Source organism: Scomber japonicus, chromosome 19 (assembly GCF_027409825.1).
Source record: "Scomber japonicus isolate fScoJap1 chromosome 19, fScoJap1.pri, whole genome shotgun sequence".
In the NCBI taxonomy this organism is placed as follows: Eukaryota; Metazoa; Chordata; class Actinopteri; order Scombriformes; family Scombridae; genus Scomber; species Scomber japonicus.
The window spans coordinates 23,520,663-23,664,841 of NC_070596.1; the positions used below are offsets into that span (position 1 = coordinate 23,520,663).

At 39.5% G+C, this 144,179-nt stretch overlaps 9 protein-coding genes across 12 annotated transcripts; 7 read left to right on the forward strand and 2 right to left on the reverse strand.

The window, feature by feature from the left end:
• The first annotated feature begins 21,512 nt into the window (after positions 1-21,512).
• Positions 21,513-23,756, forward strand: LOC128380070 (torsin-1A-like). Its single transcript, XM_053339760.1, has 5 exons — positions 21,513-21,690; positions 22,110-22,375; positions 22,467-22,642; positions 23,273-23,400; positions 23,506-23,756. Exons 1-5 carry the CDS (start codon positions 21,513-21,515, stop codon positions 23,754-23,756), a joined length of 999 nt encoding a protein of 332 aa, XP_053195735.1.
• Positions 23,757-25,577: 1,821 nt separating this feature from the next.
• Positions 25,578-27,968, forward strand: LOC128380071 (torsin-1A-like). The gene is made up of 5 exons (XM_053339761.1): positions 25,578-25,731; positions 26,114-26,379; positions 26,466-26,638; positions 27,485-27,612; positions 27,718-27,968. Exons 1-5 carry the CDS (start codon positions 25,578-25,580, stop codon positions 27,966-27,968), a joined length of 972 nt encoding a protein of 323 aa, XP_053195736.1.
• Positions 27,969-29,604: 1,636 nt separating this feature from the next.
• On the forward strand, positions 29,605-31,852 carry LOC128380376 (torsin-1A-like). The gene is made up of 5 exons (XM_053340178.1): positions 29,605-29,782; positions 30,213-30,478; positions 30,565-30,740; positions 31,377-31,504; positions 31,602-31,852. Exons 1-5 carry the CDS (start codon positions 29,605-29,607, stop codon positions 31,850-31,852), a joined length of 999 nt encoding a protein of 332 aa, XP_053196153.1.
• A 3,730-nt stretch (positions 31,853-35,582) lies between these two features.
• LOC128379859 (torsin-1A-like) lies at positions 35,583-37,820 on the forward strand. Its single transcript, XM_053339500.1, has 6 exons — positions 35,583-35,673; positions 35,764-35,802; positions 36,480-36,745; positions 36,837-37,012; positions 37,345-37,472; positions 37,570-37,820. Exons 1-6 carry the CDS (start codon positions 35,583-35,585, stop codon positions 37,818-37,820), a joined length of 951 nt encoding a protein of 316 aa, XP_053195475.1.
• Positions 37,821-39,689: 1,869 nt separating this feature from the next.
• On the forward strand, positions 39,690-45,538 carry LOC128380041 (torsin-1A-like). 3 transcript variants are annotated; one of them, XR_008323467.1, is made up of 6 exons: positions 39,690-40,022; positions 42,311-42,576; positions 42,668-42,843; positions 43,504-43,631; positions 43,742-44,995; positions 45,032-45,538. XR_008323467.1 is itself a non-coding variant. In XM_053339710.1 (5 exons), exons 1-5 carry the CDS (start codon positions 39,824-39,826, stop codon positions 43,984-43,986), a joined length of 1,014 nt encoding a protein of 337 aa, XP_053195685.1. In that variant the 5' UTR covers positions 39,690-39,823; the 3' UTR covers positions 43,987-45,538. The 3 variants fall into 3 exon arrangements, 2 of the variants coding, with proteins under 2 accessions (XP_053195685.1, XP_053195686.1); XM_053339710.1 differs by having other exon boundaries at positions 43,742-45,538; XM_053339711.1 differs by lacking the exon at positions 39,690-40,022 and adding an exon at positions 40,290-40,568 and having other exon boundaries at positions 43,742-45,538.
• A 3,008-nt stretch (positions 45,539-48,546) lies between these two features.
• On the reverse strand, positions 48,547-52,623 carry nsa2 (NSA2 ribosome biogenesis homolog (S. cerevisiae)). Its single transcript, XM_053339650.1, has 6 exons — positions 52,485-52,623; positions 50,801-50,988; positions 50,557-50,707; positions 50,261-50,440; positions 49,958-50,150; positions 48,547-48,855 (listed from the first exon to the last, which is right to left on the reverse strand). Exons 1-6 carry the CDS (start codon positions 52,485-52,487, stop codon positions 48,788-48,790), a joined length of 783 nt encoding a protein of 260 aa, XP_053195625.1. The 5' UTR covers positions 52,488-52,623; the 3' UTR covers positions 48,547-48,787.
• Positions 52,624-53,044: 421 nt separating this feature from the next.
• gfm2 (GTP dependent ribosome recycling factor mitochondrial 2) lies at positions 53,045-60,240 on the forward strand. Its single transcript, XM_053339970.1, has 20 exons — positions 53,045-53,258; positions 53,349-53,433; positions 53,897-53,942; positions 54,037-54,134; positions 54,243-54,368; positions 54,475-54,563; positions 54,675-54,763; positions 54,858-54,918; positions 55,585-55,770; positions 55,877-55,957; positions 56,032-56,180; positions 57,381-57,521; positions 57,665-57,764; positions 57,851-58,037; positions 58,117-58,193; positions 58,285-58,423; positions 58,523-58,708; positions 59,016-59,131; positions 59,802-59,984; positions 60,070-60,240. The coding sequence occupies exons 1-20, from the start codon at positions 53,250-53,252 to the stop codon at positions 60,196-60,198; spliced, it is 2,277 nt and encodes a 758-aa protein (XP_053195945.1). The 5' UTR covers positions 53,045-53,249; the 3' UTR covers positions 60,199-60,240.
• A 224-nt stretch (positions 60,241-60,464) lies between these two features.
• hexb (hexosaminidase B (beta polypeptide)) lies at positions 60,465-66,720 on the reverse strand. Of its 2 annotated transcripts, none has more exons than XM_053340298.1 (14): positions 66,360-66,720; positions 66,060-66,211; positions 65,166-65,231; positions 64,305-64,351; positions 64,072-64,182; positions 63,886-63,987; positions 63,491-63,623; positions 63,178-63,358; positions 63,009-63,095; positions 62,831-62,903; positions 61,611-61,791; positions 61,109-61,199; positions 60,900-61,004; positions 60,465-60,787 (listed from the first exon to the last, which is right to left on the reverse strand). In XM_053340298.1, exons 1-14 carry the CDS (start codon positions 66,701-66,703, stop codon positions 60,724-60,726), a joined length of 1,737 nt encoding a protein of 578 aa, XP_053196273.1. In that variant the 5' UTR covers positions 66,704-66,720; the 3' UTR covers positions 60,465-60,723. The 2 variants fall into 2 exon arrangements, with proteins under 2 accessions (XP_053196273.1, XP_053196274.1); XM_053340299.1 differs by lacking the exon at positions 61,611-61,791 and adding an exon at positions 62,461-62,635 and having other exon boundaries at positions 60,466-60,787.
• Positions 66,721-72,824: 6,104 nt separating this feature from the next.
• enc1 (ectodermal-neural cortex 1) lies at positions 72,825-86,221 on the forward strand. The gene is made up of 3 exons (XM_053340436.1): positions 72,825-72,988; positions 80,411-82,226; positions 85,714-86,221. Exon 2 carries the CDS (start codon positions 80,417-80,419, stop codon positions 82,190-82,192), a length of 1,776 nt encoding a protein of 591 aa, XP_053196411.1. The 5' UTR covers positions 72,825-72,988; positions 80,411-80,416; the 3' UTR covers positions 82,193-82,226; positions 85,714-86,221.
• Positions 86,222-144,179: the final 57,958 nt, after the last annotated feature.

Genomic DNA, 144,179 nt, shown 5'->3' on the forward strand with positions numbered 1-144,179 from the left:
CAAGTTTTGGGACAATCCCCCACCCTTCCCATTTTTGACTTTTTCGACACTACCGGTCCTGTCATTTTTTTCAATTTTTGCCCGCTTTGGAAAATCCTTCACAATTTTCACACAATGCCTTCACGGTGCTTGATTTTACACATTTTTCATTCAGCCCGCCCCTCTGGCCCCTTGTAGCAAGTTTTGGGACAATCCCCCACCCTTCCCATTTTTGACTTTTTCGACACTACCGGACCTGTCATTTTTTTCAATTTTTGCCCGCTTTGGAAAATCCTTCACAATTTTCACACAATGCCTTCACGGTGCTTGATTTTACACATTTTTTATTCAGGCCGCCCCTCTGGCTCCTTGTAGCAAGTTTTGGGACAATCCCCCACCCTTCCCATTTTTTACTTTTTCGACACTACCGGTCCTGTCATTTTTTTCAATTTTTGCCCGCTTTGGAAAATCCTTCACAATTTTCACACAATGCCTTCACGGTGCTTGATTTTACACATTTTTCATTCAGGCCGCCCCTCTGGCTCCTTGTAGCAAGTTTTGGGACAATCCCCCACCCTTCCCATTTTTGACTTTTTCGACACTACCGGTCCTGTCATTTTTTTCAATTTTTGCCCGCTTTGGAAAATCCTTCACAATTTTCACACAATGCCTTCACGGTGCTTGATTTTACACATTTTTCATTCAGCCCGCCCCTCTGGCCCCTTGTAGCAAGTTTTGGGACAATCCCCCACCCTTCCCATTTTTGACTTTTTCGACACTACCGGTCCTGTCATTTTTTTCAATTTTTGCCCGCTTTGGAAAATCCTTCACAATTTTCACACAATGCCTTCACGGTGCTTGATTTTACACATTTTTCATTCAGGCCGCCCCTCTGGCCCCTTGTAGCAAGTTTAGAGACAATCCCTCACCCTTCCCATTTTTGACTTTTTCGACACTACCGGCCCTGTAATTTTTTTCAATTTTTGCCCGCTTTGGAAAATCCTTCACAATTTTCACACAATGCCTTCACGGTGCTTGATTTTACACATTTTTCATTCAGGCCGCCCCTCTGGCCCCTTGTAGCAAGTTTTGGGACAATCCCCCACCCTTCCCATTTTTGACTTTTTCGACACTACCGGTCCTGTCATTTTTTTCAATTTTTGCCCGCTTTGGAAAATCCTTCACAATTTTCACACAATGCCTTCACGGTGCTTGATTTTACACATTTTTCATTCAGGCCGCCCCTCTGGCTCCTTGTAGCAAGTTTTGGGACAATTCCCCACCCTTCCCATTTTTGACTTTTTCGACACTACCGGCCCTGTCATTTTTTTCAATTTTTGCCCGCTTTGGAAAATCCTTCACAATTTTCACACAATGCCTTCACGGTGCTTGATTTTACACATTTTTCATTCAGGCCGCCCCTCTGGCTCCTTGTAGCAAGTTTTGGGACAATCCCCCACCCTTCCCATTTTTGACTTTTTCGACACTACCGGTCCTGTCATTTTTTTCAATTTTTGCCCGCTTTGGAAAATCCTTCACAATTTTCACACAATGCCTTCACGGTGCTTGATTTTACACATTTTTTATTCAGGCCGCCCCTCTGGCTCCTTGTAGCAAGTTTTGGGACAATCCCCCACCCTTCCCATTTTTTACTTTTTCGACACTACCGGTCCTGTCATTTTTTTCAATTTTTGCCCGCTTTGGAAAATCCTTCACAATTTTCACACAATGCCTTCACGGTGCTTGATTTTACACATTTTTCATTCAGGCCGCCCCTCTGGCTCCTTGTAGCAAGTTTTGGGACAATCCCCCACCCTTCCCATTTTTGACTTTTTCGACACTACCGGTCCTGTCATTTTTTTCAATTTTTGCCCGCTTTGGAAAATCCTTCACAATTTTCACACAATGCCTTCACGGTGCTTGATTTTACACATTTTTCATTCAGGCCGCCCCTCTGGCTCCTTGTAGCAAGTTTTGGGACAATTCCCCACCCTTCCCATTTTTGACCTTTTCGACACTACCGGCCCTGTCATTTTTTTCAATTTTTGCCCGCTTTGGAAAATCCTTCACAATTTTCACACAATGCCTTCACGGTGCTTGATTTTACACATTTTTCATTCAGCCCGCCCCTCTGGCCCCTTGTAGCAAGTTTTGGGACAATCCCCCACCCTTCCCATTTTTGACTTTTTCGACACTACCGGTCCTGTCATTTTTTTCAATTTTTGCCCGCTTTGGAAAATCCTTCACAATTTTCACACAATGCCTTCACGGTGCTTGATTTTACACATTTTTCATTCAGGCCGCCCCTCTGGCCCCTTGTAGCAAGTTTAGAGACAATCCCTCACCCTTCCCATTTTTGACTTTTTCGACACTACCGGCCCTGTAATTTTTTTCAATTTTTGCCCGCTTTGGAAAATCCTTCACAATTTTCACACAATGCCTTCACGGTGCTTGATTTTACACATTTTTCATTCAGGCCGCCCCTCTGGCCCCTTGTAGCAAGTTTTGGGACAATCCCCCACCCTTCCCATTTTTGACTTTTTCGACACTACCGGTCCTGTCATTTTTTTCAATTTTTGCCCGCTTTGGAAAATCCTTCACAATTTTCACACAATGCCTTCACGGTGCTTGATTTTACACATTTTTCATTCAGGCCGCCCCTCTGGCTCCTTGTAGCAAGTTTTGGGACAATTCCCCACCCTTCCCATTTTTGACTTTTTCGACACTACCGGTCCTGTCATTTTTTTCAATTTTTGCCCGCTTTGGAAAATCCTTCACAATTTTCACACAATGCCTTCATGGTGCTTGATTTTACACATTTTTCATTCAGGCCGCCCCTCTGGCTCCTTGTAGCAAGTTTTGGGACAATTCCCTACCCTTCCCATTTTTGACTTTTTCGACACTACCGGTCCTGTCATTTTTTTCAATTTTTGCCCGCTTTGGAAAATCCTTCACAATTTTCACACAATGCCTTCACGGTGCTTGATTTTACACATTTTTCATTCAGGCCGCCCCTCTGGCTCCTTGTAGCAAGTTTTGGGACAATTCCCCACCCTTCCCATTTTTGACTTTTTCGACACTACCGGCCCTGTCATTTTTTTCAATTTTTGCCCGCTTTGGAAAATCCTTCACAATTTTCACACAATGCCTTCACGGTGCTTGATTTTACACATTTTTCATTCAGGCCGCCCCTCTGGCTCCTTGTAGCAAGTTTTGGGACAATCCCCCACCCTTCCCATTTTTGACTTTTTCGACACTACCGGTCCTGTCATTTTTTTCAATTTTTGCCCGCTTTGGAAAATCCTTCACAATTTTCACACAATGCCTTCACGGTGCTTGATTTTACACATTTTTTATTCAGCCCGCCCCTCTGGCTCCTTGTAGCAAGTTTTGGGACAATCCCCCACCCTTCCCATTTTTGACTTTTTCGACACTACCGGTCCTGTCATTTTTTTCAATTTTTGCCCGCTTTGGAAAATCCTTCACAATTTTCACACAATGCCTTCACGGTGCTTGATTTTACACATTTTTCATTCAGGCCGCCCCTCTGGCCCCTTGTAGCAAGTTTAGAGACAATCCCTCACCCTTCCCATTTTTGACTTTTTCGACACTACCGGCCCTGTAATTTTTTTCAATTTTTGCCCGCTTTGGAAAATCCTTCACAATTTTCACACAATGCCTTCACGGTGCTTGATTTTACACATTTTTCATTCAGGCCGCCCCTCTGGCCCCTTGTAGCAAGTTTTGGGACAATCCCCCACCCTTCCCATTTTTGACTTTTTCGACACTACCGGTCCTGTCATTTTTTTCAATTTTTGCCCGCTTTGGAAAATCCTTCACAATTTTCACACAATGCCTTCACGGTGCTTGATTTTACACATTTTTCATTCAGGCCGCCCCTCTGGCTCCTTGTAGCAAGTTTTGGGACAATTCCCCACCCTTCCCATTTTTGACTTTTTCGACACTACCGGTCCTGTCATTTTTTTCAATTTTTGCCCGCTTTGGAAAATCCTTCACAATTTTCACACAATGCCTTCATGGTGCTTGATTTTACACATTTTTCATTCAGGCCGCCCCTCTGGCTCCTTGTAGCAAGTTTTGGGACAATTCCCTACCCTTCCCATTTTTGACTTTTTCGACACTACCGGTCCTGTCATTTTTTTCAATTTTTGCCCGCTTTGGAAAATCCTTCACAATTTTCACACAATGCCTTCACGGTGCTTGATTTTACACATTTTTCATTCAGGCCGCCCCTCTGGCTCCTTGTAGCAAGTTTTGGGACAATTCCCCACCCTTCCCATTTTTGACTTTTTCGACACTACCGGCCCTGTCATTTTTTTCAATTTTTGCCCGCTTTGGAAAATCCTTCACAATTTTCACACAATGCCTTCACGGTGCTTGATTTTACACATTTTTCATTCAGGCCGCCCCTCTGGCTCCTTGTAGCAAGTTTTGGGACAATCCCCCACCCTTCCCATTTTTGACTTTTTCGACACTACCGGTCCTGTCATTTTTTTCAATTTTTGCCCGCTTTGGAAAATCCTTCACAATTTTCACACAATGCCTTCACGGTGCTTGATTTTACACATTTTTTATTCAGGCCGCCCCTCTGGCTCCTTGTAGCAAGTTTTGGGACAATCCCCCACCCTTCCCATTTTTGACTTTTTCGACACTACCGGTCCTGTCATTTTTTTCAATTTTTGCCCGCTTTGGAAAATCCTTCACAATTTTCACACAATGCCTTCACGGTGCTTGATTTTACACATTTTTCATTCAGGCCGCCCCTCTGGCTCCTTGTAGCAAGTTTTGGGACAATCCCCCACCCTTCCCATTTTTGACTTTTTCGACACTACCGGTCCTGTCATTTTTTTCAATTTTTGCCCGCTTTGGAAAATCCTTCACAATTTTCACACAATGCCTTCACGGTGCTTGATTTTACACATTTTTCATTCAGGCCGCCCCTCTGGCTCCTTGTAGCAAGTTTTGGGACAATTCCCCACCCTTCCCATTTTTGACCTTTTCGACACTACCGGCCCTGTCATTTTTTTCAATTTTTGCCCGCTTTGGAAAATCCTTCACAATTTTCACACAATGCCTTCACGGTGCTTGATTTTACACATTTTTCATTCAGCCCGCCCCTCTGGCCCCTTGTAGCAAGTTTTGGGACAATCCCCCACCCTTCCCATTTTTGACTTTTTCGACACTACCGGTCCTGTCATTTTTTTCAATTTTTGCCCGCTTTGGAAAATCCTTCACAATTTTCACACAATGCCTTCACGGTGCTTGATTTTACACATTTTTCATTCAGGCCGCCCCTCTGGCCCCTTGTAGCAAGTTTAGAGACAATCCCTCACCCTTCCCATTTTTGACTTTTTCGACACTACCGGCCCTGTAATTTTTTTCAATTTTTGCCCGCTTTGGAAAATCCTTCACAATTTTCACACAATGCCTTCACGGTGCTTGATTTTACACATTTTTCATTCAGGCCGCCCCTCTGGCCCCTTGTAGCAAGTTTTGGGACAATCCCCCACCCTTCCCATTTTTGACTTTTTCGACACTACCGGTCCTGTCATTTTTTTCAATTTTTGCCCGCTTTGGAAAATCCTTCACAATTTTCACACAATGCCTTCACGGTGCTTGATTTTACACATTTTTCATTCAGGCCGCCCCTCTGGCTCCTTGTAGCAAGTTTTGGGACAATCCCCCACCCTTCCCATTTTTGACTTTTTCGACACTACCGGTCCTGTCATTTTTTTCAATTTTTGCCCGCTTTGGAAAATCCTTCACAATTTTCACACAATGCCTTCACGGTGCTTGATTTTACACATTTTTCATTCAGCCCGCCCCTCTGGCCCCTTGTAGCAAGTTTTGGGACAATCCCCCACCCTTCCCATTTTTGACTTTTTCGACACTACCGGACCTGTCATTTTTTTCAATTTTTGCCCGCTTTGGAAAATCCTTCACAATTTTCACACAATGCCTTCACGGTGCTTGATTTTACACATTTTTTATTCAGGCCGCCCCTCTGGCTCCTTGTAGCAAGTTTTGGGACAATCCCCCACCCTTCCCATTTTTGACTTTTTCGACACTACCGGTCCTGTCATTTTTTTTAATTTTTGCCCGCTTTGGAAAATCCTTCACAATTTTCACACAATGCCTTCACGGTGCTTGATTTTACACATTTTTCATTCAGGCCGCCCCTCTGGCTCCTTGTAGCAAGTTTTGGGACAATTCCCCACCCTTCCCATTTTTGACTTTTTCGACACTACCGGCCCTGTCATTTTTTTCAATTTTTGCCCGCTTTGGAAAATCCTTCACAATTTTCACACAATGCCTTCACGGTGCTTGATTTTACACATTTTTCATTCAGCCCGCCCCTCTGGCTCCTTGTAGCAAGTTTTGGGACAATTCCCTACCCTTCCCATTTTTGACTCTTTCGACACTACCGGTCCTGTCATTTTTTTCAATTTTTGCCCGCTTTGGAAAATCCTTCACAATTTTCACACAATGCCTTCACGGTGCTTGATTTTACACATTTTTCATTCAGGCCGCCCCTCTGGCTCCTTGTAGCAAGTTTTGGGACAATTCCCCACCCTTCCCATTTTTGACTTTTTCGACACTACCGGCCCTGTCATTTTTTTCAATTTTTGCCCGCTTTGGAAAATCCTTCACAATTTTCACACAATGCCTTCACGGTGCTTGATTTTACACATTTTTCATTCAGCCCGCACCTCTGGCCCCTTGTAGCAAGTTTTGGGACAATCCCCCACCCTTCCCATTTTTGACTTTTTCGACACTACCGGCCCTGTCATTTTTTTCAATTTTTGCCCGCTTTGGAAAATCCTTCACAATTTTCACACAATGCCTTCACGGTGCTTGATTTTACACATTTTTTATTCAGGCCGCCCCTCTGGCTCCTTGTAGCAAGTTTTGGGACAATCCCCCACCCTTCCCATTTTTGACTTTTTCGACACTACCGGTCCTGTCATTTTTTTCAATTTTTGCCCGCTTTGGAAAATCCTTCACAATTTTCACACAATGCCTTCACGGTGCTTGATTTTACACATTTTTCATTCAGCCCGCCCCTCTGGCCCCTTGTAGCAAGTTTTGGGACAATCCCCCACCCTTCCCATTTTTGACTTTTTCGACACTACCGGTCCTGTCATTTTTTTCAATTTTTGCCCGCTTTGGAAAATCCTTCACAATTTTCACACAATGCCTTCACGGTGCTTGATTTTACACATTTTTCATTCAGGCCGCCCCTCTGGCCCCTTGTAGCAAGTTTAGAGACAATCCCTCACCCTTCCCATTTTTGACTTTTTCGACACTACCGGCCCTGTAATTTTTTTCAATTTTTGCCCGCTTTGGAAAATCCTTCACAATTTTCACACAATGCCTTCACGGTGCTTGATTTTACACATTTTTCATTCAGGCCGCCCCTCTGGCCCCTTGTAGCAAGTTTTGGGACAATCCCCCACCCTTCCCATTTTTGACTTTTTCGACACTACCGGTCCTGTCATTTTTTTCAATTTTTGCCCGCTTTGGAAAATCCTTCACAATTTTCACACAATGCCTTCACGGTGCTTGATTTTACACATTTTTCATGCAGGCCGCCCCTCTGGCTCCTTGTAGCAAGTTTTGGGACAATCCCCCACCCTTCCCATTTTTGACTTTTTCGACACTACCGGTCCTGTCATTTTTTTCAATTTTTGCCCGCTTTGGAAAATCCTTCACAATTTTCACACAATGCCTTCACGGTGCTTGATTTTACACATTTTTCATTCAGCCCGCCCCTCTGGCCCCTTGTAGCAAGTTTTGGGACAATCCCCCACCCTTCCCATTTTTGACTTTTTCGACACTACCGGACCTGTCATTTTTTTCAATTTTTGCCCGCTTTGGAAAATCCTTCACAATTTTCACACAATGCCTTCACGGTGCTTGATTTTACACATTTTTTATTCAGGCCGCCCCTCTGGCTCCTTGTAGCAAGTTTTGGGACAATCCCCCACCCTTCCCATTTTTGACTTTTTCGACACTACCGGTCCTGTCATTTTTTTTAATTTTTGCCCGCTTTGGAAAATCCTTCACAATTTTCACACAATGCCTTCACGGTGCTTGATTTTACACATTTTTCATTCAGGCCGCCCCTCTGGCTCCTTGTAGCAAGTTTTGGGACAATTCCCCACCCTTCCCATTTTTGACTTTTTCGACACTACCGGCCCTGTCATTTTTTTCAATTTTTGCCCGCTTTGGAAAATCCTTCACAATTTTCACACAATGCCTTCACGGTGCTTGATTTTACACATTTTTCATTCAGCCCGCCCCTCTGGCTCCTTGTAGCAAGTTTTGGGACAATTCCCTACCCTTCCCATTTTTGACTTTTTCGACACTACCGGTCCTGTCATTTTTTTCAATTTTTGCCCGCTTTGGAAAATCCTTCACGATTTTCACACAATGCCTTCACGGTGCTTGATTTTACACATTTTTCATTCAGGCCGCCCCTCTGGCTCCTTGTAGCAAGTTTTGGGACAATCCCCCACCCTTCCCATTTTTGACTTTTTCGACACTACCGGCCCTGTCATTTTTTTCAATTTTTGCCCGCTTTGGAAAATCCTTCACAATTTTCACACAATGCCTTCACGGTGCTTGATTTTACACATTTTTCATTCAGGCCGCCCCTCTGGCTCCTTGTAGCAAGTTTTGGGACAATCCCCCACCCTTCCCATTTTTGACTTTTTCGACACTACCGGTCCTGTCATTTTTTTCAATTTTTGCCCGCTTTGGAAAATCCTTCACAATTTTCACACAATGCCTTCACGGTGCTTGATTTTACACATTTTTCATTCAGCCCGCCCCTCTGGCCCCTTGTAGCAAGTTTTGGGACAATCCCCCACCCTTCCCATTTTTGACTTTTTCGACACTACCGGACCTGTCATTTTTTTCAATTTTTGCCCGCTTTGGAAAATCCTTCACAATTTTCACACAATGCCTTCACGGTGCTTGATTTTACACATTTTTTATTCAGGCCGCCCCTCTGGCTCCTTGTAGCAAGTTTTGGGACAATCCCCCACCCTTCCCATTTTTGACTTTTTCGACACTACCGGTCCTGTCATTTTTTTCAATTTTTGCCCGCTTTGGAAAATCCTTCACAATTTTCACACAATGCCTTCACGGTGCTTGATTTTACACATTTTTCATTCAGGCCGCCCCTCTGGCTCCTTGTAGCAAGTTTTGGGACAATCCCCCACCCTTCCCATTTTTGACTTTTTCGACACTACCGGTCCTGTCATTTTTTTCAATTTTTGCCCGCTTTGGAAAATCCTTCACAATTTTCACACAATGCCTTCACGGTGCTTGATTTTACACATTTTTCATTCAGGCCGCCCCTCTGGCTCCTTGTAGCAAGTGTTGGGACAATTCCCCACCCTTCCCATTTTTGACTTTTTCGACACTACCCGTCCTGTCATTTTTTTCAATTTTTGCCCGCTTTGGAAAATCCTTCACAATTTTCACACAATGCCTTCACGGTGCTTGATTTTACACATTTTTTATTCAGGCCGCCCCTCTGGCTCCTTGTAGCAAGTTTTGGGACAATCCCCCACCCTTCCCATTTTTTACTTTTTCGACACTACCGGTCCTGTCATTTTTTTCAATTTTTGCCCGCTTTGGAAAATCCTTCACAATTTTCACACAATGCCTTCACGGTGCTTGATTTTACACATTTTTCATTCAGGCCGCCCCTCTGGCTCCTTGTAGCAAGTTTTGGGACAATCCCCCACCCTTCCCATTTTTGACTTTTTCGACACTACCGGACCTGTCATTTTTTTCAATTTTTGCCCGCTTTGGAAAATCCTTCACAATTTTCACACAATGCCTTCACGGTGCTTGATTTTACACATTTTTCATTCAGCCCGCCCCTCTGGCTCCTTGTAGCAAGTTTTGGGACAATTCCCCACCCTTCCCATTTTTGACTTTTTCGACACTACCGGTCCTGTCATTTTTTTCAATTTTTGCCCGCTTTGGAAAATCCTTCACAATTTTCACACAATGCCTTCACGGTGCTTGATTTTACACATTTTTCATTCAGGCCGCCCCTCTGGCTCCTTGTAGCAAGTTTTGGGACAATCCCCCACCCTTCCCATTTTTGACTTTTTCGACACTACCGGCCCTGTCATTTTTTTCAATTTTTGCCCGCTTTGGAAAATCCTTCACAATTTTCACACAATGCCTTCACGGTGCTTGATTTTACACATTTTTCATTCAGGCCGCCCCTCTGGCTCCTTGTAACAAGTTTTGGGACAATTCCCTACCCTTCCCATTTTTGACTTTTTCGACACTACCGGTCCTGTAATTTTTTTCAATTTTTGCCCGCTTTGGAAAATCCTTCACAATTTTCACACAATGCCTTCACGGTGCTTGATTTTACACATTTTTCATTCAGGCCGCCCCTCTGGCTCCTTGTAGCAAGTTTTGGGACAATTCCCCACCCTTCCCATTTTTGACTTTTTCGACACTACCGGCCCTGTCATTTTTTTCAATTTTTGCCCGCTTTGGAAAATCCTTCACAATTTTCACACAATGCCTTCACGGTGCTTGATTTTACACATTTTTCATTCAGGCCGCCCCTCTGGCTCCTTGTAGCAAGTTTTGGGACAATTCCCCACCCTTCCCATTTTTGACTTTTTCGACACTACCGGCCCTGTCATTTTTTTCAATTTTTGCCCGCTTTGGAAAATCCTTCACAATTTTCACACAATGCCTTCACGGTGCTTGATTTTACACATTTTTCATTCAGCCCGCCCCTCTGGCCCCTTGTAGCAAGTTTTGGGACAATCCCCCACCCTTCCCATTTTTGACTTTTTCGACACTACCGGACCTGTCATTTTTTTCAATTTTTGCCCGCTTTGGAAAATCCTTCACAATTTTCACACAATGCCTTCACGGTGCTTGATTTTACACATTTTTTATTCAGGCCGCCCCTCTGGCTCCTTGTAGCAAGTTTTGGGACAATTCCCCACCCTTCCCATTTTTGACTTTTTCGACACTACCCGTCCTGTCATTTTTTTCAATTTTTGCCCGCTTTGGAAAATCCTTCACAATTTTCACACAATGCCTTCACGGTGCTTGATTTTACACATTTTTCATTCAGCCCGCCCCTCTGGCTCCTTGTAGCAAGTTTTGGGACAATTCCCCACCCTTCCCATTTTTGACTTTTTCGACACTACCGGTCCTGTCATTTTTTTCAATTTTTGCCCGCTTTGGAAAATCCTTCACAATTTTCACACAATGCCTTCACGGTGCTTGATTTTACACATTTTTCATTCAGGCCGCCCCTCTGGCTCCTTGTAGCAAGTTTTGGGACAATCCCCCACCCTTCCCATTTTTGACTTTTTCGACACTACCGGCCCTGTCATTTTTTTCAATTTTTGCCCGCTTTGGAAAATCCTTCACAATTTTCACACAATGCCTTCACGGTGCTTGATTTTACACATTTTTCATTCAGCCCGCCCCTCTGGCCCCTTGTAGCAAGTTTTGGGACAATCCCCCACCCTTCCCATTTTTGACTTTTTCGACACTACCGGACCTGTCATTTTTTTCAATTTTTGCCCGCTTTGGAAAATCCTTCACAATTTTCACACAATGCCTTCACGGTGCTTGATTTTACACATTTTTTATTCAGGCCGCCCCTCTGGCTCCTTGTAGCAAGTTTTGGGACAATCCCCCACCCTTCCCATTTTTTACTTTTTCGACACTACCGGTCCTGTCATTTTTTTCAATTTTTGCCCGCTTTGGAAAATCCTTCACAATTTTCACACAATGCCTTCACGGTGCTTGATTTTACACATTTTTCATTCAGGCCGCCCCTCTGGCTCCTTGTAGCAAGTTTTGGGACAATCCCCCACCCTTCCCATTTTTGACTTTTTCGACACTACCGGACCTGTCATTTTTTTCAATTTTTGCCCGCTTTGGAAAATCCTTCACAATTTTCACACAATGCCTTCACGGTGCTTGATTTTACACATTTTTCATTCAGCCCGCCCCTCTGGCTCCTTGTAGCAAGTTTTGGGACAACTCCCCACCCTTCCCATTTTTGACTTTTTCGACACTACCGGTCCTGTCATTTTTTTCAATTTTTGCCCGCTTTGGAAAATCCTTCACAATTTTCACACAATGCCTTCACGGTGCTTGATTTTACACATTTTTCATTCAGGCCGCCCCTCTGGCTCCTTGTAGCAAGTTTTGGGACAATCCCCCACCCTTCCCATTTTTGACTTTTTCGACACTACCGGCCCTGTCATTTTTTTCAATTTTTGCCCGCTTTGGAAAATCCTTCACAATTTTCACACAATGCCTTCACGGTGCTTGATTTTACACATTTTTCATTCAGGCCGCCCCTCTGGCTCCTTGTAACAAGTTTTGGGACAATTCCCTACCCTTCCCATTTTTGACTTTTTCGACACTACCGGTCCTGTCATTTTTTTCAATTTTTGCCCGCTTTGGAAAATCCTTCACAATTTTCACACAATGCCTTCACGGTGCTTGATTTTACACATTTTTCATTCAGGCCGCCCCTCTGGCTCCTTGTAGCAAGTTTTGGGACAATTCCCCACCCTTCCCATTTTTGACTTTTTCGACACTACCGGCCCTGTCATTTTTTTCAATTTTTGCCCGCTTTGGAAAATCCTTCACAATTTTCACACAATGCCTTCACGGTGCTTGATTTTACACATTTTTCATTCAGCCCGCCCCTCTGGCCCCTTGTAGCAAGTTTTGGGACAATCCCCCACCCTTCCCATTTTTGACTTTTTCGACACTACCGGACCTGTCATTTTTTTCAATTTTTGCCCGCTTTGGAAAATCCTTCACAATTTTCACACAATGCCTTCACGGTGCTTGATTTTACACATTTTTCATTCAGGCCGCCCCTCTGGCTCCTTGTAGCAAGTTTTGGGACAATCCCCCACCCTTCCCATTTTTGACTTTTTCGACACTACCGGTCCTGTCATTTTTTTCAATTTTTGCCCGCTTAGGAAAATCCTTCACAATTTTCACACAATGCCTTCACGGTGCTTGATTTTACACATTTTTCATTCAGCCCGCCCCTCTGGCCCCTTGTAGCAATTTTTGGGACAATCCCCCACCCTTCCCATTTTTGACTTTTTCGACACTACCGGCCCTGTCATTTTTTTCAATTTTTGCCCGCTTTGGAAAATCCTTCACAATTTTCACACAATGCCTTCACGGTGCTTGATTTTACACATTTTTCATTCAGCCCGCCCCTCTGGCCCCTTGTAGCAAGTTTTGGGACAATCCCCCACCCTTCCCATTTTTGACTTTTTCGACACTACCGGTCCTGTCATTTTTTTCAATTTTTGCCCGCTTTGGAAAATCCTTCACAATTTTCACACAATGCCTTCACGGTGCTTGATTTTACACATTTTTCATTCAGCCCGCCCCTCTGGCCCCTTGTAGCAAGTTTTGGGACAATCCCCCACCCTTCCCATTTTTGACTTTTTCGACACTACCGGTCCTGTCATTTTTTTCAATTTTTGCCCGCTTTGGAAAATCCTTCACAATTTTCACACAATGCCTTCACGGTGCTTGATTTTACACATTTTTCATTCAGCCCGCCCCTCTGGCCCCTTGTAGCAAGTTTTGGGACAATCCCCCACCCTTCCCATTTTTGACTTTTTCGACACTACCGGACCTGTCATTTTTTTCAATTTTTGCCCGCTTTGGAAAATCCTTCACAATTTTCACACAATGCCTTCACGGTGCTTGATTTTACACATTTTTTATTCAGGCCGCCCCTCTGGCTCCTTGTAGCAAGTTTTGGGACAATCCCCCACCCTTCCCATTTTTGACTTTTTCGACACTACCGGTCCTGTCATTTTTTTCAATTTTTGCCCGCTTTGGAAAATCCTTCACAATTTTCACACAATGCCTTCACGGTGCTTGATTTTACACATTTTTCATTCAGGCCGCCCCTCTGGCTCCTTGTAGCAAGTTTTGGGACAATCCCCCACCCTTCCCATTTTTGACTTTTTCGACACTACCGGTCCTGTCATTTTTTTCAATTTTTGCCCGCTTTGGAAAATCCTTCACAATTTTCACACAATGCCTTCACGGTGCTTGATTTTACACATTTTTCATTCAGGCCGCCCCTCTGGCTCCTTGTAGCAAGTTTTGGGACAATCCCCCACCCTTCCCATTTTTTACTTTTTCGACACTACCGGTCCTGTCATTTTTTTCAATTTTTGCCCGCTTTGGAAAATCCTTCACAATTTTCACACAATGCCTTCACGGTGCTTGATTTTACACATTTTTCATTCAGGCCGCCCCTCTGGCTCCTTGTAGCAAGTTTTGGGACAATCCCCCACCCTTCCCATTTTTGACTTTTTCGACACTACCGGACCTGTCATTTTTTTCAATTTTTGCCCGCTTTGGAAAATCCTTCACTATTTTCACACAATGCCTTCACGGTGCTTGATTTTACACATTTTTCATTCAGCCCGCCCCTCTGGCTCCTTGTAGCAAGTTTTGGGACAATTCCCCACCCTTCCCATTTTTGACTTTTTCGACACTACCGGTCCTGTCATTTTTTTCAATTTTTGCCCGCTTTGGAAAATCCTTCACAATTTTCACACAATGCCTTCACGGTGCTTGATTTTACACATTTTTCATTCAGGCCGCCCCTCTGGCTCCTTGTAACAAGTTTTGGGACAATTCCCTACCCTTCCCATTTTTGACTTTTTCGACACTACCGGTCCTGTCATTTTTTTCAATTTTTGCCCGCTTTGGAAAATCCTTCACAATTTTCACACAATGCCTTCACGGTGCTTGATTTTACACATTTTTCATTCAGGCCGCCCCTCTGGCTCCTTGTAGCAAGTTTTGGGACAATTCCCCACCCTTCCCATTTTTGACTTTTTCGACACTACCGGCCCTGTCATTTTTTTCAATTTTTGCCCGCTTTGGAAAATCCTTCACAATTTTCACACAATGCCTTCACGGTGCTTGATTTTACACATTTTTCATTCAGCCCGCCCCTCTGGCCCCTTGTAGCAAGTTTTGGGACAATCCCCCACCCTTCCCATTTTTGACTTTTTCGACACTACCGGACCTGTCATTTTTTTCAATTTTTGCCCGCTTTGGAAAATCCTTCACAATTTTCACACAATGCCTTCACGGTGCTTGATTTTACACATTTTTCATTCAGGCCGCCCCTCTGGCTCCTTGTAGCAAGTTTTGGGACAATCCCCCACCCTTCCCATTTTTTACTTTTTCGACACTACCGGTCCTGTCATTTTTTTCAATTTTTGCCCGCTTAGGAAAATCCTTCACAATTTTCACACAATGCCTTCACGGTGCTTGATTTTACACATTTTTCATTCAGCCCGCCCCTCTGGCCCCTTGTAGCAATTTTTGGGACAATCCCCCACCCTTCCCATTTTTGACTTTTTCGACACTACCGGCCCTGTCATTTTTTTCAATTTTTGCCCGCTTTGGAAAATCCTTCACAATTTTCACACAATGCCTTCACGGTGCTTGATTTTACACATTTTTCATTCAGGCCGCCCCTCTGGCTCCTTGTAGCAAGTTTTGGGACAATCCCCCACCCTTCCCATTTTTTACTTTTTCGACACTACCGGTCCTGTCATTTTTTTCAATTTTTGCCCGCTTTGGAAAATCCTTCACAATTTTCACACAATGCCTTCACGGTGCTTGATTTTACACATTTTTCATTCAGCCCGCCCCTCTGGCCCCTTGTAGCAAGTTTTGGGACAATCCCCCACCCTTCCCATTTTTGACTTTTTCGACACTACCGGACCTGTCATTTTTTTCAATTTTTGCCCGCTTTGGAAAATCCTTCACAATTTTCACACAATGCCTTCACGGTGCTTGATTTTACACATTTTTTATTCAGGCCGCCCCTCTGGCTCCTTGTAGCAAGTTTTGGGACAATCCCCCACCCTTCCCATTTTTGACTTTTTCGACACTACCGGTCCTGTCATTTTTTTCAATTTTTGCCCGCTTTGGAAAATCCTTCACAATTTTCACACAATGCCTTCACGGTGCTTGATTTTACACATTTTTCATTCAGGCCGCCCCTCTGGCTCCTTGTAGCAAGTTTTGGGACAATCCCCCACCCTTCCCATTTTTGACTTTTTCGACACTACCGGTCCTGTCATTTTTTTCAATTTTTGCCCGCTTTGGAAAATCCTTCACAATTTTCACACAATGCCTTCACGGTGCTTGATTTTACACATTTTTCATTCAGGCCGCCCCTCTGGCTCCTTGTAGCAAGTTTTGGGACAATTCCCCACCCTTCCCATTTTTGACTTTTTCGACACTACCGGCCCTGTCATTTTTTTCAATTTTTGCCCGCTTTGGAAAATCCTTCACAATTTTCACACAATGCCTTCACGGTGCTTGATTTTACACATTTTTCATTCAGGCCGCCCCTCTGGCTCCTTGTAGCAAGTTTTGGGACAATCCCCCACCCTTCCCATTTTTGACTTTTTCGACACTACCGGTCCTGTCATTTTTTTCAATTTTTGCCCGCTTTGGAAAATCCTTCACAATTTTCACACAATGCCTTCACGGTGCTTGATTTTACTCATTTTTCATTCAGCCCGCCCCTCTGGCCCCTTGTAGCAAGTTTTGGGACAATCCCCCACCCTTCCCATTTTTGACTTTTTCGACACTACCGGCCCTGTCATTTTTTTCAATTTTTGCCCGCTTTGGAAAATCCTTCACAATTTTCACACAATGCCTTCACGGTGCTTGATTTTACACATTTTTCATTCAGCCCGCCCCTCTGGCCCCTTGTAGCAAGTTTTGGGACAATCCCCCACCCTTCCCATTTTTGACTTTTTCGACACTACCGGACCTGTCATTTTTTTCAATTTTTGCCCGCTTTGGAAAATCCTTCACAATTTTCACACAATGCCTTCACGGTGCTTGATTTTACACATTTTTTATTCAGGCCGCCCCTCTGGCTCCTTGTAGCAAGTTTTGGGACAATCCCCCACCCTTCCCATTTTTGACTTTTTCGACACTACCGGACCTGTCATTTTTTTCAATTTTTGCCCGCTTTGGAAAATCCTTCACAATTTTCACACAATGCCTTCACGGTGCTTGATTTTACACATTTTTTATTCAGGCCGCCCCTCTGGCTCCTTGTAGCAAGTTTTGGGACAATCCCCCACCCTTCCCATTTTTTACTTTTTCGACACTACCGGTCCTGTCATTTTTTTCAATTTTTGCCCGCTTTGGAAAATCCTTCACAATTTTCACACAATGCCTTCACGGTGCTTGATTTTACACATTTTTCATTCAGGCCGCCCCTCTGGCTCCTTGTAGCAAGTTTTGGGACAATCCCCCACCCTTCCCATTTTTGACTTTTTCGACACTACCGGACCTGTCATTTTTTTCAATTTTTGCCCGCTTTGGAAAATCCTTCACAATTTTCACACAATGCCTTCACGGTGCTTGATTTTACACATTTTTTATTCAGGCCGCCCCTCTGGCTCCTTGTAGCAAGTTTTGGGACAATCCCCCACCCTTCCCATTTTTGACTTTTTCGACACTACCGGTCCTGTCATTTTTTTCAATTTTTGCCCGCTTTGGAAAATCCTTCACAATTTTCACACAATGCCTTCACGGTGCTTGATTTTACACATTTTTCATTCAGGCCGCCCCTCTGGCCCCTTGTAGCAAGTTTAGAGACAATCCCTCACCCTTCCCATTTTTGACTTTTTCGACACTACCGGCCCTGTCATTTTTTTCAATTTTTGCCCGCTTTGGAAAATCCTTCACAATTTTCACACAATGCCTTCACGGTGCTTGATTTTACACATTTTTCATTCAGGTCGCCCCTCTGGCTCCTTGTAGCAAGTTTTGGGACAATCCCCCAACCTTCCCATTTTTGACTTTTTCGACACTACCGGCCCTGTCATTTTTTTCAATTTTTGCCCGCTTTGGAAAATCCTTCACAATTTTCACACAATGCCTTCACGGTGCTTGATTTTACACATTTTTCATTCAGCCCGCCCCTCTGGCTCCTTGTAGCAAGTTTTGGGACAATCCCCCACCCTTCCCATTTTTGACTTTTTCGACACTACCGGCCCTGTCATTTTTTTCAATTTTTGCCCGCTTTGGAAAATCCTTCACAATTTTCACACAATGCCTTCACGGTGCTTGATTTTACACATTTTTCATTCAGGCCGCCCCTCTGGCTCCTTGTAGCAAGTTTTGGGACAATCCCCCACCCTTCCCATTTTTGACTTTTTCGACACTACCGGTCCTGTCATTTTTTTCAATTTTTGCCCGCTTTGGAAAATCCTTCACAATTTTCACACAATGCCTTCACGGTGCTTGATTTTACACATTTTTCATTCAGCCCGCCCCTCTGGCCCCTTGTAGCAAGTTTTGGGACAATTCCCCACCCTTCCCATTTTTGACTTTTTCGACACTACCGGTCCTGTCATTTTTTTCAATTTTTGCCCGCTTTGGAAAATCCTTCACAATTTTCACACAATGCCTTCACGGTGCTTGATTTTACACATTTTTCATTCAGGCCGCTACTCTGGCTCCTTGTAGCAAGTTTTGGGACAATTCCCCACCCTTCCCATTTTTGACTTTTTCGACACTACCGGCCCTGTCATTTTTTTCAATTTTTGCCCGCTTTGGAAAATCCTTCACAATTTTCACACAATGCCTTCACGGTGCTTGATTTTACACATTTTTCATTCAGCCCGCCCCTCTGGCTCCTTGTAGCAAGTTTTGGGACAATTCCCCACCCTTCCCATTTTTGACTTTTTCGACACTACCGGACCTGTCATTTTTTTCAATTTTTGCCCGCTTTGGAAAATCCTTCACAATTTTCACACAATGCCTTCACGGTGCTTGATTTTACACATTTTTCATTCAGGCCGCCCCTCTGGCTCCTTGTAGCAAGTTTTGGGACAATCCCCCACCCTTCCCATTTTTGACTTTTTCGACACTACCGGTCCTGTCATTTTTTTCAATTTTTGCCCGCTTTGGAAAATCCTTCACAATTTTCACACAATGCCTTCACGGTGCTTGATTTTAAACATTTTTCATTCAGCCCGCCCCTCTGGCTCCTTGTAGCAAGTTTTGGGACAATCCCCCACCCTTCCCATTTTTGACTTTTTCGACACTACCGGACCTGTCATTTTTTTCAATTTTTGCCCGCTTTGGAAAATCCTTCACAATTTTCACACAATGCCTTCACGGTGCTTGATTTTACACATTTTTCATTCAGCCCGCCCCTCTGGCCCCTTGTAGCAAGTTTTGGGACAATCCCCCACCCTTCCCATTTTTGACTTTTTCGACACTACCGGCCCTGTCATTTTTTTCAATTTTTGCCCGCTTTGGAAAATCCTTCACAATTTTCACACAATGCCTTCACGGTGCTTGATTTTACACATTTTTCATTCAGCCCGCCCCTCTGGCTCCTTGTAGCAAGTTTTGGGACAATTCCCCACCCTTCCCATTTTTGACTTTTTCGACACTACCGGCCCTGTCATTTTTTTCAATTTTTGCCCGCTTTGGAAAATCCTTCACAATTTTCACACAATGCCTTCACGGTGCTTGATTTTACACATTTTTCATTCAGCCCGCCCCTCTGGCTCCTTGTAGCAAGTTTTGGGACAATCCCCCACCCTTCCCATTTTTTACTTTTTCGACACTACCGGTCCTGTCATTTTTTTCAATTTTTGCCCGCTTTGGAAAATCCTTCACAATTTTCACACAATGCCTTCACGGTGCTTGATTTTACACATTTTTCATTCAGGCCGCCCCTCTGGCTCCTTGTAGCAAGTTTTGGGACAATCCCCCACCCTTCCCATTTTTGACTTTTTCGACACTACCGGTCCTGTCATTTTTTTCAATTTTTGCCCGCTTTGGAAAATCCTTCACAATTTTCACACAATGCCTTCACGGTGCTTGATTTTACACATTTTTCATTCAGCCCGCCCCTCTGGCTCCTTGTAGCAAGTTTTGGGACAATCCCCCAACCTTCCCATTTTTGACTTTTTCGACACTACCGGCCCTGTCATTTTTTTCAATTTTTGCCCGCTTTGGAAAATCCTTCACAATTTTCACACAATGCCTTCACGGTGCTTGATTTTACACATTTTTCATTCAGGCCGCCCCTCTGGCCCCTTGTAGCAAGTTTAGAGTCAATCCCTCACCCTTCCCATTTTTGACTTTTTCGACACTACCGGTCCTGTCATTTTTTTCAATTTTTGCCCGCTTTGGAAAATCCTTCACAATTTTCACACAATGCCTTCACGGTGCTTGATTTTACACGTTTCATTCAGCCCGCCCCTCTGGCTCCTTGTAGCAAGTTTTGGGACAATCCCCCACCCTTCCCATTTTTGACTTTTTCGACACTACCGGTCCTGTCATTTTTTTCAATATTTGCCCGCTTTGGAAAATCCATCACAATTTTCACACAATGCCTTCACAGTGCTTGATTTTACACATTTTTCATTCAGGCCGCCCCTCTGGCTCCTTGTAGCAAGTTTTGGGACAATCGCCCACCCTTCCCATTTTTGACTTTTTCAACACTACCGGTCCTGTCATTTTTTTCAATTTTTGCCCGCTTTGGAAAATCCTTCACAATTTTCACACAATGCCTTCACGGTGCTTGATTTTACACGTTTCATTCAGCCCGCCCCTCTGGCTCCTTGTAGCAAGTTTTGGGACAATCCCCCACCCTTCCCATTTTTGACTTTTTCGACACTACCGGTCCTGTCATTTTTTTCAATATTTGCCCGCTTTGGAAAATCCATCACAATTTTCACACAATGCCTTCACAGTGCTTGATTTTACACATTTTTCATTCAGGCCGCCCCTCTGGCTCCTTGTAGCAAGTTTTGGGACAATCGCCCACCCTTCCCATTTTTGACTTTTTCAACACTACCGGTCCTGTCATTTTTTTCAATTTTTGCCCGCTTTGGAAAATCCTTCACAATTTTCACACAATGCCTTCACGGTGCTTGATTTTACACATTTTTCATTCAGGCCGCCCCTCTGGCTCCTTGTAGCAAGTTTAGGGACAATCCCCCACCCTTCCCTATTTTTGAATTTTTTCGACACTACCGGCCCTGTCATTTTTTTCAATTTTTGCCCACTTTGGAAAATCCTTCACAATTTTCACACAATGCCTTCACGGTGCTTGATTTTACACATTTTTCATTCAGGCCGCCCCTCTGGCCCCTTGTAGCAAGTTTTGGGACAATCCCCCACCCTTCCCATTTTGATTGTGTGTTAAGTGGTTAAACACAGTAAACTGTAACATCAATTCAAACAATCTTGATTGGCAACTTTTGCATTCACAGAGACGTGAGGACATCACCTCACAAAAACTTGCTCATCTGGTTCATCGTTATGCAAATCCCTGATACAAGGAAGAAGGAAGTCTGCTGAATCAGTGAGGTGTTTCTATGTTAAGATTACACATGAAGTCAGCTGTTGTCGGGAATTGAATTGTTTTAATGATGAAAGCGGTACAAACATATTTGTTGTTATATGTTTTTTTGATGACCAGTGTGCTGGTAAACACATGTGATCCAAAGTTAATTTTTGACAGAATGGTTGATAATCTGAGGAAACTGTGGCAGATATTTACAGGACAAGAAAGTTGTGATTCTGATTGGATATCTTTCAACTCAGCAGGTGAGGATGTAAAGCATGTAAATGTGAAGATAGTTGGACTGTGTTTACAGTTTGTTTGAACCAAATGAATTACTTTAACATATTGTCTAGAGGATAATTAGAGTGGCATGGCTTAAGTGATTATTTACAATCAAACCAAATTTTAGCTGAGGAGGGTAAGACCTTTCTTATGAATGTGTACTGTCTGGGTATTTGGGTTCTTCCATATATACTGTAATTAATTACCAGTTATTTGATTGATTTGATTTTGTACTCTAAGAAAAAATGTATAACAAAACTTCTGAATTTAATTTTGATTTAAATATCTTTGATTTAAGATTTCTGTCTCTGAACTCTGGCTACGTATTGTTAATTTCTTATTGTTGCCTGTTGAATGAAGTTCAAACCATCCTGTAACTTTTGTGCTGTGCACTCTTTAGGACTCCAGGCTGACCTGGAAAGCAAACTGTTTGGACAGCACATTGCATTCAACATCATCCTGAAAGCTGTAAATGGATTCATGAGCAAAGAAAACCCTCAGAAGCCCCTGGTGCTCTCTCTGCATGGACCGACTGGCACAGGAAAGAGCTTTGCCAGTAGTCTGATAGCTGGCAACATTTACAAGGAGGGGATTGACAGCAAATTTGTCCATATATTCATATCTACACATCACTTTCCGCATTCAAATCAAACTGATACCTACAAGGTACGATATAATAACAGGAACCACAGCAAACACATTGGAAAAATACAATGCAAACACTGTATGAATTAAATATGCTGCTGTTTTCCCTCAGTCCCAGTTACAGCAGTGGATCAAAGGCAATGTCACCAACTGCCCACGCTCCATGTTCATCTTTGATGAGATGGACAAGATGCCTCCTGGCTTGATTGACAGTGTTAAGTCCTTCCTGGACTACTACAAGAAGCTGGACGGAGTTTCTTATCGTAAAACCATCTTCATCTTCCTCAGGTGAAAGGACGAATGCACTCACCAAACAATTAATACATTTTTCTAGTTTTACAAGCAGGGGCAATTCCAGGGTCAGTGGAGATATAGGGATGTTCATAAGTGTACGTGGTACAAGAACATTTTAGGCCAAAGGTTGATGATCAACTTGTAGTAGTGTCTTCAGGCTGTATCTTGGGTGGAGAGAGGAGCAGAACTGTCAATTGATCACCACCTGGTAGTGAGTTGGACAAGGTGGTGGGGTGGTGCCGGACAGACCTGGGAAACCCAAACGAGTAGTGCGGGTGAACTGGGAACATCTGGCAGCAGTAGATCTTCAACTTCCACCTCTGGAGGAACTCCTCCTGAGGGATGCTCGGCCTAATGCCACCACAACCACAACAATAAGCAGCAGAAAATTGATGGATGGATGGATTCTTTGCTGGGCAGTATAACTTGGACTAACTCACATTAAATACCAATTCAGCCTTTCTCGCACAGTTAACATCTACATTTAAAATCAATGCAAGCCTCGTTATAATAATAGAAAATACCAGTAAAAACTTTATATTCTTCTAATTTCTGAACAATGTTAACAGGGGTAACAATCAAAGGCTAATGCTAATATACTGCCTTTTTCAACTTTATCTCCAGCAACACTGAAGGGCACAGCATCACAGAGACAGCTTTAGATTTCTGGAGAGCAGGACGAGATCGAGAAGATATTGAGCTCAAAGACCTGGAAACATCCCTCTCTGCATCTGCATTTAACAACAAGGGGAGTGAGTGGACTACTACTTTTTATCTTGGTCTTCATATAAACATATATTTGATGAAACACCTGGATTTTTTTACTACAGAAAATATCTCTTAATCTCTTTCTGTAGGTGGTTTGTGGCATTCAAGCTTGATTGAGCAGAACATGGTGGACTTCTTCATCCCGTTTCTTCCTCTGGAGTTCAAACACGTTGTTCAGTGTGTCATGGCTCAGATGGAAGTCGAAGGACTGGAGCCAAACCACCAGGTGGCATACAAGGTGGCCAGAGATTTGGAATATTTCCCCAAATTTGAGAAAGTGTTCTCTGTCAGCGGCTGCAAGAAAATAACTAGTAGGCTGCATTTCTACAAAGAGGAATAATTATGCACTAAGTATTCCTTTAATGGCAACGTGAAAGATCTTCTGTCGATATGCACTAGATCATAAATCCTAGATCATTATTGTTTATTGATATTAATTTAATTTTTCAATGTTTAGTTTTGCTGTTTTCTGTCAGAGGCTGTATTTTACCTCATCACTTTGTGTTTCAAAGCAATAGATAAAGTCAAAGTATCTGCGGAGCAACTATTAGCGTTGCACTGCATGGCTCAATTAATTCTGAGACTAAGATGAAACAGTTAATTAGATTATTTTTATTTTGTTATTTTTGTTACTTAGTTATAATAGAAACTGCCTCTTAGTACATGTGTGACATTAAGACAATAACAGAAAACAATCTGTTTTTGAGTGTCAACTTAATCCCTAATTTTTTCTTTCCAGAATCCTGATGTTTACATTCATAAAATAGATGTTTAGTTGTTTGTTCTTTATTTTACAAAAGTCACATTTTTTAAATATATCAACAAATTGGTTGACATGATGATGATTATGCACGATTTTATAATCTTTCAAATTGTTAATAACAAATATATAGAAAATGGGAGTTCCACACAAATTTCCCAAGTGGTGTAATTTTCCTTTTGCTGTCGAAATAATTTCTTACATTTTGTACATTTAATTGGATCTGATTGAATAAAACATTATAAGTAATTGATGTTCTTTTGTGTCAAATCTACTTTCACCACTAGAACTGACTAGAACTGTTTATTTGGTGTCTTACAGTTCAGACACATCTGAACAAACCACTCTTACATGCAAAAAAAGTCATTCAGGTTTGATCCAAAAACATGTGCTGTTAAATGAGCTCACTAACTGTAGACACCACTGTGTTTTAAAAAGTGAACGTAGCTGTAGTGTTTAAAGGATGGGTCTCCTGTAAGACACATCTCCCTCATGTCATTTGTACAGTATAACAAGCTTCCAAATGAACACTGACGCTTATTTTATCTTGCCATATTCATTCCTCTTGTTCAAACTGACCACTAGAAAATAGTACGGTCTAGACCTGCTCTATGTGTAAAGTGCCTTGAGAATTTTTTGTTGTGATTTGGCACTATATAAATAAAGATTGATTAATTGATTGATAGAAGATCTCATCATAATGTGCTTACAATGTAAGTAATGAGTCCTCTTTCTGTGCAAAGATTTATGTAACAGTTTACTTGAACGTAATATGAGTATTGAGTCATCCACATTAGTGAAATCAAGTTATTGTATTTTTAATGTCAGATTTGCTCTTTTTCTTATGACCTTTTCTCTGTCTGTTGAGAGACACTACAAGGGATTTTCTTTATTAAAAAGGCTGGGACTGTGAAAGATCCACTTTAATTGACGGACTTAGAGCACATCACCCACACTCTCAGCACATTCTTCTCAAATCTAATTCAGTGTTCATAAAGACACCTTGACATAAAAAATTGTGAACCTATCATTTAAATATTCCTATGCTGGAATATTACATGGTCCCATGTTTGCTGTGTTTTAATCTGATTAAACAGAAATTAATAGTTAATTAATCAATTTCAGTTCAGTGTCAGAGATTTTAACACATGAACCATCTTCTATACATTTAAGGTTGTGCTTTAACCCTTATTCCTGTATACATGTACAATCAATCATATTATACACAGTGAACTGTAACATCAATTCAAACAATGCATTCACCAAGACGTGAGGAGTTCAAAAACTTGCTCATCTTGTTCCCTGGCACCAGGAAGATGTTAGTCTGCTGAATCAGTGAGGTGTTTCCGTGTTAAGATAGCACATAAACTCAGCTGCTGTCGGAATTAGGTGGCTTCAGCAATGAAAGCGGTACAAACATATTTGTTGTTATATGTTTTTTTGATGACCAATGTGCTGGTAAACACATTTTTTGGCGGAATCACTGATAAGCTGCAGTGGATCTTCAAACCACAAGAAAGTTGTGATTCTGATTGGATATCTTTCAATGCAACAGGTGAGGATATGAAGAATGTAAATGTGAAGATAGCTGGGCTGTGTTTACAGTTTGTTTGAACCAGATAAATAACTCTAACTAATTAAAGTGTCATGGCGTAATTGATTATTTACAATGAAACCAAATTTTAGCTGAGGAGGGTAAGACCTTTCTTATTAATGTGTACTGTTTGGGTATTTGGGTTCTTCCATATACTGTAATTAATGACCAGTTATTGGATTGATTTGATGTTGTTCTCTAAGAAAAAATATATAACAAAACTTCTGTATTTAATTTTGCATTTGATTTAAATATCTTTGATTTAAGATTTTTGTCTCTGAACTCTGGCTACATATTGTTAATTTCTTACTATCCTGTAACTTTTATGCTGTGCACTCTTTAGGACTCCAGGCTGACCTGGAAAGCAAACTGTTTGGACAGCACATTGCATTCAACATCATCCTGAAAGCTGTAAATGGATTCATGAGCAAAGAAAACCCTCAGAAGCCCCTGGTACTCTCTCTGCATGGACGGACTGGCACAGGAAAGAGCTTTGCAAGTCGTCTGATAGCTGACAACATTTACAAGGAGGGGATTGACAGCAAATTTGTCCATGTATTCAAAGCTACACATCACTTCCCGCATTCAAGTCAAACTGATACCTACAAGGTACGATATAATAACTGAATGCAAACACATTGGAAAAATACAATGCACACCCTGTATGAATTAAATATGCTGCTGTTTTTCATCAGTCTCAGTTACAGCAGTGGATTAAAGGCAATGTCACCAACTGCCCACGCTCCATGTTCATCTTTGATGAGATGGACAAGATGCATCCCGGCTTGATTGACAGTGTTAAGTCCTTCCTGGACTACAAGAAGCTGGACGAAGTTTCTTATCGTAAAACCATCTTCATCTTCCTCAGGTGAAAAGATGAATGCACTCACCAAACAATTAGTATATTCATTTTCTAGCTTTACAAGCAGGGGCAATTCCAGGGTCAGTGGAGATATAAGGATGTTCATAAGTAGACTTGGGTGGAGAGAGGAGCAGAGCTGTAAATTGATCACCACCTGGTAGTGAGTTGGACGAGGTGGTGGGGCAATCTGCCGGACAGACCTGGGAAACCCAAACGAGTAGTGCGGGTGAACTGGATTGGCAGCAGTAGATCTTCAACTTCCACCTCTGGAGGAACTCCTCCTGAGAGATGACTGGGTTTCATTGCTCTGCCTAATGCCACCACAACCACAACTATAAGCAGCAGAAAATTGATAAATGGTTGAATTCTTTGTTGGCCAGTATAACTTGGACTAATACCAATTCAGCCTCTCTTGCACAGTTAGTTGGTCTCTCTTGCACATTAAACATCAATTCAATCTCTCTCGTGCAGTAACTGTAATCTCCAGTTACTCCAAATGACAAAAAATATTGCAGAGAAGAGTGTTGCATAACAACAAAATAAACAATAAAGCATAATGTAAAATGACATGACAAATGTCATTTTTCCCAAATCACATGATATATATCGTCATATTACACAGCCATATTTTGCACAATTAAAATGTATATGAGAATAAGTTAACCAGGACACATTACATTGCTTAACAGCAAACTTTGCAACAGTGTTTCATTACAGTTAACATCTACATTTAAAATCAATACAAGCCTCGTTATAATAATAGAAAATACCAGTAAAAACAGTTACTGGTATTCTTTTAATTTGTAATATACTAATTTGCTAATATACTGCTTTTTTTAACTTTATCTCCAGCAACACTGGAGGGCAGAGCATCACAGAGACAGCTTTAGATTTCTGGATAGCAGGACGAGATCGAGAAGATATTGAGCTCAAAGACCTGGAAACATCCGTCTCTGCATCTGCATTTAACAACAAGGGGAGTGAGTGGACTACTACTTTTTATCATGATCATCATATAAAAATAGATTTGATGAAACAACTGGATTTTTTTACTACAGAAAATATCTCTTAATCTCGTTCCGTAGGTGGTTTGTGGCATTCAAGCTTGATTGAGCAGAACATGGTGGACTTCTTCATCCCGTTTCTTCCTCTGGAGTACAAACACGTTGTTCAGTGTGTCATGGCTCAGATGGAAGTCGAAGGACTGGAGCCAAACCAGGAAGTGGCACACAAGTTGGCCACAGATTTTGAATATTTCCTCAAAATTGAGAAAGTGTTCTGTGTCAGTGGCTGCAAGAAAATAAGTAATAGGCTGCCTTTCTACAAAGAGGAATAATTATGCACTAAGTGTTCCTTTAATGGCAACGTGAAAGATCTTCTGTCGATATGTACTAGATCATAAAATTATTGTTTAATATTAATTAACATCACCCACACTCTAAGCACATTCTTCTCAAATCTAATTCAGTGTTCATAAAGACACCTGACTCTTGTTTATAGACAGACATAAAAAAATTGTGAACCTATCATTTAAGTCTAAATATTGCTGGAATATTACATGGCCCCATGTTTGCTGTGTTTTAATCTGATTAAACAGAAATTAATAGTTAATTAATATTCCATGTCAGTTCAGTGTCAGAGATTTTAACACATGAACCATCTTCTATACATTTAATGTTGTGCTTTAATCCATATTCCTGTATACATGTACAATCAATCATATTATACACAGTGAACTGTAACATCAATTCAAACAATGCATTCACCAAGACGTGAGGAGTTCAAAAACTTGCTCATCTGCTTCATTTTACTGGACTCCCACAAAAAAGCATTAAACAGCTGCAGCTCATTCAGAACGCTGCAGCTCGAGTTTTAACCAGAACAAAGAGATCAGAGCACATTACTCCAGTTCTAAAGTCTTTACACTGGCTCCCAGTCAGCTATAGAATAGATTTTAAAGTTCTGCTACTGGTCTACAAATCACTGAATGGTTTAGGTCCAGAATACATGAATGACATGTTAGTAGAATATAAACCCAGTAGAGCTCTGAGATCTACTGACTCAGGTCAGATAGTTGAGCCCAGAGTTCAAACTAAACATGGTGAAGCAGCTTTTAGCTGTTATGCTGCACACAACTGGAACAAACTACCAGCAGAACTGAAATCAGCCCCAACTGTGAACACTTTTAAATCCAGGTTAAAAACATTTCTCTTCTCCTGTGCTTATGATTGAGCTCTTTTAAAGCACTTTACATTTTAATCTTTCTTTTGCACTCTATGTCCTTTTAATGATTTTAAAGCTAATTTATAATTTTATGCTGCAATCTTATATTTAATGCTCCATTCTAGCATTTTATGTATGTCTTTCTATTTTTCTGTACTTTGTTTTTATTGTGTGTGTGGGGGGGTTAATTGTATGTTTTAATGTTTCTGTTTTATGTAAAGCACATTGAGTTGCCATTGTGTATGAAATGCGCTATATAAATAAAACTGCCTTGCTTTGCCTTGCCTTACTGCTGTTTATTTGGTGTCTCACAGTGCAAACACATCTGAACAGGCCACTCTTACATACAAAGAAATCAGTCAAGTTTCATTCAAAAGTTCCACGTCACCAATGCAACACGTGCTGATAAATGAGCTCACTCACTGTAGTCACCACTGGGTTTTGAAATGTTTGAAATTGTGATTGTAGCTGTAGTGTTTAAAGGATGGGTCTCTTATATGAGACAGTTTCAGTTCAGTTCCACAGAATTTAACACACAAACCTTCATTAATGTTGTGCTTTAATACTTATACCTGTATACATGTGCAATCAATCAATATTAAACACAGTGAGGACGTCACCTCACAAAAACTTGCTTATCTGGTTCATATTTATACAAGGAAGAAGGAAGTCTGCTGAATCAGTGAGGCGTGTCTATGTTAAGATTACACATGAAGTCAGCTGTTGTCGGGAATTGAATTGTTTTAATGATGAAAGCGGTACAAACATATTTGTTGTTATATGTTTTTTTGATGACCAGTGTGCTGGTGAACACATTTGATCCAAAGTTCATTTTTGACAGAATAGCTGATAAACTGAGGAAGCTGTGGCAGATATTTAAAGGACAAGAAAGTTGTGATTCTGATTGGATATCTTTCAACTCAGCAGGTGAGGATGTGAAGCATGTAAATGTAAATGTGAAGATAGTTGGACTGTGTTTACAGTTTATTTGAACCAAATGAATTACTTTAACATATTGTCTAGAGGATAATTAAAGTGTCATGGCTTAAGTGATTATTTACAATCAAACCAAATTTTAGCTGAGGAGGGTAAGACCTTTCTTATGAATGTGTACTGTTTGGGTATTTGGGTTCTTCCATATATACTGTAATTAATTACCAGTTATTTGATTGATTTGATTTTGTACTCTAAGAAAAATGTATAACAAAACTTCTGAATTTAATTTTGCATTTGATTTAAATATCTTTGATTTAAGATTTCTGTCTCTGAACTCTGGCTACATATTGTTAATTTCTTATTGTTGCCTGTTGAATAAAGTTCAAACTATCCTGTAACTTTTGTGCTGTGCACTCTTTAGGACTCCAGGCTGACCTGGAAAGCAAACTGTTTGGACAGCACATTGCATTCAACATCATCCTGAAAGCTGTAAATGGGTTCATGAGCAAAGAAAACCCTCAGAAGCCCCTGGTACTATCTCTGCATGGACCGACTGGCACAGGAAAGAGCTTTGCCAGTACTCTGATAGCTGACAACATTTACAAGGAGGGAATTAACAGCAGATTTGTCCATGTTTTCATATCTACGCTTCACTTCCCACATGTGCATCAAATTGATACCTACAAGGTACGATATAATAACTGAATGCAAACACATTGCAAAAATACAATGCAAACACTGTATGAATTAAATATGCTGCTGTTTTCCCTCAGTCCCAGTTAAAGCAGTGGATCAAAGGCAATGTCACCAACTGCCCACGCTCCATGTTCATCTTTGATGAGATGGACAAGATGCCTCCCAGCTTGATTGACAGTGTTAAGTCCTTCCTGGACTACTACAAGAAGCTGGACGGAGTTTCTTATCGTAAAACCATCTTCATCTTCCTCAGGTGAAAGGATGAATGCACTCACCAAACAATTAGTATATTAATTTTCCAGCTTTACAAGCAGGGGCAATTCCAGGGTCAGTGGAGATATAAGGATGTTCATAAGTAGACTTGGGTGGAGAGAGGAGCAGAGCTGTCAATTGATCACCACCTGGTAGTGAGTTGGACAAGGTGGTGGGGCGATCTGCCGGACAGACCTGGGAAACCCAAACGAGTGGTGCGGGTGAACTGGGAACGTCTGGCAGCAGTAGATCTTCAACTTCCACCTCTGGAGGAACTCCTCCTGAGGGATGACTGGGTTTCATTGCTCGGCCTAATGCCACCACAACCACAACGATAAGCAGCAGAAAATTGATAAATGATTGAATTCTTTGTTGGGCAGTATAACTTGGACTAATACCAATTCAGTCTCTCTCGCACAGTTAGTTGGTCTCTCTTGCACATTAAACATCAATTCAATCTCTCTCGTGCAGTAACTGTAATCTGCCCAAAAGATGGGCAGACTCCAAATGACACATTACATTGCTTAACAGCAAACTTTGCAACAGTTACTGGTATTCTTTCAATTTCTGAACAATGTTAACAGTGGTAACAATCAAAGGCTAATGCTAATACATGCCTTCTTAACTTTATCTCCAGCAACACTGAAGGGCACAGCATCACAGAGACAGCTTTAGATTTCTGGAGAGCAGGACGAGATCGAGAAGATATTGAGCTCAAAGACCTGGAAACATCCGTCTCTGCATCTGCATTTAACAACAAGGGGAGTGAGTGGACTACTACTTTTTATCTTGGTCATCATATAAACATATATTTGATGAAACACCTGGATTTTTTTACTATAGAAAATATCTCTTTCTGTAGGTGGTTTGTGGCATTCAAGCTTGATTGAGCAGAACATGGTGGACTTCTTCATTCCGTTTCTTCCTCTGGAGTTCAAACACGTTGTTCAGTGTGTCATGGCTCAGATGGAAGTCGAAGGACTGGAGCCAAACCAGCATGTGGCATACAAGGTGGCCAGAGATTTGGAATATTTCCCCAAATTTGAGAAAGTGTTCTCTGTCAGCGGCTGCAAGAAAATAACTAGTAGGCTGCATTTCTACAAAGAGGAATAATTATGCACTAAGTATTCCTTTAATGGCAACGTGAAAGATCTTCAGTCGATATACACTAGATCATAAATGTATTATTTATAAATATTAATATAAATGTAATTTCTTACATTTGGTACATTTAATTAGATCTGATTGAATAAAACATTATAAGTAATTGATGTTCTTTTGTGTCAAATCTATTTTCACCACTAGAACTGTTTATTTCACTCAGCTGTTGTCGGAATTAGGTGGCTTCAGTAATGAAAGCTGTACAAGTATATTTGTTGTTATATGTTTTTCTGATGACCAATGTGCTGGTAAACACATTTTTTGGCGGAATAACTGATAAGCTGCAGTGGATCTTCAAACCACAAGAAAGTTGTGATTCTGATTGGATATCTTTCAATGCAACAGGTGAGGATATGAAGAATGTGAATGTGAAGATAGCTGGGCTGTGTTTACAGTTTGTTTGAACCAGATAAATAACTCTAACTAATTAAAGTGTCATGGCTTAAGTGATTATTTACAATCAAAACCACATTTTTACAGAGTGTAAGAACTTTCTAATGAATATGTACTATTCTTTTATGCACTTTATTACATTATCCAAAGTTTTATTACTTTTTTATTAAATTATGAGTTTTTTATTACATTATTGGGAAATTATTACATTATCGGGTTCTACAGGGATCATTTCTCACTGTGGGAACATTTTATCACACACCAGCAGTAGTAGGTGGATGAATGTGAGAATTGAACTGTCTGGATCTGCAACTCCCAGCCGTTCTGTTTCTTTACAGCTGAGAAATCATCTTTCTGAGGGTGATTGTAACCTTTATATACTCTACCATCACTCCTGTCAATGTACGGAAACCTTCTGAATGTTTCTGTGTCTTTCTTCTGGTACTAGTATACATCAGACATGAAAACGGGTCATGGGTGAAAAAGGTGAGAAGGATACGACCCCTCTAGGGAGGTTAGGGCTTGAAATCATCAATCTGATGCATTTTGAGAGGAAATTCAAACAGAACTACAACCCGACCCCGTATTAGCAGCAGAAGACGGACGGACGGAGGACAGTACAGTTTGATGAAAGTGCAAAGATTAAAAGAAACATGTTCAATGTAAATTTCTGCTTGAAAACCACATCTTTATCCCATTTATATGGAAATGGTTAAAAACACACACACACACACACACACACACACACACACACACACACCAATACAACAGACAACTAGTTTACTAGTGCACAAGTGTGGATGTAGTAGTTGTTGGAAACTCCTGTACTTGCACAGGATTCACACTGACTGATAAATTCAACACCAGACTCTCAGCACATGCAGTGAATGTGTGTGTGTGTGTGTGTGTGTGTGTGTGTGTGTGTGTGTGTTATCAAAACAGTCTACACTCAGATATGCAGAAACACTTCAAAGAATAGCAAACAACCTGTTTTCAGAATCTCCACAATATCAAACATCCCAACAACAAATGTTTTCAGAGTCATAAAAAAAACACAATGCACATTAACAACACACACACACACACACACACACACACACACACACACACACATTGGAGTAGTTCCCTTATGCAATGACCTTTCTCCTAGCAAACTCCTCCACAACATCTCTAAAGTCCAGGTCTCTGACAGGTTCAGACTCTATTTCCAGTAATGATAAAAGGACTTGAGGCTCATTTTTGATTCTCCCCAAATGAGAAAATGAGCGCTCCCCCTCACAGTTTGTCACCGGCAACGTGAGGAACATCCTCAAAGCCACATAAACATTAGGGAAGACTAACTGCACTGGCCTAACTTCAATCTGGTTTTCAGCATGTTTGAGGGTGACTTGTCTGTTTCAGCCAACATGAAGGATCGGAACTGCAGACACGTAAAACACGCTGTTCCGCCTACGGGACGGACCGGAAGTTGGGAGGCAGCCACAAGTTCTTCTGAATGTTTTAAACACCAACCCTTAAACATATATATTCATGCCATACATTGTTGGAAAGCTTAGATTGTCCTGATTCATTCAAGACCACTCACGACTTATATGGTTGCTCACAGCCGTAATAGTATTAGCGGTTACCTCGGCTAGCCACTTAGCTAAAGTAAGAAAAGCTATAATGCTACATACCTTCAAAGTCTTCCCTTTATCCACAACGATCATCTTATGACTCAGGACTTTCTGTACAGCTCGCCAAGTATCCATTCTTGTGAAATATGAAATCTGTTTCCATAAAACCGGAATACTTTCCTCAATATGTCCATGTATTTAGTCCAACACGTAACGTAATAACACACATAACAAACCATATACGGTCCGTTTACGTCATTTCCTGACTCCTGCGTGCATCTGTGGGACACGTGACTGTTTCATACGACACCACACACACCAGCCAATCAGTGCTTAGGATGAGGCAGCACATGTCTCCAAAGCCAATGAGGACATGTGACCGACGACAAAGTGGGTGACAATAGGTGCGTGTATTAATCGTCTATCTATGGTATTAATGAGGTCTACTCACATAAAAAAAAACACCAAGTGACGGAGGCCACTTGACACCCCTCCCCCCCCCTGTTTCTCTACGGCGCCGTAGAGAAACAGACACACAGATGAAGGTCAGTGTGACAGTGTTTGTTAAAGGTTGAGTTTGTGGGCTCCTGATTTGCTGGAAACACTCACCTGAATACAGACAGCACAGAGCAGCAGCTAGGAGGTGAAGTGGTGTTTCTGGTGCTCTGATGCAGCTGAGGCCAAACAAGGACGAGCAGTGAGATCACATTTTTTTGTTCTTCTGTTTTTCTGTCTATTTTTTTCTGAATTAGTTTAGTTTAGTTTAGTTTAGTTGGATCCCCATTAGCTGTTACCCAGGCAACAGCTACTCTTCCTGGGGTCCATGTTAAAATAAATACAACAGTTACAGTTACAATATAACATAAATGCATACCTAAATAAATAGAGTCGTTAAAACAGTGAAAGGACTACAAACTCGATACTATTCCACTTAAACCACCTTGCATCATTGGTATCCAAACACACAAATGAATTAACGTGATACTTCAAAATCCTGCGAGAAACTCTCACCTGAAAAAGAAAAAAAAATCAGAAAAACAGAAAAAGAAAATATATTACTCAGAAAAACAGAAAAAGAATATATATTACTCAGAAAAAGAAAAAGAAAATGTTTTTTGTTTAAGTGAATGCAATAGGCTTCCGTACCCCCACATGTTTAGATGTGTGAGGAAGATGAGCATATAGGGTCAAAATCAAACTTCATGAGCTACACCCTGTTGAAAAAAACACACAAGAAAAAACCTGTTATCGTGTAGAACACCGGAAAGAGCGGTGTGTTACTATGACAACCGAAAGCTGAGTTGTTACGTCAACCAAGACAACTTGCATACTAATGAGTGTTATGAATAAAGTGATTTATTATTTTTATATGTCCGAAAACGTAATATGAAACGTAAATACTGTAACTTTTTTTTTCTTCCAAAATGTGATTAAACTCAATAAAAAAGGACAAGGCACAGTTAACAATAAAGAAAATGAAACCATATCTCATAACACACGTAAAGGTGTGGTTAACTACATTATAGCATAACGGTGCAATGAACAAAGACGGAACTGAAACCACAATTGACGAAAAAGTTGGCGGTGCATTTGCTGCAAGTCTGCGATGCAACGGTGCAATTAAATTTGCTGACACACAGTTACCCCTAAAGTCAAAGTTTTAATTAGGTAAGATGAAAGCTATGCATGCATTTCTGTTGATATGCATTGTTTTAACCTGCGGTGCTCAGGTGAAGGCGTTTGATCCGACAGTCATCTTTGAGCGTCTGTGGGAGATCTTCGAGCCTTTCCTCAGAGACATACTCGATGCCTTGTTCAACGGAGGGTCAGAAAACATCCCAACACAAAGCCCAGAAAAATGTGATTTTGACTGGATATCCTTCAGAGCTGCAGGTAAGGATATGAGGGATGTGTTAATATTTAGTCTTAATTAAACATAAAAGACAAACATCTGTAATTATTTATTTTTAGGCTATGTCTTGCATAAAAAGGATAATTAAGCTGGATCTCAGCCAATTATCTAGGCTATTTGGCCACTGTAACAGACATATATGCATATTCATATTCTCCATATGCAGGTACCATAACGGTTAGACTGATATCCTCTTAAGATTCAAATCTCTTTTGTTCAAGCTGTGACACACTTCCGGAAACCTGTGTTGAAAAGTTCAGACTTTGATAGCAGCAAAAACCCAGATTTCTCTTCTTCAAATAAGCCAGGGCATCCCAGGCTCACCCCTGATTGTCATCCCATTGATTGAAACATCCAACTTTAATTTACCCCTCAAATTAATTGATAATTGTAGAGATTCACATACTTTTGCCACACACAAATATCTAGTGTCAAGGTTTTGTCTGATTTCTTTAATCTATGCATCTTTATCTAGTTTTAGGAACTTCTGATAGGAATCTGATCATGTTTTATGTCATATTTATGACCCAAATGTTCCTGTGATGTATGATTTCTATCTGGACCTCTGGCTGTATATTTTTTCATGTATTTCTTATCATTGCTTGTTCACTAAAAGTTTAAATTATCCTGTTTGCTTTTTTTGCTGTGCACTCTCTAGGTCTGCAGGGTGACCTGAAAAGCAAACTGTTCGGACAGCACGTTGCGTTACCAATCATCCTGAAAGCTGTGAATGGATTCATGAGCAATGACAACTCAGAGAAGCCCCTGGTGCTCTCTCTGCACGGACCGACCGGCACAGGAAAGAATTTTGTCAGTAATATGATAGCTGACAATATTTACAAGGAGGGAATTAACAGCAGATTTGTCCATGTTTTCATATCTACGCTTCACTTCCCACATGTGCATCAAATTGATACCTACAAGGTATTATATTAAAGTAGCTACAATTCAATCACAGTGGCATTGCTCTGTTTGGTCTTCTGTATGAATTGAATGTGCTGGTATTTCTCTTCAGTCTCAGTTACAGCAGTGGATCAAAGGTAATGTCACCAACTGTGGACGCTCCATGTTCATTTTTGATGAGGTGGACAAGATGCATCCCGGTGTGATTGACAGCATTAAGCCGTACTTGGACTACTACAACAAAGTGGATGGAGTTTCTTATCGGAAAGCCATCTTCATCTTCCTCAGGTGAAAAGATGGCAGGGGTGTATATAGGGCCAGTGGAGATCCAGGGTGAACAGAGCAAAAACATGATCTATTCTATTTCTATTCTGGGTCTGCTTTGCTTTGCTTCACCCATTCTGTATTAAACACATTGGTTTATTCTCAGCTGTGATCAGAGATCTGAGATTTACTTTTACATCTTGCAACAATGCTTCACTGCAGTTAGTATCTATGTTTAAAATCAATATAAACCTAGTTATTAATAAAAAATAGCAGTAACATTCATTTCATAAAAAATAAATTTCATACACTTTTAATTTCTGATGAATGTTAATAGTTTCTTATCTTCTGTCTAGCAATGCTGACGAGGAGGGCATCAAACAGACGGCTTTAGATTTCTGGAAAAAAGGACAAGACCGAAGTGAGATCAGACTCAAAGATATGGAAACACTGCTCTCTACAACAGCATTTAAGAGCAAGAAGAGTGAGTAGACTACCTCCTTTTATTTTCACACAAATAGATTTGATGTAACACGTACATTTTCTTTGACTGCAGTAAATATCTCTTAATCTGTCCGTAGGTGACATATGGATTTCAAGCTTAATTGAGCAGAACATGGTGGATTTCTTCGTCCCGTTTCTACCTCTGGAGTACACACATGTTGTTCAGTGTGTCATGGCTCAGATGAAGACCAAAGGACTGGAGCCAGACCCGGAGGTGGCACACAAGGTGGCCAGTGATTTGGACTATTTCCCCAAATTTGAGAGAGTGTTCTCTGTCAGTGGCTGTAAGACAATAACGAGTAGGCTGCACTTCTACATACATTACTAATTATGCACTGTGTGTTCCTTACTGACAATGTGAAAGGTTTAATGTGCACTATGTCATAGAGTCTGTACGGTTATTGTTTATAAATTCAAATACATTTAAATACATTTTTTTATTATTTTTCTTCTTCTTCTCCATTATGATCTCCAAAGGCCTTTTGTAATGAGGATTGGGTTACCACACTAGAGGGGACACCACACTGACATTATAATCAGGACTGTTTAAAGATTTGGTTTATAAACCAGTCATCAAAACTATTGTTTGGTCTGTTTGACCAATACATAGAGTGCTGTAATGTTGCATCACGTGACCTGACCTCCTTCTCCTGACCTAAACACAGCAGAGATGGTTTGGGATGAGTTGGACTGCAGAGTGAAGGGAACTCCCACATAATGCCAAGCACTTGTTGGCTGCTTCTCCTTCACTCAATTGCACTACATAATTCCATGTGTGCTATTTTTTTTAGGATTGATGTCTTCAGTACTGTATTACAATGTAAGAAATAAGAAAAATAAATAAACTCCCCTGAAAAACCCTTTGAGACTGGCGAGCCCCTTAGCCTCTTTAAAACCTCTCTTAAAGACATGTTTCTCTTGATTTTTATTTTATTGATTACTTATTTGATGCTTCATCATATGTAGCTATGTTTGCTACTACATTTCATTCCCATTGTTCTGTAACCTTCAAACTTTTTTACATTGTTTCATGAAGCACTTTGTAACATTGCTTTGAACGGTGCTATGTAAATAAAGTTTATTTTTTATTCTTGTTATTATTATTATCATTATTGAATTCACTTGTTCTGTATGTTTATATGCAGTCTAATTCAATTAAGGTCATACTTAGTGGTGGTGAATTATATTGAATAGTGTTCCTAATATTTTGCCACCCTTGTGTATGTTAATGGAGTGGACAAAATATTAGGGAACACAGTTCAATATAATGCACGCTAATACACCACAATCATCTACTATGACCCCAATAATAAACATAAAGTAGAATTATCAGTTTTCTGACAATGTCAACAAAAACTGAAACTGTATAAACTTCATAAATGTAGAATTTATAGCAGAGCTGTTGTATTGGATTGCATTAGATTGCAGACTCACTTTCACCCTTTCACAGCTACTGTTGTGTCAATTTTTAATTTCTCCCTATAGGGATCAATAAAGATACCTTACCTTACCTTACCTTACCTAATCTTACCTTACGTTACCTTATGTAACCTTACCTTACCTTACATTAAGGAAAGCCTCATAGGTCAGTTGACTGTTATCCTCAAAAATGTCCTTTATAAAGATTATGTTTTTGTCAATCCAATTTAGTAAATAGAGATTTGTTGCCCCCCTCGCCTCAGACAGGAGGTTGCGCAGCACACGGGCAAGAACTACCAGGCTGAAGAACAGCTTCTTTTTCTGCTATAAGACTATAAGACTGATACACCACACTGCCTTGTTGAATCACATAGACATAAACTGCAACCAACTGCTGCTGCTATCATCTTGCTGCTACTTAATTCACTTCACACTATTTATATATACCTTAGGGACAGGGGCACCATAAGGGAGTGAAAAGTTAGGATGATTCTAAGGGCCCGTGACCTAAATTTTAACAGACATTAATAGGATATTTAATTTACAATTAAACTAATGCATTAAACTCACAGAGAATGTTGCAGAATGTTGCATGTGTGTCTACACAGTGTTATATTTTCACAGCTCAATGTCAGTAAATATTGTAAAGTTAGTATTGTTGTTCCTTTTAGTAATATAATCATTGTTCCACATTATTGATTTGTGTGGAGAGAAATTTAAATGGGTGAACCTTTCCTTTAAAGCCCTTTTGGACTCTGACGTCATGATGACTACGACCTGTGAATGTGTGTGTTTGTGCGCATGACAACGTGAAGAGACTCCCAGGTGTTTCACAGCCTCAAGTGTTGTTTTGACTCCATACACATTTTATTTTCCGTGGTTTTTTTGGATACATTTGATGAAGAGGTGACGATGAAGCTTCGCCGCCACCACCTCCACCTCCTGCTGCTGCTGCTCTGCTGTAGCTCCACAGAAACCATTGAACCCATCAGTACTAGCATAGCAGTCGGTGTGGCCGCGGCTCTCACCGGCTATCTAGCCCGGTACCAGAACATTTTCCACTATTTCCAAGAGTGCTGTCGACCCGAGTGGATCTCCTTCAACAAAACAGGTAAACATATATACCTGTTACACCATATTTACGCGGGGTTTTTTTGTTTTGTGTGTGTGTGTGTATTTAATTCATGTAGTAACAGCAGCAGGTTTTCGTAGTTTAAGTAAGCTCCTGTTGTGCCTAAGCTGTCTATCAAAGCTGAATGTAATGTTGATAATTGATTTGTTTTGATTACTTTTAATTCATCAGACATCACACAGCTCTTCTTAGTTGTCGCCTGATAATGACGTAGCAGGAAATGCCCCGTTGTAACAAGAAGTTAGGTTCAGTTAGCTCCGACGTGCTAACTTAGCTCCGCGTCTCACCATTGTGGTTTTAACGCATAAACACTATTAATGCGAGGATTTTATGTGATCTAAAGGATGAAAGCAACACACGTATATTTATTTCTGCACGTTTTCCTGGCAGCAGGCGTGCTGGTAAACGCCTTTGAGCCGATCACAGCAACGGTTGTAGTCAGTGTCGGTGCAGCTCTCGGTCGGACTATCTACAATTTTTTACACGAAAGTTGTGATGCGAAATGGATAACTTACAATGCAACAGGTGAGCATATGCAACGGGTTAATGTGAGGATAGTTGACTAGAGATTTGCTATAAGGCAACTCGAGGAACTAACACGTGTTTATTTACATTAGCGTACCATCTGGACAGTGACAATGCCTTGGATTTGGTGTTTAATGCTTATTTACCCCCTTACACACTGTTACATTTGAGAGCTGCAAAAACACCCTATACATTTATTTTAGTCGGACCTTTCCTAATTATTAGTGGGTTTTTAAAATTTATTTTCCAAATGATATGTTTTTATGTTTTTTTCCCCCAATTCTTACTGTTAAATGTTTGTTTTTATATGAAGCACATTGAGTTGCCCTTAGGTATGAAATGCGCTATATAAATAAAGCTGCCTTGCCTAATGTGACCCACAGTATACCAGAAATTAACTAAAATGCATGTTTTTCTAAATTTTGTGCAGCTGATAGATATGTTCATATATGCAAATGTACAAATTTGAATCGTTGCATTCATCATATTCTTTAAAATATACTCCTGGACCACCAAAATAGTGTTTTTTTTTTTTTTTGTCCCCACAGGACTAATCAAACATTTATTAATGACTGATGGGTGAATTTATGAATGTGAATAGGTGCAGAGACTAATTATGAATCAGAATATGAACAGTATGTAAGGGTTAAGGGCCAAAACCGAAACCAAACTGTGAAGGTGAGACAACCTGAAGTCTTTCTTTCAACAGTAAAACCACCGCTGGTCACACTCTTCAGATCAGGAAACAGTCACATGCAAGTTTTTTTTTTTCACTTGGAAAGCTGCAATAATATGTTGAATAATAGATCAAAACTGACAAACTGCACCATTAGTACTGCAACATTAGTCTTTCAGGTATACTACTACTTCAATTCAGCTGTGCAATATATATATTTCTTATTTAAAACCTGTACAATAACATTATCAAACTCAGGTATATTATCCCTTAACACCAATATTACTTTTATACATAATGTTACTATTGCTGTTATTTCACTATATTGTGTACTACTTTTTTTTTATTGCTTTTGTACTTCCCCTGTAGTGGGACTAAGAGAGATGTGATAAGATATCCCAACATAGGGAAAATTGCATTATCACAGCAACAACGTGGACAGTAAAACTAGAAGAGCATCAATAAAAAGAATAAGAACAATAAATAATAAGTACAAAAGCAATAAAAAAAATATATATATATTTGGTAATAATTAGCGTTGAGTGATAATATACCTGAGTTGATACTGTTATTGATATGTATGTTGCACAGGTGAACTGAAATCAACACCAAGGCCCAACACAAGCACTGTAGCTCTCAGTTTTTATAGCATTTACTGTTAAAAACAAAACAGTTTGGGCTTCTGGAGGTCATTTTCTCCTGCAGATAGGAGATGTGGTACAAGGTGCTTGCTGTAACAGAGCCGAACTGATACAATGTGCACTGTAACACAATACTAATTAATGATCCTGCTGTAAAGGCAGATCGTGGAAACATTTAAATTGTTCATGATCTAATATCGGCGTATCACACACCCTTAGCAAGATGCCACTAAATTCTACACACTGGGACTTTAAAAAACTATTTTACTATGTTGATAGGAAACAAACATATATGGAAAATCTGAAATCTGGGTGCCTCACTGCCTTTGTTAAACAATGTCTTGGGGGGGCAGTGCTGAGAACATTGTTTCAGTCATGTGTGTTTGCAGATACTAATCCTGTTGACTCTCTCTCTCTCTCTCCAGCACTCCAGGCTGACCTGGAAAGCAAACTGTTTGGACAGCACGTTGCGTCACGCATCATCCTGAAAGCTGTGAATGGATTCATGAGCAACGACAACCCAAAGAAGCCCCTGGTGCTCTCTCTGCACGGATGGACTGGTACGGGGAAGAACTACGTCAGTGGTCTGATAGCTGACAGCATTTACAAGGAGGGAATGGACAGCAGATTTGTCCATGTTTTCACGTCCGAGCTTCACTTCCCGCACGCGAGTCAAATAGAGAATTACAAGGTTTGATAACAAACAAGAGACTCCAATAGACTCCTATTTGACTTTTTTCATTTGGCTTTTTTTATATGAATATTCTACTGTTTCTCTTCAGTCTCAGTTACAGCAGTGGATCAAAGGCAATGTCACCAACTGCGAGCGCTCCATGTTCATCTTTGATGAGATGGATAAGATGCATCCGGGCTTGATTGACTGCATTAAGCCGTACCTGGACTACTACGACAAGCTGGATGGAGTTTCTTATCGGAAAGCCATCTTCATCTTCCTCAGGTAAAACACTTTGGCTTAAGTTTTGGAGGAGTTAAAATGTTTATCCATTCATTCAAACCTTTATTTACAAAGGGAGGAGCATTATGAGAAAGCTGTGTGCTTACATGTTTATGAGCAGTGACGCTGTCTTAAGGGATGAAAACATAATTCGAGGTCTGGCTAGTCAGACTGTGTCACTTGAATCATAGAAATGGATCAATCAAGGGAACAAATGAATAACTTGTGTCTTCATAGGATTTTGTTAACAGTGATATTTCATGTAATTCTAGTGTTGATACTGGGTGTGGTACGACTGGTATCGATACTCACTACTTTTAAGGTATCGACTGAAGTAATTCAATACCAAGTAGTATCGAAACGCCTCCCCTCAAACGATACCTGCAATCGAACCTTTTTGCAGCCAGAGCTAGAAAATTTCACTATTTCTACGGACTTACTCACAGCCAATCAACACAAGCCTTCTTTGATTTAATATGACATGTGATTGGCCCACTGCTTCAGCTACTTAAAACTTCAGCTGTGTTTCAGTTCAGTGAGTGGAGATACGCAGTCAGAGCACTGAACGATTCAGCCAAGTCTTTTTCTAATGATTGTGTTGATGGATTTTTTTTGGTAAGGACACACTCTCTAATATGTTGCCTGTTTGTGACCTTCTCATAGCAACGCTGGAGGAGATAGCATCATACAGACGGCTTTAGATTTCTGGAAAGAAGGACGAGATCGAGAAGAGATTGAGCTCAAAGACCTGGAAACACCGCTCTCTCTGTCGGTGTTCAACAACAAGAAAAGTGAGTATGATTTTAACTAATGCCTCCTTTTTCTGCCAGAAAGTAGATTTGATGAAAAAACTTTGATTTTTGATTTTTAACTGGATATATTTCTCAATCTCTCCCCTCAGGTGGCTTGTGGCATACAAGCTTGATCGACAAGAACCTGGTGGACTTCTTCGTCCCGTTTCTGCCTCTGGAGTACCGTCACATCGTGCAGTGCGCCCTCTCCGCGATGGCAGACAGAGAACTTGAGCCAGACCAGAAGGTGGCAGACCAGGTGGCCAGAGATTTGGTCTATTTCCCCAAATCCGAGAGAATCTTTTCTGTCAAAGGCTGCAAGACGATAGACAGCAAGTTGGACTACTACACATAAAATGAACATCCGATGGACGCGTTGTTTGATCACTATGTGCACTTTTTTTTAAAGGACAAAAAAAACTCTCAGCCAAATGACTAAAGAGAGGAAGTCGAGGTGACTGAACTCTGTAGAAATCTCTGTGGAGGTTTTTCTCTGACTGAGCTTGTGAAGGATATCAGCAGATCTTCTCAATTGTTGCATCTTGCTTACACCGAGAGAGAGAGAGCGAGAGAGAGAGAGAGAGAGATCACAGTGCTGAGTGAATGAAAAAAATAATATGATTGTAACTGATTAACGGGCCTGATCTCTGCTTTTATATCACAATGCAACGAGAGTCCCCAAGCCCCGGGGGTTTTGTTTTCCCAAGAGCCTTTGCACCACATAACTAGAAGAACAAACAGGATGTTCCTTCTGCCAGTGAAACTTCGGCATATCACTGTTGTGCATTTATTTTTGTCAGTTTTTTTTAAACGTATAGATGGATTTCTTGAGTCACCAGCCTTAATTCTTTGTAATTTTTTAAAAGTTCTGCTGTTATTTCATATGTATGTAGAGCTCTGACGATTAATCAATTAGTTGTTCAACGGAAAATGAATCGACAACTGTTTTGATAATCGTTCTACTGATTGATTTTATTTTATTTTTTTAAAGGAAAAAATGCCCCAAAAATGGCTGGTTGTAGTTTCTCACATACATGAATATCTTTGGATTTCAGACTCTTGATTGACTAAAACATGACATTTGAAGAAGTATCATTTAACTGAGTCACTGCGATGAGGGCGTCATGTCTGGAAAATGTCCTCAGCTGTAGTCTTTCAAGCTCTAAAAGATGTTTACCCCAAACTTTTTAGATTCAGTTTGCCTCCGACATGCTTTGGAGACACAAGGATTATTTTATTAATCGAGTAAATAATTATCAGATTAATCAATACATGAGTCCACTCTGTCTATTAGTTATATAAGATTGGCCATAGAGGGTGAAAGCTATGTGTAGAAAATTTACACTGTTCAAATGCAGAAAATAGTTTACATGTATCATATTAAATTCAACATTAATCAGATATGTTGTCTATACTGTGCAACCACATACTTTAAATACCTGGACAATATGATACAGTACACATTGATTCTGTCATGTAAGATTTTGTCCATTGTGGTGTCACATGACTGGACTCTGTAGCTGCATTTGGATACTGTACATGAACTCCCAAGATGGTATTCTGGAAACAAAACATTTTAAAAGTTTTAAATTCTTAAAAATTGCACTACAAAGTTTTAATGATATTGTGTAAAACAGAGTGGTTGATTATTCCTTTCCCTTTTTTTTGTATTTTGTCTTTGTGGGGGGAAAAAAGTGTTGAAGGAAATGTACTGTTATCTCAAAAAAAAAATTTGGATTTTGAAACTATTTTGAAACTTTTTCTACACAGTTGCTCGCTGTTCTCTGCAGGTGAAGGGCTTTAAGAGAATTGTGGTTGGGGATGTAAAGCAAACATGAGTGAACTTCTTGGCTGTAAACACACCTGCCGGAAAAAAAAAGAAAATCACAAATAAAAGCTGAAATGTTGTTGGTGAGGCTGTTTCTGATGCATCACTTATGAAACACAGGAAGTTATATCTTAATGAAGTCATTTCTGTAACATCTGACAACTGTTGGTGTTTTTGCTCCTTTAGGAACAAACCACAACTTTACATTTTGGATATTTCATGCTTGGATGTTTCTGTCTCCTGCTAAGTTTGAACTCTGATCAGCTTGGTCTCACAGCTGTTAACTAAAGGTGATGGAAGGACATAAGCTTGAACCGGTTGCCTAAAATTTGGACTGAAATAGAAGTTACGTAATAACCAAACAGCTTGCAAAACGCTAATGCACAAAGTTGAACCGGTACACCCACGACTGAAATAAAGAAGAGAGAGAAGCAGTTGTAACATTGTGTGTAAGATGTTGCAGGCAGAGCTTATTTTTTCACTTAATGAGGGAAAAGTTTGAAGTTACTGAGTAAAGAAGCATATTTGTACTTAAACTACTTACACTACAGTAGGTCTCTATTCAAATATAATGTTTTTAAACCATCAAACTAAGCAAAACATCCATATTTGTCAAAAGTTACTCTTAATGCAAGTGGTATCTGTATAGTACAGTTATTATTTAATTATATATATCAAATTGTATTCATTCTAGTTCATACTATTGCAGAGTTTGAAGAGTGGCTGCAACAGTTAGTCACTACATTTAAAATATTCTAATTTCTTTTGTGCATCTCACCCACCACTATGTTGTTAGATACATTATAGAAGAGTAGACTCCACACACACATTTAATTGCATCCTTCTGTACAAATTTGAGCCGAGAATCCACAAATATTTATGGTTGATTTTTGATTGATTTTATGGATCAAACACACAAGTAAAAACTTTAATTTCCAGCAATGTCCCAAGATATTAAAATAGAAAGAAACAAAGACATTCAGTATAACAATTAATACAATCCTGTAATCCAAGAGATAAAGAATAAATAAAAAAAAAAACAAGGACAGCTGAAGTAGCAGTGTTATTGCAGATTTCATTATAGATGCATTATAGACTTTAAACACTCTATATGAGGTTGAAGGCTGTGTCACAACATGGCACCAGTGTAAAAAAAAGGAACTTGGCAACATTTTTCCCTTAAGACATTAAAGCACATTGGCTCTGGTATTATAGTCTGTGAACAGTAATATTAACGCTCTATCTGCTTCCTTAACTAGAATACTTTCTCTCCTGATGTCCTGCAACAACAAATGTATTGTACTCTGCTTCCGGCCCTTTACCCCCTCAAGACAATAGTAACAGCACACACAATTAACACAAGAAGGAAGAGAGAGAGAGGCTTGATAGTAAGAGTAGGTCAAACTTTTCTAACTTTCTATGAAAATAATAAATTACAGTAAATCCCCTTTAAAGTATATAACATAAAAAACAGATGTACTGTACTGCAGGCATCCAGCTGTTCTCAGAAAGCAGGCTCAGTCATATAAATATCTGAAAAAAGAATTTGTACTTAAATAAGCGAGTTATTGAAGGCATTGGAAGGATTGGAGAATGATTACTCAGCAGAGAGGAAGGATACCAGCAGATATACACAGTGTTTAATGAACAGTAACATCTCAATTACTCTGTTAATGTCATCTAGTCATTTACATTGTATACATAAGTACTACTATATATCACATCCTATTATCCTCCTATGTGGGAAGAGAAGTCAATGTGCAGTCATAGAATATGTCCAATTTTGTCATAAGCATCTCTGCAGTAGGTTTCTGTTATTCGGTGTGTAAAAAATGCCTTTTACATTTTTGTATTTGGTATACTTCTTGATATTTGCATATATCTAATATCTATATATTGCAGCAGATATATAACATCTGTCAATATTAATCATTTTCTCTATTGTTTTGGGGATGTAGGTTTCTGATCTGTCAAGCCGCCAATAATGTGATTTTTTGAATATGAATATGAATCATTCCTTCTGTATATTTCTGAAGATTGTCATGTTGTTATTATTCTTGTGTAAGTACATTAAACCAGAGTCAAAGTCCTTGTACTGTATGTAGCATACTTTGTCGATTAACTGAAAATTAAATGAATCATCAACTATTCTGATAATTGATTCATCATTTTTTAAAGTCCTCTTTGACAGTAAACTGAGTATCTTTGATTTATGAATGCTGATCTGATCTGATTTCATCATTTTGGGGTTTTGGAAGACAGTGATCGGCATTTGTCATAATTATCTGACATTTTATGGACTAATACTTGATAACTAATTGATTAATAACTAAGACAATAAACAGATGAATTGATGATGATAATAATGGTTAGTTGCTGGCTTACTTTCACATCCAATGTATTGGTTCACTGTCTTACTTTTATAGACAGCCTGCTACAGCAACAGATTATAATATGGGTTTACTAAATAACACTGACACACTGCTGACTCCAAGTAGCAACACTCTTTGTACATCTATAAAATGTGTAATAAACTCAATTGTGACAGATTGTTAGAGCTCCATTAAAGTTTCATTTTTATTCCATGTGATCAAAATTATGGCACACTTTACTTCTCACAAGTAATTCTAACAATCACTAATGAATTTGGCAATGTGACAAAAGTGTAATCTCAAGATATATTGTTGTTTACAGGGAGTGACGTTTGCCTGCACTGTAAAACAAGGTTTCCTTTTGCTTTTGTTTGTTTGTGGTGGGTGGGTTTGTCCTTCCCGCCATTTCAGCGTTCATATTATTTAATGTGCTGGTCTGTAGCTGTAAACACTGAAACATTTGGTCATAGTTCTCCTTTTCCTTCAATGTGCAATGCAAGTCATGCTTGATGTGGATTAGTCTTGGATTAGTCTGATCACATGAGATATGAGTGAATCTACAGAGCAGCTTATTCCTCATCAGTCAATTGAGGCTTTTTACAAATTCTTCAGGAAATGAAATTAAGATGGTGGAAAAAGGAAACTGCTGTGAGAAGCCTCCAAACCATCTCTTTATGATACGCACTACTTCACAAGCAAAAACGACAAAAATATCTGTGTGTCAACATCAGGTTTATTTATTACAAATTTGACACATTTATAACAACGCTTATTTCCTTTCCTTTGAGCGTCCTTCTGTTACCAAAGCTGCAGCCAAGTGCAGCAGTCAGCGATCCTCCTCACACCACCGTGATCCGAAGCCCATCGCTTGTCTCATCTTCGTGTTTTTTTGTTGGAGTAAACACTCCTCGTGTACAAAAAAAATAAAGTTACAGTCCGTATAATAGTCAAGAGTCTTATACCAGCAGTACAGCATTGATGCAGCCGTCGTTCTCTGGGTTATTTGTCACCTGGGCATATTTACCTGAGGAAGAAAAGAAATATTTTAGTTAGAAGATTATCACATACCAAACTAGGATCTGTACTGACATGCCTCAAACTACTTTGTGTTCCAACTACTGGGGCTAGATGCATAAACAGTGCAAATGTCATTTCCTGCACACAAACTGGTATTTATAAACACAGCATGTGTGGTGAGAACGTGCGTCCCTCACACACTCTTCAGATGAGGTGGTTATAAAGAGATCTGAGGGTGATGAGGTGGAGATAAATTATAAAAAAGGGTAAGAGACTGAATATTTTAGTCAAACATTGTTTTGATTGACAACCAGCTGCACTGATTGTGTGATTTATTTTGGTAAAATGTCAATCAAAGGCACATTTATAAACATGAGACTGATTATTTACTTTTGTGTCTACATTTTTTGCTTTTAAGGTTCTTCTCATTTTATCCTTCATCGTGTCACACTTTTACAAAGACGGTTTTAGATATGAACGCTACTAAGTAATCATTGATCACATTTCTGAGATATCACTGCTGGTGATGGTTTAAAGGTCAATGTGATAAATTGAAGATATAGAAGGTATAAAAAGCCACACAGCAATGCTTAATAACAGCTGCTCTGCTGTTGGAGAACTCACTGACTCACTGTCAGTGAATTATTATATATACACGTGATAAAGACTGATTGATTGACCTATTTAACCCTGTTTGTGTCAGTAACAGGTGCACAGACTGGCGGAGCAGGCGGAGAAATGATATGAAAACAGCAGGTTAGGGGCATCTTCATTGTTTATGGCTATCACTGACATTCATAAAAATAAAAAACCTGTGTGTAAAGTTTTACACTTCTGGCCCCTTGAGGTCTTGTACGTCTATGTGCAAGCTTTTAAGAAACCTAGCTGAGGCTAAACACTGCTAGATTTACACAGATATATTTAGCCATGTTAACCAGGTTATTGTTTGGTCATAAGTTTCATGAAGGCTGGGTTCCTTGTTTACACAGGAGAATGAATATGAATCATACTCAAAAGTAGGGAAATGACACATGACTGCAGTAGTGCATGTAAAAAAAACACAAACTGAATTTATGAGTTTATGGATCCACACAGACTTTATGACTCACCCCAGATAACTTTTCCTCCTTGTGTGACTAAACCCAGCTCGCTGACATTGACTTCTACGACTGTTCCTTTTGTGATGACTCCGAGAGACGTGTAGAGGGGTGAGGAAGGGTTCTTCTTCACTCCCAGGATGGGGAGGCAGAATGTGGCCTTCAGCTCTGGATGTGTAACGTGAGCCTTCTTAAAACGTAAGCCCTGAAGTAAGAATAAAGAGATAGAAAAATGTGTCATTTAGGAATTTATGCACAATTTCAAGTTAATCCTGACTGCACATGAAAAAGAAGTAAGCTTAAGTAAAATCTTACCATGGGTCTGATGAAACGCTCGTATTTTGGAGGTTTACGGGTGAAACCGTCACCGACAAAGCAGACTTTGGTGACCATTCTCTTCCAGGCCTTCTTTTGTCTCTTTCCGGTTCTGATGACTTTGAGCACTTCTGTTTCTCCCTGGGCTCGCACCTTTGGCAGGGGTACTTCCCACTTGCCCTGCAGAAAACAAAACCAACAACATTACTTCCACCGTCATCCCAACCATAAAATAAACAACCACAAAATAAAAGCAGGAAATCTTCAGTGTGGCATGCTACACAACCATGACTTACAGCTTTCTCCTTCCTCTTCTGTTTGATCATGTTGGAGAGGACTTTAGCACGAGACTGTCCCTCTCTGTCCAGCAGGTAGGCTGGCACTGCTCCCTCTGGGGTCTTATCATCGTTCTTCTGCTTGGTCTTCCTCTGTTCGTGCATTTTGATGCTGTAAAGATACAAGTCAGAATTTATGGGATGTTCATTGGGCATAGATAGAAAAACAAGCATTCTCAGTCTTCCTGCGTCCTTTAATACTTACGTCTTCTTCATCTGGATCTTCTCGGCATGTCTCTGTTTGTGGTACAATTTGGCCTTCAAACCAATCATCTTTCTGGCTTTGTGGGAGCGCTCGTGGGCCTCACGGCTCTCCTTCTTCCTTTTCTTTTCATGGTGGTCCAGACGGTAGCCGTGGCGCTTGCGGTGCAACTCAATGTGCTCGTTCTGAGGCTACAAACGAGAAAAAACAAAGAGGCAATTACCTTCAGCTGAAGACAAATAATGACAAATACATATTCTTTGAAATAAAAATGAAACACGTTTAGTTGAATACAGAATGTTTACAGATGTAAAAATATTGCGTGACTAGATCTTTGATCCAGTGGAGTCGTGAATAAGTTATATTCAAAATGAACACAACGCTTTGTCAAATAAACATATTGGCAGGTTAATCAATGATTAAAATACTTTTGTATTCACAGCTCTAAATCTATCCACACCTAGTTTATTGTGTGGGAACTGTGTTTACAGCAGAAATGCCATTACAAGTAGGGCCCAACTGATACTGTTGCTGATTTTTTGGGCCGATGCCAATACAGATATTAGGAAGTAAAAAAATTCCAATATCAACATATTGGCCGTTCATCAGAATATCAGAATATACTCATAAACACACATTTTTAAATCATGATCCCTTGAATGTAATGTAATGAAGGTATGATATTTTACAGTAATGTATAAACTGACATCAATACACTTACAGTTTCTCTGGTAATTTAATCAATAGAATAGCTATGTATTAAAACAAACAAACAAAAAAAAACAACAACATATGTTTATGTTAAACTTGAATTAAGAAAAAGGGTCAAATATATATATAAAACACTACCTATACAACTTAAAAAATAAATGTATGGATACATATCGGACAAATTATTCACCAATACCGATATATCTGTGATAGGTCAATATCGACTAATCAGTGCAGCTCTAAAATTGTATTACTTGGTGCTGTGATGGGCATGTTTCCTCCATAACATTTTGACACACAATTCATTATAAAAAAATCGAATAAACATATTTGTAGGTTAATTACTAATTGGAATATTTTGTAATCACTGATCTAAATATATTCATCCTTAGCTAATTCGTGTGGAAAATATATTAACAGCAGAAATGCATTTCAAGTATAAACTTTTCAGTCTTCACTCAGCTCAGGTTGACTGTCAAACATGTCTAACTGTACAAAAACAACTCAGTGAAGCCAAGCAAGGTGGTTTTAAATTCCTGATTTTAGTCCAAATACAGAGACCAATAACACATTATGTGTACAGCGGGTACATATCAGTCAAATCAACACTAGAATAAATATAATACATAGTCACACTTATTATATTTCGATGCTTTGACGATATTTGTAGGACAGTTAACTTTCAGGCCCTTGCAGAGGAGCAAGGCCATATGGACATTAATAAAAACATCAAGGTAAACTTTCACAAAACTCAACTTTATCGCTCGTTTTTCCACCTAATATTTCACCTGCCTTACTGACACACAAGGTTAAATATGTATATTATTGTCTAAACATGTTTTATTGACAGCAGCGGAGCACGTCGACACCTCACGCCGCCACATGTGAACCGAGGCTAACAGATAGCACAATATGCTAACACGTTAAGTGCCGGATAAAAGTAAATTAACAAGATTTAAAAAGGTTTTATTCTTACCATGTTTGTTTTTCAAAAGTTGAGTTGTTACACTGAATTAGTTGCTGGTGGTTACAGGTGGTAAAGACGCGGTATTTTTGGTGTTTTTTCTTGAGGCTCGGGTCGTTTCGATGTTGTTTTCCCGAGGCCGATACTTAGAGGAAATACGTCATCGTTTGTCCGTCGATTCAACCTGACCGGCTTTGACTCATCTGTTTATGGACCATTTTAAGCTTTACAAGATATTTACTTATTTAATTATTTATTCCTTTTCATTACAACTTTTAGTCTCTCTGTTTGTGATGTACACTCAAGGTGCTGTAAACTGTGTAAATAAAGCTGATTTAAAAAAAAAACAAAAAAACAACTATGACATTTACCTCGATAACCTCTCATAGAAAAGACAAATAACAACATTATCGATCAGAATTGATAAAATAATTGCTCCTGAACGCTAATAAACCAATTTTACCATCGATAACGCCAAATGAACCTGTCTTGTGTTTATGCCCGGAACCATAAGCCTCATTTACTAGTTCCTACGGATGTATTTTGGAGCTGTGCCGTATTTAGGCGTGACTTTAAACAGTTGTGAGAAAATGGTGCTGCTTTGGAGGACACTTTAATGTTAATTAAAGCTTTAAATTCGTGTTAAATTGAGTCTTTAATCTGCCGGTGTTCATGTTTTTCACTCCGGCTCATTTTGCTCCACTATGGCCACTATGGAGAGGAACAAACCTGCAAGACGAGCAGACTTCAGTATATGAGGGTTGAACGTTTAACAGGATGATTTGGGTAAGACATAATGTCTGCAATGATGTGCTTTCACTGATAACTTATATTAATATCATGCTGACTCATTAGCGCGTTTACTGTCATTCATAGGGAAGGTATTTGTTATCTGCTGGGCTCCAGTCCAGCAGGTGGAGAGTGAGCTGTCATGTAAAAAGGGCTTACAGCTTTCTTCCAGGTATGTTTTTATTATTTTATTTTTTTTATTTCCATAAAGTGTGGCTCTACTAAATAGCTGAACTGTACTAGTATCAAACCGGGCTTAACATTTCACTACCCTCTTTTAATCCCTGCACTGGTCACTTTCATGTATTCCATTAAACTGGACTTAAAATTGTAAGATAAGATGGATAACATCTTTATTATGGAAGCCCATATCCATCAATGTTATGAAAAAAAGGTTTGTTACTATTAATAAATAGTAATATACGAAAAACTCTTATCTTAAAATCTTATAATAATAACTTATGACTTATTTTATGGGCTGTTGCAACTCGTGCATTGGTTATTATTTTTGACATTGTATTGACTAAATATTTAATCCTTTAATCAGTAAGATGCCGGAAAATATAGTCAGTAATAAAAATGTATCACTGATTCAGTCAGATCATAATTATTATGCTCCACGTTCACTTTCACAGATGATGTCAAATCATTGCGGGCTGTGGTCAACCCTGATATATCCAAGTAAGTGATTATATGCTGCAGTAGCGTCTTTGAAATGCTCTTAACATTCAGCTGTGTTCTTGGATTCATATCAACTTACACACTGTATCTGCAGGATCCGAAACATCGGCATTATGGCCCACATCGATGCAGGGAAGACGACAACCACAGAGAGGATGCTTTATTACTCCGGCTATACGAGAGCACTAGGAGGTGTGTAAGATGGTGAAAACTAGAGGTGGACATTGTTTCTTCTTCATTGTACATTGATTGCCTGTTGGTTTCTGTCTCTCACTTTATTTCTGTCTCTATTGCTTTCAGATGTAGATGACGGAGATACAGTCACAGACTTTATGGCTCAGGAGAGGGAGCGTGGCATCACCATACAGTCAGCGGCAGTCACTTTTGATTGGAAAAGCCATAGAATAAACCTTATAGACACACCAGGTAGAAATGCTCCCACGTGAGAATAAAACACCCTAATGGAAAGGAGAAGAAGCAGCTATTAAAATACTGTGTGTGTGTGTGTGTGTGTGTGTGTGTGTGGTTACAGGTCACGTTGACTTCACTCTCGAGGTGGAACGGGCACTCCGTGTTCTTGACGGGGCAGTTGCGGTGTTTGATGCCTCCGCTGGCGTTGAGGTTAGATCACAGCTTTCAATCTGCTTCTTTCTTCATTTAAAAATGTGTTGTATTACATTATCGGGTGCCGTCTGAACACTGTCGCCTCTGTTGTCCCGGTAACACTAACAGGCTCAGACTCTGACTGTGTGGAGACAAGCCGAGAAGCACCACGTTCCCTGCGTTTGTTTCCTGAATAAGATGGATAAGCCTGCAGCAAGGTGAGTGACTCCAACTCATACAAGGTTTATGTTACATATACTGTTTTTCAATATTCAACTGAAATCTGTCTTTATTTTTGTTCCCCTCTCTCAGCCTCAGTCTTTCAATTGAGAGCATAAAACAGAAGTTGAAAGCCAATCCAGTTCTCCTCCAGGTAGGCCTTTAGAAAATGAACATGAGAAAAATAGTGATGAAGAGTAACTATTTGACACCATTGAAGATAATGCTTTGTAATGACTGAAATTAGAGATACAGCAATTAGTCAATTCATCAATTTGTTGATCATTACATAATTCATAATTGGCAACTATTTGGATTATCGAATAGTTGTTTCAGTCATTTTTTCAACAAAAGTGCAAAACAACTGGCTGGTTGTAGCTCCTCAAATGCAACGATTTGAAACTTGTTTGTGTCATATGTGACAATATACCAAATTTCTTTTGATTTTTGAACTGTTGATCTGACAAAACAAGACATTTGAAGAAAACACCTGAGCTCTGAGAAACTGTATTGGGCATTTTTTCCTTTTTAAAAAACATTTTATAGACAAAACAATTAATCAAGAAAATAATCAGCAGGTTAATCGACAATGAAAATAAACATTTGTTGCAGCTCTAACTGAAATAAGTACTGAGGTAGCATTTAAATAGAGAAGAATACAGGTAGATAAAGCTGTGATGATTAGTGTGTGATTGTTTTATAAGTTATAAAATGAGTCAAAATTATTTTTATTGTATCAAAACTCAATTGAAAAGCAAACGAAAGAAAGTAATATAAGTATGTCACCTTGTTAAAAAAAAAACAAAAAACTGTTTCATAGATTCCTGTGGGCAATGGAAAGAGCTTCACCGGTGTGGTCGACTTATTAACAAACCAGAAGTTAATATGGAAGCTAAAATCTTCAGAAGACAACGGGCGTGTGTTTGAAATCAAACCTCTTGAACACTCAGATGAACCAGAACTCCTGCAGGAGGTCAGCGAGGCCAGGACGGCTTTAATTGAGCAGGTAAATGTCTTAAATAACATTTGAACCATATCAACAATATTGACACAACTTGATGTGCAGTAGTTTTGGGATGTTACAAAGTTTATATTTCTTTTCCCAATCACAGGTTGCCGATCTGGACGATGAGTTTGCCGAACTGCTGCTGACAGATTTTAGTGAGAATTTTGATGCTGTTCCGTCCAACAAAGTAAGTCTCATATACAAACCTATAAAGCAGCACAGTTTTAAATGCAGATTAATCAGTGTTGAATGTGTCCTCAGCTACAGGAAGCTGTACGCCGGTTGACTCTGGCCCGTAAAGGTGTCCCAGTACTCTGTGGGAGCTCACTGAGAAACAAAGGTGTTCAGCCTCTTTTAGATGCCATCACTGCCTACCTGCCTGCGCCCAACGAGAGGCATCATGACCTGGTGTGAGTAAACTCTTTAACCTATTACTAACTCATACCAGAGCTGTTATGATATGGTATTGAAATGAGTTAAAGGACAATTCCAGCATGATTGAAATTTTAGTCGTGGTTCTGCATCCCAGTGATAAATGAAAAACCACAGCTAAGATTCCTTCTAGTTAAGCAGTATGTGGTACACCTAAGCTGCAATTTTCTGTTTTAATTTAATTATATGGACTGGGCAGCTGTGGCTCAGGAGGTAGAGCGGAAGATTGGCGGTTTGATTCCTGGCTCCTCCAGTCCAAATGTCAACGCATCATTGGGCAAGATACTTAGCCCCAAATTGCTTCCGATGGCTGCACCAATCGTGTATGAATGTGTGTGTGAATGTTAGTTTCATACTAATGAGCATGTTGGCACCCTGTGTGGTAGCTCCTGCCATCAGTGTATGAATGTGTGAGTGAAAGGGTGAATGTGAAATGTAGTGTAAAAGAGACTCGAAAGGTGCATTATAAGTACAGTCCATTTACCATTTACCACCTAGGGCCGGTTCTGCTTGAGGTTACTTCCTGTTAAAGGGGAGTTTTTCTTTGTCGCTGTTGCCAAATACTTGCTCATGGGGATTTCTGTTAATCAAACAGTACCGTCTAGACCTATGTGACCTATGTGCTCTATGTGAAAAGTGCCCTTAGATAACTTCTGTTGTGATTTGGGAACTATATAATTAAAACTGACTTGACTTCAGAGGAAGACATCTGTCTTTGTCTATTGTCTAGACTGGGACTGAAGTCAACCACAGAAAGTGTCAGTTAACTATTAATACACATTACTGTCTACATAAAAGTTCATAGGCTGAACTGAGTCATCTTTACTACAACCAATTTGGTTTTCATCTATTCAGACTCAGTTTGAGTTTTTTAGTTTCTGTGGAGTAGTTTGTTTGCCTCGTCATTTGGATTAAGGAGTATGAATGATCCTGAGATGTTCTTCAAAAGCTATTTGCAAATGTCTTCTTCTGTGTTGCAAATGAGTTGTTTGCAATTTAATACTACAAGGTGGAAGATGTATACATTAAAAAAAAGAATCAAATCATGCTGGATTTGTCCTTAAATTGTATCTCCCTCATGAAACTTTGCTGCACTATTAGGCTCCTATCTACATTTGATCATTGCTGTCTTACTGTTTGCTTCAACTCTGCTCCGTTCATCATTCTTCATCCTTCAGGCGGTGGTACAAGGACGACTTATGTGCTCTGGCCTTCAAGGTTCTCCATGACAAGCAGCGTGGTCCTCTGGTGTTTCTCAGGATCTACTCTGGTACTCTGAAACCACAGACGGCCATCCACAACATCAACAGGAACAGCGTGTGCGTGGTTTCTATTCCAGCTACGCATCTCTGATTAAACCCTGACCTCTAACACAGTATATTTCCATCATGCTTATACATTTGGTCTGAATCATTATTATAATATGTCAGAACTTTAATTTTTTTTCTGCCATGCTCTCTAGTGAGAGGATGAGCAGACTGCTGGTGCCGTTTGCTGATCAACATGTAGAAATCCCCTCGATGACGGCAGGAAACATCGCTCTGACTGTTGGACTCAAACAGGTACATCTTATTCCTTCCTTGCTATTTTGAAGACATTCCCCTCAAAAAGGTTATTTATGTTGATCTGTATGTTTTCTACTTTTAAGACTGTAACAGGGGACACCATCGTATCATCCAAAGCTTCAGCAGCAGCTGCAGCCCGTCGAGCCCAGAATGAAGGCGGGACGGGAAAGAAGCGTGGGGAACATGTCAGCGTGGTCCTTTCAGGGGTGGAAGTCCCTGATCCTGTCTTCTTCTGCACCATAGAACCGCCCACCATGGCTAAACAGGCTGGTCAGTGACAGTGATTATAGTTTTGTTACCTGTGCTTCAGAATCCTCACTCACATTGTATTTTTTTCCCCCTTTTAAAGATCTTGAGAATGCACTGAACTGCCTCCAGAGAGAAGACCCCAGCCTTAAAGTCAGGGTCGACCCCGATTCTGGGCAGGTAATACCATAATTGGATAATGCGGGTCTTTCTTTAGTCAGAGCATATGCCACAATGAGTCAACTAAATGTCTTTGCATTTCTCTCCTCAGACTATTTTGTGTGGGATGGGAGAGTTGCACATCGAGATCCTCCATGATCGAATTAGACGGGAGTATGGCATAGAGGCTCACCTCGGACCACTGCAGGTGGCTTATAGGGAGACTATTCTCCAAGAGGTCTCTACTACAGGTAAAACAATCTGTGCATTAGGTTATGGGAGGTGGAGAAAGGTAATTAGTGTCGGCTGCATACTGTAATTTAGATTTTCCTACTTTGCTTGTGATGCAGATACGCTGGATCGGACAGTTGGAGAAAGAAGACATGTTGTGACCGTAGAGCTGACTGTCAAGCCTGTGGAGGCCATGTCCACAGGTGGCTCCTGTGAAATAGCATTTGAGGAGAAGGTTGATGGGCAGTTATCAGCAGAAATCAAAGAGGCAGTGGAGAATGGAGTGCACAGCTCGTACCTCCAAGGTAACATTGAATTAAACTCATTTATTCTCTTCTTTAAAGTCCCTGAAAACTCAAAGTATTTATTTCTGATGTGAAGTAAGAATGACTTAATTAACAACAATCACAATTCAGATTTCTAAAGTGTTGCTGGAGTTTATCAAATGATCAAAATCTGCTCTGGCAGACAATTACATATAGTAGAAACTAGGTTTTCAGGGTCTTTAAACAAAGAACTATTGGAGCAAATCTATCACATCTTTCATGTATTGCCAGATAATATTATCAAAGTAGTAACAGGGCTCATTTCCATGCCTGCTTTCACCTTTAGGTCCGTTGCTAGGCTACCCTTTGCAGGGCGTATCTACACTGATCCAAAGTGTCAACGTGGAATCAGGAACTTCTCTGGCCATGGTGTCCGCCTGCGTGTCTCGTTGCATGCTGAAGGTAAACCATCACGGGTTCAATAACTTTACTGAAAACTACAGGTTGATTAAAGGATACAGTACAGCTGGCCATTTTATATACTCTTCTTCTTGTCAGCAAATCTCACGAGCAGAGCCAAACCAACAATTGATCCTACTTATCTTAGTCCTTTTGATGTCATCCAAAACTGTGAAAGACACACTGTTACACTTTAATCATTTTTAGAAACTGCTCCATGATTGGTAAAACTCACATTTTCAGTCTCCAGAGGGTACAAGCAACCACTGTACATGTGCAGTGTTACATTGCAAATGATCATTTCCTCTTTGTTGTTTTATTACTTAATACCCTACCTCTGGTGTTGGGGTTTCCTCACTTCCGGGTTTATTGCGCCATTATTTGTTTCTTGTTTTGTCTTTGTTTAGTTTCTTATTGTGTAAAATGCTTTTTATTACATAGCTATGTATAAAAAGTGCTATATAAATAAAGTCTGATTGATTCATTAATTGTAAAGAAGTCAAAATAAGTTAGCACCACATTATAAACTTAACCACAATCCCTCACATACTCAGTGACTACTTTTCGGAGACTGAAACATACTTTTCAGTAGGATCAATTAATTGTTGGTTTGGCTCATGAGATTTGCTGATAAGAAAAAAAAAATTTAGACTTCTGTCACTGCTCGACACAGGCCTTTAGGCTAGGAGGAGGCCAGGTCCTGGAGCCTGTGATGTCATTGGATGTGACGGTCGGGGAGGAACACCTCGGCTCTGTGCTTGGGGACTTGGCCCAAAGACGAGGAACGGTCAGAGACATCCAGAGTCGTCATGACAACAAGGTGCTGATTGCAACTGTTCCGCTAGCTGAGATGATGGTGAGTTTAAGATCATATTCAAACATTTTGTCTGTAGTCTTTGGTTTGATGCATCACCCTGAAAATGTTCTACTGTTTTAAAAAGGGTTATTCTACCGTCCTGCGAACACTGACATCCGGCAACGCCACCTTCTCCCTGGAGCTGGACACCTATGAGACCATGAACACACAGGACCAAAACATCCTCCTCAAAAGAATGTCTGGTCTGCTGTGATCCGTCGTTCTCGACACTGTGCAGCTCTTCAGTAATGGGACTAATGGCCTCTTGAGACCGAGGCACTGCTTTTAGCCAAACTGATTGTTCCAGACTAATGACAAGTAGTCTGATTAAACGGTTATTTATAGTGTGAATATCTGCTGCAGGGTACAGATGACAGTACAGATAGACCATGTTATTAGTTGGATGTACAATAAATTATTCTATACACATCTGCTTTTTTTTGGGTATCAAAACACCAGACTTTGCATCTAAAATTTCAAAACATTTTATTCACATTTATTTATACAAACATTCATTTAAAAAAAAGAGTGCATTCATAGATTCATGATTATGGCATTTTGTGTGATCATGAGTTGTGTAAAGTAGATTTAAAAAGGATGACATGTACATGATGTACAATGAGATCTCTACGAAGGCAGTTCAGCAATTGATTCCTTGGTTTAAAATACCAGCATGGAGTTGATAGTGTACAAGTGCACACAATTTGTTCCCTTTCTCTTCAGATGATGACCAGTGTTCTCAGAAACCCTTGTACTCACGGGGACAGTAGCTGGAAAACAAGGGCTCAGCTGGGATCCCACGCCTTGGATAAGAAAAGAAATATATATGATATGATATATATAATAAATATATATGTTTTGTATTACACTAGCAGCCATTGATGTAGAGGCGAACGTATGACTTCAGATACTTACTCAACCATACGACAGCGGTGCATGGACAGTCTGTTGTAAGCGTCATTGATGTCAGTCACATCCTTGGCGCTCCACAGCCGCTCTGCCACAGCACTGGCTCGAGGCCTAGGAATGACAACAGAGAAGAAAAGTCAGTCATGTGATGCGCCAAGGTTTAAAATCCGCTCATTTCCTGATAAGAGTTTATTCAAGAATCACATGATCCATACCAGAGTCTGGGTGTCAGGTTGGTGCCGTCCACATACTCTCCCCACAAACAGGCTTCTCCACCTATCACAAGCTTCTTCTGCTCCTCAGTGCCTGTTGTAAAATTGAATATATGAGATAAAAAGCACAAGTAACATCCAGTGAATCTAAAGTCCACTGGAGTAAAAGAAAATGTTTAACTTAATTGCAATTACACCGTGATTTTCTCCCCTCTTATAGTGAAATATTTAGATATTTTCCTTTTTTTCATTCAACAGGCTTACACATATTTGCACAGGAGTGACCCTATTTCATATCTATATCAAGAGTCAAAAAGGAAGATAAGGTAAAATCTGGGTCATGGCAACAACAGAAGAATAAAAACAACTATATAAGCTGAACAAAGTCCCAGTAAAAAAAAAAGAGGAAAGAAATCAATGTTGCATCACCAATGACCAGTAAAAATGAGTCGGTAAAAAAGCACTTTCCCCGCAGAGCAAATGAAGCAATGATGCGGACACAAACCCTTGAAATCCTGCGGGTCGGCCTTGTAATGTCCCCGCCAGTCCTGGCCGTAGGAGATACGGTTCAGGTACCAGGGAGTGGACAGCAGGGTCTGGTACCCCGATGCTGTAACATTTGCCATCTCATTCTGGTATTGCTGCTGGGTTCCTTTCCAGACGTGGATAATTGTGTCTGGTTTCAGCTACACAGCACACATACATACATTTATTAAAGACGATTAAAAAGGAAAAAAGGGGGCACAACGATGATAAAAAAGTCCAAGCAGAAGTTGTTCCTTCTGCTTGCTGTGTATTCCTTTTAATCATGTGCTCAACTTCATGTCACATGATCTGCACAGTAGCTTTATTATTATTTTTTTTTAAAACCCATCACCAAGTTTCAGTCCAAAATGGTCCAAGTGTATGGAGGACCAAAACTGACATATTTGCTAATGGATTTGAACCCAGGACATTCTTGCTGTGTGCAACATTTTTCCATGTGATATTATTTTATTATTAATTTAAAATTTTAAAATCAATTTTGATCATTGTTTCTTTCCTGCCACCAAATACACCAGGATTGATCCTCCACAGCGGTGAATTTCCTCAACCCAATAAAAAAAAAAAAGAAACATTTTTAAAAAAAAGCATCTGAAACCACCAACCACGCTGCCCCATGTTCACGTTCATTTCTGATGCTGACTCTCTCGCTTTGTACTTTGTCACAACTGTGCAATTTTCAAGCGTAAGCCTGTTGAACAAAATCCAGTGTAGTTTTTTGCCTCAATAAAAATGGTGAAAAAATTGAAAATTTTCCTTCCACCAAATGATTTGATTCAGAGTAAAAGACTAATTTTTATATGAAAACTGACCGTCGAAGTCGAGTGGCTCGACCTTGTAGTACTTCTGCCAGTCCTGTGCGTAGCTAATGTAATCTAGGTACCATGGGGCGGAGAGGATGGTGGTGTATCCTGCTGCCGTCACCTTGCGCATCTCCTCATTAGTCTGGCTGCCGATCCACACATGCACTACTGTGTCTGACTTTAGCTGCAATAGTTACAAGCCAAGCTACTGTACTTAGATATGACACCAGTTGTTGGTTATGGTAAAAGAAAGAGTTAGGACATTTGAACACTCATTTGCCTTGACATCTTGTTCTAGTTAAGCTTACAAAAATCCTTTATTCTTATCTGTAATATAGAAATAACTGAGTTTAGCTTTACATGCTATTTCTCCACTTACCTTAACACCATTGTCAAAGACCTCCTGCCAGATTATGTAGCCCTTCTGGGTAGTGGTGACAATATCCAAGAGCCTATCAGATCAAAAAAGGATGAAAGAGAAAAATCAGAAAACTTCTTTCTCTTTTTAAAAAGGAACTAAACTTCATGAGACAGGTGTATCTAAATGAGAAACACACCTCTGGATATAGAAAGATTCCAGCTTCCTGTAGTCATCTTCAAATCCTTGCTGTTTCATGAACTTCTGAATGTCTGGGTTGGATTTCCTGAACAAGGAACAGCAGTCAATATTACTGTCTATTCTTCAATGCTGAGGAGAAGTTATTGACATTGTGTGCAGAGTCTCACCAGCAGGTGAAGTCCACCTCGTCCCCTCCCAGATGAACATAAGCATCAGGGAACACAGCGCTGATCTCCTTGAAGAACTGCGTCATGAAGTCATACGTAGTGTTCAGAATGGGGTTGACCGGTCCGAAGGAGCCAGAGGGTTCGGAGCCAGAGTAACAGGGTGTGAGCAGACCTGGCTGGCCTGAGAGGCAAACAAATCGAGTAGATGTTCAGTTTCCATGCTTTATCCTTCCAAATATAATTTCAGAGGAATAAAACACAAAAAGGGTGCTGACTAAAACATTTCTCTCAATTAATGTTTTACAAAACTCACCTTTGCCCCAAGACTGTGTGTGTCCTGGAGTGTCGAACTCTGGGATGACACGAATGCCTCTCAGACGACCAAACTCGATAACCATCTTCACGTCAGCAGGTGTATACACATGTGTGTATGGATGGTAAGCTCCCTGAGAACAGTTAAATGAACACATTATTCTGATGGACTGTGGCAAATATGATGTCCTTTTATGATAAACTAATTGTCTTTTATGAGATTTAAAAGGGGGCATAACATGCTTTTTGTGATTTTCTTTCATTTATATACTGTTATATTATCGGATGCATATGTTAAATCTATAAATCAAGCCAAGATATAACAGAATAAAAAAATACAGACTTGGAAATATGCATGTTATGTCCTCTTAAACACCAATAACCAGTCTTACTGACCTGCTGACTCAGCTGTGGGAATGTTCGGCTCAAGTAAGGGAAGGATTGATCATCGACGATGTGCCAGTGGAAAACATTGAATTTGTTCATTGCCATCGTTTCCTGCACGAATAAACAACAGAGAAGAAATATTTAAAGTGAATGAAATTAAAAAATAATAAAATAAAATAAGGTCTACTAACATACCAGGTTAGCCAAGATGACTTTAATGGGCAAGAAGTGACGAGAGCTGTCCAGTAAGATGCCTCTGTGTGCAAATCTGGGGAAGTCGCTGATTGATGTTGTATTGATGCTTTTCTGAAAAGACACAAATCAGCAAGAGTTAAAACCTGGCTCACATACAGATGACCTATTTTTAATATGGATCTTTTCATCTCCAAAATTTCCTCATCATGATTACAAAATCCTCCTTCACTTACAGCTCCATATTCATCTTCATACACCAACTGGCTGAAAGTTTCCAGACCTGAAAAGAACATGGAGAATTATTTTACAATGTAAAATCATGCACAGAGAGATGATGTACCTAAGAAATGTTTATGATACCATACAATTAAAGATGTCATTTGATATGTGAGCAAAGTTCCACATAATAAACACAGTGTAGTTTTAAGTTGCGGGGCATGACCACAAGTTTGCACTGCAGCGGCAAACAAAGAAAGTTCAACAGCATATCTGATTCATTTCATTCATTTGTTTAAGAAAAACACATTTTGAAAGCATATATTATATATTTGACAGTCATTTAAAAAAATATTTTACATTCTGGGAAATACTCTAATTCATGTTCTCCTTTTTTTTCAAAAAGTTTAAAACAAACAGTATATCAAATGTTAGAGTGAGCTTCAGGGGTAATTATTTTCCCATTTCCAGTTTTTAATGCTAATCTAAGCTAATTGTCTCCAGGCTGGAATCAATCTGCTCATCTGACTCTTGGCAAGAAAGTATATAGTTGACAAAATATTGATTTATTCCTTTGGGCTAGTTATCAAGCATAAAATTTCCATTTCCAGCTTCTTAGATGTGAAACTACGCTCCCTGTTTTATATCACTGTAAACTGAACATCATTGGGTTCTACTAGTTAAAGACATCCTCTTTGGCTTCAGAGAAATTAGGAAGGTCTTATATCATTTTTTTTCTGATATTTCAAAGAGCAAATGATTACTGGATGTGTCAAACATTATCAACAGATTAATAGATAGCGGAGATGTCAGTGAGTTGCAGCCCTATTGCAGAGTTTCCTTTGAAATGGTGCAATAACAGGCAGAAAACATCCTACCATGCAGGGCTCCCCAGACCTTTGGTGCTTTCAGGACAGCAAACGGCTGATCCACCGTCAGCTCATCTGTGGATACAAACAGTTGTGCATTACATTTGTGTCAAGCACCTGTTGAGCTGTGATATCATAGCAATTAACATATAGTTTAATACTCTAACTGTGGTTTTGTTGTTCTTTTATTTTCTTTAAACATATGTTATGATCTTTGTGTGAAAGGTATATAAAATAGTATCTAAAATTGGCTCCACATTGATAAACTATAACATTAAAATGCCAATATATGGGATGGCTGATATTATTGGCAGATATTAGTTTATCACAACTATATCGGTATATATGTTGTCCGATGGATAACGGTGTTTTGTATAGGCAGCATTTTTATGTATATCTGAATCCAAGTTTAATATATACATACATACATACATGTTTTTGTTCTGTGTTTTTAATAAAGTCCCGATTAAGTTAATGTGTCAGTGCACTGGTGTCATTTACAATAAAGTTTATTGCCAAACTGTAAAGTATATTGCCTCCATTACATATCTTTGTCACAAGTCTTTGATATCCACCACATTTAAGGGATCACTGCAAAAAAGTGCCTTTATGTAGCCAATATTGGATTTCTTCTTACTCTTACTCCTCATATCAGTATCTGACCCCACATATCAGGTATACGATGGACCTTAATAATACAGCAACCTGCATAAGGACTACTTTTACTTTTGATAATAGTTCAATTCAATCGAGTATGTTAAGACTTTAAAGGAAACTGAAATAGCACTTGATCAACATTATAATTAATTTGCTAACACCATGACACTTCCACTTCTGCATAAGCACCAGAGAAAGAGATACAGTGATAACATATCACATGAATGAGGAAGAGAAATGACTCACATGATTCATCAGAAGTCACACTGGGGTAACCATCACACTCAGCGTCAGTTGATGTGATCCACACCTGCAGCTCTGTCAGCTCACCAGGACCTGCTCGCCTGTTTTTGTAGGGCCCCTGTCTTTTTGCTGTCCCAAACACATACTCATAGTACCTGTTGGGTTAGGTTAGAGCACAGGTTACACATTGTTCTTATCCTGCATGTAAGGTCCCTGAATGCAGCACGGCTTGTTGTTTTCACACACAGGCAGAAAGAGAAAGTATGACAAATAAATTCAAATCAATGAAATCCAGCTTCTTACCTCCTGTAGGCATCCTGCAAGAGGCCACAGCTCGGACCAGCTGATGACTCTTTGGCATCAACTATTTTAAAGCTGATGCTCGTCAACTTGAATGAAACCTCTGAGATTTGCACTTTCTGCGGCAGAGGCCACAGTGAGCCGTATTTTGAAGCTTCGACAGTAAGTTTCTGCTCTTCTTCTTCTTCGACGATGTAGTTGTCGCGGTGCTGCAGACCCCGGCAAGAAGAAAAAGCCAGCAGCAGGACTGCAAACTTCAGGGAAGTCATCATGTTGATAGTCAACAGCGGAGTCACAAGACCCGTCGAGCAGATAGCAGCATTATATTGAGTAGGCTGGGGCGTCATGTGAAATCTTCCGCCTCCTCTTCTTCTTTATTGGATTATTCAAACTAGGCGCTACAATGAGCTGTTGCTGCTGTTGCTGCCCCCTGCTGTTTAAATATACTTCACTAAGTTTTTGTACAAGGGTCAATGATGGGCTTTTTTTAGTGTGTGTGTCCATGTGGTTTAGTCAAATTTAAAGGGGTTAAAATGTGAAAATAAACGTATGAATAACTTTTTTTTGTGGACCCAGTAAAAAAAATCGGATTGAGAGAATTTTGAGAGAATATAGAGGATTATGGAAAAAATGTGGTGTAACCATAAAAAACTTTCTACCAAATAATTAAATTTGCTTAAAAACTCTAAAAACTTTTTTATGTAACTTTTTTATATTAAGTAAAGGTAATAATTGTTCGAAATATTTAATTTAATCTGGGGAATCATGTAAATCAGGAACCTTATTTACTGATGTAATTATTTGTATAAGTACACATAAATACACTGTAGGTGGATAAAATATTGAATATGTATCATACTTTTGTGGTTAGCCTACACCATTTGATATTTTCAGAAGCATTCAGTCCTACTGTTGGTAAACAATGGTGCAAATGTAATGTCATAAAAACCAACAAAAATACAAAATGTACATTTTGACAAACCTGATGCTTTTAAGAACATTTTTAAATATATTTTTGAATTGCTCATCTTGCCAACCCTTGTGTGTTACTGGGCCACAAGCACAGATGGACAAACATCTGTTACTCCAAATGCATGTAGAAGTCACTTTTCTGCAAAGGTTTAGACTAGAGGGAAAGGCACAGCTAGGTATGGTGGTCGTGAGGTGTAAAACACAATACCATATTAACCACCACAGCTATACCCTCTTGTGATTATTGAAACTTATTATTTTTTACTTTTTACACTGGATTGAGGTACATAGCCTCATATTATCTACAGGCTACACTGATTCACATTTCATTGATGTCATGGCCATAAGTACTTATTTCATAATACATGACAAATTGGTAAATGCCACAGAGACTGAACATGATATAGTAGTGCATAGTTAGTTAGCAGTGTAGATTGAAGAGTGGAAGGTTGCCCAGCCCAGCACAACACCCACGTTCCAACCATTATGTCTGCGGAAAAGTAACATGCAGTACATTTACTGAAGTTGGCTACTTGAGGTTCACAATTTTGAGGTACTTAATTATTTTCTCAACCCTCTTTGTACCCTGTGGGACATAGTGCTACAATGAGCTCACTCACCAACATTCCCTATTCTTGGGAACATGTTGGGCCATAAGTTAAGTTCATCTCAGCTAGTGTGTTGATCACAGTTCTTCACTGGATCACTTTTGGTCTCCATAGTCAATTACAGAAGCTACACGGTACTGTATGGTAAAGGATGCACTAAACATGTGGGTAAAGGATCTAACTAGTTATAGACTCCATTTGTCTGTGTGTTGGAATTATTGTATATAAGTTATCCCATATTTACCCTTTCTATAATTGTTAACCTTTATAGTCTACAAGCATGCTGTTTTAAAGTTGTTTTTCAGGACTTGTGACCCTGCTCAGGAAGTCTCCGAAGTGTGTGTGACCACCATGGATCAACTTGTGACCTGATCAGGAAATACCACCATTGATCAATTTGTTACCCTGAGTAGAAAATCTTTAAAGTATGTGTGACCGACTTGTGACCCCCAACCTTTAGTAGTAACACCATGTAAATTAGGGACTCCCTGAAACCAATAAAAAGAAAGGGTTCGGCAAGGTTTGCTCAGAGCGGGTTGGAGATTGTAACTGAGCAGATCTCTGGCGTTCTCCTTGCAAGTAGAAACTCTAATCCTGTTGTCTTGTCTCCTTTGTTTGATATTTTAAGTGTTTTAGGTTGCCTGAACCTGACACTGTGCCATGTGCCCAAAACCAAAGGACATACCAACACACACATTGTGATTTTGGGGAATTTATTCAACAATATGTACAGAAAACTATTTTCCTAAAATCCTGGAATAAAAGTGTATTACTTTCTCCAGCTCATTCACAAAAGAGTCAAATTTTAAAAAAGCAACATGATCTTCTTAAACAAGATTATCACCACTACTCAAAATGATGGAGCAGGTCACAAGTGTAAGTTTTAATCCTGTCTCTATTGTACTCTGTTCTCCATTTATCATATGTGACTTTCAACTTGTATGAAAATGATGAGGAGTGGTCTGAAGAGTGGAAGGTTGAGTGGCAGAGGAACATTATGGGCAGCAGGTGGAGCCTGACTCCACAATAATTAAAATTGTCACAGATGAAACAGACATGAGGTGATAATTCATCCCATGTATTCATGACAGCATAATGCCGACATTCGCCTCAGGCCAAAAGTGAGAGTTAACAATAATAAGCACTTCAAAAAAAGGCTTTCTTCATGTTGTTCTATTGGGTGATTGCCAAAGCACATTGCCGTTACATTTCAAAGAGAACAAATCTGTCACTGAGAGTGGTGGTATGTGCTTTACGGTAAAAGCTCATAACAGGATAATCCAGACTTACAGGGCTATCGGGAAATTACATCAATGTAATTGTTGGCTGTATGAGTGTGTGTGAGAGAGAGGAAGAGAGTTATTATATCACTTTAAAGATCTGTTTCTGTAAAACGTTATCTACACACAAACATATGACTTAGGAATTTCTGCAATCATGCGAGTATTGAGCCACTTCCATCTCACGAGATGTTGCAACAAGCATCAACAGGCCCGATTTTTAGTTTTTTGATATCTGTCAGTATCTGTATCCACCTTTATGACTGACTCACCACCAGTTATTAAACAAATGAGTCATCTTTTCTTCTTACTTCTGTGCAATTTAAGTCTATCTTTACTTTAGCAGAGAAAATGTTTGCTTACTAATACTCTTACTCCCAGTTCATTTCATTTTTGCTATTTTATGTCAGCAACAATTCACTCATTCTTTCCTCCTGAAAGAGGAAGTGTGTCCAAACCTTTGCCTGCTAAAAACTTAAAGAATATTTCAACATACAGTAGTAATATCTCCAATAACATAGTGTCATTGGCTGGATTTTAAGAACTGTTGTATGATTTCATTTGAGCTTTCAGCCAATTTTGAAGGACAGCCTTCTAAAGTCCTGAACTCTTAATCTAACCAAATACATTATTCCATGTTGCCTTTAGTGAACTGCTCAGTGTCAGTCCCGATAAATCCTTCAGCTTCAGCTGTCAAGCAGCAAGTCTGCACTAATATTCCCAAGATTAGTTTGTCCATTCGGTGTCTCTAGTGGCATATAGATTGAATATTTGCTGGAACAGTGCTGGAACTAAATATATTTTGAATTGCATTACTTCTGGTTGAGGGACACCAGCTATAAAATTAGGTTAAATGCAATGGCTTTTTATATATCAGACATCTGTGTCAGAATTTCAACACAGCCTGTCAAAATCTAAATAAATATATTTGGATTTCTGTTATTATCGAGATTTCTAAAAGGGAGTTTGACTGTTCTGGGGCCTAATTAACCCCAAACGCAAGTAAAGTATGTGACAACATAATGTACATTTTGTTTTATCTCTGAATGACTTATCGGCAAACAAAAATAATATATATTTGTTCATGTGTAGCCTATACAACATAAAAATTGTGTAAAGAAGCCTTATGTTCTCTTTTTTTGTACTTTTTCATCAAATTTGTTGCAAAGAGAAGGAGTGCCACTTAAATACTTTTCTACTTATTGGAAAAAAAGGAAAACAAAACGTTGATTTTGCAAATATTATTATTATTATAACACCCACAGCACTAAGGTCTTTGAGACTCCAAGCAAAATGAGAGTTAAGTCAATGTCACCAACAACAAAGGTTACAAATTAAAAACATAACTTCACGTTACCTTTTTCAGTCTGTGTAACTCCTTCAGTTCAAGCTTTTTTTTTTCAAAGTGCACTATTAGTCACATAAAATGTTGTCCACTAGGTGTCTCTCCTGTCATATATATGAAGCATTTCCTGCCATAATGTTTTTCATTATAACCTATACCTCTTTCCCTCTATAGTAACCATTATCCACACAGGGAGATCACACAGCATTGAAGTGGGATATGAGTGTCAATAGGATAATTTAATTTGACTTCAGAACACGTGCATTATTATTTGTTACTTTAAAAGAAGACTGGACAAAGAGTGAGGGGGAAAACACAGTAAAGGTGTTATTCTGTCTTTATAAGAAGCAGTTGATGAGAAAAGAAACTGGATGCAACGATGTAACAGCTTTGTAATCACCACAACATGAGAACACTAGACAAAAAAAACAAATAAAACAATACCATTATAGCCTCAAGGGTCCAATGAGTTTAGTCACAGCCAAAAACACAGTCACCAAGGACCACAGATGTGACTCACACAAGATGTCCAGAAATACAGCTGGACTTCCCACTCCTAATTACTCCAACCAAAACCCACAAAGCCTTTACAATCCTATAGGACTCACAGAGTGTATGAGGTAGTCTGTGGTGAGTTTACAGTGACTCAGACCACATGGTATTTTCTATACGGTGTTGTTTTTAAAGTTGTAACTCACCAACGGAAGCACGACACAAACACCTTCAGTTTTATTTGGGCGCCGCTGGAAGTTAAAACTTGTATGATAACAGCTACTATCACCTCCTACATGCTGATAGTGGGTGCTCAAAACTAGCAGCCAAGTCTTTAGGTTAGTTTTGTTGTTAGTGTGATGGAAGGTGTCCAAAATATCATACATTATAAAAGAATACACGCTGAAGAGTATTGGGGTTAATCATAAAGATCCATAAAATAGCCTACAATGTGACCGAGGTTTCGTGTATAAATCTGTATGAGTGCATGAGATCTCAGGTTTCAGATGTCAGTGTAGTGTGTATCATCAGCTTTTACAGTAACATTAGCCAGAGGCATCAACAGTATACATTTGTCGTACAGCTATACACATGATGGAAACTAGACATAACATCTGCACGCATGGGCTATGAGATGATGATCTTTTTTTCCCTCTCCAGAGGAAAGTATGGGTCTAAAAGAAGTCTTGGAAACAATAGTTAGATCTTTTATTGAAGTAAAAGCAGCAACACCACATTATAAAAATAGCTACTACATGTACAAGCACATGCATATTAGCCATAGATTGTAGATGGCTGTATTTGATGCATAAACAACCTAAACGTTATAGTTGGTCAAAGTGGAGTCAGTTCTAACTCATTCATATACTGCTGGGTAATTTATGCATTTTTTTTAAATAAATCATATGCTTTATTTGTGATTTAAATTTCACATACAAACATGCATATTATATATAATATTTAGTTAAATATGAATCCTTGTCTAAACTTCTCAGATGGTTACCTTTAAATATTACTGTAATATTTCAGAACACAATTTTGCTGATAATACTCCTGTACTTTTATTTTTGAAGGCAGTTTTTTAAAGGTTTATTGTTGTAGGGGGTATTTACATAAATTTAAGAAAGAAATCTGACTACTTCCATCACTGCTGAAAAAATAGTAGTCTATGCTATCAGTTGCTGTCAAGTGAATGCAGAGGAATAGAAGTTTAAAATGGAAAAATAGTAAAGTATCACAAACCTGTACTTAAATAAAGTGCTTGAACTTTCCACCACTGCATAATAAAGAATTGGCTTCTTCACACCATCAGTGCAGTGGTTCCCTGAATACACAGCAGGAAAATTCATTAAAAAACCCTACTTAAAACCAAACAATATAAACTAAATGTGCGTGTATCTGTGGGTTAGGGGGGGGGGGGGGGGGTTCTGCCTTGGGAGAACTCCTACACATTTTGATTTTGCATACTACCCCCACCTCCTCTATTTCTCTCTCTCTTTCATTTCATTTCCAGCACGAGGTGACGGTCCTCCCCCTTTCCCACTGTAAACACACCCATTGATTCCAGTGAAGAGAGGACTGGGAGCGCAAGTATAGGACCGTCACACAGGAGCTGAGCAGCAGCAACAGCAGACGCTAAAGAGGAACGCCTCCAAACCATCTTGTCTCATCCTTTTTTCATTGTTGCATTAAAGCCAGTCTATTTTGTGATAAATGCGTACACGTATAACACCCGGAATTTGCAGAGAAGACAGTGTAGTGCGTTATCAGAGGAAAAACAGGCTCGCTGTGACCGATTATCCACCAGCATTTCGGAAATAACCAAGGAGAGTTGTCACACTCCCCGAGCGCAAGGCTTGCATCGTGGCTCTTTCACAAGTGGCATGTTCGAGGGATACAGCGGACACGATTGAACTCCTGCTTTCACCCAAAGAGGTAAACATGACAAAAAATCACACCACTAGTCATTTACGGCTTATTAAGAGATTTTTTATATTGTAACAACTGCTGCATCCCTTTCTGATCACCTGATGATGGAAAACTCCGGGCTGTAGCAGAGAAAGCGCATCAGAGAGCAGCCCGGACAAAAGATTAATGTTGAAATCCATTGCTCATGCCAGTATTATGTTATTGCCATCATTTAACCAAAATTACATTATCTACAGGTTTTTTTTTTATTATCTTGAAATATGCCTCAGAGCAGCTCCCCTCAGTCCCTTTGTGCTCTTTTCAGCGTCTTTTTAATGCATTCTCATGCATGCTCAAGATGTTCTGCATAAGGTGAAATCAGGTGTGACAGGCTCTCCTTATTCATATCTATTGGTAAGAAATATCTTTTTAGTAGTAGGGCTTTATTTTAAACACAGTTAAGCTCGCTCACATGTGAGGACAGCTGGTTTGAGACTATAAATTTGATTCTGCTAGATTCAGATGAAGATTGATGCAGGCATGCAGATCAATAGCTGCTGCTTTGTCTTCTTGTTTTGCATCTTGTTTCATTTTTTCCCCCCACAAGTGGCAGATGTATAGAGTTGGCCCACATAAGCCCAGTGTTTACTTTTGAAGTCTCTCCCTCCCATCCCTCTTCCTGAGTACACGGATGATTGTGAACACCTGGCAATGATTTTAAACATACTGCATCCAGCCAGGCCTCAGATACAGTCCAGGGGCTGCGTGCCTTTTTTATTGTGTCCTTTCTGAGTGTGGCATGTATGTGCTTTCCGGTATGAGTCTGTGGATCTGTTTTATGTGAGTGGATGAGGATGGCAACTCTCGCAGACGTCCAGACAACCACACACACACACACACACAAACACACACACACACATTGGCATCTCATGGCACGTTGTTTTGTAATTTATCGACATTGTGACTGTAGTATAAAATAGCATGTGAGATTGATCAGAGACCAATGACAAGTCATAATATTGTGAGCACTGATTGCTGATAATTTGAAATAACAGTGGTTGGTTTTAATGCTGGAACTAAAGATTATTTACCTTTAGTGACGTCTTCAAATTTCTTGTTTTGTCTGACCAACAGTTGAAAATCGAAGGTATTTGCTTTATTATATGTGAGAAAGAAAAGTAGCAAATCCTCACATCAGGGAAGCTTGAACAGATAATTTGTTGCATTTTTCCACTATTTTTTCCTTTTAAATATTTTTTTTCTAAATTGATCCAGAGAAAAATTGTTCCTGCTCTAATTGCTTTATGCTGCAGTAAGAGACTTTTACAGTTTTGTTTGTCTCTTTTTCATTTTATATCTCCACCAAGACTTAATACCAGCACGGTTGATGAATATGCAAATAATCTTCATTGTGCTATATAAACAGTCCCATATTAAACTAACAACTCTTTTGACTATAACACTTAACTATCTTGACCACTAAGCACCAGTTGAAGGCAAAGGCAACAAAGAATACTTGTAATGTATTAATGTTCTCTGAGAGAAAAACAAGGAAACACAAGATTAAAAAGAAAAGAGCACCACAGTCATGAAAGAGGGCATTACAACCACTGCCACTGTATTTCTACCTATGTGATAATGTAAATGATATGCAAAAATTGTCAGTTGATGATGTTTCTTTTCCTCTTTGCGATAGCTGCATCTGAAAAAAACCCCTTTCCTTTGTCCAGATTACAGTTTTGTAATGAGGATGTAGCTGAAGAAAAGCAGCTTGTTTGTTCTCAGTTAGAACAGAAAGAAATAAATAAAAAACCCAGCTTGCAACCAGTGACTTGTGCCAAAGTTGTGAAATGTACCCTAATTTTCCTTGATTATCCAAAAATAACCGTTTTAAATGTCAGCATGCTTTCGAGTATAGAAAGTTTTGAACCATAAAAACATTGAAGCCTGCCTGGATGATATCTACGATACAGGCAGATTATCCTCCTTTGAGGACATTAAGGCCAGCTTCAACCTGCTTTTATATTATTTACATCTTAGGGAAGCACTCAAATTGGCAGCGCCCATTTTATGAGTTGATTGTTACAAAAGAGGATCTAGAGATATGGTATCCACCTCATACCAATATTTAATGAAGCCTCCTATAAAACTCTCCCATTAGACTGAATATGGAGAGGGCATGTCCCAGGATTGGCGCACGACTGGGCTAATTGGCTAATGTTAATCCAGCCTCTCACAATCCCGACCATCAGCAGATTCGTTATAATCCTGTGCAAAGGATTTACCTGACTCCCCTCCTGTTGCCCAATTCTGGCAGGGTGTTGCCTCCAAATTGACGGTGCTTATTTCAGACACAGAGTTCCTAAATATCAGAAGCATATCGTGCTTTCAGGCCTAACAGCTAATAACAACCAACACACTTTGACAATCAGGTGGGTTCTAATTTGTCTAAATGTCATTTAAATGGAGTTATCAACTGCTTGTATGGGGCAAAAGAGGTCAATGTGAATATGTGGCTCTCAGCCTCAGCAAAGCATTGAAAGGTCTGTTGTGTTTCTTGTACCTCATGATCTTTTACCCTTTTCTATGTGTTTGATCCACGTTCACTGTGGTCATCCTTGATGTTAAGTGTTCCACGAGTCCTGGGGGAAGGGTTTTTTTGTGGGGAAAGACCAGACTGGGGGGGGGGGTGGGGGGTGGGGGCACTGCTGTGTGGTGGTATGTTTAATTGTTACTTCAGCTGAGATGTTACAATATGTGTTTATTCTCTCGTTAAGAAAAAAGTGATTAAAAAAAACAACCCAAAATTTAACATTTAAGCCCGACAATTGCTAGGAAACTCAGGATGTTTAACATGAACCACTAGATTTAATTAATAATGCGATTGAAATGGTTATATGGTTTGCAGTAATTGGATTTCCCCAATAATCTGTGTTTACACGTGTTGGATTAATAGGAAGATTTAGAGGAATGTGCACATTTTACAGGCTTGGCTAAACTCCTCTTGTTATCAAGGAGAACTGAAATACATTACTGAAACCATTTTAAGTTCTTATGAGATTCTGTATGTTCGGCAAACAGTGATAAAGCATCCTCATTGGACAAAATGTTAAGGACAAGCTAATTTGTCACACAGGGCCAAATTTCCATTCCAATTACAAATGTATAAACACAGGGTTTCCAGGACCTGCAGGCCTGTTTGGTAATCCTGGCTTTATCCTTTAATATGCAAATGGCATAAGGATCAGGTTTACTGCTGCACTCACTGTATGTATGACTCCACCGGAACCATTGGAAAACTTGTCCATTATTTATTGTGTGAAATGCAAAACTTGGGCTGTACATGCAAATTACCTCCAGTAATTGTAAGGCGCTGTGTGTAATTTAAAGGACCAGTATGTAAGATTTAGTGGCATTTAGCGGAACGGTCCTGGCAGAAATGGAATATTCATAAGTATGTTTTAATTAGTGTATAATCACATGAAAATAAGACCTGTGTTTTTGCTACCTTAGAATGAGCTGTTTATATCTACGTAGGAATATAAAGTATTTTTTGAGCGTTTTGCAGTCACTGGAGGTTCTCCCACATGCCTTGAAGGGAGGCATATTTACTTGGGTTGGCAATGTGCAACCTCGCTGCTAGGTGGCACTAAATTTTATGCACTGGTCGGTGAGATTATAAAAGAGTAATGTGCAAACTGTAATATTCATTGTAGTTGTAGCATGTAATTTTTCTTCAAGAGCATGTTTAGTTATGACTCACTGACCACCTGACTCATGTATTTGGACCAAATGATATTGGCATTTCTGAGAACAAGACCGTGTCATCCCCTGTCATTATCAAGATGAGATAATATCTATTGGAGTCATTTCAGAGAGAAAATTATTATACTTTTGGATGAGAACAGTGACACTAAAACAACAGATTATTTAGCACAACAGCTGCAGCAGTGACATTTACCTCTTATCGTGATTTCAGGTGACTGCCATTAGAGATCCAGAGTTGACCGTATAATTTAAAATAATCATTATGGTTGATTTCATATCATGTTCCAGCAAAGTCACATAATACCTTTACTGGACTAATTGAGTTATTTATCTTCATCTTCATGTCAGCAACTGCGTCTCAGATCTAGACAGTTGAAAGTTACATTTATCAAAAGACGTGCTTAATCATTAGCATATGCAAAACCGCTCCAATTTAGTGCCTGATTTATTAGGGCCACTTATTCAAATCAAGCCACTTACATTCTCCAATTAGAAAACATGAGCTGTAGTACAAGTACTGAGTGTGTCGGGAGGCGACATGCAGGTGAGGACGCAGGCTCGGATATTCTCATTATAGCTGAGCCAGAGGCCAGAAGTTGACGGGTTGCCAGTTTTGTCATTGCTGGAAGGCAATAAATCCCATTGAACCAAGGTTGCAGCTAGTTTCCTATTTCATCAAGTTAAGATAAATAACATTCTTCCTCTCATTATTCTGAAATATTACTTGGAAAATGACATATTAAAAAAAGGGAGAACACTTTCAAATGGACTATGGATTGCTCATATCAAGGCTTGGGTATCTGTGAAGCTGTAAACTGTGAAACTTTCCTCAATGAAACATTTACATATATTTTATTCCCTTTTTAAAATGTTTCACCAGCTGTTAATTCTTTAGATGCATTCAAGCATGTCATATCTATGAATCATTTTGTTTTATTGTAATTATACCAGATGTTTGTTAAGTAATTCATATCTGCACAGTAAATAAAAAAAAGCTAAAGCCTGGAGGTGATTAGCTTATCCCAGATTGCATAAAGGGGGAAACAACTAGCCAGGCTGCGTCCAAAGGTAACACAATCTTCCCACCAGAACCTCTAAAGCTCACTAATCAACATGTTATATCTTGTTTGTTTAATCCGTTCCAAAAAATTACCTTATGTTGAAAACAAGAGTTCAGAAGGTGACTGCGCCTAGCCAAGAAAGACAGACACGTAACCCTCACGTAATACCGTATCTTATCGCTTCCAGCAACTCTAAAGCTCATTAATGAACACATTATAACTTGTTTGCTTAATAAATAAAAAAAAAAAACTCAAAATGTCTCAAAATGTTTTGGGATATTGTGTTGGATAATTTCTTAGCCGAGATTAATCACTTCTTGGAGTCTTGTCATTTTTATATGGATTAAACTAAGAAGAAATATCATGTCATTAAATGTAGTGAGCTTTAGAGATGTTGCTAGGTGAATTTTGTCGTCTTTAGAGAAAGCCTAGCTAGCTGTTTCCCCCCTGCTTCTAGTCTTTGTGCTAAGCTAAACACTAACCAGCTGCTTTGACTTCATATTTACTGTAGCTTACATAAACGAGTGTTTATGATCCTTTCATCTACCTCCACAAAAACAGTTTTGCCTCCAATTTTGAAGGTTTAGTCTGGAATGCATGGCAGGTAGTTTAAATACATTATGCTAACACAAAACATGCTGTAGGTTGTGTTTTCCTCAGGGACCGCAGCATCAAAACAGCAAACCTTGATAGCAACTGGTTTGGGGAGTTACTTTAACTGGAATTTATGACAAAGGACAATGCAGTTCTGTTTTCAGCAAAAATGTGAGTGGCCAAAATTTGACTGAAACTGAATTTTCAGATTTGAAAACATATGGACTAATGTGAAGTCACAGCACGATATAAAAACCTCAAAAACTCTGTAATGTGCCAGACCTTTAAACTGTCCTCCCTGTCATCGGAGTTGTAAAGGAATCATTTATGGCACCTGTGAACTTTTGATCTCATCATAAAATCTATCTTTCAGGAGTATCAAACACTCACCGCCTGTAGGTTTGTAAAACATTTTCTCACTGACAGGGGAAAAAAATGTCAGCTGTGGTCAGTTGACTTCATTTTGTTACAGTCGATTACAATCATGACAAGCTTTCCTGGCAGTAACATAAAGTTATAAAAGTAGTCATAGTCACTCCAAAATTAAAGTATAGATAAAGTCTGTATAGGTCTCTGTAGGAAGTACTGAAGGTTATATAGCTGTGTTTGCGTCATACTGACTGAACATATGGACAGCGGAGGAGTAGAATAGTGTTTCTTTATGGATGTTTTCATATTTCTTTTGCTTTGAAAACTTTTTGTCATTGTTGGAATCAGTTATACCCAACAGAACAGAATTCAAGCCGACCCCAGCTGCAGCTGTTCTCTGTCAATGAGGAAACATGTTACAGCCACTCAGAGTCTGCTTTGATACTGAAAAGAGAGATTTTACAGTTTACTCTTAATATTAAACAAACTGCTATCGCTCTGTAAATTGTTAGGATACCTAGAAACCTTGCAGCTCGTTAAGGGTTTAACGTGGCTGCACACATCTGGTCGAAGAGTCCGTCAGATGTGGATTTACAAGGTCAGACAGGGACTCTGCTTCGGTGGAAATAGAGTGCAGGAAGCACTTGACATGTCTTGAAATTAGGTGGAACGAAAGTCAGCTCTGAGTGAGGACAGGACAAGGACAGTGAAGATGGGGGCTGTGACTTTCTGGGGAGGGGGGAGGGGGAGTAAATTCTGTGCATTTCTTCAAGGCTTAAAGAAGTCCTGCTGTCTCTTTCTTTCCTCTTTTCTTAAACAGCACTGCAAAGGGACTTGTACATTATGGTATCTCTAAAAGAGGGGGGATTAGTTCTTCTTTCTCTCAGCTGATAGTGGAAAAGCCTTGTGCTCTCTGCAGCAGACAATTGTCATCTGCTTGACCTTCATAATACCCAGACTTATGCTGTTTTGCAACTTGCAATCACTCACTATCTCTTGGGAAGGATTGCAATATTCTCTCCAAAAATTTGCATCATTCATCATCATATAATGGCTGAACAATGTAATATTTCAGTGCTGACATGCTTGTGCAATACTCATGGCTGAGAATGCAATTTAGTAAGGCAAATTAGACCCAATTTACTACTTGATCTAAAAAGTATAACTACAGAAAAACACAGTTTACTCTGAAAAATAACAATTTAGTCTGATTTACGGTAATCACATACCACTTTTGGCTACAAGGTAACAATAGTCAATGTGTTATACATGAACTTATTGCAAAGTTAAAAATATTGATATAAAATGTCTTCATGTACAGTACCAGGCACTAGAAGATAATCAGAAAAATATAAAGAGCTATACAAGAGTTGAACCTTTAATTTGAGTCATAGCCTCTTCAGATGGCTGTGTCAGCTTTATGATGACGGTAAATCTCTTGAATACTGAAATACATCAAGAATTGGGTCTTTAAGAGCATAAAAAGGTGACTGAGAGCATAAACCATCCATATTTTTATGAGTGCATAATAAATTGTATTGTACTTGTATTGACAATTTCCTTCAGCAAAAAACTGTAGCACTCTGTATAATGGACCTTAAACATGCAGATGCAGCATTAAAGTTTTAAAGCATTTTCCTTATCTTGTCTTTCCCAGGATTCAATGAAAATGTCCGTGTGCGTCCATGAGAACCGGAAATCCAGAGCCAGCACTGGCTCGATGAACATCTACCTGTTCCACAAGTCCTCGTATGCCGACAGTGTTCTCATGCACCTCAACTCACTGCGGCAGCAAAGGCTTTTCACAGATGTCCTCCTCCATGCCGGCAGCCGTTCCTTCCCCTGCCATCGTGCCGTGTTGGCTGCCTGCAGCCGCTACTTCGAGGCCATGTTCAGCGGTGGGCTGAGGGAGAGCCAGGCCAGTGAGGTCGACTTTCGTGACTCCATCCACCCGGAGGTTTTAGAGCTCCTGCTGGATTATGCGTACTCCTCACGTGTGGTCATCAATGAGGAGAACGCAGAGTCACTACTGGAGGCTGGGGACATGCTGGAGTTCCAGGACATCCGGGATGCCTGTGCTGAATTCCTGGAGAGAAACCTTCACCCAACTAACTGCCTTGGCATGCTGTTGCTGTCTGATGCACACCAGTGCACCAAGCTGTCAGAGCTCTCTTGGGGCATGTGCCTCAGCAACTTCCCTGCTATTTGCAAGACGGAGGACTTCCTCCAACTGCCCAAAGATATGGTTGTGCAGCTTTTGTCACATGAGGAGTTGGAGACAGAAGATGAGAGACTGGTTTATGAAGCTGCCCTGAACTGGATCAACTATGACCTGGAAAGGAGGCACTGCCATCTCCCAGAGCTCCTGAGAACGGTCCGTCTTGCCCTGCTGCCAGCCATCTTTCTAATGGAGAATGTCTCGACAGAAGAGTTGATCAATGCCCAAGCCAAGAGCAAAGAGCTGGTGGATGAGGCTATCCGCTGTAAGCTGAAGATTCTGCAGAATGACGGCGTCGTTAATAGCCCATGTGCTCGACCAAGAAAAACCAGCCATGCTCTCTTTCTCCTGGGGGGGCAGACTTTCATGTGTGACAAGTTGTACCTGGTGGACCAGAAGGCCAAAGAAATCATCCCAAAGGCGGACATCCCCAGCCCAAGAAAGGAGTTCAGCGCCTGTGCCATTGGCTGTAAGGTGTACATCACAGGTGGGAGAGGCTCAGAGAATGGCGTGTCCAAAGATGTATGGGTCTATGATACTGTCCATGAGGAATGGTCCAAAGCAGCGCCCATGCTAATTGCCAGGTTTGGTCATGGCTCTGCAGAGCTGAAACACTGCCTGTATGTGGTAGGAGGTCACACCGCAGCAACTGGCTGCCTCCCTGCTTCTCCATCTGTATCACTCAAACAGGTAGAGCAGTTTGATCCGGTGGCCAACAAGTGGACCATGGTGGCTCCTCTGAGAGAGGGTGTGAGCAATGCAGCAGTGGTCAGTGTCAAGCTCAAGCTCTTCGCCTTCGGAGGAACCAGCGTCACCCACGACAAGCTGCCCAAGGTGCAATGCTACGATCCGCAGGAGAACCGATGGACTGTACCTGCGTCCTGCCCACAGCCATGGCGCTACACAGCTGCTGCCGTGCTTGGAAACCAGATCTTTGTCATGGGCGGGGATACAGAATTCTCAGCATGCTCAGCTTATAAATTCAGCAGCGAGAACTACCAGTGGACTAAAGTGGGCGATGTGACGGCCAAGCGGATGAGCTGCCAGGCAGTGGCATCGGGGAACAAACTGTATGTGGTGGGAGGTTACTTTGGCACACAGCGGTGCAAAACTCTGGACTGCTATGACCCCACACTGGACGCCTGGAACAGCATCACTACTGTGCCATACTCGCTCATTCCCACTGCTTTCGTCAGCACCTGGAAACATCTGCCTGCTTGAGCCCCAAACCCTCTACCCACCCTCCTTTCATGAGGTAAGTTGAACTCCTCATGTCTTTGTCTGTGTGATTTGACTGTTGCACCTATTTCTTTTCATTTAACTATTTATAAAAGCACAGTTACTTTTTCAATGAATTAGATTGAATCAGAGCCAAACTAATGTACCAGGAAGTAGAAAAACATAATATATTGGCTGATGTTCCTTTTTTAGATATTAACTCTCCACACAAACAAAATGAGTGTTGGCAACGATCCTCACATTTTTAAGTTGAACAGCAAACTACTATCAAAAGAATAACCGTTATAGTGAATAAAAGGACAGCATATTTGGAACAGTAAACATCACATTTAGTTAAATTGTTATAAAATCTGATAACTATAAATGAATGCACAAATTCTTAAAGGATGGGTTCAAAATTCAATTCAAGGCTGCTTACATACTGCAATTTATATTTGCATATCTGCTGATATAAAGACAATACTGATATACAATATGTGATCAATCAATATTGGGCTATTGACATATTATTCAGGCTTTATTTTCATTGTTGGGTCCCTTCAACTTTAATTGTAAGAGAGATACTGACAGGAAGGACTCTTCTCAGCTGAAAAGAGGCGAAAGATCTAGAGGAGGGAGGGTGGACCATTGGGGGGATTGATGGGGGCTTGTGTGTGTTAGTTAAGTGAGTTATGTGGCTGTGGGGATGGGCCGAAGGACAGAGAGGGTAATTGAAAGAGAATAGGATACTTTTATTGCTCCTGTGGGGGAAATCTCTCTAAGAGGGAAAAGGGGGTCTGCCAATTAGACAAGCCACACACCAGCAGGCAACAACACCCTGGCGAGGCTAATCCCCTCTCAGTCGCCTTCCTTTGATGAGGTTATGGTCTTTACGCTGGGTGAGAGGGAGAAACCCGGCAAACTCACGCAGTGTCGGAAACCATTCATCATCAGTTACATGTAGAGGTGACTGAGAGAAGTGGCAGGAGGGGAAGTGAGGAGGGAGAGTTGCAGGGTTAGAAAGTGTCAACCCCCCTCCCCTCTGCTCAGTTAGACACACATCATCCTTGATAGCAGTGGTCTCGCTCGGAAAATTTACTGTTGAACTCGACAGTCTCTTCTGCCTCTGTCTCTGTCTTCCTGGCCTCATTCTAACCCTGCTCCCTTGCGCTGATGATAAACAGGCCAGACATATGTGGAACATGGGTAGTCAGCTGGCAAACCTGATCTTTCTGCACACTGCAGGCTGCACGGTCACATCACATCACACAAACCCTACACCCTACACTGATGACCCCCCACACATACCCATGGAGGCAGTCTTCCTCATGTTTTTTTTAAGTATTGTTGAAATGGCTGCCAATCCTCAGCTTTTGAGAAAGCAAGGGAGAGAAGTGGAGTCACTCCCCAGCTGTCCAGCACTGAAGTCTCCCATTTAATAATGCCAGGAAGCAGCTTAGAGTAGCCTCACTGCTTCAATACTGTGATGTTCCTCGTTTCTACAGGATGAAATATTTTTGAAGACTTATTATTCCCTTTCTTTTCTGTGACTCATCTCTGAAAACGAGACACTAGACTGAAGGTTTGAACTGTCTGTAAGCCAGTACAACACTGCGCTCAGTGAAGGATATAATCCCGCCACTAATTTAATACAGAATTTGTTTTTTGTGGGCCTGCCTGTCATGGCAACTGACAGTCCACTCACTGAACGCGGTGAAAGGACAAAATGTGGAGGAATGGAAAAGAGGGCTGACTGTTTAGGAATGAAAGAGGAAGGAAGTATGTTAGACCTCACAGAAGGAGATTGTAGCTGTGAGAGAAAAAAAGTTTTCTCTCAGTTTTTCCCAGGGGAACAATTTTAACTTGTCTGAAAGTCCTCCTTTGTAGATTTCTCTTCCTTGCAGAGCTTTTAGTAAGGATGAATAGTACTGACAAAATCTTTGATGGTGGCATATAGCCCTATGTTCAGGATGATAGATATTTAGACATAAAAAGGTACAAAAAACTATAATGAGCAATGGGCATGTATTAGAAGACCAACCAAATAATTAATTAATTCACCTAGCTAGAGCAGTCTAATGAATGTAACTAAAACACAGCTGTTAGACCAAGAAAAAGTAATGTCTCCTACCAACACTGATATATTCCCATTTGCTGTTTAAATGGTTTCCAATTAAAACGATGAATGATATATGGGACATACACAGTGCTAAAGGAATGGTTAGACATTTTGGGTCTTATTTTCTTGCTGAGGGTTAGATGAGTAGATCAATATGACTATTATGACCAGCCACCAGCTGATTAGCTTAGCTTAGAATGCAGGAAGCCACTGCTCCCAGCCAAGCAATAGTCCATCAGATAACTGCAGTTAAAACCACAACTTAGTTTGTTAAGTTTAGAGGTGTTGGTATGTTGATTTTGCTAACTTCAGAGCTGATAACCCCTGATTTGAATCATAATGCTAAACTAAGCTAAGCTAACCGCATCCAGGCTATAGCTATCTTCCAATATTACCCTGCAAGAAAGTGAATTCTCTAAATGCTTACATGATTAAAACTGGATTCAGGTGCTTAACTAGTTAGCACCTGGATTTCAAGTAAAGAGATCATCATTGAAACCTCCGCAGCAGATCCAGGCTTCATCAGCAACAAGACATTTCTCTCAAATGTCAGCTGGCTAGAAAGTGGTTCACTCATCACATGTATATCCTCCGGCAACAACACCGACCTCCAACCAGAGATAGCTGAGAATGTCTAAAATGGATATTGCATTGCACATTAGACACATAGAGGGCTGCCAAGCCTGTAACCATCTGTGGTATAAAGATAAGTACATTAAGTAAAAGCTTTAAAAATGGAAAGGTCAAAGAAATGAAATTCTGAGAGTAAAACGCACTCTGATGGGAAAAGTGTAGTAGGCTGAGGGGGAGATATGAAGCTGGACGGAGGCCAGGCTGCACTGAGGAAATAGAGTAGGTGGATTTACAAAATCTATTAGTCTAGCAGGAGGTACAGGGTGCGCACATCAACAATACCTGCATAATATAAAAACAATATAATAGCTCTGCGGTAAAATACTACCTTTGTTAGGCCTATGGTATTACATTTTTGTTCAGATTGTGTGAGAGCTGTGTTGATTCGGGCTGCAGTTTGTGTTAGTGTTGTATTACATCACAGGGAGTGAATAAAATGCACTTCAATACAGCATCACTACAAACAAATCACGATAGAGTTGAGTCAACAGCACTCATAGAGACACAGAGCTATTGCATTACATTGTGCAGGTGCTGCATTTATTTCCCCCACCCATTTACATCCCTCTCTAGTTAAAGAGAGATAAACACTGCACGAATTAACATTTCAAGAAGGTTTTGGGGTGATCCTAGATGTGCCTTAATCTCTGTTTTTAGACTTCTTTTGTGCTCAGAGTAATTAAAAAGTCACCTTTACACTGTTGAGGGCTGTTTGTTTTTCAGCATACATCTAATTAGCCTGTTTAATGAGTCATTCTTTTCTTTTCCTCAGATTTCCCTGTTTTGCATCATCTACTGGACTCCAACTGTGAAGAAGCCCTCACCCTCTTCCTCTAAAAGAGACACTAAGCAGTGATGTACAGACACCCGCATTCATTTTGATGTCGCAAAGATGCCGAAACACAGAAACACATGCAGCTGGACATTTTCTGGAATGATGTCATCTCTCGTCCCCGAGAAGGAAGCACAGTAGCTCGCGCAAACAAACCAAACAAACTGCTGCTTGACAAATGAGGCACACACTCTGACCTTGTGTACAATTGGTGTATCAGGCTTGTGCTTTCATGCTGCCATATGATGACTGCAAACCACCAAAACCTGCATTTTCCCCATTTATTCATGACAGGCTTGTGAGGATCTGTATTGATGTTTTTTTTCTCTGAGTAAAAAGAAGAAAAAAAAAATACTCTCTTCATAGAGACTGCAACGTATAGCATGATAGTTGTACTATTTATATTGAGGAGGGGGGTTGCAATGATTGGTGTGCTAAAGAACAGAAAGCAACTCAGTTTGACTGAATGCAGCTGATGTATAAATGGCACAATGAAGGAGCAAATTACCCCCTTCTATCCTCTAATAAGCTCTTTTGTTTGACCCCTTGTGTCTTTTTGTTCTTCTGTCAAAGACATGCTTCTAACAGCTCTGACACCGAAACAAAACTTTTGAGTGTTCCTCTTATGAAGGCTTTGGCAGTTTGCTGTCACTGCATGCCACGAGGTGTTGATGACCAGCACCAGCTGAGGTTTGAGAAGGATGGAGGACATCTTGTGCATAGCCGGGCTGTCGAGGTCCCTCTGAGGTCACAACCTTGTTTTCTGTTTTTCAGCTTTGCATTAACACCCGCTGAGTGCAGGTTAACTAACACTGCACACAGGGGCGGTATAGAGTGTTTGGATTCGGAAAGAACACATTCAGCTGTACACTAAATGCTGTAAAAGACCGGCTGTGCTTCTGTTATTCTGATAAAAAAGCAGCGACTCGCTTGCTGAGTCATAGCTGAACCTTTTTTTAGAGCATGTCCACTCATAGTGATTCAGTAAAACAGGCATGAACTCTTCTCTGTGGTCACAGAAATCTTGTCACCTTAACCTAAACTGAGAATTAATCAGTTTCTTTTTAAACTTGCTGCAATGTACTTCCTTAGTCTTAATTTATATGACAATGATAATATGTTTAATCCTATTTATTTCTTCTCTGCCTGCGTTCATTTGTGAATGTATGTTTGGGGTATGTCATGCATGGCCAGGTGTTGTAATTTCATTTGATCTCAGTTGGGCTGCATTTTGCACAGTTCAGTCTTAATGAGGAGGAACTTGTTCTTTTAAACGAGACAGAGGTACACCTCTCCTGGGGTTTTCAGTTATGTCAGAGTGTGGTTGGAAGAGGAAGAATGGCTCAGATTACTGATGGTGTGAAGCAGTTAGGGCCACAGGGTCGCTGCCCAAATAGGACTGAATGAAGTTGAAAGAAAGAAGTATTCGTTTTACTTCTATTAGATTCTCTTTAAGCTCCAATGTGGGTCCAAACCTGCCTTAAATCAGCCCTTTAGGCCCAAACTGTACCAACAAAACAATAAACCACAAAACAGATAAGGCTGCTGGGGGAAAATGGCGCATTATGTGACCCAGTAATGATCAGGGACGTCACAGAGTACAACCCTGACATGGTTAAGAATGCGACAGTCTTTGCAGCTGTCCTTGGGACAGCTGGAGGACTGTCATGTGTGCTAACTTGGCTCCTCAGGGTGTTAACCCACAATCTTCACCATTAGGTCAAGAAAGAGTTGAACCCAGTAAGCTGTGCATTGATAAGGGCAGACACCGCAGTGCTTTTCACCATAGTGTCAATGATGCACATTTTAAAAAAAGAGAGAGAAGAAAAAACATTGCAAGTTCCTAAAGACCAAAAAAGAGAGAATGTCTTCAACACTTGCATATGAAACTTGGTAACTTTAATCAGTGTTTCTGTCTGTATGTCTGTCTGTACCTGAACATCAACTTTTTACAGTTAAATATTAATGCAATCATTGAATTTCAATGTAAAGTTGTGGTGGAATGTGTATATATTTTTTAAAATGTCCTTGTGGATTCATCGATCAAATCAAATCAATTGGTAAGCAGCCCTGTATATTCATGCTCAGCTCCTTAAGCCAACCATAAGTCCATCCATTTTATTGGCAAATTTTAAGACTTTTTTATGGAGACCCTTGTGGCTCCATAATGTTGACCTCCTCCAACCACTGAATACAAAGCCCCGCCAATCACATGAGAGCGTTTCTTTCCCATAGAACTCAAGTTTCCCCAGCAACGGCAAGTAATGAATGCCCCTTCAATTTGTACCTAATTGCCGAGTGGCATTTCCCATGTCTGCTCTTGCCCTCTGTTTTATCTGAAAATCCAGCTGCACAGCATCTTGCTTCACATGATGATGTAAATTAGACAGAAAACACTGTCAGCGTGCATCAGTTTCATTTTTTTTTGTTTCGTTGTTGTTGTCATGTAAGAGTTTAATTTCTATTTTTATGACATTATTTTGTACATGTGATTTTTTCACAATGTGAAATTCATGGCTAATAAACATAAGAGTTTTTTCCTCTTGACTGTAAAGCACTGTCTCTTTGTCTTCAGTTTTTGCATCACTGGTTAATCCAGTTGTGGAGATAATTTGTCTGTCTACATGCATTAATGTACTAGTGCAAATTTAGACAGGGGAAAGCGGCTCCAGCACAGCGTAGAGAGCTTTCTCATTACTGCATGTTTCACATATTTAGGCAGATTTGGAGTGAATACAACAGCCAAGGTGTCTTGAGGTATTTAAGGCAGTATATCATGCGTACAGCTTTTGTTCTGTGGAGGAGGGACTGAAATCATCTTATCTATGCCTCTGGCTTCTAAGCTCCCTGCACAAGAACAGGCAAAACACAGCCAGATACTTTCCCTTTCTCTGTCAAGTCACCTTGGCAACGGCAACCTTTATCTGCAAACTGTGGGGGCTGGAGGAGAACATGAAATCTTAAAAAGCACTTCTCTCTCTCTCTCCTCCCTCCCTCCCTGACTCCCCTCTCACTTCCTACGCCCCCTCACACTTTTCATCAGTGAAATGTGTTGGAAAGCCAGTTGTGGAGCCCTCCTGCTTTTGATGTTCTCTTGTTCTAGTCTAACGTCCCAATAGTGAGTGACTACAGAGCACACTGCCTTTCACTGCTGCATTCCTCCAGCTCTGAGGAGTCCAGTTCTGCTCAGTGTTTACATTCTTTGCCCTGACACGACTCCTGCTCGGTGACGTGAGGTTGAGAAACACCAGTTTTACTGGATCTTGACCCTCATGCGTTCACAAACAAAATACACCCATGCACTGGGGGAAAGGGGAGCCTGAGAAATAAACTAGCAATCTGTTGACTGTCACACCATGTGCTAAGAAGCTATTAAAAAAATATATCTTATCTCTCATCACTTCAAGATAACTCAGTCACAAGATAAATTTTTCTCAAGCCCTCCATGACTGAGAACCAGCAGGGGAAAAAAAGGGTTGACTTTCAAGGTGAAATGTGGGAACTCTGTGTGCGGGAGGCCCCTCAGTGCCCCTGTGTGATCCAACAATCCCCCCATTAATCAAGACAGGAAGTTGAATTTCCTGTCCGCCAGGAAGTAGGTCTTATCCCCCGCTCCCCCTAGAACATAGCGCTGATGGCTCAACCCTTCAACACTGTGAATCCTTTGGGTGCCGTTAGCTTATGTAGAGCTTGGCTGAAAAGACTAAAGTCTAGTATTTTGTGTGGGCAGTCTGTATGTGTGGCCAAGTATGATAAAAACAATGTACCTACATGTCACTGTCGCCTGGCAACACAGGCATTAGCTACGACTCAATCAGCCACGCATGCATACACACAGACACACACACACACATGCACACACACACACACACACACACACACACAGAGAGAGATGTTATCTAGTAATATTTTAAAATGCATATTAGTTGCACACATTCTTACACTACACCAAATCAGTGACAGATCAGTCTAATCAGGGCTGTTTATCATGTCTAAATAGAAATGGTAATCCAAGCACTATTTGCTTTGTATATTACTGAATTAAAAAATAATAAACTACTCATTGTTTTGATGAATATAATTTTGAAGCTTATTGTAAAACTTCATCAAATGGAGTTATTCTATGTTTTTCTTATTGTCAACAAATCCCACGAGAAGACCAAAACGAATGTGTTAGTCTGTCTCTCAATACTTTATGACTTTCCCATCTGGCCTGTTCAACTCAGCCGTAGTTCCTACTGAGAACGTAAATCTTTAAAAACTGAACAACTTAACAAATATATGCTCTAACTTTTTTTTAAAAAGCCTCTGTAATTTCCTAAAACAGCTGGGTGCCGTAGTTTTTAGCAACAGTTATTCAGATATTTAATAAAAAGTAAGTAAATAATGCATTTGATGAGAACTAGTTCAGGTGACAGATTAATATACATTTGAGATTTTCAGTTCCCACATTGATGGTAATGATGTGGCTCATTTATGGGGTTTTTTAAAAATTGTGTTATAAGACAATGGAGCTCTAGAGCAGAGAGTAATAATAGGCTATATATCAGGCTTTTGGTTGCACAGACAATACCTGTCACTAGATCAGTTTTTACTCTTGTAAATGGGATTTTCATGGGATTTTTTGACATTAAGAAAAATAATAAATGTAATTATATTAATGGACCATTGTGTAAGTTTTTTAATGGCATCTAAAGGTGAGGTTGCATATTTCAACCACTGGTCCTTAAGTACATAGCATTCATTAAATTCGGCAACATCAAGGTTTAAATGTGTGCTCCATAGGTAGTTACTTGGCTACTTGTGCTCCTGATGAAAATATATTTTCATGAAATATATTGTTTTTAGATTGCATTTTTAAAAAAAAAGCTCATACAGATCCAAAATCCAGCCCTTTCTCTGAGGATTTTGTAAGATTTTGTCAGCTGCGTGGATGTGCAGGTAGGTGGATACAAAGCTGGAGACGCCTGGTGAGCTTCTGTGTTTTCACCCCAACACAAAAAATATATTCATACCAGGGTGGAGCTGCTTTAAACCATTCCAGACACCACACACACACACACACACACACTGACACAGACACTGTGATCATGTCAGGGATGTTTTCAAAATGAGAGAGCCATCCACTGGGCTGTGCTCGCTATGACCTCTGAGTTACATCAGCATTCAAGCAGGCAGCTGAAGACCAATCCGCCTCAGGCAAGGGGACTGTGTCAGGGGCCAGTGTGTCACTGTTAGCTGTCCTGAAATGGAACTTAAAGCGAAGACCTTTTAAAACTTTCAGAGCTGAAATTTCCTATCAGTTTCTTATACTATTTCATAACTGTTGCACCTTTTCTTCCTAGAATTCAGTACGCAATATAATGGCAGTATTAAAGTGTTTGGTAATTGTATTAAAAACTAGAGTTAATCTTAATGTTGTTTTACTTGCTCTTCTTGCCTATTTTAAAGAAACTTCACTGTCTTTTCAAAAGCCAGACTGCAGATGTTGACTGGAAATGTTTGTTTCCAGTTGGTCACATTTCTGTTTTGTCTCTCGCTGTTTTTAATTGTTTTTTTTTCTTCTCCTGATTCATTTAGTTCATGAGTAACACATCTTCATTACTCCTGTGTTTATTCTCAGCAGCGTGTCCTCATCCCCCAGTGTTATCATGCAATGAGCTGAATGAAAATGGATGAGAGGTAATTAAGTCTACGGAGGTCTGCTCAGATGCACAATGGCTCCTCTCTTCTTTCTCCTTTCATTTTAGCCTGAGCCTTTTCCTCTCAGTTGTGTCATTACTTTACCTCCTGCCTGTATAATCTCGCTGACCTAGTCCTTAAAATGCGTTGCTATCACAGGAAAGATACCCTGCTGATTGGGTTACTTTGCAGCCACAAGGTAATTTAGTGCTTGAACATCACCTGAAGTGATTTTCAATCAGACGAGGACTTTTGCAGAAAAGCGCTGTAATTAATCGAGCACAGGGGAGCAACAAAGACGTGACTGACCTTGACTGCCTGCCTCTCGACTGCTTTGTGATGAACTCCAAAGACTTTTAAACGCAACAAACTTAAACTCAACCAACCACTTTGACATTTTGGGGAATGCATTCATTAACTTTTTCACCTCGAGTTAGATTAGAAGCTTGAAACCACAAAATGTGTTAATTAGTAAGCTGCTGTGTGGATTTTGTTACCTTTTTACAGACCTGGGGTAGCTGTTTTCATTCTTTGTGCTAAATTAAGCTAACCACCTGCTGGCAATACCCGTACCATACCGACACGAGAGTAGTATTGATCTTATTTAACTCTCTGCAAGTTTTTTATACAAATATTTATATATTTATTGAAATAATGAGTTATCTTTTATTGACATAATGAGAACAATGAGAGAAACTGTCTTGCTTACTGCTGGAATATTCATTAAATCACAACGTTTTGGTCGGTCCAACTATTATGAGGGTGTGCAGTGATTTCGGAAATTACAATAATGAGAAAATGCTAAATAACATACAGTATCTTGTAAGGTGCAACATGTTGATACTGAACATATCAGTGAAATGGTCACTTCCAATTGTGCATTTGACTCCCATTCAAAAAGCATCAACTTCTTTCTAGAAATACTAAATATAAATAAAGTCATTTTTTTCAACAAGTCATTATAGTCTCAAATGCCAGATTCAGAATCTCTAATGAGTGCTGGTGGTAATTTTGGAAATGATTGCTCCGTTAATAAGATTTGAAGAATTATAGTAGCTTTGATGTCTGCAGTGTGGGCGTTGATTATTGTCACAATATTTCAGTAAGTTTAATGTTCCTTGATAATGATACCTGTCCTGTTAGCAAAATGTAACCTAAAATAGCTAACTTTATACCAAATGTGAACCTTTCAGAGTTCCCAGTAAGCTAGCATTTCCTTTTGGTCTGAGGTAACAGGCGTGTTTTCAGACTGTGAATGGAAACACCCCGCACTTATTTGGAAGGTAATAGCCTCAAAGGAAAAGATGGTGTCAACTGTAAGTAGCAATTCTGGGCCTCAAACCAGCTCAAAAGTAAAAATCTTGCACTTTGTATACCCTCATCCAACTACCTCCCTACCTTTGTTTTATATATAGTACTATACAAATGCAATTGCTAGGAAACAAGGTCGGCAAGAAAGTGAACAGTATATTTCCCACAGAATGTCAAATTATTCCTCTAACTCCTCAGGATGATAAATGATATGATAACAAATGATATCTTTCCTTAATTGTTTGTGTTGACATGCAGGTACAACAGGAAGGAACCAGGAAGGGCAAAAACACAGAGGAGATGGTACCACCATTCTTTTGCTTATCAGAGTCCGGGAACTGAAGCACCTTATCTCTGGAAACAAGAATCATGATCCATCTTAATCCTCCTCAGCTGGATCCCAGACATGTCATGCTGCTTCAAAGCCACAGACTGTACGTGACACAAACACAGAATTTAGACGACATGGACGGTGAAGACAGAGGTCCCTAAAATAGAATCTAATTGTTTCAGAAAGGGTGGTGACTGAGAGATGAAGTTATGCTTGGTCAACAGCAGGGATAAGAAGACTGATATGTGTTGTTAAACCGCTGGCTCAATACCTGCATGTTGCAACTGCTCTGAAAAACTGCTCTCATTTTTTCTGACAGCTGCAGATTTATGAGCCTCTCTGTTGCCTGAATCAAAGCACAACTTCATCCTTACATTAGGCTACAGCTTTATCAGCCTTTTTCATGTTGATAAGACGTGTTTGGGGGTCATTAGTACATACTTATTAACCGCTTAGGGATGCTTTTAAGGCCACTTAGCTTACCTCAGTCATCTCAAGCTTATCTCATTGCTGAAAACCGCAGGAAAGATGAAACGCCACACTCCTTCATAAGGTAGATGTAATAACAGTGTGGGCTGAGTCACTGCAAGCAGTGTGCTCATAACCTTGTTTATGTAATCTTTGAAATGGGGTTGTTGGGTCTTTTAATCAGCATGGCTCAAAGGCATTTGCCCTGCAATTTCTGCTGTTATATGGATTTTCGCTCGGGTGTGGTTTAAGGTTGGGGAAGGAAAAGGGGGAGGCGGAGGAGGGCTTGGCGGTTTAGGTGGGTTGATGGGGTAAACGCTCTTCACTTTAAAGCTGCATAGCTCGGGTAAAGTCTGTTGAGTGGTAAACATCATTCTCTCTTGACGTGAACGGGAAGCCAAAACAATCAATTAACTTCAGCCTTCTAATTAAGGAAGGGAATTCACAAGAGAGGTGGCAGGCGTAGGTATGCAACTGCTATCTTCTTTCATTCCTCCTCAGCTGCCCTTTTCAAAGAGACAACAGAGGGAACTAGTGTGATAGTATGTCAGTGATGACCTATATCATTCTGACAAGACATATATGTTTTCAGATTCCTTCAAAAGAGCACGTGCTGATCCTTAATTTTCCTAATGAACATAAAGACTGGACTGAAAAACCAGGGCTGCCCATCACAGAAAGCAATGAGAATCTTTGAGGAGAGAGGGATGATTCTAACTCTTTATTAACCATCATGCTCAGCAGACTGACCCTTTCTGATCCCCTGAAACTACCTATCAGATAAAGGTCAGCTCTGCTTTCACTCTGACAGGCATGTCTGTGCAAACAACTCCAGGCTAAGACCTTAATCTGCAAACCAAAACAACTGCGCTGAGAAAAAAAAAATCAAGAAAATGATAATAAAGAAAAAAAAACTTAGCTGAAAGAACGGAAAGCCTGTGTTTGCTGAGGCGTGCTCACAAGGAGGCTGATAAATGAATGTGTGCTGATGTAAGGCAGCCTAGCCGCAGCTAATGAATGAGAGCGAAGGGGTGAGCAGAACTCCAATTTCTCAGGCATTTTTATAAGCACTTGAAGTCAGACTGCGGTTTGACGTTGCATTTCTCACTCTCTTTCATCAATTAGAAGAGCCTCCTTAATTAAACGTCGGGCTTACAGATGGAGCAGAGGTGAGGTTGGGACAGCCGTGGGTAGGTGGGGGGATCAGGAAGCCCACTGAGTTTGTAATTAGCAGAGTAATGTAGGACGTCTGACAGCTGGCTTGGATTTTGACTGTTTTATCCTTTGCCTGCCTTCCCCTGTGGCAGGTTGTTATCTGTGCCTTAGAGAGATTTCCTTGGCTTCCACTGACCCCCTGATGGGGGCTTCGAAGCTGTATTTCAGGTCCTGACAGTGGGGGACCCCTAAACTTTTAGTATTAATCACACAAAAGGATTCCTTGCTTGACTCTGGCATGCAGTCCCCATTGGGGTCTCAGCAAGCATGAACAAAGATGAAAGCCTGACTCTCTTTCCTGCTCCGAATGTGCTGTGCACACGCCAACTCTGCTGATGAGTGTCCGCTTTTGTTCTGCACTGGACCACACACACACACACACACACACACACACCTACACACACACACCTACACACACACACACACACACACATACACACACACACACACATAAACACAGAAAACCACACATGCGCTTGAACACACTTCCAAACACCCACAGAAACACTCAGTTAGCCACAGTGAGTTAGACACCCAGTCCCCAATGTGCTGTGAAAACTTTTCAAAACACCCAAAGCTCTGTATCAAAAATTATGAAAAGTGGCTGGCATTTCAAAGGAGCTTTATCACACGGATTTGCCGATGGCTTCAGCGACCACATCAAACAGTGTTTGATATCCTTGTTACAGATGTTTCCCCCTCTAACATTTTGCTTCATATGGACAATGTAAAAGAGATGGAACCAGGGATTATACATTTGTGCTCTCATCGCCATTGAAAACAGGATCTACATGAAAAAGTTTTCCGAATAAAGAAGCAGCGATGTGACACAGAGAAGTCACTCTTTGTGGTATGATGTTGCAGAAATTCAGTCTCTTTTATGTATTTCCAATCTGGCTTTTCAGTATGAATACTGAACATGTCCTAATGCATTCATTTTAATGAATCACACTGGTAGAACAGATGTGTATCCCAACAAAGCAAACCCACATATGGAATATGTTAGGGGAAATTACTGGTTAAGCACTGTAAGCTACTCTTTGCAAGCATCCTGCATACAGTCTGAAAGGACAACAATGCAAGAAAAAGCCCACAATAAGGAAAACAAAGTAAAATGCGCAACACCACTTGTTAACCTAGCTTTGCTGAAGATTTAAATCAGGAAATGAAATACAAAGAGAAATCTCAGTCCAGCCAGTATCATTGAATTATGCAGGATTTTAATGGATGCTATTGACCAGTCAAACGGTTGGACATTATTTGCCCATTCAGTTGAATGAGACAATGTGTCCAAACTTTTGACTTGTACTGTATATGTGGCATCTCTTTTGGGAGTGACTAGTTAGCAACAGCAGAACCAGCTGCACAGCACTGTGTCATGTATAGCTTTTAAGGTACAGTCAGTGGCAAAGGTATTAGCTAAATAACAGTTTGGGAGCAGAGCAGATAAAAACACAAGCCCTCAAGTGACTGGATTAACCACAGTCCACTTTTTGTCAGGGCAGTAATTATAATTGGCCTATGCCAGCTACTTCTCAATCCTCAGACCTTGTCATCTTAATCTCTACTAATCCTCCTTTGTGTTTGCAGAAATTAGTTTGTGAAGTGGGCTCAATCTAGGTCAATCCTTCGGGCACTTTGGAAGGAGTCTGACGGGGTTTGTTTATGTGTGTGTGTGTGTGGGTCCCCTATGACAGATTTGATGGGAGGTTGCATGAAGGGAGAACGGAGCAGGGGTGCAGTGGTGGGCACTGAGTTGGGCAAACACCTATTATCACCATTTTAATTGGAGATTAGTGGGAGGATTTAGCTGCAGAGTCTGTAGGGAGGCAGACAGCAGTGGGTGCTGGCAGAACTCTGTGGTCATGACTTTGTGTGTGTACCCTATATAAGCCTGCAAATGTGTTTATGCTCAATGTAGAGAGAAAAAAAATCAGAAGATTGTCTATATAGGGGAATGCTGTGAAAATACACTTATTTTTCTCATTTTTCATCTCCCTCTTTTTTCCCCTTACTTAGAATTGAAGGAAATGACAGACAATTTGACTGCATTCAGACAAAGTCACCAGCAATATTCTTTCAGTGGATTACGGAGGCGGTGACGGAAATAGGTCAGATCGTGAGCAGGAAAATAACACTGGGTGAAGAATGGCCAGAAGAGAGAGGTGAGAAACATTTGTGATGATACTGCTAGTGGGGAGAGGGGGTGCAATACCTGATGTTGACAGAGGTTTAAGGGTTGTGGTGTAACACATGAACCTCAGAAAAACCACTTCATTGATCTTTTGTATGTATTACCCAAATGAGATATACAGTAAGTGAGCTTTAGAAGGTTTGTAACCTCTGGACATAGTCAGATTAGCTGTTTCCATCTATGCTAGGCTAATTGGCTGCTGATGTTAGCTTCATGTGTACCTTACAGGTGTGAAAATGGTATCAATCTTTTCAACAAATGAACTGAACAAGAAAGCAAAGTTTTTTGTTTGTTTGTTTTCTGTAAAATGTCCAACTATTCCTTTACAATAAGCAGAAGGTAAAGTCAAAACATTGTAAATCATAAAACTGCATTAATTTCACCACTTTATATTCCACCTATCTAAAAAAAAAAGAAAAGGAAAAAGATTACGATTAAAGCAGGGTAACAGTTGATAGCGCTGCCTATCAGAGACCAAGCACACAAGCGCTGAATCAGCAGCCGTCGTGCAGGTGTTAATTGATAAGATTTTTTATTTTATTTCTGTTATCTCTTAAGCGCAGCACCTTCAGGTGTTACCTTGTGACTACTGTCATATGGCTCCAAGGTGAAAAGTGGACTGTGTTTAATCTTGCGCGCTCAAATTGCTGGAAATTGCAGTGCCATAAACACACAGGGATATAACCTTGGTCAGAGTATGTTGGACCGTGATAACACATATGGCCCTCAGTGCTAATGACTAATAGGCAGGAGAGCTGAGGAGGATCTAGCATGATATACTGTGGCTTAGAAGGGTTAATGTGCTTGAAAGAATGTCTTTTTATCTTGCTTATTTCCCACAACTGTCTCTTCTCCAGAGCACTCTCCACTTCCCCAACTCTCATTTCTCACTGTCCTCCCAACCATCTTTTCCTCAACTCTGTTAATTGCTTTACTGATGTTTGATAAGTCTAAGCCCGTTGAGAAGATGCAGGAAGGTCATGGAATAAGTTCCCCTTCCTAATCAAGAGGCAATTGTTGGATGGAGATTTGAAACCCTACCCTAAATTTGTATTATTAAAAAGAATAGCTTGACATTTTGGGAAATGCGCTTATTCATTTTCTTGCTGAGATTTAGATGAGAAGATCAAAACCACTCTCATACTGTCACGCTAAACATGAAAGCCACGCTAAAGCCAGCAGATGATTAGCCTAGCTTAGCAAAAAGACTGCAAAGAGGGGCGAACCAAGCTAGCCTGTCTCATCCAAAGTAACAAAATCAGCCTTCAAGCACGTTTCAAGCTCATTAAATAACCCAATATCTCGTTTTTAAAAATCATGAGAAATGGCAAATTGTGCTTTCTGGTTGTAATGTTGCCAGACAGTTAAGCATATAACCCCCTGCAAAAGAAACAGTTAAGCATATAACCCCCTGCAAAACTGCAACTTTCCCTATGATTATATGAATATTTGTGGCATCGGTCTTTCCATCTAACCCGAAATTCCCAAAATGTTGAACCATATCTACTATTTTAATATTCCACACTTCCCATGATGGTTCCCACATGACAAAGCCCGCTCACATGAATTCCCTCGGGTATAAAAAGGATATTATCTTCACAGCCCCAGGTGCTAGTTGAACAGGGGAGTCTGGGGACTTTCGGAAAGTCAAAGTAATCCTATAGTTTTTTTTTTTTTTTTTTTAGATTTGTGGCTGCAGAATAAAGCAATCCCCTGTATAACACCTTCCCCTGCAGTTCTCATCCTACCCAAAAGCTTCACACCCATTAATCCTCTGCAGTTAGAAACTGGAGCATCTTTTATCAAACGGTGAAGGCATGGGAGGCTGCAGAATTTGCAAAGGGAAAATCTCCTTAGTGGGTGCTAAATTCGTTAGTTCATTTGCATCAGCGTGCAGACAGTTTGTGGTTTGTTGGCCTCACCCGCCCCCACCTCCACCCCCTCCCATAAATTGTGTTTCATGAAACAAAATGAATGAATGGTTTAAAAAATGTCATTCATTATATATTTACCCGTCTTAAACTCTGACACTGTCTTTCTGTCTGCCTTTCTGCATTTATAGCCCAAGACACACTGACCCCCTCTTCAACTTTCAACTCTTCTCGACTCTTGTGTGTCTGCATGTGTGTGTTTGTGTGTGAGAGCGGCAGCAGCAGTAACAGCAGCAGCAGAAATTCTCCATCTATCAGATCACATGCAGGGAGTATATGCAACTCCACTCCTCCCTCATGACTAATCAGCTGGAACAGTTTTTATTCCCTAAACCCTGCACAGCACCCGCTCTCCCACAGACTGCGAACTTTTGACTTTACCTCACAATCGGCCCACCATCTGGAACTGACCGAACCAAAATGTCCAAATACGGTACGATAAGAGCAAACTTTCACAACTTTAAAGAAAGTCACCATTGCAGACTAAACAAAACATATTTCAAACTTTAACTTGTCTCTGTTTTCTATCATTTTAAGATGTATATCTTTGTGTGGGGTTGGGGGGTAATTTGATGATTTTACTCTTGCCTCTAGGAAAATTCTGCTAATCATTTTTCATTATTTTCTTACATTTCATAGACTAAACAATCAATTGACTAAAATCAGACCAAAAAAAAAAACTCAAGGTCCCCTTACAGTTAATTTTATTAGAGCTTTCAAATGCCTTCATCAGCAGATGGAGAACGTTCATGGAGACAAGTCTTCATGTTTCGCTGACTATATCCAATGATAAAGACTGTGAGATATGGTTTTAAGCTCTGGAAAAAGCTAGTAAGTAGACATTGAGTAACAATCTAAAGAAGTAACGTCTTCACTCAACATTCACTTCCTATTTTTTTTATCTGTGGGCTTAAAACTACAGCTCATGGTCTTCATTAGATAGAGTTTGCTCGGTCAGCTTTAGAAAAAGGCCTAGAGTTATGAGTGGTTTGGGTGTGCGTGTGTGTGTGAAATTATATTTCCAAGGTCAAGAACAAATATTCAAGCTGAAGGAATGAATAATTGATATAACTAATCAAAAAATCATTAATGGAAAATGGAAATAATTGTTAGTTGAAGCACAATATAACACAAAACCATGCAACCATAATACCTTTCAACAGTCCTTCAGGTTTTGATACGAAACAGTTCTTCATTTGATATTTACATAACTTTTTCTGTCTTAATTACAGTTAAATACGCACAAAGGCTTCATATTTTATTTCCTCCTCTCCTGTCCTCCTCTTTCGTGTCCATTAGCCATCTCTAAGTAACACTGACCTTCTGAATGTGTCACCACTTTGGCCTCAGTCCAGTCCAAATGAGCCCACTTTGGCCCTCGTTCCAGCACGGATGCCACTGGCCTGGCGTTGGTCCATTGGTGATGGAGCGGGTTCACTTCCTCGGAGATCACTCAAGGTCACCGTTCAATACTCACTTTGCTGTTTTTCTGTGGTAGGTAATGTAATGTATTTTTTTCCTCTATGTGTATCTGGCCACGGACCGAATTGAACTATGTCAGTGTCATTAAATTCCTCGGAGACATAGCCTGAAGGCTGACATTCTTGTGGGCTTTATCTTCAGGTTGTGAAGCCCAGTATGACTCTGTGTTGTGAGCATCTATCCCAGAATGCCCCTGGGGCGCTCGGTCACCCTCTGTGAAATGACACTGGAATGTTAATTGACCTAGAAATCACTAGGTGTTTTTCTGTGCAGCTCCAGAGACCTAGCGAGATATACAGAGAGACAGAAATACAATATATAGAGTACGCAGACATTTTACCACTTTGCAGCTTTATTTATGCATGGACAAAGATGATTTAAAACTCTACTTTTAAACACATAGACATGGCTCCAATTAATGATACATGGCTCCAATTAATGATACTAACAACTTCCTCCTCCATAATGTAACTTCTAGACATTTACTGTAACAGTCTTTACCAGAAAAAGTAGAGAAAACAATACAAAGACCTTATGGAAAAACAATTCTCATCACAGTCACAGTCGTCAAATACTGCTGAGGTTGCTTGAATTGGGTCAATTAATGCCAATATGTTCCTACCGAAGAAGTCAATCACTACTTTTGATTTTTTTAAAAGCTGCTCTGTAATTTTCTAAGACAGTAGATCACTACAATTTTCCCTCTTCACTGTTACTGAATGAGGAATGAATAATGCATTTGCTGGCAACTTTCAGCAGCCTATTGATACACATTTGTTGCATTAGTGAGTATTTACTGCAGCAGGATGGTGTATATTGACTTAAATAAACTAGTAAGATCACTCAGTGGTGTGGCTCATTGATGTTTTAATAGTATTAAATCGAGGTCTATGGCACAGGAAGAAGATATATCAGACTTTTGGATACACGGAATTCAATTTGTTGGTTTTGGTCTTTTAATGGAATTTGTTGAGAAAAACACTGAATATCACAAGACATTTCCTTTAACCGCTTTGTCAGTTATGTAGCAGTCAGCAACACTAGACATTTGATACACTTCAAAATTAACTAACAGAGCTCCAAATGATCTGTTTACACACAAGATGATTATTGTACTTAATATACTAACACGCATGGTATTTCAAACCACAGCTATTTGTATGTTTTTTTCATATTTACCTCTTTTTGTCTATCCTCTGTATTTTTCTCCCTCCTAAAGACCTCTCACCGCCAGAGCTTTTCTTTCTTTTGAATCTGTTTTTGAGAGTGTGTCAAAGAGGTAATGGCGCACTTATATGGTAATTTTTGTTGCAGCAGTTTGTTTATGTATTTACTGATTAAAGTATACAGTGTCACTGTTATTGTCCAAGGTCTGAAACTGCATTTTAAAGAGAGGCTTAATAAGATGTGTTTGCTTCAGACTGCGCCACACTTCTAATACAGTCACTTTAATGAGGCCTGTATTATGAAGCAAGTTCAGCATATGCAGGATATCTTTTTCATTAGCTGGCTTCACTGAGAGGCTGTCCAGTACTACTAACTATCTCAGTCAACTCTGGGTTTTTCTATCCAGCTGCTACGAGCATGTTCATGTGAAAGCAGCAGGGTTGTTTATAATCACTGGAGCCAATTAACAGTGTTCGGAGTATTTTTCTAATAAAAGAAAATCTTTCATTTTCATTTTCAATTATCATCACATAGTTGTCTCATGTTATTCTGTGCCGCAGTGATGAGTCAGAGTATAAACTCATCCACACTGTCAGCTGTCTGTCTGGGGATGAAAATCAACTCTGCACAATTAAAATGCAGCTACCATCATCAGTATGTGTTCAGTATTATAAATGTAGAAGCTCTGTCTTAAAACCAGAGTGGAAATACAAAACCTAGAACAATAAAATGCTTCTACTGACCAAAAGTATATATATATTACTACTTATATCACTATATCGTAAACTCAGGACTATTGTCTGTGTCAGGATCATGTTGGAATGAGGATACTGGTCAGGGTGTTGACAGGATGTGATCCAATGCTCAAAAGTTAACTTGCACCGGAGCAGGTTAACTATTCAGCATAAATTACCATGGCGATGTAAGCCATTAAGAAGTGAACAACCATCATAACCCTGAAAACTCAGATTTAAACATGAAGTTACCTTGATAACCCGAAATCCTGCTTCACAGTAAAGGCCCCTCTTCTCGTTAATGTCCAATAATAAATGTTCTATTTGCTGTATTTGTCCAAACATGGTGGGTGTATGACAGGAATGCCTATACATGACACTGGAATGCGAATTGACCCAAAAATCAATGCGTGTTTATCTCTTGAGCAGCACATGCGTATACGCATACACCTGCCAAATGTGCTTTGGGCTACTGCCTCGTCTGAAGATGGAAATTCCAGCAGTCACATCTTAGATGCAAATCAGCTTGTGTAGCTGCTGCCCAGAGGGTTGCAGCAGACCACAGGTTACAGTTTAACCCCACTTGTTAAAGCAGTCAGGTAGTGGCAGAACTGTTAAACAGCATATACACCTCCCCCTTGCTACATTTCCACACTAAAATCCTAACAAGCCTATTGCGATTCAGGAGAAGGCGTTTAATTTGCCCCGGAGCCAACATTTTTTCCAGCATGTGTACACTGTAATGAGATTTCCACTGCATTTCCCAGAGCTTTGAAACCACTCTTGCCACATTCGAATAGAGACAAACTGCTGCAATTCCCCAGAAATAAAACTTTATGGTGAATAACAATAAGTACTGTTGGTTGTCTGTTGGTTTTGCATCATTCTGCTGTGTCTGGGTCTGAAGCCTTTGAGAAAAGACTCAGTAAAATAATGCTTTGTTTACTCATTGCTGGTACTCCTCTGTTGAGGAGAAATAATGGGATAAAATGAGTCATACTGCAGCATTGTGGGCAGAGCAGCTTATTGTCATTTGGTGTTTATTGGCCTTGTTTGGTCTTCAAACTATTACTAATTCTTGTTCTCATTTAAAACGAATGTAAAATAAATTACACAAATCTATCATCAGCCATACACAGGCATACAAGACTGAGTGGACGGAGCCATACCAGCAACACCTATTAAATGACATTATTACGAAAAGTTTGCAAATATACCTGCAGATAAAATCAGTACATCACAATAGTGCAGCATCCACCCATTCATCAAACTGACAGCAAAAGAAAAGATGCTGCTGCTGAGTTATAGCTCAGTATGATTAGTGAAACAAATAATATTGCAGCAGAATGAGATCTGCCATTGTTCATTGACATTAACAGTTATCGAGGCTTGTTAGATTAAGCCTCCAGTTTAGACAAAAATAATTGTTTTGTGTTATTGTCAAAGTTCATATCAGAAGAATGTGACTTGCACATTTTTTTTCAACTGGTATGCAAGCCAAGTTGCCAAGAATGAAATGTTTTAAAGGGGAAATAAGATGTTTCTTGTTTGTTCACTTTTATATTTCAGATAAGACCCAAGGATATATATATATATATATATATATATATATATATATATATATATATATGTGTGTGTGTGTAAATCATGTAAATACGTAAAGTAGAGCCCCAGAATATAAAAATAATCAGCATGATATGTCTCCTTTGTGGAACGTCATCATTATGTCTACAGAAAATTGGATCTCAAACATTTATTATTTGGTGCAGAGTTAAAATATTTATAGAAATATATTAGCATCACATCCACAAAAGCAAGTGCCATTTTTCTAACTTCTTAACAGTGATATGATAAACTCCACTAACCAGCTCTCTGAAAAAGCCTATAAATGGATCTCTAAGCCAACATGGATAACAAGTCATAAGAATGTCATGTATGAAATCATAGCAGCTACAAAGCGAGAATGGCAACAAATCCATCTCTATGATAAGCAAACTCCATCTGCTGAAGAAGATAGTTAAGACTAGAAAATAGAAAGAATTGTCCAAACATCAAAATATGTAGAATTTCTTCAGATTTTGAGTGAACAGTTCTTGGATGGGAAGTTATTTTTCCAAATGCAATCTATACTAACAGTTATCATCTGACTGTGACTGTGTGGAATTATAATCACTGGTAATGTGATAATCTGTACGCTGCCAGAGTCACATGAACTTTATTGTTTTTCAGTTGCTGTTTTTTATTAATCAAAAAAAGCAATCATGCGAGTGTTTCATGCTGGAATTCATTCCGTTATATAAATTGGAGATTTGAGAATAAACAGGAAAATAAGTGAAATAACAATCATGTTAAATTATGTGACTTCTTTAAAGATTCAGTGGACATTAATGTTACATATGATATGGTATATAATGTGCATATCATCTTGTTACTCTAGATAATTATAAAAGATGGTGAATAATGATAAGATAACAATGAAATGGTTGACTAGTGGTTAAAAACACAGTAAATTATGGTTGCATGCAGAAATATATTGGAAACACATTATTCTCAGTCTCTTGCATAAAACCCCCCAAAGTATCAGACCATAAAGCACAAACAAAAAGGATTGTATGGGGGTGGCTAGAGAGAACAGAGCTGATGTATTGTCAGAAAAACAGACTCCCAGAGCTGAATTAGTCACGCCAATACACAAGTTAAAAAACATTAGGAGTCATTTGAAACAAGCACTCTAAAACCTGACATCGCAGCCCTACATCAACCCCCCTCCAGCTCCTGTCGCGGGCCCCATCTGTCATAATCACTCACATGTTTTGGGAAAGAGCCTGGGCCGTCCTCTAAAGGCACCCAAACATGCCCAACCTCTTCTGATTAATCCCCCACAGAACAGACACACTGTATGATGCTTAACACACTCTCTGCCATGACACTTTTGATTGGCCTAGAGACTGAGGAAACAGGAAACTCCACACCCCAAACCATATGGCTCATTCATAAAAATTAACTTGTGAGAAAATGCAAGGCAATCGTGCTAAAATCACAAATGTGTGCTCTCACAACGGTCGTGTATGTGTTTTGTGTGTGTGTGTGTGTATGTATGTGTCATTGTGCAAAGCTCTACTCTGAATAGGTGATGGTATATCATTTAAAACCTTCCTATATGGTGCAATATAGGAAGCAGAGCTGGGAAAAAAACTGCTGACTTTATGTTTTGATGAAACATCCAGCTTTCTCAATGACAGCCTCTGGCACCTGCTGCCTCTTAATTGGAAGAGGTTGAGTATTTTGTTCGCCGTGCTGAGACCCTAGTGTTCTCTCACCTCCTCTTTCACTGATACACCCCCACTCCCCCCCCCCCTTCTCATAACCTCTTCACCCTTTTGGCTTTGTTGCTGCTGGTGTCACCTGCCAGGACAGACTGTCATCTACTCGTTAGATCCCTGCTGGGCGGCCATTTGGAGGACTGGAGGCGAACAACACATGGGGATGGTACACTGGGGGAGATTTTTTGCAATTTAAAAAAACCTAGAAAGAGGTAGATGAGTATCATGTGAGGTGTGAGCCATATATTCTGAGTGGTGCTTTTGAGACTGCCTCTCTATTGCCTGTTTGTTCTTTTTATTCCCTTTTGTCTCTATAATGAGGCGGCAATGTAGTCTTGTGACACACACATAGACCAGTGAGAGCTATTGTTCCTCATTATCTCTGTTGATCATCTTCTTGCATATGAACACGACACTTTGTGTGAAATCCGGCAAGGCAAGTCTAACACCATGACCACACTGATGCAGACACATTTAGAAAACCCTCATACATGCAAAAACGTTTCCATCCACACTGGCTTTTGTATGAACGTTGCAATCCATATTGAACCATTTATTAGTAAGCTATATCACTCAAATAAACTCCCAAATCAGCAAGAATCTTTTATGAAGGTCTGATCCCTTTAGTCTGGACCATCATTTCTATCGAAGTGAACTGCTTAGATCTGGAAACATGATGACATTGCTGAAAAGGCATGAAACATGAATGAAACATGAAGCCAGCAGTTTAGTCAGATTATTTAAATGACTTCATTTGGAGGTAAAACTGAAAATGAAGTCACCTGAAATGTTGGTAGTGATTAGTCATTGCACAGGAACTACAGCAAGAATAGTAGGTCAAAACTAAACCTGAAAGTTGTCTGACTGCTGCTGTTTCTTGCCCTGTTGGCCTAATTTTAACAAAACCCTGGTGGTCTCAGATTTCAGCAAATTGACATAATTTAATATATTTTTTGTTATTAATATACTGTTATAATATTGAGATGTCTATGTTAACCATAAGCTTGAGAAGAACCACCTAACCCTAACCGTAATTGTCCAAAGCTCAGGCTTCAGAGTGCTCTGAATGCTTTGAGAATTAGACAAAGAAGAAGAAGAAATCCTACTAACACTATTTGTTTATGTAGCCTACAGAGCTGCCAGAAGTTTGCCAAGGCACTACTCCTGGATGCTAACCAATCAGAAGAGAGTTGGCTCATCAGTTGGGGGACTTTAAAGAAGCAGGAGCTGAAATTTCCTGTTTCAGACAGAGGTTGAACTGCAGGGCTGCATAATAAGACTGTAAATGAAGCAAAGATATTCCAAAAGAGGCCAAGAATTTAAATATAGACCTGGAAATGTGCATGATAGCACAAAGAGTACAATGTTAGACCAAAGTTGTGATCCAATATACTGTATGTCATGCTGGAGTCTTGACAGGTGTGAGTACAATTTCGATGACCTAACCTCCTCATCCTCAGTTGTGGGTGTGCGTCAGTGATATTAAATGTGTACTTGTTGAAGAGTTTCAATAATTCACTTCACTGTATGTGTCAGGGTTCTGTTGTGTGCAGGGAGGAGTTGTGGGCGTTAATATTTGATGTCCTCCTTTCTATCTGTGAGCTTGTATGAAGCTGATGGATGACCCCTGATGTTTGTGTGTGTCAGTGTTATTCATCAAACTAATGTGGGGGAGAGAGAGAGAGAGAGAGAGAGAGAGAGGGAGGAAGAGACGAGAAACTCATTCAGGCTGTCTCAGGTCAGACAAGTTTTTCTTGTGTTTTCTTAGTGGTCTGCCAAAGTAACAGACCCAACCTACAGATAAATCATGAATAATTTATCGTAAACCCTGTCTTCTACCTGTAAGGGTCACTCAGTCCGAGCTACCAGCTTGTAAATGGAAACAATGAGCAAATAATACATAAGATAAAACTTTAATGTGTCTGTGGTGTAACTGAGCACATAAACCCAAAAGCAAGTACAGTCTCAGTCTCTGTAAATTTAAGATCAGGGTTCATCTGGGAACATAATTGTGTCCGTGCTATGTTGCCACTGCATTAAGATGATCTACATTATGACTGACTGAACAGGGATTATTTTTCCTGCAAGCTGTGTATTGAGTATCCTACAATCTACAACTACACGCTCGTAAAGTCTGCGGTATCAGATGATATGGGGGTCGTATTTCTCCTCTGACTGGCATGAACTCCTGATGTGCTCTGATGTGACCCAGGGCAGCTCTCATGTGCTAACCCAGTTTAGGTTTCCACACAGAATTATTTTTAAAGGGGGGATGAGGAGGGTTGGTAGGGAGTGGAGATGGGGAGGGGGATCCTTCTGAAGTTAAAATCGGCTCTGGCTCCTGAGAATAACAGAGTTGTTTTGAGATCTGTGTGGTGTACATCCAATACATCTAATTCATAAATTGTGGCTTTCTTAAAATCATCAGATATTTATGGCACCATTAAAATTCCCAGTATAACACGGTGTAAAATGCATCATTTTGTCACATCACCTCCACACATATATTTTCACACATTAGCTTGTGATGTACTGGTGTTTTAACACTGCTGAGTACATCCCAGAGCTAAGGCTGTTTATAAGCACACACACACACACACACACACACACACACACACACACATACACACACACACACACACACACACAAGAAAGTAGTTGCCAATAGCCATTAGCCAAAACACCTTTTTCTTTATTTTAAAGGTGAAAGACTGGAAAGTATAGATGATTATATGTTCATTCATGGGTTGTTTTCTGAATGTTTTCATTTCCCACTTGAGGCTTAAAGGTGCAGGCTGATGGCAAACTCCAAGGAGATTAAAGAAAATGACAAACTTTGCTAAAAAAAATGGCTGCAAGTGAAGCTGCATCAAACTAATCAGGGCAGCTCAGGAATGAGGTCATATACTTCTCCAATTGAGAGTGCCACAAGCCAAAGTTATTAGGAAGAGGACACTGAGAGAGGCAAACGAAAAACATCCTGTTCTCAAAACCTAAAATACCTAAAGTAGATGTGCGACCATGGCCTAATAATAATGTAGTATTAGACAAAGTCTGGTGGTTTCTTGATCTGAGCTGGTTGGGATATTAATTGTTTCCATGCTACCTGCTCCACTCCTATTGTCTGTCTGCCTGGCAAATATACATGAATAGAGAAATGTTATCAGGCAGATGCTTGTACTTCTGCCATATTCTGTGGTTTGAGTCTGTCTCTATGTAAACATGTATGTATTGTGAACCTTGTATACCTACCTACCTTTTCCAGCTCAATCATCAGGCCATACCTTGGATTTAGTATTGACACTTGGTGTGACCATTGTCAGTGTATCAGGTTCTACTCTTTGTTTCAAATGATCCCCAATCCCCTCTACTACTTGTTTGTTACTCCCACTCTATGAAAACCCCTTCAGTTGAACGCAGACCAGTTGATCAATTCAATTTTGGGGGACATCTTGGACTTTGTTACACCTCTGAAAGTAAGACATCCCAAAGCCAAAACTCTCCCACTTCTCAAACCTGTTTTCTTTCACATTTTCCTACCTATGGTCCCTCTCTGGTGCCTACTTTGCTATTTCTAGTGAATTTCAACACAATCTCTCAGATAAGGTTTACTACATGCCCCTTGGACGTTGTTCATACTTGCATCCTGTCTTAATAGCATGCAAGCATCTAACTATAACGTCGAAACACAACCTAATAACCAATGCTCCATCATTCACTACTGTTTTGCGCTTTGCCAGCACTTTCGTCATCTCTGGTTGTTTTAAATGTGCTATATGAATAATTTAAATGAAGGATGGTCTGTAGAGGATTAATCCTACTGATTTTGGCGATTCAGTATATTAGCATTCTCATAATGAGCATATTAGCATGCTGACATTTTGCACTTACCTCAAAGCACCACTTACTACGCCTACTCACAGTATCATTGAGACACTAGCATTGTTGTAGACTTACAGTCCTATCACTTTTAATAACATGTCAGTCACTAACATCAACAGTGCAAACAACAAAAACAGTCAGATATTCACAGAGGCTGGAAAAACTTAAAACCTAATTTTCATTTAAAACTCATGAAAAGTCTAAATCCAAAACCCATCACTGCCTGATTAATTGCAGGTTTACTGTACCTGCAGGAAGTCAAAGGCTCATTTTGTTTTACTGCTGCCGTAGCAAACGCAATCCATCATTGCAAATGAGACCATTATGGTAATTTTTTTCCAAACATAACGTTATAATGCTACAATCACTGCAGTTGCAATCCAGTCAACATCAGCACTCCCAGATTCAAAGGTGATGTGATTATTAAGTGTCCTCAGCTACATTTTACCTTCCAATGGGACTCAAATTTAGGTTTGCCTCCCCACTGCCACCAGAATTAAAAAGTAAAAATATGCCTATTAAATCTAAGGTAGAATTAGTCTCATCATAAAGGATGGCTTATTTTTTGTCAGCAAGTTGCTCTGCTTTGTTCCATTTTTTTTTGTAAGCCTTTGACTCTCAGCAGGTGAGTCACATCTGCAGTACAACAAACAGTGGGAGCTCCTGTTTATGGTGAACACATCAGTGGGTTTATACTTTTTGAAGAAAAGCAAAATAACGCTTTCATCATCCTCTTACAAAGCCCTAGAGGAATTTAGTATTACCTTTGCTTGTTTATATAAAATACGTGTGTGTGTGTGTGTGTGTGTGTTACATAATCATTTGCAGACCTGTGGAGCCTTTGCAGAACAAGTTCTTGCTAAACCTATTAAACTAAATGAATGCAAAAATGCGTTTAAAATATTAATGGTCAAGAAAAAAAGCAGCTCTTCTTACATTTAAAAGTTTAATAATTTGCCTAAACCTTGGATCCTTGCTCTAGACACCCACCACATCCTAAGAAAATTATAACCTTTCTTATTCAATGTATGCATGTTTTTATGTACGTCAGTGATTTTTAAGAAAGAAAGAAAGAAAGAAAGAAAGAAAGGGTTTGGGGTTCTTGGCACTCCATTAAGTTTTAATGTGTTTACTAGTGAAGCTCTTCTGAGATAACAAACTCTAATTAAGCATTGCTAATTCATCATTTAAGACAAAACTCACTCAGCACAAACAATGAAGTGCAACATTACAGTATCATCAACTTGAAAGTTACACTGCTGGAAAGAATTTTGATGAAAGCAAGTTTTTGTTGTGGTGCCTCAGAAGCAACAAGTCATCTTCTTAAACACATGAAAATGGAAAATATTGCTCTTGTGTGAAGCTGATGATACTTAAGCTTTGCAAAATTGCAAAATGGTAATGTTGAGAAGCACACTGTGCCTATAGGACTCATTTTGATTGTTTTAAATGTTTAAAATATGGCAGACAACCCTCCCACGCAGAGTGCTCTCAGGGACAAGGAGACCAGATGTTTCTTACTGTTTGATCAATCAGAGAGACTCATCTGACTTTCAGGGTTACGTGGATCAACTATTTGCTGCGATTGGCCCTAGACTGACTATAAGATCAGCACTGCAGCTGTATAGTTTGACATAATGAGAGCAGCCCTCTCCAAGTCTCAACTCTTTCAGTAAAATGGGGACTCTGCCCTTATTATGTTTCCACTACAGCAAAAAGCTCATTACAAGTTATTTCAAATGATATTTGTAATCCAAACCACGAGTTTTCCCTAACCCTAAACAAATGGTTTTTGTGCATAAACCTAACTAGACCTTAACCTTAGCTTTGTCACATCATAAATCGTCAAGACGAGAATATTTTGAAGTGGTTTGTGAGAGTTTCGCAAATCTAGGGTTACCATCTAGACAAGACTTATTCCTCCATATATGTAGAGGAAGACACAGCGACTGAATGTACTGCTGTTTAAAGTCTTGGAGGAGGACTGGAGCATGCAGCCAGGTGATTTAGTGGCCCTCCGCTGTGCTTGGGGCTTTAGGAAATTGATTGGAGGGGCTACTGGTGACACTTCATATATCAACCACATCCCCTGACAGAAAACCACATAGGTTTAGGCTTAGACTCTTCACTAGACAAAGCTTAAAGGCTGATCAACATTTTATTACCCTATGCAATGCTCCCCAGAGTATGAACCATAGCTCAAGTATTTCTGTATATCATCGTTTACAAATTCAATCAGATAATGCTTTATACTAGTCCAAGCGTGTCTTAGAGTTTTTCTTATTTAAGATTTAAATATTGATAATAAAGAAAAACTGCAAATGTAACATCTACTGTATTTTGAGATACTGTTACTGAGCCACTCATTTTCAATAAAGCACTATGCGTCTCTATGGTGCAGGTTTATCAGTGAGAACCTTATTACATACAGACAAGAGCTCTCAGCTCATATAGAAGGTGTTATATCTCAGTGTTAACACATCTCAAGATTGTGAATGGAGAGAAACAAAAGAGGAGGAACATGTGATTCACATACCATGCATGAATACATTACTGCTTCACACATGCAGTGCATTGAATTTAATGGTGGAAGAAAAAAAGATTTAGAGAGAAGATTGTGAAGAGGTAAGATGACAAAGGATGGATAATGAATGAGGAATGTTAATTTCCTCCTCACACAAAAAAGGAAAAATCCCTGTTTTTTTGAACACATGACTTTCCATCACATTGCTTGAAGTGATTGTATAATTATATACTATGCATTTAGATTTTGGGTTATTTACCCAAAATAAAACATGAAATCTGGGTGGAAATAACATTTTGTCTTGAGCGGCTTTCTAGGTAACAATATCCCAGGGTTGTGTTTGTGCTATATTCACTAAAAATGGTTAAAACCCCAGTGCACACTAAAATGCACTTAATTTATGTTAATCGTCTGTTCTTTATTGGATTTGTGGAAGTTAAAAACTCCAGCAACCCCAGCCAAACTCATTACTGGATATATTACCCAAGTGTAACATGAGCTAGTCCCCATCATCATACTGTTTTATCTTGTAATGTTAAAACTGAAACATACCTTTTGAAAATATCAATAATAAAGCATAGTTTTTAATATTAGAGTGATAATTAAGCTTGTCTGCTTACTTGCATCAGTCTGTTTCCAAACATTTCAACAACAAACATGGCAGTGTGTGAACTGTAATCTGGCTTAGCTACTCACGACTGGGGGCAACATCCAACAGCTGGAGAATTAAATCCTGTCTGTTGGCGGCTTTGGCCCAGTCCAAGCATATCTCATATATGCAGGTATCCCTTGCTCTGTCACCTTCCTGCCGGTTGTCATAGGCCATGGCTGGCATTTACCACTGCTGGACACGGTGCCCAAGTGGTGAGCCCAGTGGCTGTGGAGAATAGAGTACAAAATGTAAGTGAAGCTTCTGTGATGCTGTCAAGCATGACTGTGGAAGTCATAGAGCTGGGTGCTGTCTTTCAATCATGCCAATCCCAGTATGTAGGACAGTTTGTAGCAGCAGAAAATATACAGGTGCAGTGATTTCCCAACTTTGCGGGTGTGTCAAACAGCTACACAGTTATGCCTAATGCTGATGCTCAGGCTAACCCATTAGATGCCGCTGCTTTTACTGGACCTGGATGCAACACCTCCTGATATTAATACCTCCTGTTCACCACCTGTGGACATTGCTTGAAAGATTCACTGCACAGGACAACAAAGCAAATGAACCTTTCCAGCAGTCAAGTCCTCTTCCTCCTCCTCTTGCCTTCAGATTGCTCAAGGACAACAGGGGCAACGTACTAAAAAGGATATTTCCCACTTGCTGCAGCAGTCCCCAGCTACATGCTTTCTTTCATCCTGAGGTTCTTTGTCTGCCATTAATAACCACATGTCATATATTGCTCCTGTCAAGTATGGTGCCTCTCAGGTGTCCATTTTGAGACCAATTGTATTTTCTCTGTACTTCTGGTTCTGGGACATATTATCCATAGACATGGTGTTTCCTTGTATTGTTATGCTGATGACACACATGTGTACCTTCCTGATAGAGCCACTGATGTCACAAAATTTTCTGTGGCTCAACTCAACTAAAACAAATATAGATGTAAAAGCAGATAGTGACACACATCCTGCCATCTGTTGGTTCTTTATTGGAGCACATAAAGCCTGTTGAAAAGAATCTCGACTTTTGGTTTGATAGCAACTTAAGCTTTTAGCAGCACACAACAAAATGTGTTGAGTCTTGTTTTCCAAAATATAATCTATTTTATCTTTCAAAGACAGAGACCATTTTACATGTCTTCATTGCCTCATGCCTCGACTAAAAAACTCAGCTGCCAGGCTGATCCAAGAGAAGTGACCGTATCATGCCAGTTTTAGCTCCTTGTACTGGCTGCCAGGATGTGTTAGGACTGATTTTAAGATCTTACCGTTGACTTTTAAGACTCTTCATGGCCTCTCTCCATGCTATAATTATCTGACCTCTCAGTTGCATAGAAGCCTGAGATCCTCGGGCAGAGGTCTTTTATCTGTTCCCACGATTTGGCTGAAAACTAGAGGCGACAGGGCATTCGCAATCAGAGCCCTGAAGCTATGAACGAGCTGCCCAAGGAAATCAGGTCAGCAGAATCAGTGACCTCTATGAAATCTCTTCTTTAAACATAAACATTTTAAAGCTTTTCCTGATTTTATTTAACTTTTATTGACTGCTCATTTTTTCATGGCGACACTGTAACTGGTTTTATTTACGTATTATTTTGTGTTCTGCTTTATCTTTTTATGACCTGTTTTTATGTTCAATTTCTGTTTTTATGATCTACTTTGCTATCACGGTATGCTTGTTTTGAAGTTGCTGCCTTGTGTGAAGTAATTTATAATGTGGGTTTGGAGATCTGCTCTATAAATAAAGATTATTATAAAACTTCAAATGTGTAAACCAAGTATCCAAACAAGGTTTTGTATGAAATAGTCTGGCCTTACATTTTCATGTATTTAGCTGACAAATAGATATTTAAGACACCTGTGTCTTGTTGTAAAACGAGTCAACTGGAGACAAGAAATGAATGTTTGCTTAATTAGTTAGTTACAGCCAGCAAAATATGTCATATTATTTCAGCTGGTGAAATCAACAATCTCAGACTAAAATAAAGATTTAGTTTTTGTCTACTTCTGTCTGAAATAAGGGACAAACTGTATCAAAAAGAATTTATTCTAAACTGCTGGCATGATTGACTTAGCAACAGTAACTAAGAGAGGAAGGGGCTCTGTATTACGCTTATGTAATTTTTTGAAAATCAAAAAGTGTGAAGGCACAAATATAGGCACTAAAATAATTTTTAAGGTTGAATTAATGCAGTTGCTTCCTGAGAGAGCTAAATGTAAAGACCATATGGTTGCGTATTTTTACCATGCTGTCCATGTCTCCTCTTTTCAAGTCCTGTAAGACTGTGACAGAAATGGATGAATGGATTACATGAGCTGAATCAAAGTAGACAGAGCGAAAGAGGAGGATATGACAAGGTGAGAGAGAACGGATGGCGTGAAAAGAGGGGCCTGGTGAGGCAGCCTGCATGGTGACGAAGAGAACGGAGAGAATCTGAGGTGAGGCAGTGAGAAAGTGAACCTGTGTAATCCCTCAGCCTGGTTGTTGCTGAGCTGAATTCTCCTTTGGCCAAGCCGTGGCATGCAAGAAGGATCATGCCATAAAAATGATACAGAGTGGGGACTTTGGCCATGGTCAGGGGAATATACATTATACATACAGTATATCCCTGCTTTCATTAGCCTCAGACTGCACACAGTGCAGAGTCCTCTTCTCATCTGCTTCCCCTTTATTGCCTCCATTTCTCACATGGAGAATTCATTAGAAATTGACCGCGTGACAAGTGTGCAGAGCTTACACCACTTAATGGATGCAGAAGATAATAGACGTTGCTCTTTGTGTGTATAGGTGTGAGTGTGTGTGTGAAAGAAGGAGATGGAGGGTGTCTTGCATGTGTACCTACAGTGTTGACTTTCCCTCAGAACAATGATTGTGTTCGTTTGTCAGAGTTTTTCATTACTTCGTTTAAAGTTTACTTTCTCTAGAAATTATCGGAAGGTGTTCAGACACACCTGCCTGTAATGGAAAAGTGGACAGATAAGAACCCCCCCCCCCAACCTCCCCCTCTACACACACACACATACACACACACACACACACACACATTGCATACACACCCAGAAAGACATTCACCTTATCACGAGGCTGCCAGGCAACAGCATGTGTTTACCTGTCACACCAAATGCATGACACTCTCCTCATCTAGTTGTGGAAACACATATCTTTGGCTGCAGATTGCAAGCTGTGTTTACTTTAATACAACCAGCTTTGAATGGAATTATTGTTGTATGAAGGAAACTTTGCCTTCCTCCTCACGCACCGGCTGGCATTAAAGGGGAGCTGGCATGTAAACATAACTAAAACAGGAAACAAGGAAATAAGAAAAACATTATAACTGAATGCTCTTTTGAGATCAATAGGGATTGTCTCAAAGCAGCTTTTTTTTATTTCTGCTCATGAGGAACTGTGCGAAGTAGAGCAGATAGATGACAATCAGATTTCTGCCTCTCACACCCTGATTTACACCTCTTTTTTCTATATATATAAAAAAAATCCATCCTAAATTGAACAATGTCATGATGCTATGAGATAGTGTGAGCCTCTCCCTAACCGGATGAATTCCCAGATTAAGATGATAGTTAAAGCCTCTACATGGTTCATAGTATTGCTATCTGATTAACCCAGTTGCCTGAATTAACATTATTTCTTTGACAGTAATAAGGGTGCGTGGGAACCTTCAGTAAACATCTTAATTTTAGCATAACATACACAATGAAGGCAGAACTTTTTGGTGTTTCACAGTTATTTACTGAACTGTATCCATGCCCAACCCACATGGATTTAAAAGATACTACAAAACACAGGTGCAGTGAGGTATTTGTCATTACATTACATGAAGAAGAAGAGATAAAATCAGACACGAAGCACAGCTCAAATTACTTGATGCAGAAAAACTCATCAGAAATTAAGAACATTTTATTAAATAGCATAGCCCTTAAAGGTCCAGTGTGTATCATTTAGTGGCATCGACTAGGAGTGAGGTTGTAGCTTGCAATCAACTCCAATCAACTCTGTGGTTAGGGTTAGGGTTAGGGGTTGAAGGGGACCTGCTTGCAATGTAGAACTCATTTTCATGGGATAATATACTAATGAAAGTATAATGTTATACTCCATCTCTTTCAAGTTTGTGCTGCTAGATGCCACTAAGTCTTACACACTGGACCTTTAAATCATCATATAATGAACAATAGAACATAATATTGACTTTGCAAACAAACTCTTTTGTCTTCAGGGAGACCAGTGGACCAACCTGTATCTATAGCTAATACCTGAGCATCACTTTGCACACCGACATCTTAGAATTTAAGACAAATTCTGCCTCACATAAGGCTTTACACTGTAGTTGTTTTTCTTACAATGTTCTTACTTCAGGTTTGTAAAAAACATCAAGAGACCACCTTTATTTGTACATCAAAAGCAGTCGGTGCTGGCTCTCATGTAGCCTATATCATGCAATCTGTTTTGGAAAATGCTTGAGAATGTTAAATCTGTTTATAATTTGTAAGATAAAGGCACACGTGACGCCACACCAAACATTTTATTTCTTAATCCCTGCCTCTAGTTACATCACTATTCATCCAGTTTACAGTCCTCTCTGGTGAATCCACATAATCAAACACTGAATAAACTAGACTTTGCATTTTTTAAATTAATGTCATGACTGAGCACTAATCTGTGTGTGTAAATTTTGTGGTTAATCTTTATAATCTAATTATTAGCATGCATGTAAACACTGAATGTACTTAATAGGAGTGTCTGTTGGCTTAGAGCTCTGAGCCGTGACTGAGACCGAGACAGGGTCTGTTAGAACAGTGAGCTGTCTGGTAGGTGAGATCACTCCTTAAAGACTGGGTGGAGCTGACGATAGGGATTGCAGATGGATTTAACCCAGACTGACATGGTTATAACAATTTGGACAGACTCTGGTAAGTCATAACTCACTCACATACACATGAATCCATGCGAGCACACATGCACTCTAACTTACACGTATATACATAGAAGTGGTTAGCCAATCCTACTTGAACTGAGTGGGGCCTCTTTCAGAGATACTTATCTCTAAAAAACTCCACACGCTAGTTAAATACTCTCTTTTTCTGCAGAGATCTTCGTTGTTAGAGTAACAGAGAGAGGAGGAGGAGGAAGAGAGACGGAGGAGAGACGGAGGAGAGCGAGTGTTTTCATAGGCAGGCCGCCCAGGCTGACCTTTGTGGGCATGCAGCCAGGGTGGAGACACTTGACTTAATCCAACATGATGAAGTGGTAAGGCTATCCAGTCATACTGGACTGCAGCACAGGGTGGTTCGACAGAGACGACGGAACTAAAACAATCATGAACAATGATGTCTGCCTCAACAGATCACCGGGGTCACTAACTCCTTCGGGACAGGACGGGGATATGAGTCTATGTCTCCTTGGCGTGTCCTACAAAGCAACCACCAGAGAAAACAAAACAATAGGAGATTGAAAAAGTAGATTGTGTCACTTTTTCTCTTTTGTCATAATGATGTGCTTCACATTCAGAAAGCTCCTAGCAAGCATCTCCATTTCTTGCAGGGTAGCCTATGTAGAAATAAATCAAACATGTGCTCAAGGTTAAAAAGATTAATTACAACAACTTTGGACCAGATTGCACAAGTCATCTTTAGAACACTGTGGGACGCAGATGGCCAAAACAGTAATAATACTTTGGTTGTTTTAGATGTTTGTCGGAGAAGATGAATCTGCAGTGTTACAAAAGCACACCTATTGTATTTGTGAGCCAAATATCTGAGGATATTCCCCTTTGAAAGGCTTTCTCTTATGAACATGCATAACTGCAGACTTGATGGGTAATAGAAAGCAGGAACCTAGACTTCTCAATCAGCTCATACTCATAAATGCCGGTAATTACCGTAATAAATGAAGGTGATGTGGGGATGCTCTAAAGTGTTTTTCCACATGGAGAGAGGTTCAAAGAGTCCAGTGGAGGAGTCACTGCTGATAACAACCAGCTGAAAAGACAAAGCACAGAGCAGATCCCCCAACCACACACATCCTCTCGGCCTGGCAACCAAATATTTACTTGTGCTTCATAATAGATTATTATTGATTTAAGAGATTAATAAGTCATTCTGTAACAATGACATCATTGGGAAGGTAGCTATTAGTAAGAATGCATAAGATCTATGTAAGTATCCCTTAATCTATCATGCTATCATAGTTTCTGTACTCAGAATGACATTCTGCTTTATAAATCTTAGGTAAAGACAAAGAGGAAACTTGTCTTTCAGCCTTGTCGACAGTGTTTTCCTCTGTCTCTTATGGATTCTGTGGCACAAATGTTTTTCTCAGAGGAAGTCTGTGATGATAAATGGCCCAACTTCTATCACGGTCATTAATATAAGGGGTATTTTTTGGTTTTAATTCATAGCACACTTTCTGAGCTTTCACAGCAATATAACCTCTGTGATGAAGAAAGCTGTGCAGGGGGAGAGGGTGGGGGGGGGGGGAGTCAATTTAATACCAACAAACAGCATCATATGTGTTTGTGATATATCATCAAGAATATGAATGCATGTGAGTTGTGATCACACTAAGCCCTCCACCACCCCCTCACCTCCCACCACACACACTCCAACACTGCCAACACCGCCAGCACACGCAACACACAGTCAAGACTCAAGTACAACCATGATGTGATTTATGAGGCCAGTACTGGACGCTCCTCTGCAGGGTAATGTATTAAGCTCTTATCTTCCTCTCCTGTAGAAAGCAGCCCTCATATCATTTAGGAGTGGAGAACAACCCTATAAACCATCAGCACTGGAGATTCATACAGAGCTGCAGAGGAAGGACGAACCTTAAAACAAAAGTACTTTCTTATTGATGGGAAGTCAGTTTGGCTGAGAGCGGTAGGTACAGAAAGAATGGTAAGAAAGGTGAAATGTAGAGTGAGGCCAGAGGCTGAGTTGTTTAAAAAAAAAACATAAAATAGTTTTGTAGCGGACAAAACACGGAAAGGTTATTGAAAATTTAATCGTTATCTTTTCTGGAATCTTTTAGTAATCTTTTATGTCTTTGAAGATGGAGGCAAAACATACCCTGTCTGATTCAATCTAATAAACCCTAACATAATCCCCTCACTTCTTCCTAGAGTAAGGTGTTGGCTGAATACTGATAAGCCACAGAGGGGGACAGGCTACACAGTAATGTTCTCTCTAACATCTTATTATCAATGAAGAGGCTGAGCTGGTGAATAAAGCTGAGGCTTGTGTGTACTGTAAGTGCCATGGGCTGTTCATAGAAAAGGAAAATGATATCGAAGATTTCACTCCTTCAAGTCTGTGGCAGCTGCTTCCGGTCTACACATTTAGGAAGACACTAAAATTAACCAAAGACAAAAATTACTACTGCATGCAGTGCCAAGTCTTAGAGGCAATGCTGTTCCTGGGGGGTTGATTACTCCTGCTATATCAGCATATTGGCACTATGATTGTGAGGATGTCAGCATACTGATTTTATCATTCATCTCAGAGGACTGCTGGACCCAAGTGCAGTCTCACCAAGCCGCTAGCATGGCTTTAGGCTCTATTTTCAAATCTGTCTGAATAAAATACTCACATATCATGTTGAATTGTGGGCCACTGTAATTTTCAAGTAAAGGAAACCTTCGTAAAAATTGGACATAAACAACCAATGCTGTTTTTCTGGTGACGACAATTTCAAGCAGACACGAACTCGACTAAAATGAGATATTGATATTATAATGGGAAAAAAGAAATGCTATTCACACAGTGTTGTTCTTTATTAGTTTTTGTTTTCCTTTCTATCTAAACCTCTGTGTTCAAGTGGATGTATGAGTGAAAGGAGCAAAGATAGATAGAGACTTCCCACATTCATCTTTGTCAAATTTAGTCCCTCCTTCATTTCCTGTTTCTGCCTCTCCTCGATGCCTCTTTTTTTTGGTCACTGAGGATATACGTAGCAACACACTTTCTGGTTAGTTCATCCACATTCCACACAGAGATAAAACCTATAATTAGAGATGTCTGAATTCCTCCTACAGTATCCGTCCCTCAGGTACAGTATAGAGGTTGATCTGCTATCTGAAGGCCCCTGTAGGTTTGGAGTGCAGGCTTCTCCTGACCTGATTGTGTTGGCTAGAAATGGAGCAGATGTCTCCAGATGGTTGACCACACCACTCGTCTCTATCTGGATAAAACACAGACACAGCAGATGCCCCATGGCCTCAAAGAAGCAGTTCAAACAGTAAACATAATTGAAGTAAATCCAGTCTGAAGCAATATAGTCTCATAGCAGAAATATAACAGTGGGGCAAGATGGTACATGAACCTATGTAGGTGGTGTAACATTTTACAAAGAGCTATATACACTGAAACTGATTGCTGTTTATTTAATTGTAGAGGAGTAATCCATCTATTGTCCTTCCTTAAAACAAAGACACCAGTAGTTTCTTTGACAAATGTAAGACTTTAAGATTGATTACTAAAGCAGAAAAGCAGCTGTAAAGGATAGGTATTAGCGGGTTTAAAGAAATAAGTAAATATATAGCTTAGGCTCAGTAAAAGATCAATATATATGTATAATTTACACAATTGCAGACTGATTCCACAGCTCTTTGCTCTTTATAAGAAATCAACATGCAGTTGTGAACACTGCTTGTGAAAGATGATCTATTATAGGCATCATTTTTATTGCCCTATTTTTAATGGAATCACAAGCATGGATCAGTTGGTGTGTTCAAGGACACTCTGACAAATTACATTTGCAAAGCAGGCTGCAGAAATGAAGTCCATTCATGACCTATGGCTGTCATGAAAAAGCAAACCCAGAAGACAAACAGTAAGCAAACCAGGACAAAGTAAAAAATGTAATATTAAACAGTTAATTTTTTGCCAAGAAATTAGTATATACATCCTGTGACTTGTATACTTCTTTGAGAGAAGTTTTTGTTTGGCTCTAACTGACATAGTTGGCACCGGTAATGTGATTGATGCAATATCTGTGTGGCTAAAAACAGTTTGTAATATTTAGTTCCAGTGTTCAGACCAGGAACAGCTGCAGGACCGAAGTTGATAGCCGTTGCTTTAGTTCCATCTGTGATTCAGCTCTTCATACATTTCCCTTTGCCTCTGTACATTACGAAACACCAGGTAACCTTCACAGTTCTGTGTTGAGTCAATCCATGAAAGAAAGAAAGACATTTAATATTAGCTAGATCTCCTTTCTTTATGTGGGATGAAGATAACGATGACTCAGCAGGTCTTGATATAACATTTCCAGAAAATACCATATAGTGTGAATCATTGCTAATATGAGCAAGCAAGGCTAACAGAAAATGTCAGAAAATAGTTTTATCCTATTTTTTTTAAAAGAAAGAAAATATGCACAGAAGGCAGAGGCAATTTACATTATTATATGCTTTGGAAAATAGACAATTGTTGAGGTTGAATATGCAAAAACACCAATATGGTCTTTTAAATTGTCCTTATGTGCTCAGAATAGTTTAATTTGTGCTTAAACCTCCACAGTGAACTCTTCACAGCCCTACATTATTCAGGCAGGATGAGACATACGTTATTCAGAATTAAACGCATAATGCAGCTTAAAGGCTGATATTTCTGTAGCGTATCCCTATTCTCTGCAAGTCGTGCAGGGAGCTCAGATGCTTAGAGTGGCGTGTAGGGATTTAACTGTAGCCTTTAATGTCTGTGCACCCATTGTGGTGACTCATGCTCACATGACTGAGCTATGCTTGGAATTCAGGTTTCATTTGTGTTTTTGTTTGGAGCCTTTTCTTTCTCAAGTCCACCTGATTCACAGCTTGAATGATTTAAGAAAAGCATTTCACCATTCTGCAAAAGGCCACTCATCAAAGAACCTCCGCAGGCCTTTTTCCATCATGTCTGCCAAAAATAATATCTTACAACAGTATATATTCCTATTTACACGAAGTGCACATTGTCCACTCAGTTTAGCAAACACTTATTGTGGAAATAAGTTTGAGAACAGTTATTAAAGGGTTAGTTTGCCAGAATGAAAAAAAAAGCCATTTCCCTTAGCCATGTAGATTTCATACAGATAATCCTAATAAAAACAGTTGAAAGAAAGGTCTGTGGATTATCTGTAGTAATATGGCATCATTTCTGGAAAATAAAAAGGTTGTTGTCAACAGTCAAAACAATTGCTAATGCTTTGAGAACAAAAGGAGATATGTATCTTAAAATCTTCACTGATAAATCCAAAACTACACCACTAGCAGAGAGAAAAATATGTTCTTTTTTGGTCAACTGACCCTTCAAAAAAACATCATGACATATTAAGATTGCATAAACATAGATGAGCAGCTATGTCTGTACACGCTTGAATGAATGAATTCACTGTTGCGCACAATGTGTGTCTTCAAGTGTACGACCCTTGCACAGTGTCCAAACAAGTGGGAGAGGTGATACTTCTGCAATACTAGAACTGATGAAATAAACATGAGGGACTCCCACAGGACACGTACGGCAACAGCATCTCTTCCACAGGCACAAACATGAATACTCACACAGAAACACATGGAGACACACAAATACTAACAGACACCAACTTCTACTGCTCACAAGACATCTAATCTCACTAATCTCTCATGGTAACTGACTTCAGTAACTGAATATCACGCCCAGCTCCTTTTCAAAGTGAGTTTTAAATTACAGATGGGATGAATGAGTGACAACGTGCAGAACAATGCTCCTTCTCAAAATAAAGTGGAAGGAAAAATGTGAAAACTACTCAAATTCTTGTATTTTTTGTTATGTTAATGTTTGTTGTGTCTGGTGCTGAAGAGCTTAATGCCATCGCTCCTAATGGGTCCCACAGGGAAACAAGAGACACTCTACTACTCTCACCTTTCTATTGTCACACACTTAGAAAACAGTTTTAGACAAGCTCCACAGGCTGGTTTCAACAAAAGCGTGCAGACAGACACATCCTGACAAATGTATATATTTGCCCACAAACACCTACACACATATGAACCTAAGGGTAAACACAAACATAGGCCTTTTCTCTAGATGCTTGACAACTGATAACAGAAAACATGCACATGCCAGAGACAATAATGTAACACCTCATGAAAAATGACTGAGGCATCTTAATTAAAATTTCACAGTGATCAACCCATTAGTCAAACTATGTTTGTGTAGAAGCTTCTGTACACGCTGGTGCAGTTCAAAGTGCTTTACAGGTAATTGAAAAGCTGATGATAAGACAGTTCAAACGTAAACAGTAAGACGATTTGAGACTAATGAACACAAGAAATTAAAATGATGAAAATGTTCAAAATGAAACCAATATAATAGATTTAAAAAGACAATGACAAATAAAACCAATAGGAGAGAATATGTTTCAATTTGATCAAGGCTTATAGCTATGCATAATTAAGGGCATGGACACTTTGAGTGATAGTAGACGCCATCACAGGCAAGTCTATACAATGGCGACAACATTGGTAAGGTAACATAAGTATGGTGTGACCCCAGATTCACCAAGTATAGGCATAGCTGTAGCTGCTGCTATTTCAGTGTGTTTTCAGTTCATGAAAGTTATAGTAACATTCTGGTAATATTTTGTTCAGTGTTTGGTTGTACTAATGTCCACCTAAGGAGTTGGATGTTCAGTTTTTCCGGTAAGAACATTTTGCTTTAATGTTTTAAATTAGTTTTTCACTTGTTAAAATGAACATGATCACAGTTAAATGTGGACTGTGAATGCACCGTGTTAACCACGCTAGCAGCAAACTTTAGGCTCCACTCCACCCTCCCGTTCAACACGTCACTATGAAAACTTGAGCCTTCATAATGGGAGTCCATAAACCAATGGGTGACGTTACGTGGCTATGTCCATTATTTTTTCCAGTCTATGATATGTATCCCAATTTAGCATTCATAAGCTGTATATAATCATTTCACAAAATGGATACAATTATAGTATACAGTATAGAATTATACTATATACTATACTACTATATATAACAGTTTGGCCTATAACCTTTCGTATGAACACATATTTAATACAATTACAACAGTGTATTACCACCTGTATTTGCTTACAACAATTATATTAAGATTATAGTGTGTTACTATATATTAACTGTCTAAATATTGCTTATAAATGCCGAATAGGGATACTTAAAGTGTTGCACCAATATAACATTATACTACTTCTGGCTTCTGGCCTCAGAGAGACAACAGTCATATTTTCATGTCCAACAGATGTTAAAAATGAAATATGACTCACACAAGATGTTGACAAATGCTGCCATTTCCCATGTGACCCACTTTTATATCACTGTCGGCACTGGAGATTCATTCATTTTTTATTTTTTTTAATGTTAAAGTCCATTTTCATAAAGAATTCACATTCGTTTTTTTCTTCTTCTACCCCTCTAGATCTTTAATGAGGACAGGCTTTCCTCTTCATTGGCCACATTTCACATTAATCAACTTTCCGTCCGGCCTATAATACCGCCATTGTACATGACAGGCTCCAGAATTTAATCTACAGCGGAGCAGTAAATGAGATGCCCTTCATAGCCCATGTGACAGAACCATCTATGTGTTGCACTGCTTCCCTTGAACCACTGAGCCTTTAGCGGGGTCACTCAACCGGAATAGGTACGTCAGGACAAGGTCAGAGTTTCAAACACAGTGCGTTTCATCAAACAGTCACATGCTAAAGTGTTCAGAGTAGAAGGGCGGACTGAAGATAGTGTCTATGTTTAATGGAGGGAGGGAGGGCGGGGGGGTTGCTTTCAGCCTTGAATCTCTATCTCTCGGTAGGAAACACACACACACACACACACACACACACACACACACAAACTGAAACATGCCAGCACCAAATGCGAGTGGAATCTGCCTGGTCAAGGATGAAGTACGAAAAAGCGAGGACTAGGTGGATAAAATGCTGTAGGCTACACATGCTGTACACTTGCTCTGAAGGATACTTCAATCTCTCGGTTTACTTTGTCATAGTGGGCGTCAAACTGTTCTGTAGGTGGATTAGACCCTGTTTGAACATAACTTGCCCTCGGGAGAGCTGCAATGAAGTGGATTTGGTTAATGGGAATCTGTCCATCACCATATCTCAACTCGCTGTACAGTCAATTACCGCGCTGCCTGCCTGGCTGCCTGTAATTATTTACTGATCTGCCCGACAGAGCTTTCAAGTTTAAAAAGGAGTGTGTGTGTGTGTGTATGTGTGTGTGTGAGAGAGGGTTGTGGAGGTGGATGGGGAGGGAGGGCATCCCTGGAGGTTATTATAAGAGAGGACGGTCATGTGTCATTGGAGTTCATTGTGCTGTGGTGCCAGCCTCCCCCTGCGGCTTCAGCTCCGTCAGTCACAGCTAAAGGAACCACGCCGATTAAGCAGGATGATGCTTGCGAATCGGTTTTAGCAAAGAAACTTTTGAAAAGTCGTTGCCTTTGTAGAGCAGGGAAGCGCTCCGATCATTTGCATTCTCTTTGTTATTTTTAAGAAAACAAACATCCGTCTCAAGAAATCCACTAGTCCTGTTGTCTGCGGGACTTTGGCGACAGAAATTAGATTTGGAGGCAACAGGGGCCTAAATGAAGACAGACACATTTGCCCACACAGTCACCACCCTCTGGTCAGGCTGTCAGCATCAATCAGTGTGTATAATATTTTAATAGGCTGGGGTAATGTATAGCTACTAATCTAGAGGCCGCTGACATCCAGCTGGCGGATGGCCAGGTGGGTTTTCCTCTCAAAGTCTGCCCTTTCTCTTGTCTCTCTCGCAGTGCGTCCCTTCTCTTTCTCCTGTATTCTCTTTATCCAACCCCACCACATATGACCCCCTCTCCCCCCCTCAGTCTCTCATTACAGCCTTATCGCAACTATTAATCTCACACAAGTACTTCACTCAGCAGGTCTTATTGTGAGAGCCACCTGCCCAGAAGTGGGGGGTAATGAATACGCACATCGCTCCCTCCACATCAGCAAAACCCCGCTGCCCTATTTTCTTTTCTTTTCTCTGTTTTCTTGTTCTTTTACTCTGCATTTTTTTCCAATGTCCTAATGTGTGTGTATTTGCATTTCTGTCATTTTAGCCTACTGACACTAAAACATGAGACCTTGGAATTGTTTATCATGATGGCATCATTATGTTTCCATTAGAGGCACCACGATGTTAGAGTTTGGAAAGCTGACGTAACTCCACAATGTTTCTTGTCATAACAACTCATGCCTTGGCCAGCTGGTAAGGTGGCGAAACAGAACACCTGAAATTGTTAAACAAACTTCTTGACTGCTGTTTTTCTCACTAATCTCATTTCTGATATGAGAATTTCCAATTAAATACATAAAATAGACATAGAGTCATGTTCTGTTTCACTTCTTCTAAGTAACTATCAGACGAGCAGCCATAAAGACACTGTGCATGTGTCCTTCATTCAATTTCAAAGAGTCTGGAATTGAAGTGAAAAATCTCCAAAATTGTTACTTTTGGAGGATAAAGGAGGGCTTTCTTGATTTAAGCATGACCACCATGCATATTTTTCAGTTTATCCTGTGGGATTTCAAAGGGTTTCATAAGACCAAATGTGGGTTTTTTCAGCCACAGAAGAGCGTGTAATTCTTTGACTGAAGTGAAAACATAGAAAATCACCAGAATTGTAATGTGGTTTTCACAGAATCTCTTCACATGTCCATCTGCAAATTGAATACTTTTTTTAGAAGAACTTTTATCAATGCATGGTGATATGTACACAATTTTCATACAATACCTTCTGTAGAAAAACATAAAAACATGCTGGCATATGGATGAACCCAAATCCACTCTTTATTTTGCATTTTAGGGAGATGGCATGGAGGCTGAAAGTGCTTTAAAGCAGCAGCAGCAGCTCATTGTATATAGTTTGAGTGGTGTTATGTCAGGGGAGAGCTGGTTTATGCCTCATGTCCTCACTGTGAGAGCCTGAAGAACCAGCATGTTTCACAAGCATGTTCATATCTACAGGGTGACAAAAAGTTGTGATCTGACCACATGGAAGGACACTAAAATACCTCCGACTCCTCAAATAGAACAGGTCTTTGCCCCCTCTTGCCTACAGACTCTGTGTCATCAATCCAGTCTCTCAGTGAAATGAACACTCAGGCACTTGAAAGGTGTCATCAGCTCAATTTCCTCACTGAAGAAGGTGACAGGAATGAGTCACTCCCTACTCACTTGATTCCCTGTGTCCTTCATTTTGTAAAATCCTTAATATTTGTTTCATCCAGGTGCTTCGCTTCCATCATTTTCTTAATACATTTACAGTTGTTTTATATCAATATTATATACATTCTGTATTCTAGCAGTTATTTGCCCATATAAGTCTTCCCATTGAGATCATTTAAATAACGCCCTTTAAAATTCATGTTTGACTTCTTGTGAATGGATGCTCATTGTAGCACTGATGAGGCTATTTTCTGAATGCTATAATTTGTTTTCAATGGTTGGGTTAATGTCAGTGTCATGTCAACATTTTCCCTAGATGACATTATCATCAGTATCATGATAATGATGCCAGGATAGTGTAAACTGAAAACACAGGGCAACTTGTGACATTACACAGCCAAAAAGACATTAGACGACTTCATGTCTAATGTAACAACCTAAATGTGGCACACTTGTCCTTAATGTCATTTTACATTAGTTTTTTTTATACCTGCAGTCATACTATTCTGACTGAAATGGTTTGACAATAATGCACATCTGCTGAGAAATTGTTCAGCCTTTAATTATCATGCAGCAATGTTGCAAATCACTGTGGGGTTTTTTTTTTTGCTTCTGCTTTGGATGTGGTTATGCACTCGCCGAAGCCAGGATGTAGGTTGGAGTGTCTGTCTGAGTCTAATACGAATGTGACAGCGTATTTTGTAGAAAAAAAAACTAAAGCGCTGCTAGGGTAACAGTATAACCCTCACCTTATAAATAAAAATTCTTTGGGGCAAGTGGATTAGAGTCGTTCAGTTTTCAGTTTTCATTACACCCCCATCTCTGACATTTGCACTTTTGAATGCCACACACTGACACGCTTGGAGGCAGAATGCAAACAAGATTTTAAGCATTATAGAAGCTTTTAGAGGGGATTGAAAGTCAACCACCTTTTACATATTCTGTGTTACCCTGTGGAAGAAGGATTGAGAAGAGGGAACACTTAAAGTTGCCTCTTTACTGACCAAAATAAGAATGAAATGTACAATGTATCACTGAGCATATACAAAGGTGTGTGTGTTTCCTCACTATTCCAACACATCATGTGTGCATTTCTGTTTGTGTGCCTTGAATCCAATGACCAGCATTTAAATCCAAACCTTGGATCGTTGTTGTTTGAGTACACTCCATGACCCCATCCCCCGCTGGGCACTCTGTCAGTGGGACAAAGAGTGTGTTGTTATATGAGGGGCTTTAGATGTGTAATTACCCCAATCTACTCTGCAGGAAGCTCCATAAACACACAACTACATACCTCCCTGCACCTGAGATAGGGAACTGAGCAGGGGAACACAGAAATCCTTCAAAGCAGCACATAAACAAAAGTGACGGAAAACTAACAAGCCCTTTTCTCCCTCAGCTGCAGCTCCAATGAGTGAAATCAGATCAGAAAATAAATGTTCCTTTTTTTCCCTTTTACATTATGTGATTCATTAACTCTCATAGCTTTGCCATGTGAGTGGATCTGTTCTCAGAAATTAAAGTAATTATCATGTCCTTCCACTGCCACTCCCGCTGAAAAATCTAGGTTACTTAATTGTGTGCCTGCTGGCTGCAAGATCCTGAAATTTGCCTTGACATTTGCATATCGGGCATTGCATGAAAATGGGTGACCTTTTCCTTTTGACCCTCAGGGTAATCGTTTACATTTTACATTCACGTGAGCGGAAGGCCCATGCAGGACAAGAGAGAGAGTGAGTGAGAGAGAGAGTGCTAGAACAAAAATTGAGTGGGGGTTAAGCAGTAAAACTGCCATCGTCATAAATCACTGTCATCCTGGAAATCATACACACAGTTATAATGACCTGTGCATTTTTTTCCACACCTTTGCAGAGATTTACACATGAAGGTCCAGTATTGTCTTTTTTTGTCTTTGAAAAGAAAGAAAGAAACAAAACATGATGATTAATGAAGTGTGAAACCAGCATTCACATTCATGAAGGCGCTTCCTCTAAATGAAAAATGTGAAACAGCTGGTTTAACCTGTTGGTTTGAGTACCAAAGAAATCATCAAACTTTCACACACAAAGCCATAGAACAAAACAATAACCACAGCACGCACTCAACTGCACGCACACATACATGAGGAATCTTAAATGTAGAGCATTTAAATTGAGGAAGCATGCTCGCCTGAAGGAAACATGACCTCTGGGGAGGATTTGTATTTAAAAATGATCAAGGTTTAAAGACACGGCCTGACATAAATGCATTTTCCTGGTTCTTTCTGCTCATTCATTTCCAATTATTTCTTTCACACTACTGTATGTGTGGGCAGAGGCAATGCACATAATGCTATATGTGGTTTTTGCTGTTTCAGAAAGAGAAAGATCCAATAAGGAATTCAAATAAGTGGGTTATAGATTTTCTGCATTTATTGTTTGAGGGGACAGCAATGCTAGAAAACTAACAAAGCTGCAAATTTAAATAAAGCAACTTTATTTATTTAATCTCTTATCAACTGTGTGATGCACAGATCTCAGCAGTAACACTATGCATAATTTTAATATTTTTACATATTTCAGGTTCATTTTGTAGGTAAGCACCACAGTTGTTACAGAGCTATTTCCCTTAGCTATGACTGTGTTAAGACTGCATTTTTTAGTGAGTCTAATGTCTTATAGGAGGAGTTCGAATTGAGTTGAGAGTAAATAGAAAACAATTGATATTTATGCCTTCACCTCATACTTTGCTTTGGTTGATTATATTGTCTACAATATCTGTACATGGTAACTATGCTATGGTTAAAGTGGCTATAATCCACCTTTTTCATAAAAAACAATGTATGAAATGACAATGTGTAATGTCAAAGGTGTCACTCATAGTGATGACCCTACAGATAATCATCAGCGACTCTGCAGTTCCCCTCGGCTTTGTGAGCTTTATAGAGAATTTCAACTCATTGTTTAACTGTGTGGCTCAACTTTACTGTTTTGGTTCACTCTTAGTGCTTTCAGAGCATGTTTTTCAGCTGCAGCAAGCAGTTGTTTTCAGGGGAAAAATTCTAAAAATCCACTATACACTACCTGCTCATCACCAAACAGCAAAACAGACACAGTTAGTGACTAGCTGGTGAATAAAGCAGAGGTTTAAGCTTCAAAAGAGCCAGATGTTTCCCTCTGAAGTTGATGGAAAAACAGAGTTAAAAGAGGGTGAATGTTGAATTGATCATGTGGACTTAACCACAACTCTAAATGAATTATACTCATAATCTGTAACTGCCAGATGTGGAAATAAGCAACTATCTGCGAACAAGTTCAGCATATCAACTTAGAAGGTGATAACATGTTTAAATCTTATTCTCACTGGACCTAAAAAGCCAAACAAATCAGTTGATGCAGGTCTAAGATTAGGAAAAGATTATGGTTATGGCAAATAAAGTAAAATATAGTGAAGGTTAAGTCAAGACAAGCCAAGTCCAGTTAATTAGTAGAGCACACTGTCATACAGAAGCAATTCAAAGTGCTTTGCAGAGTGATAAAACATAGATCAGGCAGATATTATAACCATCAATACACACATATATGCACACAGGTTTAGTTAAAAGCTAAACCAAATTAAATGACTTTAATTTAAAAGAACAACAACAACAAAACAAAAGGGGGATGTTGGTTCAAACTGCAAATCAGCTGGCAGGCTTCAGGAGCATAAGCATCAAATGCTCTGCCGTCTGGTTTGGAATTAACTGGGAATTTGGACAAGAAAGCTGTCCCGGGTCCTGAGAGCTCTGCCTGGTGGAAATAATTGAAGCGTTTCAGATATACTGTATATTCAGAGGCCAGACCATTAATGCTTTATAGACCAGAGGCAAAATTTTAAAATCAATTCTATGATGGGTCTAGTCAAGCATTTTGGATGAGCTGGAGCCTTTGAATGTACTTGGCAGGGAAACCTATAATCATGTCTGCTAGTGACAAAGACATAGACAAAAGTTTCTAGGTTCAACAACTAAAACACTTTGTTAATGTGGTTAAGATTGTGGTTTAGCATTAATAACAACATGAACATGAATTGCAGGTCTGTTATGAAAAGTGAACTCTTTGCCTATGTAAAGGCCAAACAAGGTTGCCACTGAAATGTAATGTTAGGTATACTGTGCCATAAAAAAACCCCACAACCTATATTTTCAATAATTTTTCAATGAACTGGAATATCATGTTTTCCCACAGTTAGCAGATTTTATTCACAAAACATGTCATGTGCTCTAAAAGCAACATCAGACCTTATCATAGCTCCTGCCAGTTCAAATAACTTATTAAATACATATGATACAATATACAGTACAGTATGTTGGTTCCAAACAAGAATAATCAGTGAGAGAACTGGAGGGAGAAATTACATGTGTAAGTTGTTAATATCAACATAACTGCAAAGTAAACCTGAGTGTACATGACATTATATCTTTTCTGTTCATTGGTGAAATCAAATCAAATATCTGTTCTGAGAGATTGAGAAATTTCCCTGTGGGTATTTTCTGCCCACACCATGTTATAATAAGATACAGAACATTTAAAAATGAAATGAAAAAGATGAAAGATGTGTTCATGCATAAAAGGAAATATGTTTGGCATTACATGTTTAATTGGATTAGCTTGTGCGTCATCCCGCAGCAACATCAGACACACTGTTCCAGGAGACATGCATCCTTTGCATTTGCAGCAATGTTTATCATTAATAGCATTATATATGAATGTGTGTACCCATCAGTGACTTCATTATATATTTTAATTGATCATTTGCCATAATTGAAAAAACACCTTGTGTGTGACGGGATAAATTTGTTTCTATTATGCTTGATTGATATTTCAATTTTCTTTCATCCTTATTCTTTCTGCACTCCACATACAGTACATACTGAAGGATAAAATATCGGATTTCTCCCCCAATGTTGATGCATTTTTATTCCACTCAGGACCTTTACAGCACTGACCTCTGACCTCTGAGATCAGTCATGTTGCAAGAGTGTGACCGCTCTTCCTGCAGCCTGTGAGGACAACCTGACAGCTTCAGCCCATCTTTCATGTCTTGATGTGGGAGCCTAACTTGGTTTAAGTGCCTCCTGCATTAGCATTCCTCTGCATTCCTTGACTGGACTTGAAGTGGTGTCATGTCTCTAAACGCAAGTTCAACCATGTCCAAGGTGCTTATTTTCGCCCACAAGATAATTTTCCTTCACAACAAAAATACACACAGCCTGCATTCCTAAATATGAGGTTAGAATATCAATGCCACCCAATACCACAAGTGATTTCACTGTCAGACAGAAGTGAACCAAATTCTAAGAAATTATAGTAATGGTGATATTTTGTGTCAGGAAGGAAGTGTGACGAATCAGTTCCTGCAGTTTATAAGCCTTTGTTGCTTTTTGAGAGGGATATTTAAGTATATAATGTAAGGTGATGGATTGAGTCATGTCTGTGGATGTGGGAAAGTGGCAAGATGTTTACTATATAGCAAAGTTCTCACTCTGCAGCGCTAAAGTTTATAACCTGCCAGCATTCTTGTAGAAAGTAGAGACGATGGGAAACATAAACAGAGGAGAGGTGCAAATGTGCGACAGATAAACAGAGCGGCCCTCTGGGAGATAGAGAGGGGGGGGGCGAGGGGGGGCAACGACAGACAGGGGGGTGAAGAGAAATGCACAGAACCTGTGATGTGAGCGTGAGGTAGTTACATGAGTGCTGACATTCAGGAGAGTCGGACGCCGCACAAGGGTCCTCTGTTAGAGGGCAGGGCGAGGGAATGGAGCAGCTGTCTGCCCAGGCAGGCAGCGATACGCCTGCCCCCCCAGCTGTCAGAGCCGGGAGAAATGGCCAATTCACATACAGGACATTGGGTCAGTGTTCAAGGACTGATGGGACATCGAAACTCGCACCGCACATACAGGAAGGTGCGTGTTCTTCACAACATGCATCGAAGAGACACACACAGAAGCACATTTACCAGCAAATCTATAGGCATCCTCAAGAAACGCATACATAAGCATGCTCATTATATTTAACACAGATTACACTTTATAGTATTTCTTTCAATGTATTTCAACATACTTGTAACATTCTAACTGCATTATAATCTGTAGACCTGTAGATAGACCTGTAGATACCTTAATGATTCATGAACCATTAAATGATGAAAATGTCAACAGTGTGTTCCTGAAAATTAAACATATCATGTGTCTTATACCAACAAATCACTGTTGGAAGAATATTTACACAGGAAACCCTTAAGCACTGCCATATAATCATCCATCCCCATAACTCACAGCTGCTGAGATTGTGAAGATACTTCACTTGATTTTGTGGTTTATTTTTTGAAAAGAGCTTGAATTCCTGCACATTATCAGTACCAAGTTTATTGGAGATTCAATAAAGGAGTTAAGAACCTTCATCAGGCATCAAAGTCATTACATGAAACAACTCAATTTGCATTTATGTTGCAACAGCCAGGAACCAATCTCTGAACACCTGAGACAATTACCATATCAATAACTGATACAATTCTCCTAAAAATTAGACAATGTTAAACTAATTGCAGAATATATAAATGAAAATAGGTAAAATGAATAGAAAACTTTCGGATAAAATATTTTTTCTAAAACCATGAAACATTCTTCTAATGCTGATATTATATAGCATTAGAATATATATCATCAAAAGGTGAAATAATTGATTGACTGATTTTATTTTATTTTATTTAAGCTTTAAGAAACATATATCTATGCACACTATGATCCTTTACCATATGTTTTGTTATATTACATGTTGGTGGCAGGCTGGTGAAACAGCTCTAAGACCTCTGGAGTCCATTTATAAACAAATTCTGGACAAAAAGCCAGTGCATTTCCACCTCTGTACTGTGCTGGAGAAACACAATTTCCTGAGCTTTGAAAATTTTAGATCATTTTCAAATTTGTGCCTGCCTGGTTTATACAAATTTAAATGGTTTGGCTCCTCTTCCTCTACGTGCCCCTGTGTATACTCACTCAGTAAATTCTATTAGATCCTCCAGAATATCCTCTATATGAGATTGTACCGGACCATTTTGTTGCACCACATGTGGGCAATCAGCTTTTTCCTGTAACAGTCACAAATCAATTCAACATCCTGCTTGAAGATGTGAAGGGCTGTGGCTCTATCAGGACTTCCAAAAACCAACTTAAAAAGTCTGTTAAAAGCTGTTCAGCTCTACACTCTGATTTAGTTATCCTATCTTATGGTGTCTTATCTTATCATGGCTTGCTTTTAAATGACAAGCATACATTTGTGATGTGCTATTGTGTGTATGTGTGGCCTGTCATATGCTACTTATGGGGACACATATCTGATTTGTCTTTGCTCTGACCTGCCAAAGAATTACACATGAGAATTAGCTTGAAGCTATAATCTGGTGCACTGCATCAAAAATTGAACTTTATGTATGAGCTGTTCCCTTTTAAAGAAATGTGCAGAGTTAAATTCACATATAAGCTAATTTCTTGGGATTTATTATACTGTATTTAGGATATGATGAGAAATCCCCAAATCATTCTAAGTTTCTTTTACTAAAAATGTATTTGCTTGACTATACAGTATATATGTTTGCAGTGAAAGCAAGTGAAGATAACTTTAGATAGTTCATGTCTGACAGTCCTGGATCAAATAGCTGAATCTCCTCAAGCCTAATTTCTTGATCTGTGACACTTGTCAGGGATCACACACCCAGACACTTCTTAGTCTTGACAGGAGGCATTGTAGTGATGTGAATGGTAATAGATAGAAGAGGGCATGTTTGTCTACCGCTCAGTCTTGTCATGATTGAGCTTGGGGAGACATCCAGCTGGTGATGCTGACCACATCAAGCAGCACATCAAGCAGCGTTTTACAAAAGGAAATGATGGATAGAGCTGAGTATCATCAGCATAGCAATTATCTGAAATAATAAGATATGGAATGTGATGTTTGAACTAACATGTGCATATAGCTGAGTTAAATCAGAAAGAACCCTGTGGCGAGAGTGCAGTGATGAATACAGAAATCTTTCCTACACTCCCTTGGTAAGAGGGGTCAGCTTGGTGCAATGGAATTTGTGAGAAGAAAACAGTCACGGTACAGAAAAGCTGAGATAGGGAAAATAGTGCTGTTGATTTGCAACTTGACAATTAAATGGCAAGAGGCCAGAGAGAAATGTGAAAATATCATAACAGCCTATGGAAAGAGGAAATCGTGTACTTTGCTGTATATCACCCAAGCCCCCAGGAACAGGGCTGAACCCAAAAACACTCTTTCCCAAAGACGAACATTAAAAAGATTGTGAAGACCGGCTATAAAACAATAGATTTTTTTTCCTGCAAACTCTTTGTATTGTCAGAATTTGAGCCATTGGGACCAATAAAATTTCAAAAGGTCTCAAAGAGCCATATCAGTAAAGTATTTTCATTCCATTCATGACTGCAGGGAGCCATCAGGAAGTCAGCCCACTCCAGAGGAAGATTAATGCAAAAAACGTGGAAGCCAGAGGAAACCTGAATACCTTTTTCATATGAACCAAGTTAGCAAATTTAACTGGCATGATTGGGGTACTATCTGTGTTAGAGGGAGTAGTGCTCTACTACTTAAAGGACATAACATGCTTTTGGGTGATTTTTTTTGTCATTTATATACTGTTGTTATGTTGGACGTGGTCAACATGGTCAAAGTTCCAAAACTAGAGGTCAACATATGTGAAAACGAAACATAATGTCAGTCACCAAACATAACATTTCGTTATATTTGAGTGGCACCATCTAGCAGCCATAGTAATCTGGAGATGTGACGTAGCTTAGATGACGTTTATATAAGTTTTAGAAATGTCCATATTCAGGACAAGTTGGGCAAGTTGGGTGGCTGATTAAATCCTGACTTCCAAAAAGTAGACTGGACTTTGCTGAACTGTGTTGTAACTCACAATTCATACCATATTTCAAGTGATCATTTTAACCCAAACCATGATCTTTCTCTCACCATAACCAAAACCTAACCTTAGCTACAATGTTTTCACATCATAAACATCATTACAAACCCATTACAGTGATTTGTAATGGGTTTGGAAAGCACAGTTAAATTATGTCGTCCACTGATTAATGAACACTCCTATGGGTTGCTCTGGAGCACATGGTCAAAAGAAGATGTATTTGGATATTTAATTTGGAGAACTTGTCAAAAATGCACCTAGGAAGTCAAAAGCCCAGGTCTCAGCCAGTTCTGAACTATTTGCTTCCAAAATTATACTACCACTATTATTCTACTTCCCCATTAAACTGACATCAGATCATAAACATATGCCGGCAAATGGACATCTGTTCTGTAGCCTTTGTTACTAAGGTTGTTCCATGGGCTGTTTGCGTTGTCCACTTGCATATTTTGTATATATTGGATTTCAATCCAAACATGTATGGATGTATTTGAGAAGTAGACATTTTGGTAAAGATCTAGAAGAAAAAACATGAATACTACTGTTTGTTTACATAGCCTGCAGAGCCACCAGAAGTCTGCCAAGGGGCTGTTTCATGAAGCTGGCCATTCAGATAGAGGCTGAACTGAGAGGCTGCATAAAGAACCAGTATGAGATAAATAAGGAGCTTTTTGAACTGTAATCCATCCAAAAATATTTCAGTAGAGCCCTAGAATAAAAATATAGACCTGTAAATGTGCATGTGTTATGTCTCCAATTACTCTATATATAAATACTGTATATTTGTATATCTTTGCTATATGTATGCTTTTGTACTGTGAGCCACGTCAAAGATAAATTCCCCCCAGCTTGTGATACACAATGATGTGTAATTTACCCATTCGCTATTTTTGTGTCCTTGCTCTAGAGCTGGATGACAGATACCAATGAATTGCGTCAATTAAAAGGACCTTATGTGGGTAATACAGTTTATTTAGACTTACAAAAGAAAATATGAATTAAAACATTCATAAAAGCTCACACACACACACAGGCCACAATATAAAAGTGTAAAGTATTATTTTCTTACTTATTTGCCCACATACACTTACCATCCCTCTTTTGTTAATTATAGTTTTCCTTATGATGAACCTCTTGCCACTATGTCTATTTGCCACATTTGTCTTGTTTCATTTCAATTAAAGTGGCAGGCTAATTCCAGCTTTATCTATCGGTTTCAAGAGGACAACAAGCAATTCTTTTGCGTCTACTTAACAAAAATATCAATGACATCAGTCCACCTCCAGAATTGCGGATATGAAGATGAATAGCCTAGTGATGATTGTGTAATGATTTTTCAGCTACTGTTATTAGCTGTTTCTTCACTTGAATAAATATCCACAGGGTAACTATTTAAAATATTTATAGCAAAAATAAATTGGATTCATGTTTACTGTGTGAACATTGATGTGCTGACGAGACACTGAACTTCAAGTGTTTTGAGGTTGATTTTTTGAGAATTAGTTAAGGCATGAGACAAGTTGCTGCCAGGATTAAAGTCAATACTTACCATAAAGGACTGTAAAAAGATTATAAGATAAAAGGGTATATAGGGTAGACATTTCTTAACTCATACAGCTCACAGTATTTCCTGAGGAAGAAGGCATTGTCAGTGAAATGTACAGCACGGAGGAAAAATACGAGGTCAAGCAACCACGGACGGAAGAGATCAGCTGGCACGAACAGAAAGATAAATGACTGAGGTTTGGGAAGAGGGAATGGAAATGTCCTTACACTTTTAAATACCAGGCAAGCTGGAAGAAACCATGAAGTCTCTACTAAGAGCAAGTTCAGACAATAAAGTGGTTCAAGCAAGAAGACACACATAAGAGGTTTTAAAAGGAGACCACTTACTACTTGTAGTCCATTACTGTCTATTAAACATGTTATGTTCTTTAACCAAAGAGTACACCACTAAGGAAGTAATGTGTCATTTACTTCCTAATGGATATGGATGACAGCCCTTTTTGGTCTCTTTCTCTGATAATAGAGAAAGTCCACCGATTTAGCATTTATAAGCAGTACATGATAATTTAATAAATGCTTTATAACACACAATAAGATATTTGTTAGCAGATATTGTAGATTTATATTCTGTATTTTTGTTGTCAATATTATTTAATGATGTTTTATTTTTTAGATGTATTATTTTATTGAAATTATTGCTTTTATTTTTGTATGTATGAATTCTCCCTGTGTAAAGAATGTGATAAAGTATATCTAAAAACATTATGTACTTCTTCGTGCCTCTGGTATCCCATACTAGGTGATGCCACCCAGAGGAAAAACTAGCAATATCGCTTTACAGCCACACCTCCACTTTTATTATGATAACTTTTTACCTCATGCTTCAAAGCCAAAAGAGGAATCATAATGATCCACCTTCACATTCAATATTAATACTTAATTAAATCAAGATCAAGCTAATTGTTCTCCTCTGATCCACGGGAGGTTTCTGTCCTCCCTGATTTCACCTTAAGGCACCTACATAAGCATTTGACTGTTGCCTTTTTCTCTTTGAAACAACCTGAAGAAAGCTAGCGTAAAACATAAAGCTTTAATGAATTATAATCCTTGATCTCTTAAACCTACAGTTTTAGACCGTTCTCTTTGTCTACATGTAGGTTTTACATATTTACTTATAGAATTATAGGTTTCTAATTTTAATGGCCAGTGTATTTCAGATTTGTTTCTATACACAAAATCTTCTTACAGACATTCTTAGTTTATCTTCTGGTTTTATTGCAATCCCTGCAGAACACTTATTTTGCCTCATTATTGACTTTCAGTATATCTGCTGCAGCATCTTACAGTAAACTCACTGCTTTTCAAAAGCTCAATTTCTGAGTGAGTAACTGAGGTCATGCATGTGAATGTGTGTGACTCATCTACAAAATTAGTGTGTTTTCAAATGTTGAACAATATGGTTATTAACAGAGTTATGTGTTGTGTGAGTCATGTATTGTTTTCAGCACAGTAAAAGTACTGTGGAATAATTTCTCTTGCAAGTCAGCTATAGGAGAGTTGCCTGTAGTAAAAGCAAAATCTGCTTTTGGTTTCAAAACCAAAAAGTTTTCAAAGTCTCTGACAGTCTGAACCCCTTACAGGCACTCCACAAACACTGACAGCACATTCTGTCAGCCCTTTGAGGCAATAAAAGTTAAGCTAACTGTTGGTAGTTTGGTTCCTTAGTCTTTTGGAGTACACACTTGACTCTACTTCCTCCTCTCCAATGTGCAGTGATGTGGTAAATAATGGACAACTGGAAGACTCAAAACTGAGTGCTTGAGGCTGAATCGCATCATCAGGGGGTCTCTGACTTGCAGGAGGTTTAAATCAGAGCATTGTATACTCTAACTTCAATGTGCTGCTGAGTCTGCTTTGTGGTTGTGATAAAACACTTCCAGCTAGCCCAACAGCATGAAGGTACAGGAAAGAATGGACAGCAGTGATGTGAGGAGTAAAGTTTTCCATGCATGACCTGTCCACCAACTCCACTGAATCACTCATCGCTGACTGCACATTGCAGTATGAAAAATCCTATGGACTTTTCACGGCAGTCAACTGTAAAATCGCCGCCAACAAGAACTGCATCAGCCTAGAATTGCTCCTATGCAGCAGTTAAAGGTTTCCTATAACTTCAACATACATCTGTAACAAAATTAAAATTCACCAAGATTTGTTTGTTGTCCTTAGAGGATGAATCCTACTAATTTTGGTGAGCCTCTAGCACCACAGACATTCATGGTCCCATCAGGATGAATTGTAATTTCTTTGGTGGATCTCTTGACTTAGCGCCATTATGAGGTCAAGAATTTCAACTAAATTAGCAAACGTGAGCATGTTAATGCACTTAACTAAAATAACGAATATGGTAAACATTTTTACTTATCATATTGGCATGTAAGCAATGTTATCGTGAGCGTGTTGGCATACTGATATTAACATTTAGCCAAAGTACAACCTTACAGAGGCTGTCTTGTGGAAGTGCTTCTGCTTCATTGTAGGAAGTTTAAATCGACTGACTCTGCTGCCCTTCATGATTTAAAAGAACCAAACCTGCATATCCCATAAAATATGAAAATACAAATTCAATAAGGAAGTCAAATATTCAGTGGGCCTATTCACAAACATGTATTACTATGGTCTATATCTAAAAATAGGTGAAAGCTGAATCACTACTTTCTGGTTTTGGATTTTCCAGTGAATGTACAGTATATTATCAACATAGATATCAATGTACCTAGATGTAATCACAGATTTAATCCTAAATATCAGCTGTCACCAATATATTTTTTTACATAAATCTCTTTTTTATTTACATTTCTCCATATGTAAACACATTTGTTAGAGGAAATCATCATGCATTATGCATCATGTGTCATTATTAATTTGAATTTATTACCATAACTAATTAAGTGAGGTTGTGTGAGGGGAAGAAAAATGTATGTTTATGTTGCATTCATGTACAGAAGGATTACACACATGAACAGTAATGCCATTTAATCATTAATTTAAAATACTATAAACACAACTTATTTGTGAAGAGCTGCTCTATTGGATTACATAATACATTGCATCAGGTGCCCATATGATCACCCTCTATACATTTGTGCTGACATGTACACAGGTATGTGCAGCATGCTCCCTGTTAGGTCACTCTGACTGAGGTGTACACAGTTTACGTTATGGCCAAAGAATTCAACAGATGTTTTCCAAATGCAAGACAAGGCAAGCTTCATTGAGCTTATCAGAAAAGCTTGGGGAAATTCCCCTTTTACACGGTTGCATTCCTGGCTTGGTATCGATATGGATAGAGTCTGTGAGCTGGTGACAAGAGAAATTGCCAGTAAACAAACAACAGCATTTTGCCTGATAACACATGAAAGAGAAAGGGCCCTTGCACTGGCACTGTGCATGTGGGCAGACGGTATGTGTTTATACCTCTCTGCACTGCATTTGCTTTCTTATCTCCCATCGGCACATGAGAGGGTTCCCAGTGAGCAGCCGTCCCTTTGAAATCCTCCCAGTATGTTTGTTTATGTCAAGCATTCGCGTGTTTCAGGGATTACATCTTTTCTTTTCCTTTCCTGAATTCCCCACCCTGTTCACCTCAAAGGAATTCAGCAATGCGTCCCTCCCTCCACCTGACACACTCAAACACACACACACTCAGCACACACACACACACACACACACACATACTTGTTGGAATGCACGTCAATGCCTTATGGCGAGAATTATGAGCGATTATTAGAACAATTTCATGGATAATAATCAATTTAGTTTTGCATTACAAAAAAACAGCAGACATGATAAAACATGATAAAACAGTTGAGAGAGAATTCATTAAAATTTTATAAAATAATTAATGATATCCAGTAACATGCCCTTCTTTCATAGGAGATGAAACACCATCATCAAGCTATGTTCATCTTTCCCTTGCTGGCACACAAAATGTCAAATATTTGTTGCACCGCAGTGTTTTCTTCTTTCTTCTTCTGTTTCAATCATCCTTTGGGCTTAATGGTCAGGCTAATTAGGTCTTCAGAGAATACTGTTGTCAGACCAGTCAGAGTTGTCACTTGAGAGGAACCAAGAGAGACCATTAGAGCCTCGATTGATGTCCAGTTGACAATCCCTGCAAGGGTTGTTCATTTTAGAATAAATGAGCCCCTGTGGCTATTCCCAGTATGGACAGAACGCTCCAATCATTACAGGTTCATCTCATATTTATTAGTGGTCTGAATCCTGCAGTAAATGTAACATTCATATACAAATAATTGGCATCAACAAATGCACTTTGAAGCCAAGCTAACTGGAGTATATTATGTTATGTACAATAATGAATTTATCTACAAACCCTCCTGAACCTTTTAGCAGTAGTTTAGGGTCAATATATTTTATTTGTTTTCATACAATATCTTCTCTTAGCTACTAAATGACTAAGAGTCTAAAGCCATGCTAGCAGCTCTCTTACTGTGTGTTCAGACAGAACATTTTGGGAGGGATTTGATTGAAAGATGCAAGTTGACACAAATTCAAATTGACATGTCCATGCAAAAGTGAAACATTTGGAAAAAAAAAAAACACGAAAACATTCTTAGGTTACGGCTGATGTACAATTTGTACATCAGCTGTTGGGAAGTTGCAAAGTTACATCTAAATCTAATAGTTCAGTTTCCACTACTGGACAAAAAACTTCTGTTCTGCTGTAGGAGATCATCTTAAACTTTGCCTACTTTTGGATTAATTGGAGGCTGTCTAGAACAGATGGTGTGCTCCCTAATAGAAAAAGACAGCTAATTTGATCCATTTTATAGCTTTTAACTCATTCTGACATGCACAGCAAGACCCAATCCAGCCCTTTTATTCCAGTACTTTTACCTTTGAATCAGTATTGTCATTTTAATAATAGTAATGATAATAATTGTACTTTCTTATCTTTTTACCTTTTTATTGCAATACCTTCTTATAGCAATACCTTCTTATAGCAATACCTTATTTCATTATGCCATATGTTCTTATCCTATATGTTTTTGTCATGTATGATTCCTCTCTTTTTGTTTTTTATCTTGAAGCTCATTGAGTCTACGTTTGTACTGTATGTGCTCTATGAATAAACTTGACTAACAATCAAACTCAAGTGGATGATAAGAGGTCTTCATGTCTGAACACACCATTAGTCACAACAACACCTTGAGCTAAATGCTAATGTTAGTATGCTAACATGCTCACAAAGCCAATGTTAACATGCCAATATTTAGGAGATATGTTTACTATCTTCCTCGTTTTGGTTTAACATGTTACAATGCTTTGCTAACACAACATACATTTGAAGCTGTCAGGAAAGATAATTAGTGATGCAGGTTTTTCATTATAAAAAAAAGAATTGGGCTACGGACGATGGTACTAGATAAAAAAAAGTTGGGAGATCACCAAACTTCTAAACTCTTAATATAACCATGTTCTTTCCCTTATCCTAGTGTTTTACTTCCAGTAACTTAACAACACATGGGACACAGCTTGCTTTATTGTCTCTTACCAACATTCAAAAACAACCTTGATCAGAGGATGCTATCTCTCCGCTGCCTGTCATTCCTGTGGAGAGGACTATGAATATGCATTACGAATATATTACAGCAGGTAAGAGAAGACACACAGCTACAGACAAGATGACTTTTCAAGGTAATCTACTTTTTTGGGAGCAGACTTTCATAGAACAGGGACAGTGATGGTAGCATAGTTTAGATCACCAAGGAAACACATATGTAATTGGTAGTG

Excerpts from the sequence above, each read along its gene's own strand:
- LOC128380070 (XM_053339760.1), top strand. The coding sequence starts at position 21,513 with ATGAAAGCGGTACAAACATATTTGTTGTTATATGTTTTTTTGATGACC. Across the intron at positions 21,691-22,109 it reads GATATCTTTCAACTCAGCAG|GACTCCAGGCTGACCTGGAA; the intron begins GTGAGGATGTAA and ends TGCACTCTTTAG. Across the intron at positions 23,401-23,505 it reads TGCATTTAACAACAAGGGGA|GTGGTTTGTGGCATTCAAGC; the intron begins GTGAGTGGACTA and ends CTCTTTCTGTAG.
- LOC128380071 (XM_053339761.1), top strand. The coding sequence starts at position 25,578 with ATGAAAGCGGTACAAACATATTTGTTGTTATATGTTTTTTTGATGACC. Across the intron at positions 25,732-26,113 it reads GATATCTTTCAATGCAACAG|GACTCCAGGCTGACCTGGAA; the intron begins GTGAGGATATGA and ends TGCACTCTTTAG. Across the intron at positions 27,613-27,717 it reads TGCATTTAACAACAAGGGGA|GTGGTTTGTGGCATTCAAGC; the intron begins GTGAGTGGACTA and ends CTCGTTCCGTAG.
- LOC128380376 (XM_053340178.1), top strand. The coding sequence starts at position 29,605 with ATGAAAGCGGTACAAACATATTTGTTGTTATATGTTTTTTTGATGACC. Across the intron at positions 30,479-30,564 it reads ATCAAATTGATACCTACAAG|TCCCAGTTAAAGCAGTGGAT; the intron begins GTACGATATAAT and ends GTTTTCCCTCAG. Across the intron at positions 30,741-31,376 it reads ACCATCTTCATCTTCCTCAG|CAACACTGAAGGGCACAGCA; the intron begins GTGAAAGGATGA and ends CTTTATCTCCAG.
- LOC128379859 (XM_053339500.1), top strand. The coding sequence starts at position 35,583 with ATGAAAGCTATGCATGCATTTCTGTTGATATGCATTGTTTTAACCTGC. Across the intron at positions 35,674-35,763 it reads TCCGACAGTCATCTTTGAGC|AAAAATGTGATTTTGACTGG; the intron begins GTCTGTGGGAGA and ends CACAAAGCCCAG. Across the intron at positions 36,746-36,836 it reads ATCAAATTGATACCTACAAG|TCTCAGTTACAGCAGTGGAT; the intron begins GTATTATATTAA and ends ATTTCTCTTCAG.
- LOC128380041 (XM_053339710.1), top strand. The coding sequence starts at position 39,824 with ATGAAGCTTCGCCGCCACCACCTCCACCTCCTGCTGCTGCTGCTCTGC. Across the intron at positions 42,844-43,503 it reads GCCATCTTCATCTTCCTCAG|CAACGCTGGAGGAGATAGCA; the intron begins GTAAAACACTTT and ends ACCTTCTCATAG. Across the intron at positions 43,632-43,741 it reads GGTGTTCAACAACAAGAAAA|GTGGCTTGTGGCATACAAGC; the intron begins GTGAGTATGATT and ends CTCTCCCCTCAG.
- nsa2 (XM_053339650.1), bottom strand. Across the intron at positions 50,708-50,800 it reads AAGATCCAGATGAAGAAGAC|CATCAAAATGCACGAACAGA; the intron begins GTAAGTATTAAA and ends GTATCTTTACAG. Across the intron at positions 50,151-50,260 it reads AGCGTTTCATCAGACCCATG|GGCTTACGTTTTAAGAAGGC; the intron begins GTAAGATTTTAC and ends TTCTTACTTCAG.
- gfm2 (XM_053339970.1), top strand. Across the intron at positions 53,943-54,036 it reads GTCAACCCTGATATATCCAA|GATCCGAAACATCGGCATTA; the intron begins GTAAGTGATTAT and ends CTGTATCTGCAG. Across the intron at positions 58,038-58,116 it reads CACCATGGCTAAACAGGCTG|ATCTTGAGAATGCACTGAAC; the intron begins GTCAGTGACAGT and ends CCCCTTTTAAAG.
- hexb (XM_053340298.1), bottom strand. The coding sequence starts at position 66,703 with ATGACGCCCCAGCCTACTCAATATAATGCTGCTATCTGCTCGACGGGT. Across the intron at positions 64,183-64,304 it reads ATGAAGATGAATATGGAGCT|AAAAGCATCAATACAACATC; the intron begins GTAAGTGAAGGA and ends GTGTCTTTTCAG. Across the intron at positions 62,904-63,008 it reads GAATCTTTCTATATCCAGAG|GCTCTTGGATATTGTCACCA; the intron begins GTGTGTTTCTCA and ends TTGATCTGATAG.
- enc1 (XM_053340436.1), top strand. The coding sequence starts at position 80,417 with ATGAAAATGTCCGTGTGCGTCCATGAGAACCGGAAATCCAGAGCCAGC.